This window comes from Podarcis raffonei, chromosome 15 (assembly GCF_027172205.1).
Source record: "Podarcis raffonei isolate rPodRaf1 chromosome 15, rPodRaf1.pri, whole genome shotgun sequence".
Lineage (NCBI taxonomy): Eukaryota > Metazoa > Chordata > Lepidosauria > Squamata > Lacertidae > Podarcis > Podarcis raffonei.
In genome coordinates this window covers 596,548-735,991 of record NC_070616.1, presented here as the reverse complement: position 1 = coordinate 735,991, position 139,444 = coordinate 596,548, and the positions used below count along the sequence as shown (strand labels likewise).

Sequence of the window (139,444 nt, the reverse complement as noted above, 5' to 3'; positions counted from 1 at the left end):
GGAAATCAGCCCTGAGTGCTCACTGGAAGGACAGATCCTGAAGAAGAGAAGACTCCCTGGAAAAGACCCTGATGCTGGGAAAGATGGAGGGCACAAGGAGAAGGGGACGACGGAGGACGAGATGGTTGGACAGTGTTCTCGAAGGAGGCAGTGGAAGACAGGAGTGCCTGGCCTGCTCTGGTCTATGGGGTCACGAAGAGTCGGACAGGACTAAACGACTAAACAACAACATGCCACACCAGCCCAGCTCCAGGCAGGCAGTGCTTTGAGCAAGACCAGGAGACAGACATAAGCCCCTCAGAAGAGCCTGCAGGATCAGGCCAGTGGCCCATCTAGCTCAGGATCCTGCTCTTCCAGTGGCCAGCCAGATGCCCAAAACGAAAAACCGGCAAGCAGGACCTTACTGCCTCCACCGATGGAGAACGAGGCCATTCTGGTTGGCAGCCACAGACGCCCCACAGATGCGCTCCGGGCTGCCTCAGGACTCTGGGTGCGTGAAGAACGGGAGCCTCTCTCTTGCCGAATGCCAAAGCTCCCCCTTGCCAGCGGCGAGGGATCTGGAGCGCGCGGGGGCCTCATCCTGCGTCCCACCCCGCTGGGAGGAAGCAAGGAGAGTCGGTGCGGGGAGAAGGACAGGGAGGGGGCGCCGTCTTCCAAAGGTCGTCCTGAGGCTCCTCCCGCCCCCGCCCGCTTCAGCTTGCCACTTATTGCAGTTTTAAAGCCAGCCATAAATCCCATACTGTAATAATGGGGGAAATCAATAGCGCAGGCTGAAACTCAAGCTTCCTCTCGCCTGGCCCAGGACCTCCCCGCGGGGCCCTTCCTTGGACCCAGACAAATGAACGCCGGTGGACGGATTAGCCTCCACTCCGGGCTTGGCCTTCCGGGGGGGGGGGAATGGGAGGGCGGGTCAGTTGGCTGGGGCGATTTCTTCCCAGGGCTTTCTTTCCTCGCCACCAGCTCCCCCCCCCCCCGCCAACCGCAGGCTTTCAATCTCAAGGATGAAGTTACCAAGGAGAGGCGCTTCCGCAGGAGACCATCTCCCTCCTTGCTCCGCTCGGGGACATCGGGGCGCCAGGAAGGGGACACCGGGCGAGTCAGAGGAGGAGCCTCGACTCCCTTCCCGCAGCTCCTGGCCCATCCTGGCCTCCTGCCGGCCGGCCTGGGACCTCTGCGACAGTCGGAAAGGTCGATGGACAAGTAGCCCAGCCCTGCTCTGCACGTGGAAGGACGGTGGCGCATTTAAGGCAAGCAGGCAGCTTCCTAAGGATATAAGGCGAGCCTGCGGATGAGGCCAGGGGCCATCTGGTCCAGCATCCTAGTCTCACAGCGGCTGATAGATCAGGATGCTGAGAACGCCAAGGTTGCGGGTTGAATCCCCATAAGGGACAGCTGCGTTTTCCTGCTCTGCAGGGGGTTGGACTGGATGACCCTCAAGGTCCCTCCCAACTCTATGAAACCAGATGCCCCAGTGGGAAACCTCCAAACAAGATCTGAGCACAAGAGCATCTCTGCCCTCATGTGGTTTCCAGCAACTGGGATTCAGATCCAACTGTGGAGGCAGAGCAGAGTTATCAATACCCCCCCCCCATAAATTCATCTAAGCCTCTTTCAAAGCCATCCACTTGAGTGGCCATCCCCGCCTCCTGTGGGAGGGAGTTCCATAGTTTAACGCTGTGCTGCATTAATACGTCCTTCCTTTTATCTCTCCTGAATCTTCCAGTACTACTACTACTACTACTACTACTACTACTAAATTTATTATTTGTACCCCGCCCATCTGGCTGGGTTTCTCCAGCCACTCTGGGCGGCTTCCAACAAAGATTAAAAATACATTAAAATGTCACACATTAAAAACTTCCCTGAACAGGGATGTCAGCTTCACAGCATGTCCATGCCCCTGTCATTTACCCCTCTCAGAGCAGCAGCCCCCATAACAAACTGTGGTTCTCGGGGTTCTTTGGAGAAACCATGTGCTTTAGACCTATGGCTTGTGCGCAGACAGTAGGGTTGCACAGGGCTGCCTGCAGCCTTTGATAAAAATGCACACACCGAGAAGTTCTACATTGCCAAAACCTTGGCCCACCTAGTACTGTCCACACTGACTGGCAGCAGCAGAACTCCAGGCACAACATTGTCTCCTCCGGCCTTGCTGGAGATGCCATTGGGGGTTGAATCTGGGACCTTCTGCATGCAAAGCAGGCGTCCTTCCCTGCTGAGCTGCTGTCCCTCTCTGGGAACGGCCAGCAACAGGCTGCCGCTGGCATGGGCAGGCAGAAACACCCAGGGCCTTAACCGCCTCTGACACTGAAAGGGAGCTAATGCAAGGAGCCAGCCGCCCCCAGCGCTGCCAGCAAGAGGAAGCATCGTGCAGGCATCTGTGCGGGGCTGGGGGGGGTTGGGAGCAGAGCCTCCCCCCATCACATCTTCCCTGACGGCTGGCTGGGGGCAGCCAGTAGCCTCCTTTGCCCCCTCAAGCTGCCTGGGAACCCAGCCCCCACAAGGCCAGGCGCTCTTATGGAGCCAGCAGATGCCTGCTCCTCAAAAACAAATTAGCACCGATCCACCTGGCTGTCTAAGCGGCCATTGGGGAATGTGCACGGAAGGAGAGTAATGGCTCTTCCGGCAGGTTCATCCGCTCGCTCCTGCTCCCACCCCGGCAGAGGCTGCAGCCGAAGAGGATGTGGGCCTTCATAGCAGGGGGCAGCGTCTGCCTTGGCCCCCGGGGGGAGAGCACCTGCCTCCGAGGGCTCTCCTCTCCTGCTTGATCTGACAGAAAGAGGCCCTGCCCAGCCCCACCTCCTGCCTCCTCTCCCCATCTCTGCTCTTTCGAAAGGGTCTGCAGCTCAGTGGGTGGAGCACATGCTTGGCATGCAGAATGCCCCCAGGGACGCTGAGAGAAAGGCTCCCTTCCGAAACCCTGCAGAGCCCCTTCTCCTTTAGCGTGGACGGTACTGAGCCAGATGGGCCGGCTGTCAGGGCAAGACCCGCTGCAAATTGGCCTCCATTCAGAACCAAGAGGACTGGAATCTTGGTTTCTTTTAGAGAAGGGGAAATCCAGCCCAGCCCCCTGCAATGCAGGAATCATGGCTAAAATACCCCTGACAGGTGGCCACCCAACCTCTGCTTAAAAACCTCTAAGGAAAAGGAGACCAGTACACCCCGAGGGAGTCCGTTCTGCTGTCAAAACATCAGAAAGTTCTTCCTAATGTTTAGTTTCTTGAAGATTAAATCCTTTGGTTCAGGTCCTCCCCTCTGGAGCAGCGGAAAACAAGCATGCTCCCTCTTCCATGTGAGAGACCTTGAGGTACAGTCGTACCTTGGAAGCCGAACACCTTGGCACCTGAACAAATCGGCTCCAAAGCGATCGAAACCCGGAAGGGAGTGTTCCGGTATTTGAACTTTTTCGGAAGCCAAACGTCCAGCGCAGCTTCCAATTGGCTTCAGGATGCTCCTGCGGCCAATAGGAAGTCGTGCTTTGGTTTTCAAACAGCCTCCCAGAATGCATTCTGTTCGAAAACCAAGGTACCACTATATTGAGAGGAGACTTGATGTGGTCACCTTTAATCTCCTCTTCTCCAGGCTAAACATCCCCAACTCCCTCAATTGAGGCTGTGTCTCCTCTGTCATCTCTCTGCTCTGCAGAAATACTTGGCTGGCGGTGAGCAGGGCAGGGCCTTTTTGGGTGTAGCCCCGTTTGGGGAATACTCTCCACCAGGAAGAGCCCCTGGAGTGAAACTGAATGGCTCTTGGGCTCTGAGCAATGGCTTTTTATTTTTAAAAAATCTTAAGCCTTTGAAAATAACCCAGCATTTGACTACTTGACTTCTGGTGCATCTACCCAGGAGTAACAAAGCCTCACCAAACACCCAGCAGGGATGACTTCTGAGCAGGCGAGGCTCCATTTCTTATTCTGTTTACTTGCTATGTATGTCATTTTTAAAGAAACTGTATTATGGATTACATTTTTGTAAAGAAAAAAATCATTTTACATTCTTATTAAATGTGCACACTGCCTTGGAGGCTTTCTGAATAGAGATGTGGGAGGTAAATCTTTTGAGATAAATAAAAATAACAATAAATGAACAAACAGGCCTCAGATCTTGTACTCCCACCCAGTGCCAGAAATGCAACTCACTTTAGTCGCACCCCGAGAAACTTGGGACTGGTTCCTGATGCAAGACGATTTGGTGGCTGATGCTACGTGGCATGTGGTAGCCTTTGCCAAACTGGTGCCTTCCTGATATTTTGGACTACAAATCCCTTCTACTCCAGCCAGCAGCCATATTTTTAGACTACAACTCCCATCAGCCCTTGGGAGCACAGCCATGTTTCAGACTACAACTCCCATCAGCTCCAAGCCAGAAAAACCTCTGGTCCAGATTCTTTGGGGCATTTGGCCACTGTGAGAACCGGAGGCTGGGCTGGGGTGTATGTGTCCTGTTTGGCCTGATCCTGCTGCAGCCAGTGGCCATTCTGATGCAGGCGGAACTGCAGGAACAGTCGGATAAGGGGAATGACTCCCTGCTGAAGAGCTGGTGGATCTCCCCGCATGCTGGAAGCCTCCAAGCAGAGCCACTGGGGACACTCCAGCCCAGGACTCCTCGCCTGGACTCAAACAGGCTGAGCCTCTTCCCCTTCCTGCTTTTTTCCAGACGGGTCTTGCAAGTGGGGGGGGGCAGGAGGCACCTCTCCCTTTGGAGGAGCAAGATGCTCAGACCTGCCTCTTGGCCTCAGGGGATCTCCTGTCTCAAAGGATCTCTGTTGCCTTCTGGGCACCTAGTAGTGCAGCAATTCGTGGGCAGAAATTTCCTTCCCTCCTCCTTCCCTCTCTCCTCAAGAGGCTTCTCTAGGAACAACAACAGCAGCAGAAGCAGCAGCAGCCGCCGCTGGTGCGGAGCATAAGAAGCTGCTTTATACAGAGTCAGACCACTAACTCTGTATTGTCCACACTGACTGGCAGTAACGCCTCTGCAAGGTTTCGGTCTTTCCCCCAACATTACCTGGAGATGTTATTAGGGACTGAAACAGGGAGCCCCTGCATGCAAAGCAAAGGCTTTGCCAGTGAGCTAAAACCTCTCCCTAAAAACAAAGCAAGGTGCTAGTCCTCATGCATTTGAATAAAAGCTAAATTGAATAGGAACATAGGAGCCTGCCTTAGAGCGCTGGCCCAGCCAGGGTTTCAGGCAGCGGGGTCTCACCCACCCCTGTTGTCTACACGGACGGGCAGCAACGACTCTCTGGGATTTCAGACAGGGAAATCTCCCCCAGCCATAGCCAGAGATGCTGTCAGGGATTGGACCTGGCACCTTCTGCATGCCAAGCAGGTGCTCTGTGCCACTGAGCCGCGGCTCTTCCCTTAAAAATAAAGTTGAGATTCCAGTCCTCCTGCTTCTGCACAAAGGGCTGGCTTAAATGGTCAAGGGTCTAGAAGCCAAGCCTGATGATGAACGGTTGAAGGAGCTGGGGATGTTTAGCATGGAAAAGAGGAGACCGAAAGGAGATAGGATGGCCAAATATCTCAAGGGCTGTCACAGGGAAGATGAAGCAAGCCTGTTTTCTCCTGCTATGGAATGTAGGACTCGAATCCATGGCTTCAAGCTCCAAGAAAAGAGATTCTGACTCAACAGTAAGAGCTGCTTGATAGTGGAACAGCTTCCCACAAGATGTGGTGGACTCTCCTTCCTTGGAGATTTTTCAGCAGAGGTTGGCTGGCCCTCTGTCATGGATGCTTTAGCCGAGATTGCTGCATTGCCGGGGGTTGGACTGGATGACCCTTGGGGTCCCTTCCAACTTTAAAATTCTATGTTTCTAAATGGGAACCTTGGAAACTGCCATACTGAGTCTGGCCATTGGTCCATGTAGCTCAGTACTGTCAACCTGGCTGGCAGCAGCTCTCAGGGGCTTTCCAGACAGGAACTTTTCCCTAGCCCTACTTGAAGAAAGCAGGGGTAGGAGTGGTGGGGGTGAACCAGGAATCTTTTGCCAATGCTGCAACCCTCTGGCTGCTGGATCAGGCCAGAGACCCATCTAGTCCAGCCCTCTCCCCTCCCCTCCCCGGGTTTCCAGAAACTGGGATTCAGAATAATTTCCTGCCTCTGACTGTGGAGGCAGAGCAATAGCTCATCCTGGCTAGTAGCCCTTGGTAGCCCCCTCCTCCTCCTTCTCCATGAATTTGTCCAATCCTCTTTTAAAGCCATCCAGTGGGAGGGAGTTCCACAGTTTAACTCTGTGCCACTTAAGGGACCCAGGATATCAAACAGCCCCTCTGTGCAGGGTGGTAAAAACTAAGCAACCTGAGCAGCCCTAAACCTCTTATTTGGGATGGGGACACAGCAGCCCCCCACATAGTGACCAGCCTCTGCTTGTGGGGCTGGTCCAACCTGAGGCTCTTGGCTCTCCTTGGGCAGCTGCCCAGCTGCTGCTGCTGCTGCTGCTGCTTCAAGTCCATCTAGCAAAAGTTTCCAGGAAATTAAGAAGTGATGGAAAGCGAGCTGGGCAGGGAGGGAGGGGGGTTTGGCCCTGGCAGAGAGAGAAAGGGCAGGCGCAGCTAATTAAAAGCGGAGGGAGGAGACATGCGCCCCTCCATCTCCAGAGGTGCTGTGGCTGCGGGAGCCTTTGAAAGGCCTTGTCAGGGACAGAGGAGGGGCCAGCCAGCGCTGAACCTTGGAAGTGGGGGGCGGGGAGGGGGGCCGACTCGCCATCTGATGGCTCCTGATAGCATTTATCCTGCCGGCAGCATCTGTGGCCACGTCTCTCCTTCTGAAGCGTGGCTGGGCTTTGTGCGGCCCCTTTCAAGGGCCTTTTATCAGGCCCAGACACCGTCAGAAGAGCCGGCGCTTTGTGACAAGCCTGGCATGAACCCAGGAGGGCTCGCAGGGCTGGCGCTCCAGAGCCATGGTAGCGGAGGCTGGCCAGCAAGCCCAGTGGGCGGCACTTGCTGCTGCTGCTGCTGCTGCTGCAGGACGTCCCTGTCCCAAGCCCACCCTCCTTTCATTTTCAGTTATTATTATTGCTGCACTGCAGGGGGTTGGACTAAAGGGCCCTTTCGGGTCCCTTCTTACACTACAATTCTACAATTCCATAATCAACACCCCACCTTTCCTCCAGAACTGGGGGTGCAAGGCAGCTCACAAAAATTAAAAACAGGTAATGCACAGAAAGCTAAAAACTTCTGTAAGTTCAATTGAAACTATAAAGGCATCAATCTGGTGTAAAAACAGGTCTATGAAACTGCAGATAAAATGCAAAAGGCAGCAGAGCACACTATTCAGAGACCTTTCCTTTAAAAAACAAACAGCCAGTTCCCCAAAACCCTTTCTGGAATCAGCACTTTTCATCTGCCGGAGGAAGGACAGCAAGGAGGAAGCCAGTCTGGTCTATCTAGGGAGGGAGTGTCAAAACCTGGGAGCAGCCACCCCCAAGAAGGCCCTGTCTGCCGCATTTCTGCAAGCTCATCACATGGGCTTTGCTGTTCAGCCAGCTAGTCCAAAGCAGCTAGTCCATATGACTGGGATGCAGGTAGGTAGCGCATAGTGAAATTTCGGAAGCCAGAAAGTTTGTGTCGGACCCAGGAATTCTGTCTCCTAGGAGCAGAGAAAACTGTCCTATACCAAACCAGACGGTTGGTCCATCTAGCTTAGTATTGTCAGCACTGACTGGCAGCAACAGATGTTCAAGGTGTCAGATGGGCAACATTCCCATACCCTCCAACATTTCTCCGGTGAAAATAGGGATGTACCATTCCATAATGATAATTTTACTATTTATACCCCACACATCTTACTGCGTTTCCCCAGCCACTCTGGGCAGCTTCCAACATATGTAAAGACATAATAAAACATTTAAATAACTTCCCTATACAGGATTGCCTTCAGACGGCTGAGGGGGCGGAAAACTCCATACCCTCCAACATTTCTCCAATGAAAATAGAGACATCCTAGGGAAAAGCGGGATATTCTGGGATCAAATCAGAAACTGGGACGGCTTCTCTAAATCAAGGATGTCCCTGGAAAATAGAGTCATTTGGAGAGTCTGCATTCCCAGCCCTACCTGGAGAAGCCAGCAGGGATGGAACCTGGGACCTTCTGAATGCCAAGCAGGTCTCTTTGCCCCTGAGCTACATCATTTTCCGGAGGGTGGGGTGAAGGATGGGGCCCCCTGTGGGTCTCCGCTAAGACTTATCCTCCACTTGGCCCACTGAGTCACAACGTAAGAGCCTGGTGGATCAGACCAGTGGTCCATCTTGCCCAGCATCCTGTCTCACAGTGACCAAGAAGATGCTACTCAACACTTGGTGTGTCTGCTTGCAAGGGGGTCCCACCACCCCAAGAGAAAAGGGTTACAGCTTCCTCCTCCTTCTCCTCCTGGGGCCGGCACCCTTCTGGCCAGCCGGCCCACCCCTTGGACATGGGAGACATCCCCCTACATCCCATCTCCCCTGGCAAGTTCTTCCTCTCGGCTATTGGAATAACCTTTCAGCTTTCCTGGGGAGCCTCTCCCTCCGCCAGAGCAAGCTCATCCGTGAACATGCTGCTAATTGCAACTTTTAATATGCTGGATGGGAAGACCATGAGATCAAAGCAAGCGGCTGCCACAGAGATGGCAGGCCCGCCTGAGAAGGCAGTTCAGCACTGGGAGAGAACAGGGAGGAGGAGGGGGCGGCCGGGGTGGGGGTGGGGAAAGGAGAGCCAGCACGTGCCAGAGTGCAAGTCGGGGGGGGGGGGGAGAGGCGGATGGAGCTGCGGACAAGCCCTCCTCTCTAAAATATTACGGAAGTGGGCTCAGAAATGGAGGCCGCAGTGTGCCAGGCCCCTAGCGCCTCTGGGGAGGACCAAGGGTTTCTGGCAAGCACCCAGTTGGACAGTGTTTGCAGGATACAGTAAACTGCCCTGTGGTCCTCAGATGAATATGTAATAAATAATAATGAGCCAGACAGGTGAGGCTGCAGCGGAAAAGGCCAAGGCTGTGGGTTACAATTCCTGCATTGCAGGGGGTTAGACTAGATGACCCCTGGGGGGTCCCTTCTAATCCTACCCTTCTATGACCTTGGGCCAGTCACAGTCACCTTCTCTCGACCTGAACTGCTTTGCAGGGCTGTTGTGGGGATAAAATGGGAAGGGCGAGAGAACCTCGCACTCCTGAGCTCCTTGGAACAGGTGGAATAATGACGATGATTTGTAAAATATATATTTTTAAGAGTGGGGGGGGGCCAAGCCTGCCTGTGGAAGTCGGGGCTTCCTCCCGGCTCCTGGCAGCAAGCGGGGGAAAGAGACGGGCGCCTGTGAAGCTGAGTGAGACAAATCGTCTGCGGAGAGGCTTCAAGGAACCACGTTTGTCAGGCGAGGAGCGACGGAGATGTTCGCTGACGCCTGGAGAGATGGGGAAGGATCTCAGAAGCAGCTGAGGCGCGTTGGCCTGTGTCGTGCGGCCTGGACACGAAATCCTGGAGCCACAGGGAGGGAGGCTTCAATTAAACATGAGGAGATCTTTCCTAAATGAGAGAGAGAAAGAGAAGCTGGGCTCTGGGGGAGGGCGAGACGGCCTGCTGCTCCTTCAGATGAGCAGACACCTGTTGGGGATGCGTTCGAAGCAGCGGGGACACAAATGCCATGGAACCATAGACCTGTGGAGCTGGAAGGGACCCTGAGGGTCATCTAGTCCAACCCCCTGCAATGCAGGAATATGCAGCTGCCCCTTACGAGGATCGAACCTGCAACCTTGGCGTTCTCAGCACCACGCTCTCACCAACGGACCTCAGGGCGGCCTGCGCAGAGTCTGCCTAGATCAGCATTGCAGGGGGCTGGACTAGATGGCTTTTGGGGGACCCTCCCAACCTTACAATTCTACGAGCGCTCACTTCTCTGACTGGCAGCAGCTCTCCACCATCTCAGAGCAAAGAAGGGCTTTTGCCTGCCTTCCCTGATGGCCCTGTTGAAACAGAATGGGAGAGGTGATAGGATGCCTATTGCTCTGCCTGGAAACCCCAGGAGGGGAGAGTTGCTCTATCACACAATGGGCATCTAGTTGGCCCCTGTGAGAACAGGATGCTGGTCTAGAGGGCCCCCCATTGGCCTGATCCAGCAGCCTCTAATGTAGCCCAGGACCAAGGCGCCAAAAGCCCCTTCCCTGCAGAACTCAATGACCTTGAGGCAGGACTGGCAGGTCAGCCAGGCTAGTTGACTTGCCAGGCCTGGAGTCTCTGAGAGCTGGAGCCCAGGAGCAGGGGGCAGCTTCCCCGTGGCCACACTAAGCCCTGCTGGTTTAGCCCTGCTTGGCATCGCCTCCCTCTGCCTGCCTGCCTGTTGTCCAGCCACCCGCACAGCCCAGTGCCCAGCCAGGCGAGAGGCCCTGCCGGCTGCTGATTCGATTACAGGCAGGCGTCTGCCCCCTCCGCCCGTCCTGACAGCTCCACTGCCAGCCCAGCGACAGCACCAGGGCCCTGGCCCATTAGGAGCCCCTAATCCAATCACGGAGGCCCCGGCAGCACGGATAAGAGCCGCTCTCAATCTGGAGGGGCGGCTGCGCAGCAGATCAATTTGCCCTGTCCAGGCTGTCTGATTCACACTTAATGGAGTCAAGCGCCCGAGGGACGCTCCATTACCAGCCGCCCTGGGGGGCGGGGGGAGCGGGGCTGGAGCAGCCATCTCTGTCCCCCTGGAAAGGGGAGGGATGAACGCCCCACTCCTTAGTGTGCGTGTGGGGGGAGCCCCTTTGTAGCCTGGAGGCTTGCTTCCAGCCACCCAGGCAGGATGGGGAGTGTGTCGCCTGTGGGCCAATTCTGGCCATGGGGCAGAGCAGACACAGTCCTGGGGGTGCAGCAGACCCAGCGCCGCTCTCCCACAGAAGGACGCAATGCACAGTTGGACTGTGGAACACCCTCCCACAGGAGGCAGGGATGGCCACCAACATAGAAGGCTTTAAAAGAGGGCTATTGCAGACCCTCCCAATGTCCCCATTTTCCAGGGACATCCCTGATTTAGAGAAGCTGTCCCAATTTCTGATTTGATCCCAGAATGTCCCGCTTTTCCTTAGGATGTCCGTGTTTTCACTGGAGAAATGTTGGACGTTGTGGAGTTACCTGACTCCTGAGCTGTCTGAAGGCAATCCTGTATAGGGAAGTTTTTTTAACGTTTAATGTTTTATTCTGTTTTTATATGTGTTGGAAGCTGCCCAGAGTGGCTGGGGCAATGCAGTAAGATGTGTGGGGTATAAATGGTAAAAATATCATTATGGAATGGGACGTGCCTGTTTTCATCAGAGAAACATTGGAGGGTATGCTATTGCGCTCGGATCCTGCTTGTGGGTTTGTCACAGGCAACTGTTCAGTCCCTGTGAGACCAAGAGGCTGGACTAGACAGGCCCCCTGTGGTCCCTTCCTGTCGCGTTCTTGTTATGGAGCCAGGGGCGGAGGAAGGGGGGTGCAGTGGGTGCGGGCTGCCCCGGGGGTCACCACTGAGGGTGGTGACAAAATGCTGGGTGGCACTCACCATTGATGCCTGCAGCGCACCCGAGTCACGTGTCTCTCCTGGGAGAGATGGTGGCTTGGGTGCATGCAGGCTCGGCGCTTCCCAAATGGTCCGCCCGCTGCCTCCCCCCCCCCCAGCCGCAGGGTGGCTGAGTGGGAGGGAGGCAGGCAGACTCCAGAGGCCCCGCGGTGTGCCCCGCCCCTATGGACAGCTTGCCCTGCCCCTGAGCGCCCAAGCGGCTTCCTCCACCGCTCATTCTGTGAGGCCTCCCCATAGAACATAAGGCAAGTCTGCCGGATCAGGCCAGTGGCCCATCCGGTTCTCCCAGTGGCCAGCCAGATGCCTCTCTTGAAATCTGCATGCATGATCTGAGCTCTCCTTTCTTTTGGCTTCCAGAAGCTGGTACAGTGGTACCTCAGGTTACAGACGCTTCAGGTTACAGATTCCGCTCACCCAGAAATAGTACCTCGGGTTAAGAACTTTGCTTCAGGATGAGAACAGAAATCACGTGGCGGCAGCGGGAGGCCCCATTAGCTAAAGTGGTGCTTCAGGTTAAGAACAGTTTCAGGTTAAGAACGGACCTCCAGAACAAATTAAGTTCTTAACCCGAGGTACCACTGTATTCTGGACGTGGGTGGCACTTGCTGATCAGAAGGTCGGTGGTTCGAATCCCCGCGACGGGGTGACCCTCCATTGCTCGGTCCCTGCTCCTGTCAACCTAGCAGTTCAAAAGCACATCAAAGTGCAAGTAGATAAATAGGTACCACTCTGGCAGGAAGGTAAACGGTGTTTCCGTGCGCTGCTCTGGTTCGCCAGAAGCGGCTTAGTCCTGCTGGCCCCGGCTCCCTCGGCCAGTAAAGTGAGATGAGTGCCGCAACCCCAGAGTCGGCCATGACTGGACCTGATGGTCAGGGGGGGGGGTCCCTTTACCTTTACCACTGCATTCAGAAGCATCACTGCCTCCATCAGCAGAGGCAAGGCAGAGCCATCCTGGCTAGGAGCCATTGCTAGCCCTCTTCTCCTCCATGAATTTGTCCCGTCCTCTTTTAAAGCTATCTAGGCTGGGGCCTCCTGGCATCTGACACCCGAGGTAACTGCTTGACGCTGTCTGATGGTAGGGACAGCCCTAAAGTGGGGCGTTTCCTGGGGGTGGAGGGATTTCCCTTCCTGCCAATGGATCCCTTCCTGGCCCAGAGAAACGTGGGTGTTGTGAACCAGGTCACCACTGCAAGGACGAATCTCAAACTACCACCCCCCCGCATATTTCCCAAATATTTAAAGGCAGCTCAGTTTCCAAATATTTAAAGGCAGCTCAGGGAAGGAAGACGGGGAGTTGCCCGCCCTGAATTTAAACTACTACACAAGAGAGGTAGTAGATTCTACCTGAGCCATTAGGGAAATTGGCTTAACAGCAAGAGCTGTTTGGCACGGGGCTTGGCTGCCTGGCAGAAGGAGGAAATCCTTCCTGAGATGAGAAAGAGCGAGGGAAGGAGGGAAGAAGGGAGGCAGAGCTGACAGAAGCTGAAAGGGGAGCATAGATTGGGGCTGGGGGGGGGGTGCTGTCTCTGAAGAGCCTGCAAAGTACCCAGGCAGAGGCAGGAGCCCCCAGAAGAAGCTGCTTGGGTGACAATGAGAGGCTGGGACTGAGGGAGAGAGGGTGGGTGGAGCGAGGGGCCGAGTGCCTCCGGAATGGGATCCGGGCCCTTGTTCAGCCCTGCCGGGTGTTTGGATGCCATGGTGATGAGCGGCGCGGAGAACTTCAACGAGGCACTTGGAGGACGCTCGACGACGAGGACGCGGCGCGTTGGGGCTATATATAAAAGCGCCCACAATGCCGGCAGCCGTGAGCGGGTTCTGGTGAAAAGGGTTCTGGTGGGAGAGGGTGAGATGAAGAGGCAGCACAAAGGAGGAGCGCCGAGGGGCCCATTGTTTGGCAGGTGGAGCTGGAGGGAAGCAGCAGATTCACGGAGGAGGAGAGGCTCTGCCTCCAGAGATGCTTCCGAGGGGCTCTTGTGCTCGGTCCCTTGCACAGAATTATACCCTTGCAAGGGACCACAAGGATCACCTGGTCCAATCCCCTGCAATGCAGGAATCTTCTGTCCCATGTGGGGCTCAAACCCCTGAAAGGAAGACCTTCATGCTCCACCCACTGAGCTATACACACCTTGGGGGCATCTGGGTGGCCACTGTGAGGACAGGAGGCTGGACTTCACCTGGTCTTCCACCAGGCTCTTCTTATGACAACGGTCTGCTGTGATAGCAGAACCTCCATGCGCGGGGACAGTGTACCTCTGCCTGAGCATGATGTTATGGGGAACAACAGGAGAGTTGTTCTTGTGCTCAGATCCTGGGGGTGGGTTTTCCTTGGGGGCATAAGGTGGGCCATGGTTCTGATAGGGAAACCGGCAAGTGGCCCTTCTAGTCCAGCAGCCTGGTCTCTCAGGGGCCAGCCAGATGCCCCTCCTGGGAAACCTGGAAGCAGGATCCGAGTGTAAGAGCTCTCTTTCCCTTACCAGTGGTTTCCAGCAACTGGTATTCAGAAGCACGGCTGCCTCTGAGCCATCACTACTAGCTGCCATTGAAAACCCTCTCCTCCATTGGCACAAAAATGGAAGCAAGAAGAATTACCAACGAAAGAAGAATGGCAGATGAAATTGATGGACTATGCAGAATTAGATAAATTAGCAGGAAGGGTTTGAAACCTGTGGGACCAGAGAGTCTTAGAAGACTGGAGTAAATATATGAAGTATTTGAAAAGTAATTGTAATGAACAGATTACGCTAGTAGGATTGCAAGACGTTTAGTAAGTAGGACTATTTGAAATATTGCGATAAAGACTAGGAGGAGAATTATTAGTTAATGATAATTAAGAGTAATAGAGAAATTAAGAAATGCAGAATAAGTGGTAAAGAATGAAAAATCATCAGAGGTGTTCACGGAAGTCTAAAATACTGAATAAGAAAAGAGGCTATGTTATATGATTGTTGGATATGATATGTTAAAAAAACCCCAATAAAAATGCATTTTAAAAAACCTGAAAATGAAAACCCTCTCCTCCTTCATGAATTTCTCCAATCCTCTTTTAAAGCCATCCAAGCTGGTGGCCCTCACAGCCTCCTGCAGCGGGGAGTTCCACTGTTTACAACTGGAACCTCCGATGCTTGGAACAGCTGACCGGACCCTTACTCTTCCTGCATGGTGAGCATCTCTGCGAATCGGGGCCAGCCAGCCCCGTTACAGCACAGGCTCCCCAGAACCAGAGCATTTCCCCCTCCTCTGCCAACGGGATGCCGTCTGAATGCATTGAGACCTCAGAGCCATGGGGAAAAAACAGCATCTTCTCTGAGCCCCGGCAGGAGGGAGGAGACGAGGCCCAACCTCGCCCTGTCTCCTTCTGCGCACGGCCAGCGCAGAGCAGCCCCGAGCCCCGGCCTCTCCTCCTCGCTCGCTCGGCCTCACTGTAAAGGGATTTTGCATGCCCCCCCCCGCAGCAGTGGTTCATCAAGGAGCCACGGGGTTTTGCGGGGGGGATGGAGAAGCCGAGAAGCCTCTTGACACCAGAGAGGCGGCCTGAGGCAGCCGAGCGTGGCGGCATTAAGTGCCGCAGCCGGAAGCCGGCAAGGAGCGGCAAAGAGGCTCTGGGCTCCTTCGGGGAAGAGGCCGAGGAGAGGGCTGCCAGTCCAAGCCGGGCTGAGACCTCTCCCCCCCCCGCCCCCTTGAAGTAGGTGGGCTCATAAGGTCCATCTGGCAGCAGCCCCCAACTGCAGCTCCTGCCTTGCACCGTCTCATCGGAGGTGTTGGGTGGGCGAGATTCTGGAGCTGTGATTCCTTCATTGCAGGGTTGGACTACATGGCCCTCGCTGGTCCCATGCAGCTCTGCAATTCTGCCCAAGATCAGGCAGGCAGCCTCTGGCATGCAGAAGAGGACGCTGGGGGCAGCGCCCCCCAATAGCAAGGCACACCTTGCGCCTGGTGGTGCTGTCCAGGCAAGAGCACAAGACTCCACAGCAGGATGGACAGGAAAGGTCAGAGGCCAAACCCCATGTATTCTGGAGAGCTTAGTGGTCCAGGACTCCTGCTTGACATGCAGAAGGTCGCCAGTTCCACCCCCAATGACCTCTCCAGGTACAGCTGGTGAGGACTTTCTGTCTGAGACCCAGAGAGCCGTTGCTTCCGGTCAGTGCAGGCAGTCCAGAGCTAGAAGGAGCCGGACTCCCTGGCAGGGCCCCTGCTTGCCAAGTAGGAGGTCTCAGGTTCATTCGCTCACAGCATCTCTGCCTGAGACCCTGGAGGGCTGCTGCCAGTCAGTGTAGCCGATATTGAGCTAGATGGACCAGTGTTCTCACAGCTGCAAAGCTAGGGAAGGGCCTGGGGCCGAGCCCAAAAGACTTGGTCCATAAATCCCATCCTGGGCAGGATTTTTGGAAGTCGGAGGGGAAGCCATTCCTGGGAAGCTGATCAATCGCAAGCCAATGGCAGCGCCAGACCCCCCCCTATTCCTCCCCCTGCACCTGCCACTCAGCCCGCTCTGCCTCTCTCCCCGTTTGCAGGTTTATTAAACTGAGAGCCAATTTCTGGCCCCATTTCTCTCAAGGAGCTCCGCCTCGCAGGTGCGCAGAGTTTGCTCAAGATAAAGGAAAGCCATTACGGAGCGACAGCAATCTTCAAAGCCCACCTCTGAGACCGGCGCGGGGGGAAACGAAAACAGTGGCCGGCGCAAACGCACAATTAGGTTTCCAAATACTTGTGGGCCGCGAAAGAGGCCGTCCCTGCAGAGAGCAGGCCTGCGAGGCAATTTCCTAGCCCTATTCAGCCTGGCCTCGCTCAGAAAGCCTCGTTTTTTCAAAAGTGTGGAAAAATAACCTGTGATTTTCCCTCCCTCTCCTCGCTGCCTCTTCCTCCCTGGTGTGGAGGAGAGAGAGAGAGAGAGAGAGAGAGAGAGAGAGAGAGAGAGAGAGAGGCAGCCTCTCATTTGGCCAGAGATGATAGACTCAGCTTCCATTTGAGGAGGGAAGAGGAGAGACAATCAAGGAGGATCCAATTCCGGGCCAGGCATTCTGCAGCCCTGTGCAGGCATTGTCTGATCCAGCCCTTTTTCCTCACGCAAAACACCCCCACCCACCCAGAGCCTTCTTATTATCTCCCCATGAATTAGCAACAGACACAAAAAGCAGCAGCAGGAGGAGTGTTTTGCCCCCTGCAAAGCACTTGAGTTTGGGCTGAGTGACTTGTGACTGCGCTGGCAGACAGGCCTTTCTGTGGGGCAGGAGGCAGAGGGCAGCCCCACCAGCCACAAGGACCCAATTCCAGGGTGGAACTCATTGAGCACAGCGACCAGGGAGGATGACTCACTGCCCTGGAACTGGGTTGAGAAACAGCGGAGGCCTGAAATGGCCATTAAGGGAGGGAGGCTCGTTTTTTGTGCACCGGGTTGGAATATCCCCCCCCCATGTGAAAAAGGAAAAGGGGCTGGCCAGGGTCACGCAGACGCACACCGTATGTGGGGCAGCTCAGGGCAGGGGGCCTACAGCCAGAAGAGTCCCTGAAGCTGGGTCAGTTCCGCCGGGTCCAGAATCCTGTTCTCACCAATTTGCTCCCTTTCCATGTACATTTGTGTCCTTCTTGAACATTTGTACACGTTTGTCCAAATATACACATTTTTGTATGCCATCTTGCCTAATATATGGATTGTCGCCAGCAATTCTCGCCTAGCAGGTCTGAATTGTGGTCCGTTATTTCCCACTAATATCCAAATTTCTGCGCACCTGCTTCCGTGGGAGGAGTGCATTGCAAAATTCAGAGCTGTGAATTTTGAAGGCTCCTTGGGTGCCCTTTGCTTCCTTTTTCGGGAAGTGCCCGTTTTTCCTGTTTGCACCAGATGTGCGCGGAACGCCTTTCTGTCCCCATCCCTGGCTCCAGGAGCCCAAACCGAGCGCACGACAATCGGACGATAAGCTTTGCAAAATTAAGCCTTGCTGCCCTGACCCAAGGAAGAGCGAGCGCCTGGTTTTTATTGAACGCTTTGCTGTTAATGGTTTTATGGCTAGTATTCTTTTTTTATTGCTTCATTGATTGTATTGCAAACTGCCCTGTGATCCTAAGTGGATGGAGGGAGCAATCTGCCAATGAATCATGCGTGCAGCTCAAATGAGGCAGCAGCAACACTTGAGGGTGTGTCTCAGCCGAGGGGGCCCCTCCCTTCCCTGCCCTGGGACCAGAGCGATCTCCCCCCCCCCCCCCCGCCAGAAGAAGACAGGCTGCAGCCAGAGGAGTTTAACTGTGCTGGGGAAGTTTGAGACAATAAAAGGGTTTGGAAGAACACCAAGTTATCTTCCAGAGGAATGTTCTGCCCCTTCTCTCAAGAGGGTCACCTCCTCTCTCTCTGCAGCCCCCCCCCCTTTCTGGCAACTCAGCAAGGCTTTTAGGAGGCCTGGAGGGATGGATAGATGGATGGCGGGATAGAGAGGTGGAAGGAGGGAGGGGCGTGTGAAGGGAGCAGTGTTGCCAGCCAGTCTCTGCCTCCTGCATTCTCAGGCATACACACCCAGCATGATGGCCCTGAGCCCCAGTCGCCCCACATGGCTGGGCCCATCCGCTGACATGGAGCAGCCAGAGGAGGGCCTGGTCCAGAGGTGCCTTCTTTCTTCTGGGGAGGCTGGCCTGGTCAGGATCCTGCTTCTCCTCCCTTCTCTCCTCCGCCACCTGCCTCCCAGGTAGGAGACCTTGACCACAGGACCACCATCATTGGTTCATTTTGCTCAGGATTGTCGGCACTGACTTGCAGCTACGGTTTCAGGCAGGGCTCCCTACCAGACCTCCCTGGAAATGCCGTGGGCGATTGAGCCAGGCACCTTCTGCATGCAGGGCAGAAGCCCTGCCGATAATCCAACGCCAGGGGTCTGCAAATGTTTTCAGCAGGGGGCCAGTCCACTGTCCCTCAGACCTTGTTGGGGGGGCGGACTATATTTTGAAAAAGAATATGAAAGAATTCCTATGCCCCACAAAGAACCCAGAGATGCATTTTAAATAAAAGGACACATTCTACTCATGTAAAATACACTGATTCCCAGACCATCCGGGGGCCAGATTTAGAAGGCGATTGGGCCAGATCTGGCCCCCGGGCCTTAGTTTGCCTACCCATATCCTAACCCCCATCCTGTTGCAGACTACTCACCCATCTACCTCAATAGTGTCTGCACTGACCAGCAGCAGAGGCTCTCTGGGATTTCAGGCGGAGAGTCATTTTACCAGCCCTGCCTGGAGCTGCCGCTGGGGACTGGACCTGGGGCCTTCTGCATGCCAAGCATATGCTCTGTGCCCTTCACCGTAAGAAACTTGGCAGGAGAAGGCCTCCTTGCCTCCCTCCTGCAAGCCATTAGCACATCTCAGAGTAAGCTCAACATGTCGCAGGAGGCGGACGGCTTCTCTCTCCCCACCAAACTCCTCTTTCTCCGGATCGTGACGCACCGGGTGTCAGTGGCACCCTGCAGAAAGTGTGTGGACATTTGGCGCTGTCTGTGAATAAGCAGACTTGGGGGAGGAGAAAAAGGGGCCTCCGTAAGGAAGATGCGCTTGGCAGGCCAGGGGTTTTTGGGTGGGGAGGGGCCCTGTCACCTGGCATGATCCCTCAAGTTGTTGGGTGCGTAGCGGCCTCTCTTGCACCCCCCCCACTTCCTCCTCCTCCTCCCCGCCCTCCCCCAGCCCGAGAGAGCCTTGCAGATGGCTGGCTGGAGTGGCGGCCACACTGCCCCCCCCCAGCGCAAGTGTCGGCTCAGCACTTTCCGTATCTGGGCCATGGCGCAGGCCAGAGCAGGAAGAGGGAGGCCCAAATCCGCATTTGCATAAACCTCCCAAAGATGCAGCGGCAGCAGCCACAGCTCAGCACAGAAGCTCAGCGGGGGTCCAAAGGGGCCTGTGCCACCACCTGCCACTGCACTGCTCTGAATACGGGGGGGGGGGGCGGGGGTGTGTGCAAAGGGGCTGCATCTGACCCCCTGAACACTCTTCGAAAAGCCACAGGGGGCAAACTGCTGAAGGGGGTGCCAGCTTTTGGGTCACACAGAAGCCTTCTTCACATTCACAGAATCGTATAAATTGTAGAGTTGGAAGGGACCACCAAAGGCCATCTAGTCCAACCCCTTGCAATGGAAGAATCACAGCCAAATAATCTCTCTGCTTTAAAGTCTCCAAGAAAGGAGAGCCCACCACCGTCCCAGCCAGTCTGCTGTCGAACAGCCCTGGCCTGTCTGGAAGTTATTTCCAATGTTTAGTCGGAATCTCCTTTCCTGACATTTGAATCCAACCTTTACACTCAAGGTAGTGCTTGCGTTGGGGGGAGCCTCCGACCAAGGGGCCTGACCCCTTCCTTGGTCCAGGGGGAGCAGCAAGACTGACCAGCTAGCAAGGGAGGAAAGAAGGGGGAACTCAGGGGCAGAGGGAGGGGCAAAGGGGAAGATTCCTACAAGCCCTAAACTAGGGACCAGCAAACTTTTTCAGCAGGGGGCCAGTCCACTGTCCCTCAGACCTTGTGGGGGGCCGGACTCTATTTTGGAGGGGTGGGGAATGAACAAATTCCTATGCCCCACAAATAACCCAGAGATGCATTTTAAATAAAAGGGCACCATCTACTCAGGTAAAAACACGCTGATTCCTGGACCGTCCACGGGCCGGATTTAGAAGGCGATTGGGCTACATCTGGCCCCCGGGGCTTAGGTTGCCTGCCCATGCCCTAAACGGCTCACCCCTCCCACAGAGTCCTAATGGGAGCCTTCCTGGAGATGAGAACTAAGCGGGTCCATTTAGACTAGCATTGCGTCTCCAAGCAGGACACCAAGGCACAGCCCCACTCCTGACGCCTGTCCCTCCACCGCTGGCATTCCGAGGTAGCCTGCCCCTGGACTTGGAGGTTCTCCGTCAGTGCCCTGGCTAACAGTGTAGGACCGTGGAGACTGGCAGGGTGGAAGGAGGGAGACCAAATAGGAGTGGGCTGAAGAGGCTCTTGTTGGGTGGGTGGGGGTGTCCCCCAACAAGGGACCCCCAGTTGGCGCTGGTGTTTTGCACGGTGGAATATCCCAGGCAGGGTGGTGTGTTTGTGTGTGACAGGCAGAATGCCATGCCAGTCCTGCCAGAGGGTCCCAGGGCTCTGACTCACAGCTTCTTCTCTCTCTCCCCCCGCCAACCTCTCTGCGCCAGCAGGAATTAGACAGACCCGGCTTGCCTGCCTGGGCAAATCTGCTTAATCAGGTCACAGAATTTGGCTCTTCTTCCCTGCCTCAGAATGTGGGGGGATTATTGTTTAGCAAAGAGGGAGAGAGAAAGAAAGAAAGAAAGGAGAAAGGGGGAGAGAAAGAGACAGAGAAAGAGAGAGAAGCAGTCCAGTGGAAGGACAATGGTGGACTACAATTGGGGTCGGGGTGAGAGAAGTTTAAACCCCCTGTTCTCTGACATCAAGTGTCACAGGGTAGCTGTGATCATTCAAGGGCAATTGGATAGCTCAGTCAGCAGAGCACGACTCTCTTCTTCTCAGGGTCATGGGTTTGAATCCCATGTTGGGTAAAAGATTCCTGCATTGTAGGGGGTTGGGCTAGATGGCCCTCGGGACCCCTTCTAGGAGTCCACGAAATAGCCAAAGCACTAAAGAGCGTGTGCAGAGTCCTGGAACAAAGGAACAGCCCTCGGGTTACCAAGGCCTAGTTGGGGCTGGCTCCTGCAAAGACTCGACCTTGAAAATGTCCACCCGACAATAGAGAAGCTGCCTTCAGGGCAAGAGGATCTCAGCCCCCGACCTCACAGCTCTTTATTCTAAGGCGCCTTTCTCACAATGGCTCTGGATGCTCTCACAGCACCTGGGGTGCAAAAAAGTGCTTTGAGAAGGTGGGTGATTTGGGGCTGGGCCAAAAGGGTGTTTTTCGGGCGGGGCGGCGAATGAGGCCAGCAGCTGAGTTCCTAAAGCAATGAGAAGAACCATAGTTTAGTGACAGAGCATCCGCCTTGCAAGAAGGTGGCCCCGGGTTCAATCTCTAATGGCCTCTCCAGGTGGGGCTGGGAGAAACTCCCTGCTGGAAGCCCTGGAGAGCTGCTGCCAGCCAGTGTAGACAGCACTGAGCAAGATGGACCAAGGGTCTGAGACAGCAGAAGGCAGCTTCCAATGTCCCTATTTAAAACTAGCCCTTGATTCAGAACCACAAAGACCAGAGACGCTTTAGAGGAAGGAGTGTAGCTCAGCAGCAGAGCACCTGCTTGGCATGCAGAAGGCCCAATGCCGCCTCCAGGTAGGGCCGGGCAGAGACACCCCCTGCTGCCCATCAGTGCAGTCTATAGTGACCTAGATGGGACTGTGGCTTCACTGGGTAAAAAGCAGACTTTTCTCTGTCAGGGTTCCTGCTCCAACCTGGCCTGGCTGCTCTGTCACACATTCAAGCACATTTATGCTGAAAAGTGGGGTGGGGGTGCAATTGGTCCTGCTTCTGCCAGGCAGCCCCCCCTCCTGGCGCCACCACTCCCCCCTCAATTGCACGGGCGGGGGGCACCTCTGCCCTGTCTCCCCGTTCCACTCCTAAAAGGCCAGATTAATCGGCTTGTGCTGGTTGTGTCACACGCAGAGAGATATATTCTTCCCGGAATTTACAAGTAGTTCCATCTGAGAAATAAACAACCAGAGATAAAAATTACATTGTCACAGCGCAGGTGTGATAGATGGAGGAGACAAGCCAGCCGCGTTCGCCCGGGAGGTGTGTGGCGGAGAGGGTTCGCGGGGCAATGCCGTCAGGTGCCCCCGAGACGAGCAGGGGGTGGGATGGGGGGAGGTAGGGGGCTGGCTCGTGAGTCATCGCCCCAAACGGCAAAGCTCCCCTTCCGGTGCAGAGGCAGCCGCACAGCGAAGGTGCGAGAGCAATTCGCTTTATTAGATATTACTTCCACCTCTGCACACGCAAAACCCAGCCCAGAGAATGAGTTGGGTCTCCACTTGTCAGAGGCAGTGAACACCTCTGGGAGAATCGCAAGTGGGGAGAATGTTGCTCTAGTACCCGGGCCCTGCTTGCTATTTGGGACAGCTGGATGGACACTGGCAGACAGGCAGCTGGGCAGGATGTCCCTCCCTTGGTCTAAGCAGAGCTTCCATGGACAGAGCCAGCCTACCTTAGACTGCTAGGGAGCCGCAGCGGAAAAAGACCGTCCCTCTCACGCCCTGCTTGGCCCCTGCGAGAGCAGGATGCTGGCCTAGTGGGGTCCAGAAAAACTCCCCTGATTTTCTTATGAAGGCTTGAATCAGCCTTGCTTCTAGACCAGGCCCAAGGAGCCCGCTCAGTCCAGCCTCCTGCTCTTACAGTGGCCAATGGGTTAATTTGGACAAGGCGAATCCTGCTCCCTGCGCTCGTTCTGCTGCTGCTTTTCCTCCTTTGTTTGGGGACTACAATTCCCATCAGTCCCAGCCAGTGCTGCCGAGTGATGCTGGCGCTGTTGGGTGTTGTAGTCCCAGATATCTGGAGGGCGCTGGGTTGGGGGACGGCCGCTCCATTTGGCTTTTCTGATGACAGCTGCACCGTTTCGTGCCCTCTGTAAGATGCCACCCAGAGGGTGAACTGGCAGCGTGTCGGGATGGATCAGGCCCGCCCTGGGCCCCCCTTGCCTCCAGGACAAAAAAGCATCTTTCATTGAGAGGAAGCCCACCTCAGGCACAAGAAGGGCAAGGAAGGGGGAAGGCCCCACTCTCTGTTTCCCTCCTTTGCACCTGGGCCAGGGACAGTGTGGCGCAGTGGTCGGAGTGTTGGGCTAGGACTTGGGAGAGACCTGGGTTCGAATCCACATGGAGTGTGACCTTGGTTGGGCCAGTCGCTGCCTTTCTCAGCCTCGCCTACCTCGCAGGGTTGGGGGGGGATTAAACAAGGAGGGGGAGAACCACGCAGGCCACTTTGAGCCCCTTGGAGGAAAAGGCGGGATACAAATGCAGTAAACAGAACAACAAAAAATACTTTCAAAGACAAGGCTATTGCGCACTGGCACAGCCTGGAAGTCCCCACGGAGCCACGTCGGGTGGGTGGGGGGTTTCGCCACGTTGCTCTCTTGCCTTATCACACCCCCGCCATTTCACCGGCTCCCGAATTCCCCAGGAAAAAAAAGGGGGGTGGAATAAACGTGAATCAGATGGAGCGTCAGGCCTGTTTGCTGTTTTCTCCAATGAAATGTCTTTGGGTAAACAGCAGACGCCTTTGATGAAATCCCAGCAGGGCTTAAACAATAAAGCTGGTTACAAACTCAATCTGGCAAAGATATCGGATCTGAAATTGTTTCAAAAAAACATGTCAACAGTCGTGTGCCCCTCCCCCCCCAACACACAATGCAGCTGCAAAAACTTCCACCGCTCCAGACTGCGGCCGGCTGCAGATTTCCAGGGATCAGCCACCTCTCAGCCTGCATCTTCCATGCTCCCAAACCTCAAGGGAGAGGAAAGAGTCCCCCTTCTCTGCCACATCCTCCAGCCCCACAAGATCTAGGGCAGGTCTGTCCCATCCATTTTGAAGCCCTGCAATTTCCTCACTCACAGAGCTGGAGGCACACTGAGATAAGTTCCCAGGAGTCTTTGGGGGAAGTTGTGGGTGTTCAATGGGCGTTGGGTGGGTGGTGTGGGGCTGCCCCATCATCTCCCCCCCATCGGTTCCTCTCGATCTAGGGCTCACTGTAAAAGAGAGAAGCTCCTGCTCCTACTTTCATCAGAGAAATGTTGGAGCGTACAGAGTTATGTGTCCCCCGAGCCAAGGAGATAAGGAACTGTGCAACCTTTAGGAGACATCTGAAGGCAGCCCTGTAGAGGGGAGTTTAAAAAAAAATGTTTAATGTTTTATTGTGTTTTTATATACTAGCTGTGGCAACCCAGTCAGATGGGTGGGGTATAAATAACACTATTATATTATTATTATTATTATTATTATTATTATTACTACTACTACTACTACTACTACTACTACTGTATCATCATCATCATCATGGATTAAAGGTAAAGGTAAAGGGACCCCTGACCATTAAGTCCAGTCGTGGCCTACTCTGGGGTTGCGGTGCTCATCTCGCTTTACTGGCCGAGGGAACCGGCGTACAGCTTCCGGGTCATGTGGCCAGCAGGACTAAGCCGCTTCTGGCAAACCAGAGCAGCGCACGGAAACGCCATTTACCTTCCCGCCGGAGCGGTACCTATTTATCTACTTGCACTTTGATGTGCTTTCAAACTGCTGGGTTGGCAGGAGCAGGGACCGAGCAACGGGAGCTCACCCCATCGTGGGGATTCGAACCACCGACCTTCTGATCGGCAAGCCCTAGGCTCTGTGGTTTAACCCACAGCGCCATTAGGACGTCCCTAATTTCATCGGAGAAATGTTGGGGGGTATGCCATTGTGGCTACCAGCCCTCAATAGCCATGAATTTGTCCAACCCTTTTTAAAAGCCATCCAGGTTAGGGTTAGGGGACACAGAGAGACGTGAGGTGCTGGTGGTAGAGAAGCCCAACAGTCTTGGGGTGACGATGCTTGTGGGACCCCGGGGTCCTCTTGCCAAGGCCCAGCTGGCAGGGCTGACCCCACCCTGGCCAGCGGATCCCTCCTGCCTCCCTGCCGCAGAGGAGCTGCTGCTGGAGCCGTGAGCGGCTGGCCGTGGAGGGAGACAGGCAGCCAGAGGGGGAGGGGAGCCTCCCTGGATCCTATGAAATATTCACCTTGTTTTCTCGTGCTGCTTCTTGGCTCTATCGATCTCAGAGAGAGCCGAGCGCTGGCAAGGAGGGGCTGCGCCTGCTCAGGCAGGTGGGCCAGGAAGAGATGCCAGGAGGAAGAGGAGGAGACCCTCCTGCACTGACCAGCCTGCCAGGGAGGGGGGGCAGCTCTGGCACAGCCTCCCTCCGCAAGCCTGGGCCCCCTCACCCAATCTGCCACCCCAGCTGCAACCCCATTTCCAGGAGAGCCCAGGTCCTGGGGCTCAGGGTGGGCTTCTCCCTCCAGCCTTTTGCTTTTGTATTTCTTGGGGTGATGAAGGACACGGGAGGACCCTTAACAGCCAACATCAAAGGCGCTTGCTGGATCAGACCCATGGCTCATCAAAGCCACCACTCTGTACTCATATTGTCCGACAAGATCCCTAAAATGGGAAGCTGAAAAGCATGGACTGAATGAAACGACAACTCTCCAGTTACCCCTATTTGGCATTCAAAGGTAGACTGTCCCTGGACATGGAGGTTCTGCTTTTGCAACAGACCTCCACTAGAAGAGCCCCGCTGGGTCGGGCTGCAGTCCTATTGAGCACAGTCTCCTGTCCTTACGGGGCCAACCGGGGGCCCACTATGGGAAGCCCCCAAGTGGGACAGCAAGAAAGCTCCCTGCTCCTGCAGTTTCCTCTTGACATGAGCTGTAGGCACACAGCATTCTCACAACCAAGCCCCATTTTAAAAAACACCCCCCAGCTGCCTTAGCCTATCTAGTTCAGGCTTGTCTACACTGACTGGCAGCAGCTCTCCCGGGTCTCAGGCAAGGAGTCCTTCCAAACTGGGCCTGGAGATGTTGCCAAGGATCTCCTTCTACATGCCAAGCAGGTGCTCTGCTGCTGAGCTCCGATGGCCCTTTCCCTGCAAAGCAGAGGCTCCCTCATCCAGGCTGGAGCAACTGAGCAGGAAGGCAGACCATTGATCCACCAGCAACATGGAGAAGGGGGGCTTTTCTGGGCGCTGAATGGAGATGGTCTCAGTTGCATTTATTATGAGTCATTCCAGACCGCCATTATCATAAAACATAAAGTGGCATTAAAGAAAATGTATGTGGTGGCCGCCGTGCAATCCTGGCCAAACTAAAGAACATCAGAAGGTCTGGATGAGGCCAGAGGGTGCCCAGCACCTGCCCTCGCAGTGGCTGCCCAGATGCCCACAAGCAGAACCTGAGGACAACATCCACTTTTCCCACTTGAGAGTCCCGGCGACTGGCATTCGGAAGCCTTACTGCCTCCCTCCTTGGTCCTATGATGGAAAAGTGTCAGAGCCGAAGAAGAGCCTGCAGGATCAGGCCAAAGGGGGTCCATCTAGAGCAGCCTCCTGTTCTCCCAGCGGCAACCAAACACCTGCGGGGAACCCTCGAACGAGAACCCAGCACAACAGCTCTCTCCTCTCCTGTGGTTCCCAGCAACTGAGAAGCATTCCTGTGGAGGCAGACCAGAGCCATTGATGGTCCTCTCTTTCTCCAGGAGTTTGTCTCTTTCTTTGAGAACTATCCCAGTGGGTGGCCATCCCAGCTTCCTGCAGCAGGGAGTTCCATAGTTCCTCTTTGCGCTGCATGAATAAGTCCTTGCATCTATCTGTCCTGCTCTCGCTGCTTCTTGCAATCTTAAATGTCAATCTCCCTTCTGCTAACTTTAAGCCCATTAGATATCGTCCCTGCCCACTTCTGGGTGACAGCGGGGTGTGTGTGTGTCAATTGCACAGGACTATCATGGCCATCATCCCCTGCTCACCTCCGGATCCGTCTGCTTCCCGGGCTCAGCGCTGCCCCTGAGTCACAAGGAAGCAGCAGAGAGCGCCTTGTGCCACCTGGAAGCCTAACAAATGTCTCATGGCATATGTTTCCCATGCGCTAATAAGAGTGCGATTCATCAGGCTCACAAGGGTGAAAGCTGTTAAGACGTTCACGAAAGAAATGCATGCGTGAAACCCCAGGCCAATGATTCGAGAGGGAAAGGAGCCCCCTCCTCAGCCTTGCCGTGTGGAGGATTTAGGGAGGGGGTCAAGGAAGCTCCGTGGATGCGGCTGGATCTATTTAGAGTGCAGCTGGCCTGGGAATACGGTGGAGGGGCTAAAAATAGCCAAACGCACGCCCCCCCTTTCTCCGCAGCACACTTGCTCGACTTGATACCCCGGCTGAGTTGGCCTCCCCGGGGAGACGCTGAGCCCGCCCTCCAGTGGGATGGCAAGGGCTCCTCGTGGGCTCATTCATCAGGCAGGCGGCGGGTGCCAGGCCCAGCCAGGCCTGGAAGTGGCAGCGTCACCCAGGAGTGCTGATCTGTCTAGGCGGATCCATCTGCGCAGGTGGGGAAGGAGCAACTGCAGCAAGAGAGGCAGAGAGCGTGCAGATCGTCTCTGTTCTCGTGCAAGCCTCCCTTGGTGTAAAGGGCAGCGGGGGGAGGAGGAGGAGGAGCGGCAGAGGCAGCAGCCAGGCGGAATGCAGCCTAAGCAGAACTCAAAAAGCGCTTCGTGCGGGAGAGGAAGGAGCGCTGAGCACCCTCTTCCCAGGGCTCCCCGGGGAGTCTGCTGCAGATGGACAGGCCAGCGTCTCTGCCTTGTCAGAAGAGGAGCTTGCTGGGTCAGCCCAGCCTCCAGGTCTCACAGGGGACAGCACATGCCCCAAGGGAAGCCCCTCAGCAGCCCCCCCCCGGGCCACAACAGCAGCCCCCTCCCCACTCATGCTCCCCAGCATACTGCCTCTGACTGAGGAGGCAGTGCATGGCCAACGTGGCTGGTAGCCCTCATTGCCCTCCCCTCCTCCCTGAATTTGCCCAGTCCTCTTTTAAAGCCACTCCAGCCAAGTGATAAAGAAGGGAAAATCATCAGAGGTGTTGACAGAAGTCTAAAATATTGTATAAGAAGAGAAGATATGTTGTATGACTGTTGGAACTGATATGTTAAAAAATCAATAAAAATGTATAAAATAAAATAAAATAAAGCCACTCCAGCCATTGCCTCCTGCAGCAGTAAGTTCCATAGTTCAACTCTGGGCTGCGTGAAGAAGTCCGTTCTTCTGTCTACTTTATGTGTAAGAAAGGAGATTTCGACTAAACATTAGAAAGAATTTTCTCCTGGTAATGGCTGTTTGGCAGTGCATTGGACCCCCTCAAAGGTGGTGAACTCTCCTTCCTTAGAGGTTTTTAAGCAGAGGTTGGGTGGCCATCTGTCAGGGATGCTTTAGCAAAGATTCCTGCATTGCAGCGGGTTGGGATAGATGACCCCTGGGGTCCCCTTCCAGCTCTACAGTTCTATGGCCCTATCTGTCCTGAATCTCCCAACATTCAGCTTCATTGGATGCCCAGAGCGATGAGAGAGGGAGGAAAACTTTTCTCTGGCCCCTTTCTTCACGCCAGGCTTCATTTTGTAAACTTCCACCCTGCTGTCTCTCTCGCTCCCTTTTCTCTGGACTAAATGGCCCCCAAGGGGCTCTGTTGCCTGTCCCCCCTCCCTCTCCGTGGAGGCACCAGTGGGTACACTCTATCCCCATTCAGAATTGGCTACCGGGGGATTTATTTATAAGCCGCGCTCTCTGCCAAATGGCCCTGGAAGCACTCTGCGATAAACGCGGAGCTCAAAGACAAGAGCAGCGATGGAGACAGTCATAAAACATTTAAAGCTAAAAGCAACCCTAAACTCCCCCCCCCCCGCCCAAATAAAGGATGGAAGCCAGCTGGATTAAAACAGCAACAGGCGCTGGACGGGGGGGGGGGGTACCTCCAAAAGAAAACCCCAGACTGCAAGCAGGGGCTGTCATCAGCCACATTCGCAGGGCTTCCAGAGGCGCAGATGCAGGAGGGTGCCCTACCTGCCTATCCCAGCATCCTCTTGCCATGGCACTGCCCAGGTGCCCCAAAGGAAACCCCACCAGCAGGCTCTGAGAGCACAGCCTCCCCCTGTTTCTGTTCATTGTTCCCAGGTAGACTCCGTCTGCCCATGGAGGTTCTGTTTAGGAATCATAAGAAACAAAGCAGAGCCTGGCTTTGCTGGATCAAGCCACCTCGTTCAGAATCCTGTCCCCACACAGTGCCCCCAAGGGATGCCCCCAGAGCCAGGAAGCTGCTTTAGACTGAGCCAGGCCATTGGGTCCACCTGGCTCAGTTTCATCCACACGGACTTGGCAGCCGTGGCTCTCCAGGTTTTGGGTAGGACATCTTTTCCACAGCCTCCCTGGAGATCTGCAAAGCCATGGGGTCCAGGAAGGTGGCACCCACCCCCTCAAGATTGCAACTCCTCCAGAACTTGCTGGGCTCCCATTACTGCCATCACCTGACCATTGGCCGTGCTGTCTCCTGCAGGGCTGAGGGAGTCGGGCAGGATCCAGAGTGCCCCAGGGGCCTCGGCCCCTTTTGCAGGTTCAGCCAATGGGTGCTGCTAGCACCCAGCGCCAAGAGGAGGCGGCTGCTTCCCCCCTCCCAATGGAGTCATGACCTGGCCTTTGGGATTATGCCAAGCCTTGCTAAGCCAACCGCCAAGGCGATACAGAAGGCTCTGCCACAGCCTTTGGCAACCTGACGCCCTCTGGCATCTCTGGGGCTGTTGAGAGCCGTAGTGCAAAGCATCTGAAGGGCACCAGGTTGACCAAGGCTGCATTTCTGGTCCCTCTTCTCACAACCTGGGTTAGAAAGCAGGGAGAGAGCCTGTCCTCTTTACTGCAACACAGAGACACACAAGTACAGTGGTTACAGATGCTTCAGGTTACAGACTCCGCTAACCCAGAAATAGTACCTCGGGTTAAGAACTTTGCTTCAGGATGAGAACAGAAATTGTGCTCCGGCGGCAGCAGGAGGCCCCATTAGCTAAAGTGGTGCTTCAGGTTAAGAACAGTTTCAGGTTAAGAACAGACCTCCAGAATGAATTAAATTCTTAACCTGAGGTAGTACTGTACAAGAAGTGGGCTTCATGGCTGGGCCTCTCTCTTTACACTGATTCCTGCCTCCCTGCCCCCATCTCCATCAGTGGCCTTGGCCAAGAAACCTCACCTCCCTGCCCCTGGCTGCCTCCTTCCCCAGCCTCAGAGGGCGGCTCCTTCCAGAAGAGGCCTCAGTCGCTGGCAATAAGAGCCCTACTTTCCCAGCTTTAATCCGTTTTTGCTTAAAGGATTTTTCCCCCTTTCTCCCCCTCCCCCCACTTTTTTTGCACTCAAGGAAAGATGCGGCCTGATCAGAGGAGAGGCGCTGGGAGCTGACAAGCTGCAGAGGGTGGGAGGAAGAAGGAAGGAGGAATACATATTTATTACTCTCAATTATTTAAAAAATAAGAGAGCAGCACACGAGGCACAAGCCCTGGCAGTGGAGGGCCTGCACCTCCCTCTGTCTCTCTGTGTGTGGCTTTTAAAATTGGATGCTGAAATCCCAATCGGCTGGGCGCCTAAGCTAAAGGACGGGGCTGGATACAGCCCTGGGCTTGCTGAGTCTCCCACTTCCTCCAGACCCTCCACCAATGCCGTAGCTGGCAGGAGGGGGCGATCTGGTTTTTTTGCCCCGGGTGAAGCCTCCAGAGGGGCGCCATTGAGGCTCCCAGCCTGTGTGTGTGTGTGTGTGCATTGGGGGTGTGCCAAACCGGGTCTTTGACTCGGGTGAAATAAAGCCCAGTTTCACCCCTGCCCTCCACTCCAAACCAGTGGGAGACAGAGGGAAGAGGGACTGCGGTGCATCAAGGAGAGCAAAAGGCAAGACACGCCCCAGTTTCCAGTGGGGTTCGCAGCTCTCTTGGTCTGTTGCAGAAAAAGCAGCAGAGAGGAGACTTGTGGCACCTTAGAGGCCAACAGATTTGTTGCGTCATCATGAGCTTTTGTATATGGACCCCAGTCCCCTTGTCATCACAGCCACATAGGTGATGTTTGGCAGGTATATGCGCACACCTGGGCATGGGAGGCGGGTGGAAATAGCCGTGAAATGCAAACATCAGAGCCTCAAGGCGGCTGGATCAGGCCAAAGGGGCAGAAGCAGGATGAGGAAGGGTGTGAGATGGATAAATAAACAAAAGGCATCAGGTGTGGTGCTGAAGATAAGAACGTCAGCAGAGCCTGGCAGTTGCAGGATCAGGCCAAAAGGGGTCCCTCTAGTCCAGCATCCCTTCCCACAGTGGCCAGCCAGGTGCCCCCAAAGGGAGGCTCACAAGGGGCCAGAGACCCCCAGTCTGTGACTGTTCTCTGCAAAACCTCAATGCCAACAAGGTAAGCTCCCCATCCCCAGCGCACGCACCTCTCACCCTAAGTTCAGAACCACAGGGTTACAAAGGGACCTCAAAGGTCATTGAGTCTTTGCATGCAGAAGGTCCCGGGTTCAAATCAGCATTTGAAATTTGCCAGGAGCATTTTGGCCCTGGCTATCAGCCACTTGTGACCAAGTGAAGATGCCTGGGCGCCAGGATGACACCTGAAGTCTCCACCACCTGGAGGCGCCTGCCTGGAGATCCTTGGATCTGGACTGTTTTTGCACTCTCGCAGCACAAGCTGTAGGATTCTATCCATGATATTTTATCTGCACAATCAGAATGAATTTCAGGAACCAAAAAGTCACACTGAAACATACAACTTCCGAGCTGTCTGCCCCCAAAATGGCAACAAGGCATTCCGTTTTGGCAACTGTAACCCTGGTTTAAGGAGCCATTTGGCGCCTAGCTGATATACTGTTATCTACGGTACCTTTCTAACACTGGGTTCATCAGCTTCCTCCTTTCCTACTAAAATCAGTCCTTTATTCCATAACCATGAGGCCTGGGACCTTAGTTTATTGTTTGGGAAAGAAAGCTAGGGTTGGGAAAGACTCCTCTGTCCGAAACGCCAGTGAGCCAAGGCTGCCAGTCAGTGTAGGCAACGCTGAGTTAGATGGAACTGACTTTGCATCACTATGCCAGCTTCTTTTGCTGCTGCCAGCTAGTGTAGACAACACAGAGCCAGATGCACCCAAAGGTCTGGCTTGGTCCAAGGCACTCTTCATCTTCCCCAGGAATGGCACTAGATGTCTGTCCATCCTTCTGTTCCCTGCTCTCCAGCCAGCTCTAGGGCACGTGAAAATGGACACACCCAATTGCAGAGCCCCCCACCCTGTGGCCAGGAGCTGACTTCTCTGCCCCTTGCCCCCAGACCTTTCTCCTTGGGGGCACCTTTGCAAATTGAACTAGCCCACCCTCCTCCTGTGCATTTTCTGCCCCCGTGGCTTTTGCTGCTGTCAGCAAATTGGATCAGCATTAAATTCACACCAGAGTGAAGCCTGTTTAAGGGGAGCGTCTCATTAACAGGCATCAAAGCCTGCCCAGCAACCCAAACAGGCAGGCGAGCACAGGGGGTCCGGGAAGGCAGGCAGGGAGTGTGTCGGGGGGGGGGGATGTGCACCTTTCACGTATTTGCAGCACACTTGTATCCAAAGCTCATTTATTTATATTGTTGTGAGGGTTTTTTTGGTGGGGTGCCTCTGTCTGCCTGATTCCAGAGTCCCCTCTAATTCCTGGAGCCTTCTACCCAGCTAGGGTTAAGACCTAACAGAGGACCCCAGTCTTCAACTAGCCAGGCGGATTTCCATCCTTGGGGCCACCTTTTGTCTAGGCAAGGGCTGTGTGGCTGAAGGAGTAAGCTCCCCAATGGCAGGCTGATGGGTGGGCCTCCATCCCACCTCACCTGGATAATAATATAATAATAATTTATTATTTATACCCTGCCCATCTGGCTGGGTTTCCCCAGCCACTCTGGGCATCTTCCAGCCAAATATTAAAAACAATACAGCATCAGACGTTAAAAACTTCCCTAAACAGGGCTGTCTTCAGATGTCTTCTAAAAGTAAAACAGTTGTTTATTGCCTTGACATCTGACGGAAGGGTGTTCCACAGGGTGGGCGCCACCACTGAGAAGGCCCTCTGCCTGGTTCCCTGTAACCTCACTTCTCGCATCGAGGGAACCACCAGAAGGCCCTCAGCGCTGGACCTCAGTGTCCGGGATGAACAATGGGGGTGGAGATGCTCCTTCAGGTATACAGGACCAAGGCCGTTTAGGGCTTTAAAGGTCAGCACCAACACTTTGAATTGTGCTCAGAAACGTGGATGTGATTTAGTAGGACAACAGCCAGGTAGTGAGCTATTCTCTCAGCTAGAGAGAGCTGAACAGGGAGAAGGATGCAGGCAGAAGCCAGACGGCTGTGAGTCCCTCCATCTTAGCCTTAGGTTGTACAGACATGTCAATAAAACCATACCTAATAAAACCAATCACTTGATTGGTAGAGCATGAGGGACATGCTCAGGGACATGTGTTCAAATCTCATGTTGGGTGAAAGATTCCTGCACTGCAGGGGGTTGGACTAGATTATCCTTGTGGCCCCTTCCAACTCTACATTTCTATGATTCTATACGCTAAAGACACCACAATCTCCGCTGTCCCTCATTTCCAGGAAACTGGAACCCCGGAGTCTCTCAACGCTTGGAAATGAGCAATATAATCTCAGCCCTGCCTTCCTTTAGCAAAATTCCAGCAGACAAGGCTGTCTCCCACCCCAGATGTTGCGGGACCAGCAGAGTGCAGCTGGGGGGTGGTGTTGGTTAGGAGCCACCTCGAGACAACGTCAAGCCTTTGGTCCAGCTGGATCGGCACTGCCAGTCCCAGGCAAGATGGACGGGAGGGAGGTGTACAAAGGAGTCGGGCTCTTGGTCCAGTCCAAGAGCCACAGTGGCCAACCAGATGCCTCTTCTGGGAAGCCCACAATCAGGATTCGAACACGCAACAGCCCTCTCCCTTCCTGCCGCTTCCAGCTACTGGTGTTCCAAAGCATTGCTGCTTCCAACAGAGGAGGACAGAGCGGAGCCATCGTGGCTTAGGAGCCATCAATAGCCCTCTCCTCCATGAATCTGTCCAGTCTTTGGGTCCTTGGCAAAGCATGCTCACACGCAGACCCCAACAGTGCCTGCCCTCCCAGAGAGCCCCTCCAAAGTCCAAAGGGAAGCTTGCTTGAATTTGGGACGTGGAGGAGGGGAAATCCATGATAGTAACACAGTCCTTTGGAAAATCCTTTCCCAAAGATGTGCACTGAAGCTTTCCAGGCCTGTGTTCATCAGGGAGCCTCTGCAGTTCATCTCCAAGGGCAGCCCCTTCTCCCTCAAGCCTTCATCTCTCCCACCCCTCCTTCTCCTGCCCTCTTTCTCCTGTGGTCCAGCTCCTTCCATGGGCTTCAGCAGGTTCCCCAGTTGCCTGGCTCCCGGCCTCTGTCACTGTTGTCGTGACATCATTTTCCCAGCTGGCCAGTGCTCTCCCCCCAAAAAGATTACCCAGCCCCTCTGGACAGGAGAGAAGTGTGTTCCATTTTCATGAAACATTGACCTCAGCTGCACTTCTTGAGCCAAGGCTGGGGCATGGTTGTTGTCCTTCCAAACCCAACATTTCCCTGGGTTCTGCCATGTGACTGGTCTCCACCCCTAAACTTGCACACCCAAAAAAGCATCTGTTAGGGAAACGGGGTGCACTCAAAGGAAAGGAAGTGCAAAAATGTGTCGTACGAGGTTTGCTGTTCGGCAAGTGAAACGCACACGGAGATTTGCATATGGATTTTCATGCGGGCTTTTGGGGGGGGGGTTGGAAATCACAAACAGAAAAAGGAGGAGAGCTGAACCGGATTGCCAAGATGAGGAAGAGAAGGAGGTTGATCCCTCCCTCCTCTGTGTGCACAGACCCCTCTGGGTGGGGTTGTCTGGGGGCAGCTGTGCTGGGGGTCTGGATGGGATTACAGAAAAGCCTGGCATCCTAAACCAGCTCTAGCGCCCAACTTTGCTGGTACACTCCGAGTGAGGAGAGTTCACAAAGAGAGTCTTTGCTTTCTTACTGGCTTGGAGGAAAGTGTTCCATCGGAGGCCAAGCCCACCGCAAGGATCAGCGGCCCCAAATTCCCAGATGTGGCCCTCCATGCCTCTCTGCCTGGCCCTTGGGGTTCTTCCTTGGACTACAGCCCTTCTTCACAACCTCTTTGAGTCTGGCTTTTAATAGTGCCTCTTTGCTTGGCCTGGATGGAGGAGAGCGACTCAAAACCAGGCTACTGTACAAAGGCAAGATTTGCATCTGTTGCATTGAAATTATCCCTGCATCGCAGGGGGTTGGAATAGATGACCCCTGGGGTCCCTTCCAATCCAATGATTCTCTAACCACCCAAACCTCTAACCACCCAAACCCAAATGGCCATTGCACCATTTAGCATAGTAGTGTCTACTCTGACATGGAGCAACTGCAAATTGAGAAACAGCCTGAAATGTTAAAAATGGGGTGGAAACCCCCCCAAAAAAACATGTCCCTGTAAAAAGACTTGGGCTCCCATAGCCCGCCTGCTGCGTTCTGGAGCTGAAACTCAAATGTGCTCCTCTGCATTGGAGAGGAGGAGGCTGGCAAAGTCCCTCTCGGCTATGGGTGGGGGAAATGGATGGGGCACAGATTCCTGCACTGCAGGGGGGTGGACTAGAGGACCCTTGGAACCCCTTACAACTCTACAGTTCCTGGGCCCCAATATGTGCCCCGGTCCCTGCAATGGGTGATTTGCTCATTAGTCACCTTTCGAGGGGTTGGGGCAGTGAATTATTCAAAGCACCTTGCCCAGAGAGCAACGCCACGCATCCACGATGCGATCCACTAAAAATAGAAACAATAAATTTGCCAAACAAAACGGGGAATAAGGACCCGACACAAGGCCATCATTCAAATCCAGCATCAGAGAAACGCCCCCGTTTAGTACTACTACAATCGCTACGCTGGCTGTGGAGACGGAAAAGGAGCCCTTGGAGCTGATTGAAGGAAAGAGCAGAATCACTAGATGGGAGGCTGTGGTAAGACCACCGGGAGGCAGCGTGGCGCAGTGGTTAGGGTGTTGGACTAGGACTTGGAAGACCTGGGTTCAAATCCCATCTCAGCCACCGCCTCTGAATACTGGTTGCTGAGAATCGCAGGTGGGGAGAGTTGCTGCTTCCCTCCGGCTCTGCTTGGGGTTTTCCCTTTGGGGAATCTGTGAGAAGTGGAGGCTGGACTAGGTGACCCAGCAGGGTTATCAGCCTTATCATAGAATCAAAGAAATGTAGAGTCGGAAGGGATACCCAAAGGCCATCTAGTCCAACCCGCTGCAATGCAGGAATATCAGTTAAAGCATCCAAGACAAATGGCCATCCAACCTCTGCTTAAAAACCTCCAAGGAACCACAGTCTGCCACTTCCTGAGGGAGAGATCCTGCTCTTATAGTCCATATTTCTAAGGGGAAAGCTCCAGCTCTGTGGGGGAGCCCTGCTTGGCATGCAGAAGGTCCTGAGTTCAACCTCCAGCGACATCTCCCAGAGAAGGGCTGAGGGAGACCCTTTCCCCAGAGTCCCGGGGTGCTTCTGCCAGTCAGTGTAGGCAATACTAAGCCAGACTCGGTGGCCCGACTCAGCATAGGGCAGCTTCCTAGGCTCCTAAGCTCCCTGGCTGACTTTGCATCAGTCACAGCCTCTCAGCCTAGCCTAGGCCACCTCGCAGGGCTGTTGTGAGGATGAAAGAGGGCAGTGGAGCACCCCACCCGCTGGCCCCTCTGAAGCAGACCATCAGGGCTATTCCCTGAGCTCTCTGGGCCAGAGAAGAGAGAGGATGGTCCTAGTAAAGGCTAAGAGGAAGGGGTTGCAATGACAAGGCTGTCCAGAAGACAGGAAGAAGAGGCTGCCCCACCCCCAAGCCAAATGCCAAGGGAGGGAGGGCTCCATTTCAATTTCTCATGCTAATCTCACTCCTAATCTTAAATTCAGCTCTCTTACATTTCCGCAGCAATCTGCAATACAATTTTTTCTTATTAAAAAAAGCTTCCTGAAAATTCCTCAGCATCTTAGTCAAATTCCTCCTCACAAACACATTTCTGCAGAGCAATTTTCTCTAACACTCTGCCCCTTTTGGCATGTTACTTTCACTGATATATTCATTTATATGCACACTTAAACCCAGTGCATGCATTTCTGTATGGAGAACTGTGTTGCAAAATTCAGAGAAGTGCAGATTTCTGAAGGGCGGGCGAGTTTCAGTTTGCGTTTTTTCGAAAGCATGAATCGGGATGGTTCGCAGTTAAAAAATAAACTGAATTAACTGTCTCCCATAACCACCACTGTGCCCCCATCTAGGGTCAGGGGGTGGCCTGACTGCCCCTATCTCCTGCCTTTCTCCCCAACCTTTCCTCACAACGGGAATCCCTTCTGGGACCCCTCTCGGACCAGCTACCTGGGCCTCAGAATCTCTACCTTCAATACCAAGCCCTGGTCCCAGGTGATGTGTGGTGTCAGAAAAAGAGAGCATGTGCAGAGAGCTTTTAATTTCCTGTTATTGTTGTTCAGGAGGGAAGTCTCCCAGGACAGGCTTCCAAGTCCTAGACCAGCGGTTCTGAACCTGTGGCTCCCCAGATGTTGTTGGACTACAACTCCCATCATCCCTGAACTCTGGCCTTGCTAGCTAGTGGTGATGGGAGTTGTAGTTCAACAGCATCTGGGGACCCAAGGCTGAGAAAGGCTGCCCTAGACAGTCCCAGAAGAACCCTGCTGCCACCGCTCCCTCCCTCTCTCTGCCCTGTCCTCGTCCCCCAGGAAGAGTGGCTGCCTTGGGGTGTTGAGAAGCTGCCAGTTGGTCTCTGGCTGCCTGCACCCAAGTAGCGAAGGCCTGGGAGAGACCAGGAGTCAAATCCCCTTGGGTGACCTTGGAAAACAGGCACTGCCTCTCAGCCTCACCCACCTGGCAGGGTTGTTGTGTCGGTTAAATGAGGGGAGAGAGAGGCACGCTCCCTTGAGAAATCAGAGGGCTAGAAGGGCAACACATAAATAATGGAGCTTAGGGAGCCCACTGGCTTAGAGGAGTGGGTGACACACGTACACAGCTCTGAACACACAGCGTTGCTAGGGGTAGGCTAGATGTCCCTTGGCGGTCCCTTCCTACTGTACAATTTGATGGCCTCCAGTGGTGGGACATGGTCTGGGGGCTCAGGGGTCTTGCATAGCAGCACGGGCAAAACCACAGTCACACACCCCTGGATCTGCACCCTGCGGCTCTTGTCAAATGCTAGAGCTGGCATGTATTTCTGCAGAGCCCAGGTGCTGCTGCCTACCTTGCAGAAGCAGGTTCACAGTTCCTGGAGAGCAGAAAGAGAAGGCCTTTTTTGTGTGGGGGGGCCCTCAAGCCCAGGCCAGCTCTGTGCCCCCCCCTCCTGCCCCTCCCTCTCCCTGCCGGCTCCCTTCCCTGCATTAGAAGAGCAACTAAGTGCAAATAACTTAATTCGATTCTCTTGCCCAGCTGCCAAGTGAACCCTTTTAGCAAAGCAATAGAGGCGTGGGGGGGGGGGACACACCGTCTCTGCTGGGGTTCCTGCAGGCCCCCACCCCACTCCCGCCCAACCACCTTGCCATATGCCTTGACCTTGAAGCGACCTTCCTCTCCCCACACGGCTCTGCCGGGTCAGAGTCTGTCACTCCAGGAGCTCCCTGGCCTGCCTTGCTTCCTCCCCACACCGGGGTGACCCAGCCCCTCACGGCAAGGGGGCACCAACAATAACACCCCCTCAACACACTCGCACGACAGCAAACCCTGACAAAGCCCCCTCACCCCATGAGCCCCCAAGGCTGTCAAACTAGGCTATCACCAGCCAGGGCTAAGAGAAGTGGCCCTTATCCACACCAAGGTTGGGGGGGGGGAGTTAATCTGGATTAATTCGCCATGTGAACGGGATTACACGTCTTGCAGGCATCTCCCGATCAGAGGACTTGCTCTCGATTTGCAAGCCCCTTAATCTGGATTAGAGGCAGCCGCTAACTAGCTCTCCTCTGGGTCTGGGGTTATTTCCATCTGCTGTCCCGTTTGAAGGAGGTTGACGACACCCCAGTGGGGCTGGCAAGGAGGTCTAGGCCTCATTCCCTAAGTACCGGGTGTTTGGTTCGAGCCCAATAAAGATAAGGTGGGGTGACGTGGGGTGTCCTGGGGCTGTGATCCACACCTGCACCTCACTTTCCTGCCCCATTAGGGCCCATTCTGTTTGCAGCACCCGCTAGGAGTCCCTGGCAGCCGTCTGGCTGGGCATTGCAGAAGGAACCTAAGAGCTCTGCTTAAATGCCTCCAGACAAGGAGAAAGCAACAGCTCCTGAGGCATCTGCTTGGCCACTCTGAAAAGAGGGTGCTGGTCCAGTTGGGCCACTGGCCTGATCCAGCCGGACTCTCTTCTGATGTTCTTAAAAAGAGCTCTCAGATCAACCCAGCTCTCCCCAGAAGCTGCTCTTCCCAGGGGGTCTTGTCAGCTCCCAGGCAGCGCTGTGATTCCCCCCAGAGGCAGACCCAGGTCAATCAACAGATTCAGGTGTTTGTTTTCTCCCCACAAGCAAGGAGCCTGCAAGGCACCGTCAATCATACTGGGATGTTTACACAGAGGAAGAAAAGAAAGCTGCCTTAATTCCAAGCCAAACCATGAGTTCGTCTAGAGCCCTCCCTTTGGCTGACCAGAGGCTGACATCTGCCAAGGGCCTTTCAAGCTCAGTGTCGTCCACACCGGCCAGCAGCAATGGCCCTGCAGGGTTTCAGGCAGGGACTGTCTCCTAGCCCTGTCTGGGGTCATGGGCTGTTTGGATGCAGAGGGTTGGTGGGAGGAACCGGCTGGGGAAACCCCAAGGGAACAAGGTTCAGAGCCCGGGGAGTGAGGATGGGACAACAATGAGCGGTCAGAGGGAGAGGACTGGGAGAAGGAGGTGTTGGAAGCTGAAGCAGAACAGGGCTTAGTGATCTGGGAGAGTCTGTGGCAAAGAGCAGCCCAGAATCAGAGGCAGAAGCTGAAGCAGGAGAGGAAAGAAGCCAAGAGGCAGAGATGAGTCTGGCTGGGGAAGAGTCACAGGTGTCTCCTGCTCCTGCTGCGACACACTCACCTCCCACTTGGTCTCCCAGAACCAGGAGAGGCATGAAAAGGGTGGGGAGAGAATGGCTGCAAGCAGGCACAGTCTCAGATTACTTGAGGGAATTTAGCTGTGGGGAGGCGGGGCCTTCACTCTCTGCAACTGCTTCCTGGGGGGCAAGACCTAGTGAAGAATTGACGTGCTCATAGGATGGACACTCCTGTGCAGACACTGTCTTGCTAATGAAGAGTTAACTCCAGCTTGCTCAGTGTGATTGACTGCTGGCTCGCTCCTGGAGATGCTGTCAGGGATTGAACCTGGGACCTTCTGCATGCAAAGCAGGTGCTCTGTACCACTGAGCTATGGCCCTCCCACCTCAAATATTGGAAAGACGGGGCAAGACCATGAAGGGAAGGGTGAGAGAGCACTCCTACAGAGCAGGGAGCTCCATGTGGTGGGTGCTGTGCTAAATAAGAGGAAAACTCCCTGTTTCCTTATTCCCACCAAGTGGGTCTCACATGAAAGGGGGTGTGTGGGGAAAGAGGCTTCTCCCGCTGGTCAAAACAGAGGGATGAGAGGTGAAATGAGGAGACCGGGAGCAGCAGCAGCAGCAGTAACAGGGATGAGTTGGCCAGGATTAACACGCACACCCAGCACACTTTATTTCTATCACATCACAAACACCTCTGGTTTCACCCAGCCCCCTTCTTCCCTCCTGCCGTATATTTTGGAAGGCTCAGGTTTTTCTGCCTGTTGTGCACTTGGGCACCTTCTGAGACCTCAGAGCCAAATGTTCCCTGAACACAGAATCATAGAACTGGGAGGAACCCCAAGGGTCACAGAGTCATAGAACTGTCAAGTCGGAAGGGAGCACGAGGGTCATCTAGTCCAACCCCTTGCAATGCAGGAGTCTTTTGCCCAAACCCACAAGCCTGAGATTGAGAGTCTCCTGTTCCACCGACTGAGGTTGTCCAGCCCATAGGTAGGCAAACTAAGGCCCGGGGGCCAGATGCGGTCCATTTGCCTTCTCAATCCGGCCCTCAGACAGTCCGGGAATCAGCGTGTTTTTACATGAGTAGAATTGTGCTTTTATTTAAAATGCATCTCTGGGGTATTTGTGGGGCATAGGAATTTGTTCATCCCCCCCAAAAAAAAATATAGTCCGGCCCCCCACAAGGTCTGAGGGACAGTGGACGGGCCCCCTGCTGAAAAAGTTTGCTGACCCCTGGTCTAGCCCAACAACTTGCAATGCAGGAATCACAGCAAGATCACAAAGCAGGTTTTCACCTGGCTTTTGATGAAATTGGGACACCATTTCGAATCAAGATGGCGGACGGAACCTTCCCCAACTGGGCGTGAGGTGGCTAATAGGCCAGTATGTGTACTCAAAGACACAACTCTCATTTCTGACTCACTCAGCACAGCCTGGCTTAGTCTCTCTGTTGCCATATCTTTCTTATCCCGCCTTTGTTATGTGTGTGTTACTTTGCATTTCAACTTCTGATGTAATCTGGCTTTGGGGAAACACGGAAATACCACAAATAAATAATTTAAGGACCTTCCTTGTCTTTGCAGCCCTCGAAGTGAGCAAGGGATCTGGTGGGGCGACAAGCCTGGGATTCCAGTTTTGCACCGGGGTTAAAGGGAGGTGCGGAAGAGAGAGGGAGAGTAAGATCAGCAGAAGGGACCAAGGGGCGGAGGGAACCTCTAGTGCAGCATCCTGTTTTCACAGTAGCCAACCCGATCCTGTCCCCCGCAAATGGGCTGCTTGCAAGAAAGGCCTGATCGCAACAGCAGGGCTCTCCTATCTGAGATTCACAGAAAGTGGTATTTCAGAAGCATCACTGCCTCTGACTGTGGAGGCAGAGCAATAGCTCATCCTGGCCAGTAGCCCACCATAGCCCTCTCCTCCTCCATGAATTTGTCTAATCCTCTTTCTGAAGCCCTCCAAGTTGGTGGCCGTCACTGCCTCCAGTGGCAGGGAGTTCCAGAGTTTAACTCTGCACTGCGTGAAGAAGGGCTTTTTTTTTGGTCTGTCCTGAATCTCCCAACATTAGATATCCACAAGTTCACGTGTTCATAGAAAGGTAGAAAAACACTTCTCTGTCCACTTTCTCCAGGCCTCGCATCATTTTATAAGCCTCTTTTGTCCTTTCTGTAAACTGAAAAGTCCCAAATGCTGCAACTTTTCATCATAGAGGAGCGAGTCATTCCATCCCCTCGATCATTTTGGCGGCCCTTTTCTGAACCTCCTCCAGCTCTACAATCTCCTTTCTGGAGTGCAGAGACCAGAACTACGTCCCTGCCACAGATTCAAATAAAGGTTTTCTGCTTCCAAAAAAAAGAAGAAAAAAAGTATCATTTCCATGAGAGCCAGAAATGAGTGACTTTCCCAAGTCTGGAAAACAAATCCATAGCAGAGGCAAGACTTGAACCCAGCTCCCCTGGTCCCAATTATCTACTGCTGGCTCTCTACCCCAACTTGGCTGGAGGAAAGCTTATTCTTGCCCTGGTCAGGGCCTTCTGGCACCATTTCTGCTTCTCCTCAATCCATTCGCCGGTTTATTTATTTAAATATTTAGGCTCCGTCTCCTCTGCCAAAGCCCCAAGATGCCTCACCATTCGTCTGTGACATCTCTGGACACATGTTTTCTTTTCCTGCGTTGGGAAGGTCTCGTCTCTCTGGTAGGACATGTTGAGCTTCCTCTTCCATCGAACCATGGAATTGTAGAGTTGGAAGGGGCAACGCAGGAGCCATGGCTAAAAAAATATCTGACAGGTGACCACCTGAGTCTGCCATCTTCCAAGATCATCCATTCCCCCCATCAAATGGCTTAGAAATTTCTTCCTAATGTTCCACCAGGATCTCATTTCTTGCCATTTTTCTACTGCTAGGAGTCTGGGGCTCCTTTCATCTCCTCACTAATTCCACTCTTTTGGAGAGACTGTCATTTGTGACCTCTCCTATCCCCATGCCTTAAACTTTTATTTATGCCCCCCCAACCTGGGGAAGCCTTAAACCAAAGCAGCAACCCTCCTGAATTGCCTGCATCCCTTGATCTGATCCGGTTGGCTTGATCTTAGGATTGGGGGGGACAAGGTGTAGGTTCTCCCGTTTCCGTATTCATCTTTTGAAATTAAGCCCCTTTCCTTTGCAAGTGGCACAGTCTTCAAAATGTCAAGTGCACCTTGATGTTAAAAGAATGGATGGGGTTGCTGGGGTGGGGAGGGCTGCTCCCCACAGCCCAGCCCACTGACTATCCCTGGTGTAAGAACTGGACCTCCCTGATGCTCTGGGAACTGGGAACGCCAAAGGAATCTCCAGTTGGCTTCCGGAGCGTGTACGCAACAGCAGAAGTAAACTTGGGTGAAATGGGTCTTTGGAGAAGACCTCTGAAGTCTGAGAGAGTTAGTATAAAAGAAGGAAGCTGGTGTTTATTGAGGGAAGTGCACTGGGCAGGATTCTATCGCCCTGGATCACTAACCAGCTGGAGGGGCAAAGAAGCTCTGCTCTCCAGGAGCACCTCAAAAGTGTGAGAGGAGAGGGGAAGCGATCCAGCCAACACACCTCCCTTGGCCTTCAAAGGACAGGTCAGCACAGAGGTCAAAGGGAGAGGGGCGGGAATCTGGAAGGCTCCCTCTCTATCTGCCTGGACCACACACAGACCCTTCTAGGCAGCATCTCAGCTTCCTGACACCTCATGCAAGGGAACCTGGAAGGGATCTGAGAAGCGTTTCAGAGTGGCTAAGGAGCCTATTGCCCCCACAAAAACACATCAGCGCCACCTCCCATAGCTACGTGTGATTCGGCTCACTAGACCGAGCCATCCAGAGCCGTTTGCTCTGTACTCTAAGTGGCATGTTGGGTGAGAGGAGCAGCTGCTATGGGCTGAGGGTGATCCTGCCTTGGCAGGTCAGGCCAAGGAACTGCAAGACACTCCTGTGATCCTACAAGGGAAGGGGGGCCCTCAGACTGGGAGCCCCCTCCGCCTTCCTTGGGGCTTTCCCCAGCCCACACCTCTCACTGGCTCTGCCTCACACCGTCCTTGAGTGCCTGTGCAAGACTGCAAATGTGTCCTTGAACTCTGCACTTGCCTCTGGGCTGGAGGGTGGAGAGAGAGAGGCTTTGAAAGTGTAGACACCAGCTAACCATTCACATTCCTTGCCCTGCCCACTTTTGTTTTTGGCTCCGCCCACCATCGAATCCTAGAATTTTAAAGCTGGAAAGGATGCAATGGGTCATCTAGTCCAATGTCCAAAGTGGCCCTCATAAGGTTGCCCGGGATGGAATGAGGCCCCTGGATTGAAAAGGTCCCTGCCTGCCCCCTCCCCAGGTCCTATAATATGTGTCCTGAGACAAGCTCAGGCACTGGGTTCTAAAGAGACTTAGAATAGGTTTTAAAAAGCTTTGGGGTGTGGTGGGTCCCCAGGAACAACCTCCAGAATTGCCCCACCCTCCTCCTCAAGCACAGAAGGGGGGACCCCAGTCTGAACTCTGCGGCTGCAGCCCTTTCACAGAGGCAGGAGAACCAGTCCTGGTGGAGGAGGCTGCTTCAGGTGACCCTCAGCCGTGCCACCTTGGGGGTTTGGCCCCTTTGAGCCGGGCTGCCTGCCGTTCCCAGGACTGGGGTCTGCCCCTTCACCCAACAAAGCAGCCTTGGCCAGAATCCAGCTCCGGCTGGACTACAATTCCCATCATCCCTCTGTGGCTCTGCTGGGAGTTCTCATCATCATGTCTCTTTCCCCCACAAAACCTCAAAGCAACTTAGAGAACTGTGAAAAATAAGCAAAATGTGCAAAACAACCTCAGATGTGCAAATGGTTGACTCGGTTAGTGAGGGGAGGGGGCCTTAAGAACACAGGAAGAACCTGCCGGATCAGGCCAGTGGGCCATCTAGTCCTGCATCCTCCCCTCCCAGTGGCCAACCAGTCCCGTCCCCCCCCCCGTGGGAAACCAGCAAGCGGGATCTGAGCAAGAGATCCCTCTCCGCTCCTGTGCTTTCTAGCAACTGGTTGTCAGGAGCATAGCCACTGATATCGTTATCATTAGCCTTGCTCATCTTCTAAGTTGGTGGCCATGCTAACACTGCTTCCTGTGGCACGGAGTTCCACAGTTCAACCCCAGTCCTGGCCAGATTTATTTACCTGGCAAAATTTATACAGTGGTACCTCGGGTCACATACGCTTCAGGTTACATACGCTTCAGGTTACAGACTCCGCTAACCCAGAAATAGTACCTCGGGTTAAGAACTTTGCTTCAGGATGAGAACAGAAATCATGCTCTAGCGGCGCAGCAGCAGGAGGAGGCCCCATTAGCTAAAGTGGTGCTTCAGGTTAAGAACAGACCTCCAGAACGAATTAAGTACGTAACCAGAGGTACCACTGTATACCACTTACTTGGGGGAAATTATCTCTCTAAACAGTTTGCGTGATGTGAATAATAATAATAATAATAAATTTTATTTATATCCCGCCCTCCCCAGCCGAAGCTGGGCTCAGGGCGGCTAACAACAATCAAATAATCCAACAATCAAATAATCCAACATTCTAAAAATATTTCATTATAAAAATTAATTAAAATCAAGTTAATGCTTTCCAGTAGCCTCATCCAACAGAAGGTCAGGACCCAGGAAAGGGGTGTTTGTGGCCCAGGGGTCCATGTTCTGCCCTTTGTGCTGGGACCAGAGCATGCATCAGAAAAACAGCTCTACCGGCCGTGCTGGACCAGGCTAAAAAATGCACCCCTAGTCCTGCCTCCTGTCCCCACAGTGGCCCACCAGAGGCCCCCAAGGGAAGCCCAGCTGCTCTCCCCACTTGGGGTTCCCAGCATCCTGCCTCCAACGGTGTAGCAAGAACACAGCCAAGGGGGGCTAGTGGTGGCTGCCTGGTTCAGGCCCTTGGGATCTTCAGAGGCTTCTCCAGATCTACTTACAGATACTGCCATCAGGGGTGTTAAGTGGGGAGGGCTAGCCTCAAGTCGTTGGCCCCAGCCTTAGGATCTCCTGAACCTTCTTCCTTACATTATTCCATTAGATAACTGCTTTGAGGGTTGTCTTCTTGCAGGTCTCTTAATGAGATATAGTATTGATTGATTGATTGATTGATTGATTGATTGATTTAATAAAACATATATAGCCCTTGATAGTTTTTTTTTAAAAAAAAAAAACCAACAACCCTCACAAGCAGTTTATGAAAGAAATAAATAAAACAAATATTTGGCAAGATTAAGTGGCATGTTAATCGATTTAAAAAAACACACCTAAGTGGGTTGCATGAAACAAAGTTGGTTTTATATGTATGTGAGATATATTTAGATAATATTAAATCTCTGTGTATATGAGAGAATATATGTGCCTGTGTTTATATCCCCAGGTACACACATACCTCTACGCACAACAACCTCAACTTTGCTTCTGTCCTGACTGCCCCTCTGAATGGCCGCCTAAATATGCAAAGATGACTATATGCAAATGGTTACAGGTAGGTAGCTGTGTTGGTCTGCGGTAGTTGAAACAAAATAATAAATAATAAAAATTTCTTCCAGTAGCACCTTAGAAACCATCTAAGTTAGTTATTGGTATGAGCTTTTGTGTATCTGAAGAAGTGTGCATGCACACGAAAGCTCATACCAATAACAAACTTAGTTGGTCTCTAAGGTGCTACTGGAAGGAATTTTTTTTATTTTGTTTCGACTATATGCAAATGAGATGCAAATATGTGCCTGGAGGCAGTTGCTGGAGACCTGGAGGGGTCCGGGGCTGAGCTGCTCTCCCTCCAAAGCAGACCTGCTCCTTCCGGGGCCCAGAACCAGCGAGGCCGCCGCCGGTGCCAAGAGGGGGCCGGGGTCTTTCTCCTGGGGGGGGGGAGTGGGGGGCGCGGCCTGAAGCGGGCCCGGCTGCTGAATTATTCAGGGCGGCGATATTAGCTCGGCAGAGAAGCGCGGGCCGGGCTGGCTCTTTTCTGCATTTCCTCCGCGTGGCTGACGTACAGATAGATCCAAATGAAAGACAGCTTCGAGACTCGCAAGAATTCATCGCGGGGCCACTTAGCCAAGTCGCCTCGCCCCCCGCGCGCCTTCGCGGGACCCAAAAAGCTTCCTCGCCCCGCCCCCCGCCCCCAGTGGCCAACTTCCGAATGGGGGAGAGGTGGTCCTAAACTGACCTCTTGACCCCCACATCAAAGTCTCCCTCCCCCCTTTATTAAGGGGACTGCTGATTCTGGCTAGCGGGCTTCAGGGGCGCTCTGTGCATGCTCAGGAAGCTGTGCTCCTTTCAAAAATAGGTGCTGGGCCCTGACTCGCGGTCAGGAAGGAGGCAGTTGCTTTGGCACGGATTAAGCTTCGGAAACTGGGGCAGAAAGCGGGGGTGGGGGCGGGAAGGGAGAGTGGGAAGGAGGGAGGGCGAGGCCTCATCCTTCCTCCCTTCTTCCTTGCGAGGGGCCTCTGTGGCACCGCTTTGCCAGATGCTGCCGTGACAAGACCGGGCGCGGGATCTGCCTCCCCATCCCACCTTCTGAGCCGATTTTAGAGACCCCGCCACGACTGTGACCCCACCGCCGCCGCATAAAGATTAGAGCCGAGCGCACCAGCTACTCGCTCCCCTCCGCCCTGCCCCACTTCGGGTCCCGAGAAAAGATCCGCGCTCAGCCCCACGGATCAAGCCCGCCCCTGAGACCCCCATCACCCTAGGGCGCGCGCGCGCACGCACACAAGTCGGTCTCAGAGCGACATCCCAAGATTGGGCCAGCAAAGTTGGGCGCATTTGGTAAGGGGGAGACCCCACGCCCCCCATACTTTGACTTGACAGCGCGCGCGGAGAGCTAGCCAGGTCCCAGCAGCCCCGACCCGTCGAGGGAGATGAAGGCGGCAGCGGGGCGCGCGAACCAGAATGCGACTGCGGATCACGAAGCAAAAGAAACCTTACACCCGAGGAAGCCGGGAGGGACCGGCCTCTCCCCACCCCGTTGGGCGCTCCGATCTTCTTGCCCCCCCCCACGCCCCGTCGACTCCTTCCCTGCAGCGCCGCCCAAGCCCAAGTGGCGACTCAGCTCAGCGCTCCGGACCTTCCAGGCCGGACACCACCTGAGCCTCCCCAGTTCGACGGGGACCCCCTGCCACAGCCCTTTGGAGAGACTGCTCTGCCCTCCCCGCCGCCTCGCCCCTCTTTACTCTTTGCCACATTACTCCCCCCCCCCCAGGTACCCCGAGAAGCCGAGCGGAGCGTGCGGCTCACTGCTCTCGTCCGGGCGCGACTCCGGGGACCCGCGGGAAGGAGCCCCGACGCCCCCACTTCCCCCCGGAGGGGCCAGGAAAGTTTGCCGGCCTGCGCTCCCCGGCTGGGTCCGGCAGCCCCAGGACAGCGCGGCAAAGTTTGGCGACGGCCGCCTGCGTCCCTCGCTTCCTTCGCGGGCTCTGCGGACTCACCTTTGCGGAGCATCTTGGAGGCGCCGCGGCGGCGGATCCCGGAGCGGCGCTCACAGCGGGCGGCGACTGCGACGGCGGCAGATAATCCGAGCGGGGCTCGCGGGAGCTCCAGGCAGCCGCATCGCGCGGCCGGCGGCAGCGTTTCCCCGGCAGGCAGGCAGGCAGGCAGGCAGAGAAGGCAGGCGAAGCGGTCGGACGACTCTCCTTCTCCGTTGCGCGCCTGGTTGCTCGCTGCCGGCTCGGCTCCGCTCGGCTCGGTGCTTTTAGGGGGGGGAGCCGCCCCCTCCGGGCTGGCCGCGCTGCCGCCTCCTCCTCCTCCTCCTGCTGCCTCCCTCTTTAACGCGCAGAGCCCCCTCTCCACCCGCTCGGGTTTGCGCCTCCAAAGGGCGTCGCGCTGCTGCGCCCCAGCTCGCCTCGCCTCTCTTCCCCGCAGCAGCGACGGCTGGGCAGGGCTGGGCTGGGCTCGGGCTGGGCAGGGCCAGGTCCCCCTCCGCCTCCTTCCCCGCCTCCTCCCTCCCTCCCCCCCCCGCTCTCCCTCCCTCCCGCTTCGCATCGAAAATTTATGAAAGTCTTGGCGGCGGCGCCCCTCCCGACAGCTCCCCACGGAGGGACAGGCGGAGCCCGCACGCAGGGAGGGAGGGAGACTTCGCTTCGGAAAAGGGGGCCTGGCCGGGAAACGGGGAGCGCCCCCCACCCGATATAATCTCTACCACGCTTAATTCTGCGCCCTGCGGGGAGGGCAAGACCCGGAGAGCCACCGGGGCGCCCCTGGACGGCCGGCAGAAAGAGCCCAGGCGCGGCGCGCTCGCCTTTCCCTGCTGGGACAAAGGACCCCGACGGGGCTAGGGAGGTGGAGGAGCGCGATGCGGTCCCCTGAGTCTCTCTCAGCGGCGGAGAGGGGACCCCGGCCCACTTTTTCCCTGCCAGGGACGGGTTGGGGGAAGGGGGTTGTGAGCCCGGACAGGGGAGGGGGAGGAGCAGGCGCGGCGAGTTGACAGACAGCCGCGGCCGCCATGGCAACGCGACGGCGAGCCCCTCTCCCTCCTTATCTCCATGGCAACCAGCTGGAGTTGCGCGGACCCTCCCTCGCCGCCGCCGCCACGCCCTCCGCCGCCACGTGGAGGCTCCTTTGTCCCAAGACCCGCCGGCTAGGGCGACCCCCGTGCTTCTCGCCCCCTTCTCTTTGCGGCGGGGAGAGGAAGGTGTCCTGTGGCTCCCCAGAGTGACCCCACGCCGCAGGCCAGGCTCTGCCCCGCCCCGGCTCTCCGTATTGGAGAGGGGGCAGAAGGAGTTAGGGGTCAGGGCGCCCCTTGACCGGGCGGGGGGCATTTTGCACCTCTTTGTACGTTGATACAGGAGAAGCCCCGTGGCTGGAGAGATCCAGAGTGCCGCCTGGTCCAGCCAGGAAAGGGGCTCGTGCAGCAGGCCAGGTCAGGAATCTCTCCGACAACCCTGCTAGGCAGGACGTTGTGGTCTCAGACTGTGGAACTCCTCCTCGCAGGAGGCGACCCGCGAAGACAGCTTCACCAGAGGGTTAGGCAAATGGAGGAGGAGGAGGAGGCTCTCGGCAGCGACTACTAGCCGCGATGGCTGTATTCTCCCTCCCCTGTCGGAGGCAGTAAATGCCTTTCCATCCCGGTCTCTGGGCGAACGGGGAGCGTCGCTGCTGCTGCTGCGCCCAGCTCCGGCTTGCGGGCTCCCCATTTGGGCACCTGGTTGGCCACGGTGAGGTGACGATGCTACGCTTTGGCCTGATTCGCCTCCTTATGTTCTCAAGGGTCAAGATTCAGAATTTCAGTTCCCTCTTGGCCAGGACACCCGTCTACACCTCGCCAATCTGTTCTGTTTGCATTGGGGACGCTTACACTTATTTGTCAGGTCCGGGGCTGCGGGAGGAGGCAGCAAGCACTATCAGGCTCTGGGGCTTCAGTCTGGGAGGCAGCGTGGCATAGTGGTTAGTGTCCTGGCACAGGACCTGGGAGAGACCAGATTTCAAATCCCCCCCACTCGGCTATACAACTTGCTGGCTGTGGCCTTGGGCTAGCCATTGCCTCTCAGCCTGACCTCCCTCACGGGGTTGTTGTGTTGCCTGACTGAGGAAGGGGAGAACCATGTACAGTATATAATACTGAACTCATCGGAGCGGGGGTGCGGCGAGGAGAGATGGGCTGTAAATGCAATAAAATAACATAATCCCTTGATCAAACCCCAGGAGCACATTCAAGTCCTCCTGCCAACAGCCGCACCAGGGACAAACTGGGTATGGAGATGGCAGGCAGCGTGAGGTAGTGGTTAGAGTGGCTGCCTAAGACATGGGAGAGACCCCAGTTCGAATCCCCACTCAGCCCTGAAGCTCACTGGGGGTGGGCCCAGTAACCTCCCTCCCAGGGCTGCCGTGGGGATCAAGTGGAGAGGAGGAAGAACTGGGCGCACACCATCTGGAGTGCCTTGCAAGAAAAAGGTGGGATTTGAGTGGAACGAACGGATGAGTCCCGGCATTTGGCGATAGACTGCCTTTGGATGTGGAAGCTCCATCTTGAGCTATAGGCGGCTGGTAGATGGAGGGCCTGGCGAGCTAATGGATGGCTGGTGCTCTTCAGTGCGCAAGTCAATAAATATTTGGCTCATATTCGAGTCTGAATACTGAACTGGCTGGGGCGGGGCGGTCTCTAGGAGGGGTCACCCCTCCCGGCCTCTTCTGCCGCCACTCGCCTCCCAGAAAGCGCCTTCTTCTCTCTCCCTTTCGCTCCCTGGGCACCCAGCTACCATCTGCTCCCTGGAACAGCCGCTCCCTCCTCTGCTCTGCCCACCTCGCAAGCCTCTTCTTCACGCATCTCCCTTCGTCGCTCGGAGTCATCGCCTCGGAACGTCTGACCGGGCCAGATTCCCCCTCCTCCTGTTTTGCACGTAATTGAATCACACCCGGACTCCTCCACCCGGTCGCACGCGCGCGCACGGAGTGATTAAGTCTCTTCGCTCCGAGTCTACGCGCTAAATTGAGGAGGTGTGGACAATTTTGACACTTTAAACGCACGCACGCCGGTTGTGCTTTCAAGCAAAGGAGCAGCAGGGTCACATTTCTGAAATCGTCGCTGGAACGTCTTCGGGGCGGGGGACCAGGGAATGCAATTCACAGCTGATGGGAGCCATCTACAAATATTTGAAGGGCGCTTCGTTGGAAGATGGGTCGAGCTTGTTTTCTGCTGCTCCAAATCACGGGATGTTCATTGTACTGCTCTCTTTTGCCTTGGCCAACCCCCGCACCTGGAGTCCCGGATACAGTTTTGGGCACCACAATTTAGGGAAGATGGAAGGGGTGCAGAGGGGGACGACCGAGATGGTCTTCCACGGACAGGGCCGAGATCCGAGGCTGCGTGGAGCCTCCAGGGCCCAAGGCAGTCTGCCTTTGCTGCGGAGGAGCTGCGATGTTCAGGCCTTGCTTATGCTCTCCTAGGCCTTCTGCAGTCACCAAAACCTAAGAAGCGTCTGCTGGATCAGGCCAGTGGCCCGTCCAGTCCAGCCTCCTGTTCTCGCAGGGCCAGCCAGATGCCCCCCTGGGAAGCCCGTAAGCAGGATCTGAACACAGCCCTCCCGCCTATGATTGAGAGGCAGAAAAGCATTCCTGCCTCCGAGCGTGGAGGGAGAACAGAGCCATGGTGCCTAGGAGCCATCGAGAGCCTTTTCCTCCATGAACTTGTCCAATTCCCTTTTAAAGCCAAGCCATCCAAGTTGCTGCCCATCGCCGCCTCCTGCGGAAGCGAGTTCCACAGATCCACTGCGTGAAGAACGACTTCCTTTTTCTCCATCCCGATCCAGGATCCCTGGCTCGGCCAGCTGGGCCTGCGTTTGACTATCGCCCCTCTTCCCGCTGGCCCAGAGGCTCTTGCACTGCCCAGAGACGGGGTGGGGTGGGGCTTGAGGGGCTCCATCCTGCCCGCCCCTCCGGACTCCATCCATCTGGGGCTCTTTCCAGCGCGCGGAGCGTGAGCCGCGCTGGTGCCGATGGCTCACCTCGCTGCGGGGCGGGGGGCGGGCAGAGACTGGAGTGGCTCCCGGTGTTTACACGCGGATTTAGGTACTGAGCCTTCGGAGCCTCGCGGTGCGGGGGGGGGGTGCAGATTGTTTGTTTGCTGGCTTGGCGCGAAAGAGGCAGAAGGAGCCTCCCTCTTCCCCAGCGCAGCTGATTAGCGCCTGGGCTGGAGGAGCCTGGTTTGGCGCTGCCCCAATTTCATGGGACTGTAAAGCTGGGAGGGCCACCAGCCCCCTGCGATGCACGCTTAATTTATTTCTTTATTCTTGCATTTCTATCCCATCTTTTTCCTCCAAGGGCCCTGCATGACTCTCCCCCCATTACCATCTAATCCCCACAAGGACCCTGTGAGGGAGGTGAGGCCGAGGAAGGCAGTGGCTGGACCCCAAGGGCACACCTAGTGAGATTCATGGACAAGGGAGGATCTGAACCCAGGACTCCCAGGCCCAAGTCCAGGACTCTAACCACTATGCCACCACTGGCTCTGATCTCTGGATTTTCTCTCCCCTCCTCAAATCACTCACCTCTTCTGCAAAGCTGTGGGGCACAACCTCCCCACCCCGTCAAAAAATAGCCTTAATGCCCCACTGCAATTTAAAGGGTCCCGGGCTGAGGACATGCCCTATGTTTAAATCACATCCTGGAAACTGTAGTTTACCCCCCCCCACAGCTACAATTCCCAATTTCCCTTGGTGGTGCTGCACAGTTGCTGCTAAGAGTGACCCACTGTTTCCCTGCCCTCTATCCTATTCTTCTGCTGGCCTTTCACTCAAAAATGGATTGCTTGCTCCTTGCAGGCAGAGATCTGTGTTCTCTTCCCTTGGTGCGGTCTGTAATTTTACAAAAACCTTTGCAGGAAAAAAGCAACCAATTAACACCCCACACTCCAAACGTGTGACAGGCGTCCGGGGGGGGGATTTCTGCAGGCCACACTCAGTTCATCTGGGGGGGCCATTTAGGACCTGCAGGCTGTGGATCTGCCAGCCCTGTTGTAAAGAAGGGACAGGACAGAAGTTTTCCTCTATCCACTTTTTCAGCGATGTGCATTATAATTATGAACAACACTGAGAAAGTGGATAGGGAAAAGTTCTTCTCCCTCTCTCATAACATGAGAACTCAAGAACGTCCAAAGAAGCTGAAGGTTGGGACAGGCAAATAAAAAAGTCTCTCTTAATGCAGCATGGAGTTAAACTGTGGAACTCCCTCCCACAGGAACAAGGGATGGCCACCAACTCGGAGAAATCCATGGAGGAAGAGAGGAGCTGTCGATGGCTACCAGCCACAATGGCTCTGATCTGTTTCTGCAGTTGGAGACAGTGCCAGTTGCTGGAAACTGCCGGAGGGAAGAGTTGCTCCTGTGCTTGGATTCTGCTTCGGGGCTTCCCAAGGAGGTACCTGGTCAGCCACTGGGAGAACAAGAGGCTGCCCGTACTTATGGGACCGCCTCTCCTGGTCTGCCCCACAGAGGACCTTAAGGTCCATAAATAGCAACACCCTAGAGGTCCCGGGCCCTAAGGAAGTCAGATTAGCCTCAGCCAGAGCCAGGGCCTTTTCAACTCTGGCTCCGGCCTGGTGGAACGCTCTGCCTCATGAGACCAGGGCCCTGCAGGATCTGACTTCTTTCCACAGGGCCTGTAAGACAGAGTTGTTCCGCCTGGCCTTTGGCTTGGAATCAACTTGATCCCCTCCCGCTCTTTCCTCTTTCCTTTCTCCTTCTGCGATGGAACTCCTACTTGGGGACTTCCCTGGCTTTTTTCTGGCCCAAGTAGGACCAGTCTGGATAATTGGCCTTGGTGAAGATTTGATGTTTTCATCCCCCAAAAGTTTTTGATTTGAGTTTCTACTGAAATGAGGCTGCATTTTAATGTTGTACTTAATCTTGTTTTTAAGTTGTATTTTAATCAATTGTTTTTATACCTGGTGTTAGCCGCCCTGAGCCCGGTCTTGGCTGGGGAGGGCGGGGTATAAATAAAAATTATTATTATTATTATTATTATTATTATTATTATTATTATTAGGTGGGCCACTGGCCTGATCCAGCAGGTTCTTCTTAGGAGTGCCAGGCGCATCGATGTGCTGTGCTATTTACAGACTAGCACAAGGGGAGAAAAGGGCAGGTCTCTGCCCGCAAGGAGCTCTCCGTCCCCCTGTTTCCTGCGCGGAGGGTGCTGCACAAGAACAATAGGGGTGAATTGGGGAGAGGGATGGCGCTTGCCGGTGGCGTCTCAGCTCCTCTCCGCTGCAGTGGGGACATGACGAATCCTCCCTTCTGTTCTTCTTTGGGGTCTGGGCCAAGCAGATTGCAGTCAGAGGCACACACTGTTTTGTTTTCTGTTTCCCCCTACTCGGAGGAAGGAGGTCTTTTCTGCCTCGGATGCTGACTCTGGAGGAAAGGGCCGTCGTAGCTGCAGGGCAGAGCCCCTGCTTGGCATGCAGAAGGCACCAGGCTGAATGCCCAACAGCATCCCCAGGTAGAATCAAAGCATGGTAGAGCTGGAAGAAGGGACCCTGAGGATCATTCTGTCCAACCCCCTGCTATGCAGGTAGCGCTGGGAACGTTCCTCGTCTGACTCCCCAGAGAGTTGCTGCAATGAGTCACGGGCGATTCTGAGCTGGATGATATAAGGCCCCATTTAAATCAGCCAGAACTTGAGGACTAGAATCTTGCTTCATTCTAAAAGGACAGATTTTTATTTGTTTATTGCGTTCATATCCCACCTTTTTCTCCAAGAAGCTCTAAGTGGGGCACGCTGTACGTTCTTCTTCTCCTTCTCCATTTGCTCCCCACAACAACCCTGCGAGGTAGGCCCGGCTGAGAGCCATTGACTGGCTGAAGGTCACCTTCAGTGCGGTGTGTGGGAAAGCAGGGTATCCTCTGAAATGCACACACAGCATCGTGTTAAGGGAAGAGGTGGCGGTAATGAGGCCGACTGCTTACCCATTGCAACAATATTCATCATCTTAAATGGCCTTGCACATTGTAGACCATGCTGGTGACACTCCTGAATCAGGGCCCCTCCGCAGACCAGGGGAAGATCTCTCCTCTCAGCCAGGACAAGGAATTGACTGGCACAGAGAACTGGCTGCCAACCCCCTCTGCCAGTTCAGCCCTGAGGAACAGGCTGCCTCAGGCCTGGAGACCCACGTAGGAGAGGAAGCTGTTCTCACAGAATCATGGGAATAACCCCAGGGGTCATCTAGTCCAACCCCCTGCAATGTAGGAATATTATTATTATTAATTTATACCCCGCCCATCTGGTTGAGTTTCGGCAGCCACTCTGGGCGGCTCCCAATAGAGTGTTAAAAACAATACAGCATCAGACATTTAAAACTTCCCTAAACAGGGCTGCATTCAGATGTCTTTTAAAAATAAGATAGCTACTTATGTCCTTGACATCTGATGGGAGGGTGTTCCACAGGGCGGGCGCCACCACCGAGAAGGCCCTGTGTCTGGTTCCCTGTAACCTCACTTCTCGCAATGAGGGAACCGCCAGAAGGCCCTCGGCACTGGACCTCAGTGTCTGGGCAGAATGATGGGGGTGGAGATGCTCCTTCAGGTCTACTGGGCCAAGGCTGATTAGGGCTTTAAAGGTCAGCACCAACACTTTGTGCTGAAGCCTTCTCGGGGTGAGTCAAGCTCAGGATATCATTGGCTACGTATCTGGGAGGCTCTGGAAGCCTCCTCAGGGACCCCCATGCCAAGCAAGGAGGAGGAGGCTCTGCGTGGCCACTAGCCAAAATGACTACCTTTCACCTCCAGAGACTATACGCTGGGAATCCCAAGTGAAGAGAGTGTTGCTGCTGTCACTGTGAGAGCAGGATGCTGGACTACGATGGGCCTTCTTTGGCCTGATCCAGCAGCCAGGCTCTTCTGATGTTCTTATGGAACCTCCAGTTCCAGAGGCAGTCTATCTCGATTCCAGGTTCTTTGGGGCATTTGGCCACCGTGAGGACAGGAGGCTGGACCAGGTGACCCTCCACTCCTTTGAGCTGACCCAGCTGCTGCAGGGCTCTCCTTTATGTGCTGTGAGCCTAGTGACACTCTTCCCCAGGGAAGTTGGCAACGTAGGCAAAAGCACCAGAGCAGACCTGATCTTTTATTCCCATTCCTTCCCTCCCTCTCCCCTTTTTATGAAGATTACCCACTCTGGGATCCCACAGCTAATTCTTCCCTGGTATCCTCGCTGGCCCAAATAGGACTAATTTAGCCAGCTAGCCCTGGTGATCATCTAATGTTTATTGGATGGATTTCCCCCCTAAATTGATTCTTGAATTCTGAATTTATTGTTACCCATGTTTTATGCTGTTTTTTGTTGCACCAATTAAGTGTTTTAAATTTGTTGTTAGCCACCCTGAGCCCGGTTTTCTAAACCGGGAATGGCGGGGTATAAATAAAATTTTATTATTATTATTATTATTATTATTATTATTATTATTATTATTCCTGCTCTCCTGGAATCGAGACACCTTTCTCCGAGGTGGGGAGAGAGAGAGAGACCCGCTACACTTGGTGGGACCCTCCCTCTTCCAGGGTGGGGCCGTAGCCCACTTGTGGCCGCATCTGACCAGCGGGAGGGAGGCGAGAGGATTACTCAGGCGCTGAGTAAGAAGCCATGCGCGGAGGGGGCTAAGCATCTGTCGCTCCGCCTGCGTGTGGGGGAAAGAGGGTCTAATTTAATTAGCGTGTAATAAAATGTCAGAGAACAGGAATCCAAACGTGGCGGTGGAATCGGAGGCTCTGCGATGCTGGGGAGGAACGTGCGATGGGGCCTGGTCCTTGGGCCCAGAGGAGGAGGAAGGAGGGAAGAGGAGCTCGGAGGTTGAGGGTCGGCATGTGCGGGAGCCTGCAGGGGCCGTAGGCTGACTCCTGGAGCAGCAGGTGTCCTCTGCATAGAATCCTAGAGTCAGAAGGGACCCCGAGGGTCATCTAGTCCAACCCCCCGGAAATCCAGGAATCCCAGTCGAAGCGTCCAGGCTCTGCTTAGAAACCTCCAAGGAAGGAAAGTCCACCTTCTTACGAGGGAGACCTTTCCACAGTCGAAAAGCTCTGACCCTCAGAAAGTTCTTTCTGGCATTTAGACAAAATATTCTTTCTAGCCATCTGAATCCATCGGTTCAGGGTCTTCCTCCACCCCACCTCCCTCCCACCCTGTTCCCTGTCTCTGGGAAGCAGCTGCCCCTGGGCCTGCTTTTATGGCCTTCCTACGGGGGCATCATGGTGGGCACTTTGACAACCAGGTGCTGGGCTATTTATTTATGTACAGTACTACCTCAGGTTACATATGCTTCAGGTTGCAGACGCTTCAGGTTACAGACTCCGCTAACCCAAAAATTGTACCTCCAGTTAAGAACTTTGCTTCAGGATGAGAACAGAAATTGTGCTCCGGCAGCAGCAGGAGGCCCCATTAGCTAAAGTGGTGCTTCAGGTTAAGAACAGTTTCAGGTTAAGAACGGACCTCCAGAACGAATTACCGTAAGTTCTTAACCCGAGGTACCACTGTACAGTGGTACCTCAGGATGCGAACGGGATCCGTTCCAGAGCCCTGTTCCCATCCTGAAGCGAACACAACCCGCGACTGCACATCTGTGCGTTTCGCAATTCACCGCTTCCACGCATGACGTCATTTTGACTGTCTGCGCATGCGCGAGTAACGCGCTCCATTACTACCGGGTCACTGCAGAGCGCAACCTGAAAGCGCTCCACCTGAAGCGTATTCAACCCGAGGTATGATTGTACTGCATTTAATGCCCCACCTTCCCCCCCCACAAGGAGCTCAAAATGGCCAACATGTTTTCCCATCCCTATTCCTTTAATCCCCATGACGACGACCCTGCACGGGAGGTCATGTTGAGAGGCAGTGGCCAGTCCAACCCAGTGAGCTCCAAGGTTGAGGGGAGAATTTGAACCTAGGACCTTCAGAGCACATCCTTTTCCCCAAAGAATCCTGGGAACTGTAGCTTGTTAAAAGGTTCCAGGAATCGTAGTCACGTGATGGGCAAAGTACAGCTCCCAGGATATTTTCTGTGCTTTCAAGGGCTGGTGTGCCTTCGCAGGCAGGAGCAGGCAAGGCAGGGCAGCGGGGCGCCATGGCAAAAGCCCCCCAGGGAGAACCGCCTGGCTCTGTGGTGCACGGCAGCAGCAGGCGTTGGGCCAATCCTGGCTCTCCGGAGGGAACCCCAAGGGGCAGGACCGGCCACCCCCGCTCCTCTCTCTCTGGTTTCCCAAGGGGGTTGAGAAAATAAATAATCTCTGATCAACTTGCGGGCCCTTTTTAAAGGAAAGGTTTCAAAGAGATCCGGATTAATTTCATTCTTGTTTTAAAAAGGCAGAGAGGAGGCAGGTCAGAGGTTTGCCAAATCCAGAGCAGTGTGGAGAAAGAGAGAAGATGTGACTCCCTTATTCTGCAAAGGTCAGGCGAAGCTCGGAAGGTGCTGGGAACCCCCTGGAGGAATGGACAGCAAGGGGAATCTCATGGACTAGAAAGGCAGCCAAGGAAGGGTTTCAACCCAATCTCTTCCCCCATCCCTGCTATGACCCACACCTTTGGGGTTTGTGGGGTTGGAAGGCCCAGCACAGCAGCCGCTCACTGTCACACCACCTGCCATTTTTGGAACATGCAATATTTATTTGTAATCTTTTGTTGGAAGCCGCCCAGAGTGCCTGGGGAAACTCAGCCAGATGGGCGGGGTATTAATAATAAATTATTATTATTATTACAGTGGACACTCGGGTTGTGAACGTGATCCATGCAGGATGCACGTTCACGGCACGTCGGCACATGCACGGGTTGTGATCCAGTGCTTCTGCGCATGCGCAAAGTGCGATTTAGCACTTCTGCGCATGGTTTTCTCAGGTGAAATAAATAGACTTCCATGTCCAGGGCAGATAAAAGAAAGGACTTCTTCATGTAGTGCATAGTGAATCTATGGAACTCACTTCCACAGGAAGTGGCTCCAACCACCTAGGCGGCTTTAAAAGAGGGACAGACAAATTCATGGAGACTACAGGAAGCTACTGGAGGCTGTGCTCTGACTCCGTGGAGGAAAGGATGGAAGCGAGAGGGAGCCGTGTCAGCCTTGGGGGCCTGCCAGCATGCCTACGCTGGTCCAGGGGCTGATGGGGGCCCACTTTGCCACTGGCTGCTCTCTGGGTGGCCATTTTTCAGAGGGGCCCCCAAGCACCCCCAAAACACTGCACTGATCTGTCCAGCTACCTCTTTACCCCCAGATGAAATGCATGCAGTTTGTATATGGCATGGATAAATAGATTTGCAGGTCTGTGTGTGCAAATTTATCATCTTACGGGACAGGGAAATAAATCATGCATTTCGAATCGTGCATCAAAGTCGTGAAATGGGCTACAAATGCAGTTAAATGGAGCAGGGAGGCATTTGGTTTCAGGCCAGCCCTGTGGCATTCTATACTGATGCATACAGTACTGGCTTTGAAAAGTGGAGGCAGTGCTTTGGGGCATGTACAGAGTGCCTTCTACATCAGTGGCACACACAGCCTTGACAGGGGCGGGCAGAAGAGTGGCGGGGTCGTCTCCCTTGACTCTTTGCAACTGAGGCCAGCGAATGGCATTTTTGTGGCAAAACACCCTCGATTTCCTGAAAAAGGTTCCCGAGCGTAGGACGGCCTATTTCGAAATCTCGCCCTCTGATTTTGAAGCTCCGCTCACCCGCGAAGCGTGAAGACTCTGCGCCTGCAGTTTCTGTGCACTCTGCACGCGCTCAGGGGCACCCTCGTCGCCTTTTCTCGCTGCCTCCTGATCTACGATGCCATAAATGCTAATAGTAATGATGAGGAGTCACGGGAAACAGGTGCTGGGGCCGGCTGAGCCCCGGCCCCCACACGAAAGGGCTCCCTGCAGCCCCACAAACGGGGCTTCGGGCTGGCGCCGCCTTTCTTCGCTGCCCATCGATGCGCTCGGCGGCGGCTCGCTCCTGCCTGGCTCGCGTGGCCGGCGCTCCCCTGGCGCTGCCTTTCTGGGCTCCACGTGGGTTTGGCAGCCATGGCGGATCCAGGAGGAGCGAGGGAGGCGACAGGTCCCACTCCGGATCCGGCGCTAGGTGAATTCGGAGTCGCTCCGGAGCGGGCGCAGCGGGCACGCGCAGGAGGCGTGGAGAGGGGGCTCTGCCTTTATTTATTGTTCTTATTTACTGTCGTTGTTATGTTTTATCTGCCCCCCTTCACAAAAATCTGGAGGTGTCAATATGTGGGGCCTTTTCCCCTGCGTGGTCCTTGCAGGAGGGAGTCGGGTTCTGCCGTGTGGGAGGAGAAAAGCCACCTATAGAGCCCCCTTGGCCCGAGGTGGTCTACCCCTGAATATCAGCTGTTGAGCGGAAGGAAGAGCGAGGGCCGGAGGCATCCCCGAGTGAGATGTGGGGAGGAGGTGGAGGCTGACATTGATAGGCCTCAGACCTGATCCAGCAGGGTGCTGAGGTCCGTCTCAGCCTCGCTGCAGATTTCGTCTAATTTAAATTGTAAAGTTGGAAGGAACACTTGAGAGCAGGCGTGGCCAAACTTGGCCCTCCAGCTGTTTTGGAACTGCAACTCCCATCATCCCTAGCTAATAGGACCAGTCACCAGGGATGATGGGAATTGTAGTCCCATAGCAGCTGGAGGGCCGAGTTTGGCCATGCCTGCTTTAGAGGGCTGGACTCTCACAGCTGAGAGGAACCAGCTTGGCTGTGGTGCTTCCTGAGGGATCTCTCAGGCTGGTCTTCCTTGCAGGGCTGCTGTGAGGACAATATGGGGAGACAAGAAAGAGCGAGAGGGAGATTACTCTTGTGCATGCTACTTCCTGCTTCTCAAATTAAAAGCGTTGCTGGTCCCCAATTGCCCTGGCCCCAAAGTAAGAACCAAAAGGCAATTGCCTTGCAGGGCAAGGCCCTCAAAAGCTCCTTGCGGGATCCTTCTCCCAGATGCAATGCTTTTGAATCCCAGTTCCTGGAAACCGCAGGAGGGAGAAGGGCTCTTGTGCTCAAGTCCTGCTTGCAGGTGTCCAATTGGCCTCTGGGAGACAGGAGGCTGGACTAGGTGGGCCCCCTTGGGCCTGATCCACCAGGGCTCTTCTTACACCCTGTTGTTGTGGACTGAGCCTGGGACCTTCTGCATGCAAAGCACACACATCCGCAGTGAGCTGCGGCTAGTCCCCTAAAAATAAAGCAAGGTTCCAGTCCTCATTGTTCTGATTGAGAAAAGGAAGGTCAGAAGCTGCTTTCTCCCGAGTCAGGCTATTGGCCCCTCGAGTTCAGCATCATATGTTGATTGGCAGTGACTCTCCTTGAGATGCTATTGGGGACTGAACCTTCTGCATGCCAAGCAGCTGCTCTTCCAGAGAACCACGCCCTTCCGCCTCGGCCCCCGCAATGTGTGCTCCTCTTCTGGTTCTCTTGCCTCTCACTGGTGAGTAGGCAAGACCTCCGGTGATTCATTTTCTCTCTGCTCCTTCCTACAGTAGCCACCGCCTATTGGGGTGTGTTTTGGGGGGAGCAGGGGGGCACATTCACGCAGGAGCATAAATAGCCCCCTCAAACTACTTTCTGTCACCTCTCCACCCCCCCACCCCAAATAACTCTTTGCCAAGTTGTGTTCTCTGAGAACTCTTGTCGCTTTGCTGATTCACAGGATGGCGTTTGTGTTAAAAAGAGGGGGTGTCTTTTGGGGGGGGAAGAATAGAAGAATAGCAGATCACCCTTTCTGACGTTGGCATTCAGCTGAAGCAGTTGATGCCCACCAGCCCTTTCTGGGCAGCTCCATCTACACACACCCTGCCACCGTGGGAGGGTGCCAAGCACCCTGCTAAAAGGTGACTCAGATTTCACCCTACGTCCCCAACTGGCACACTTGCCTCATCTGCCCAAAATACTAGCATGGTGTGTGTGTGTGTGTGTGTGTTCAGGAGGGAAGATCTCTGCTCCCTGCCCTAGGGGAGCCCCCATCTTGAGAAGGAAGGTGAGGATGCCCCCCCCCATGCTTTCTCTTAATCTTTCATTTCCCCCTAAACTTGCCAGAGTTTCTCCCTCCTGGATCTATCTTATTGACTAAATTTGCCCCTTCCCTTGAAAGGTGGAGGGGACGTGGGTGGCGCTGTGGGTTAAACCACAGAGCCTAGGACTTGCCGATCAGAAGGTCGGTGGTTCGAATCCCCGCAATGACGGGGATTGCTCGGTCCCTGCTCCTGCCAACCTAGCAGTTCGAAAGCACATCAAAGTGCAAGTAGATAAATAGGGACCGCTCTGGCGGGAAGGTAAACGGCATTTCCGTGCGCTGCTCTGGTTTGCCAGAAGCGGCTTAGTCATGCTGGCCACATGACCTGGAAGCTGTACGCCGGTTCCCTCGGCCAGTAAAGCGAGATGAGCGCCGCAACCCCAGAGTTGTCCGTGACTGGACCTAATGGTCAGGGGTCCCTTAACCTTTACCTTGGAAGGTGGAAAGTGGCGGGTTCTTCTTCCTTGGAGGTTTTTCGCGTGGTGTGGTTTTTTGTGGCCAGTGTGGTGTAGTGGTTAAGAGCGGTAGACTCGTAATCTGGTGAACCGGGTTCGCGTCTCCGCTCCTCCACATGCAGCTGCTGGGTGACCTTGGGCCAGTCACACTTCTCTGAAGTCTCAGCCCCAGTCACCTCACAGAGTGTTTGTTGTGGGGGAGGAAGGGAAAGGAGAATGTGAGCCGCTTTGAGACTCCTTAAAGGGAGTGAAAGGCGGGATATCAAATCCAAACTCTTCTTCTTCTTCTTCTTCTTCAACAGAGGTTGGATTGGCACCTGTCAAGGATTCTTTCGCTGTGATTCCTGCATTGCAGGGGGTGGGACTATATGACTCTCAGGTGTCCCTTACAACTTTACAGTTCTCTTTTGTGATGTAATATAATGGCTCTCTGGCCTGGTGGGTTAAAGGAACCTACAGGTTCAGGGCAGTGCTAGAAATTAGCCCAGAGCCAGGCGCATTTTGAGGCTGTCGCATTTCCAGTTGTGACCATGTGGAGATCTCTGGATTTTTCGGTTGGCGACTGGGGAAGGCAAAGTGCCACTGAGAGAAGGATCTGGAAGATTTCCCTTGAAGCTTGGATTCGTTTTGCTTCATGTTTTAATGTGTGGTAAACCCCTCTGAGATTTGTTCTTTAAACTGTATAGAAATGAAAATAATAATGATGATAATGATAATCATAGAAACTCCATCGCAAAAAAGAAAAGGGAAAAACAGTGCCTAGAAATTCAATTGTGTCGATTGCAGCCTAGGTTTAAGGTTCCATTTGGCGACTAGATTACAGTGGTACCTTGGTTTAAGAACAGCCCTGTTTACGAACTATTTGGTATACGAACTCCGCAAAACCGGAAATAGTGTCCTGGTTTGCGAACTTTACCTCAGTCTAAGAACAGAAGCCGAACGGTGGAAGGGCACCGGCGACGGGAGACCTCATTAGGGAAAGTGCACCTCGGTTTAAGAACTGTTTCAGTTTAAGAACGGACTTCCAGAACGGATTAAGTTCGTAAACCAAGGTACCACTGTATATATTTGGGTTTCTAGTGCTGCTTCAGGGCCAGTCAGCCTCTGAATAGAAGGAACACCTGCATAAAGGATTTATTACAGTCCAGCAGAATACAGTGGTACCTCTGGCTATGTACTTAATTCGTTCCAGAGGTCTGTTCTTAACCTGAAACTGTTCTTAACCTGAAGCACCACTTTAGCTAATGGGGCCTCCCGCTGCTGCCGCGCCGCCAGAGCACAATTTCTGTTCTCATCCTGAAGCAAAATTCTTAACCTGAGGTACTATTTCTGGGTTAGCAGAGTCTGTAACCTGAAGCGTATGTAGCCTGAAGCGTATGTAACCTGAAGCGTATTTAACCCGAAGTACCACTGTACAATTTTTCTTAGATGAACTAAATAAAAACCCATGAATAATGGCTGAGGTTGAGGAGATTGCTGCCTGATGTCCCCTTGACCTGATCAAGAAGAGCTGCTCTGGCCTCTGGTCGCCCACCTGGGCTCTTGCTCTCAACCCTGGAACGCATGAAGCGGGCAGGAGACCTCTAAGCATGTGCAGAGTGCCTTTCCCTCACTTCCACCCAGCCTGAGGGGAGGAGACACAGAAGCCGTGCTGGTTCCTCAGTCCCGACTCAGCTGCTGATTCTCCCCTCCTCCTCCTCCTGCAGCCCGCCGAGGCCCCCGCCGGGTGGCTCACCAGATCCCCCAGGAGATCCTCTCGGACCCTGAGCTCCAGGCAGCCATGGCATCCCTCCCCAGCAACTACAACTTTGAGGTCCACAAGACGGTGTGGCGGATCCGGCAGGCCGGGGCGAAGCGGGGTGAGTGTCTTGGCTGGGGGGCAGATGGCAAGACTATGGAGTTGGAAGGGGACCCCCAAAGGTCATCTGGAACAACCCCCTGCAGTCGTCTCCTGCTCTCCTTCCTGGGCTGAGCTCAGGGCTCCAGTTTGGGCCCAAGAGACCCCCACCCTCTGAGCCCATGGCGGCTGGTGAAGCAGGAGGCAGGGAGCCTGGGGTGGGCGGAGCCAGAGTCAATGATGGGCGGAGCCAACTCAGGCAGTTAAAGCACCACGATGCTGCTTTAAACACTTATGGCTCCCCCAGAGGCTTCTGGGAGCTGTAGTTTTGTTCAGGGTCCTGAGCGGTGTTGGAAGAGCCCTCTGTCCTCTCAGAGCTACAATTCCCACATCCCCCTTCACAGGGAACTTGGGAATTGCAGCTCTCGGGGGGCGTCTCCTTACAACTCAGCACCCTTGACAAACTACAGCTCCCAGGATTCTTTGGGGGAAACCGGGGCTTTCCACCCCGTCCCCCAGGCCACATGGACACCAGAAAATTCTGATGTTGCTTTTAAGGCAGCCACGGCTTCCCCCAGGGAGTCCTGGGAGCTGTAGTTTGCTCAGGGTGCCGAGTTCTTCAGAGACCTTGCACAGAACTACGGTTCCCAGGGTTCCCTGTTGAACCACTCTGGGCGTGGGAGCTCTGGGAGGGGCACACAAGGAGGCGGAGAGGAGAGCTGAGAGCCGGATTCAGTCTGCGAAGGGGGAAGGTCGGGCTGGATGGGACCCCCCTGGCCTGATCCTGCAGCCAGGCTCTTGGTGCTCTCACAGTCCCACAGCCGTGCAGCCTGCATCCTCGTGGGGAAGCCCTGTTTCGGGGGGGGGGACCAGGGTGGCAGACCTTGGCTTGTGTGCGTGGTGGCTGCCAGGGGGGGGGCTGGCACAGCGGCTGCTGACTGGTGCCATCCGTGCCAAGACGAGCTGGCTGCATGCAGCCGTTGCCCGAGCAAGAGTCACGTCGGCCCGATGATCAGCCTCCGCGTCAGGGTGATAATGGGATCGGACAGGGCAGCGTCATCTGCCGAGGGGCCTGGGAGCTCTGCCAGGCGGAGCCAGGCCTCTGCTTGCGCGGCTGGGGGGGGCGGAGTGGGGAGGGGCCTCTGGAGGGCAGCTAGCCAGGCGCGCCCCACGTTGGGAGAGATGGGGAGCGGGGATGGAAGGTTCAGGGCAGACGAAAGGAAGGGCTTCTTCCCACAGTGCGTGGTTAACCTGTGGAACTCACCTCCGCAGGAGCCACCAACTTAAAAGAGGATTGGGCAGATTCATGGAGGAGGAGAGGCCATGACCCACAATGGATATTCTCTGCCTCCGCTGTCGGTTTCCCGTGGAAAGCGCAGGAGGGCAGAGGGCTCTTGCGCTCAGGTCCTGCTTGCAGGCTTCCCTTGGTGGCACCTGCTCGGCCATTGTGAGAACAGAAGACTTAATGTGCCCGATCCATCAGGCTTTTCCTATGGAGAGGTCTATTGTGGTGGCAGAACCTCCATGCCCAGGGACAGTCTACCTCTGAATACCAGAGGTTCTGCTCAGGTCTTCTTTGTGGGCTTCCCTTTGGGCCACCTGCTTGACCACTGTGAGAAGAGGATGCCGGACGAGATGGGCCCCTCTTGGGCCTGATCCAGCTGCCTGTGAATGAATGGAAAATCCAGATGAAGTTTATTAATTCTATTGCATTTGTATCCCAACTTTTTCTCCCATGGAGCTCAAGGTGGCCTACACACTTCTTCCCGTTTCATCCTCAGAGCAACCCGGTTGAGAGGCAGTGAGCTTCATGGCCAAGAGGGTATTTGAACCCTGGTCTTTTCCGGGTTCTAGCCCAGTACTCTAACCACTCAGCCACGCTGCCTTGGGTTGAAAGGTCTTGTCCGGCTGGAGTAGCCCCTTGACTTCCTGGGTCCTCTCCCCACCTTAGCGGCAGCTGGGCCAGTTTCAGCCGCCGGCATTGCAGATGCAACCATCCCATAATGCTTCGTGCAAGGACCCTGCAAAGGGAGCGTTCCTGGGTTGGGCTCAAGGCATGCCCAGAGGTTGTTCCACCTCACCCCGGTGTGCCATGATGGGTCTGGGGGAGAAGGGGCACTGCCTCCTCTCTGGTTGCTCAGAAGCCCCCTTCCAGCCTTCTGCGCAGGGGTGTGAGCTGAGAATTTGGCCGGAAATGTGGAGGTCCAAGGCCCCCAGCTTTGAGAATATTTTTATCCTGCTGTTCTGTCAGAAAAAGGCCCACGGAACTGATTTGAAATCGCACATGCAAAAGATAGTCGCTGCCCTGTCGGGGTTGCAGTATGAGAAGACGCAGCACAAAAGGAAAATGGATAAGGAGGGAGGAGGAAATGAGCTTTCTGTGACATGTGTCCCTTCCTTCTTTCTCTCAGTGGCGCTGCAGATGCCCGAAGGCCTCCTCATGTTTGCCTGCACCCTGGCAGACATCATTGAGAGGTGAGTAGGGGGAAAAGATGTCAAACGTGGACTGGCCCCTGGCGGGGATTGAGAGCAGGGCGGAGGGCGAATGGGTGGGCTGGACCCTGAGAGGGGGCGCTTGGCGTGAGTGGGAGGGGGCAGGAATAATGCATGCTGGTATAAATGGTTTGCTCAGAGTAAGCAGAGCTGAAACAGCAGAGAGCCGGGGCTGCCAGTCAGTGCAGACAGCACTGAGCCTCAATCTAGTTGAGTAGAAAGCCTCTTCCTCTGCTGCTGCTTAGACCAGCCCTTTCTGCAGAGCCGCGAGGGACTAGAAACATCCTTTTTAGGGGAAGGCCCCGGAAAGCTGCTGCCAGCCAGTGCAGGCCGTACTGAGCTAGATGAGCCAGTGGCCCGACTGCAGGTGTCAGGTCCCTTCCTACGGGTGGCCACTTCTGCGCCTGGCATGGCTGGTTTGAGGGTCAAACGGGGAGCTGACAGGATCTGCCCCTGTTTGCAGAGCCTCAGGGCATCCTAGACTCATTTGCAGGGCTGCCAATTTTTTTTTAATTTCATTTGAAAATATAGCCCTTCTTCCTGGCACCTTTGTTGGGTGGCCTCGCGAGCTGGAGGGGGTTGTCTGGAGGGGCCCCCGCGTCCAGACCAGGGAGCAGGACTGTGGCCAGGCTGCCACCCCCTTCCAGGTGCCACAAGGTGTGGCCTGCGACTCCCTTTTCGGGACTGATGGGATAACTTTCCGTCGTGGCGCAGGTACCTTGTCTTACCCCCAGAGCAAACCTGGCTTGAATAAAGCGTCCAGTTAAAAAGGAACGTAGTGAAAACTGCCTTCTGCTGAGTCAGGCCGTTTGCCCATCTAGCGTAGTATTGTCCGCACGGACCGGCAGCCACGGCTCTCCAGGATTGAACCTTCAGGAGCTTGGCATGCAAGGCAGGGCTCTGCCACTGAACCACCCTATCAGTACTCTAGTCCTCCTTATTCTAAGTGAGGGGCTGGCTTACACAGGAATGGAGGAGGCTGAGGTGGTCATCGTCCCATCTTGCTCAGTGCTGTCTGCACTGGCTGGCAGCAGCTCTTTGGGGTTTTGGGGGCGGGAGATCGCTGTTGCTTCCATGTCCTGCTCAGGGGGGTCCCTTGGGGCCCTGTGAGGACAGGAGGCTGGACTAGATGGTCCCCCTTTGGCCCAATGCAGCGGCTGGTCTTGTTTTAAGGAGGGGGGCAGGTCCCTTTCCCTTTCCTGCTGCAGCAGCTGCAGCCAGTCCCTGGCTGGTGTGCTGCTGGCCCTTTAAGGGAGCTGGCCTCCCTCCCAGCATGGGGCCGCTTTCATGTCTCCTACTTCAAAGGCAGCTGATTATGGCGATCCTTTTATCTGAATGAAACCTGAAGCATGACTTTCCCTGGCAGCAGCTGCTTCTGATCCTTGGTGCTGCAGGCACAGGAGGAGGAGGGGGCTGGGGGCCCACATTGCAGGGCCAAATTGCCCCAACCAGGGGGCTGCTCTCTTGCAAATGCCACTGGTCCTGTGCTTTGCCCAGGGCCGCTGCCCTTCTCCTAGAAGTGAGGCCTTATCTGCAGCCGAGTGCCTTGGTGGAGCCTCCAGCTTTAAAGGCACTCTACCACCCAGGCGCCGGGGACCAGGAAGGGGAGATGGCCGCATCCACCCCCAGGATCCCCTTCTTGTGGCCGCCAAGCCTCTTGCTCTCAGCCAGCCTTGCAAAGGAGCCTTTGTCGCCCTGGCACCCCTTGGGCATTCTGGACTGCAGTTCCCTCCATCATGGCTGCAGGAGAGCTGGGGGCTGATGGGCGTTGCAGTCCGGAACATCTGGACGGGACAACCTGGTTCCTCTGCCCAGGCGTGGCTTCCGTTGGTCTGGATGCGGAACCCTCAGGGCGCCTGCCAGGTTTTGCCCGCATGTTTCCCTTGACCCAGCCTTTCTGTTTCCCAGAGATTGCAAACGGTCCTTTTAAATGCCCCTCATTGCCGCTCTTAAATGAGGGGAAAATCCAAACTGGCAAGACACAAACCTCCGTTCTCTTCCCCGCCCCCCTCTTGAGACCATCGGAAGAGCCTGGCAGCCGGAACGGGCCCCAGATGGGGCCCCATCGAGTCCAGCCTCCTGTTCCCCCTCCCCGTGGCCACAAGCAGGGGCGCCGGAGCCCCCTCCCCTCCTGCGGTTTCCATCAACGGGTACCCCAAAGCATCCCTGGCCTTCGGCGGCAGAGCAGAGCCATCATCCCGGCTAGTAGCCATTCTTAGCCCCCTCCTCCAGCCTGCTTTCCAAGGCAACCCTGCCCTGAAAAGCCTTTCTGGGAGTGGCGTGGGGAGAACGTCCCTCCGTGGGGCTGGGAGCGGACGGACATTGCCGTTGTGCCAAAGCAGCGTCCAGACTCGGCCTCGGATCCGCCTGGCTTCCTGCGGTGATTGCCATGCGAGGGAGCATCCTGGCCTCTGCATTTTCTCTCTACTGTATCTCTCACCCCCCCCTCCCCAAATCCCCTCCTGGGCTCTTGTGCCGCTCCTGCCTTTCATATGAAACCTCTCTTCCAGAGATTACTCTGAGTGAAATATTCAGGAGGCCATAAAGGGGGGGGGAGGACGTGTGGGTGCGTGAAAGGAGGGGGCGATCATGGTGCGGTGGGTGCCGCCCACTCAGATCTTCTCAGCTTGGCAGAGCCACCCACCTTCTGAGCGAGTGCCGGCGGAGGCTGGGGGGCGATTCCTCCCAGCCCGTCAACCTGACACAGCCCAAACCCAACACAGGATTCGAACGTGGTGCTTCCTTTGGGGCGGGTACTCAATGTCTCTTTCCCGGATATGTCGTCCTTGGAACCGGCTGCTTGTCTGCCGGGGAGGGCGGGCGAGAGTTAAGCAGAGTGCGCCAGACCAACTCGCCAGGAACGGCGCGGCGTGCGCAAGTCTCCGGTCTTGGCAGAGATCTTGGGCATGAAAGGAGCCTCTCTGGCAGAAACTTTAAAGCCCTCTCTCCCCACTCGCAGAACAAGCCAGGACGGGGAGATAAGGAGGATCAAAGGAGGCAGAGAGGCGCATCTCGAATGCCAAGGTGCCCATGGAGTTGGCATGGGGGGGGGCTGGGAGCCGCTCTCACCTCTCCGTCCCTCCGTAAGGGCATAAGCCTGCTGGATCAGGCCAGCGGCCCATTGAGTCCAGCCGTCTTGATCTCACAGGGGCCAAATACCCCTCGGAGAACAGGAATCGAGATAGACTGCCCCTGAACTGGGAGCCCAGTCTCCTGTCTTCACAGTGAGCAACTCTCAGGCAGGAACTGAGCTCTGCGGAGGCTTCCTGAGCTGGACTGGATGAGCCTTGGGAGTCCCTTCCAACTGCAGAATTCTGCGATTCCAAGGAGCAGCAAGGGACTCGCCCTCTAGGCGGTCGCAGAAGGGCAACTGCTGGCCAAAGCTGTGGGATCGGAGGCGGGTTTGGCCACCTCTCCGGGGCTGATGGCGCAGCAGCCGTGCTTCTCCCTTCCTTCGCTCTCCCTCCTCACGAGGAAGCGAAGGGGCAGGGAGAAGCGCATGCAAATGCCGTCCTGCTGGATTTGCATAGATCTCAGGCGGGGCTGCAGAGTTCGGCTTCCCAGGCGGCCCAGCCAGGGCGCCGCTGCTGCTGCTGCTGCGTCTTGAAGGCGGCTGCTATTTTCGGCTTTCCAAATTCGCAGCCTTCTCGCAGGTGGAGTCTGGCACCTGCGTGGCCCAGCCGCCAAATCTCTCTCCCGCTTTGTCTGTCAGCCCCCCCCAACACACGACACCCCCCAGTCGCTGCCTGAGCTGAAAGACCTCTCCTTGCCCCCCCCAGCAGATCACACACCTCTCCCTGCAATTGATTATTATCATCAATTGCATTTATACCCCCCTGTTTTCCCCAACGTGGCAGGCAGGGTGCTTCCCAGCAAACCTGTTCCCCACAACAACCTTGCAAGGTAGGTCAGGCTGAGCGGGGCCAGGTGAGCTTCACGAAGGCTGAGCGGGGGGGATTTGACGCCTCCCAGGTGCTAGTCCTCATTGGATCCCCACCACAGCCCAAAACATGGCACTTCTGCCCCCCCCTCGCCGCAGCCCCTTCCCCTTCCTCCATTCCACACCCCCCTTTTGCTGCCACCGCTGCCTGCCTTTCGCCCTGGGAAGGAAGGCAGAAAGGAAGGAGGGAGGCTGTTAGCAGAATAGTGCCCTGCGGCCTTCTCCAATCAGAGTTAATGATCTGTTTATCGTGTGACATTTTGACGGGAGAAGAACCGGTGGAGCTGAACTGCGAGGCGTCCGCTCCGTAGGGGCGGCGGGAGCACTGGCAGCTGCAGCCGCCGCCAACGGGGGAGTCCCTGGCCTGCCTGGCGCTGCCTGCCTTGGCGGGTGCAGGGGGCGAGGGCCAGGTTCTTGCAGGGGCAGGAGGATCAGGGCCTCCGTGCCCTCGCGTGCAGCCTTGGTGCATCCAGCTGGCTTCCTTCCCCTGCAGCGCCCAGATAACCGCAGATTTTGTGCTGGGTGAAGGGGGCGAGGGGCATCAGAAGAGCAGCTGGCCGCAGCTGGATTGGGCCAAAGTGGTGCCCACCAGATCCCACCCTGGCCAGCCAGATGCCCCAGTGGGAAGCCATCAGCAGGACCTGGGAGCCCTCTCCTCCTTCCTCCTCCTCCATGGATTTTTCTAATTAGCTTTTCGAGCCATCTAGGTGGGTGGACATCCGGTGGGAGGGAGTTCCACAGGTTATCCGTGTGCTGCGTGAAGAAGCCCCTCTGTGGCTGACCAGATGACCCCAAAGGGAGCCCACGGCAAGCAGGACCTGAGAGCAGCAGCCTCCTCCTGCTCTTGTTCTCCCGCATGCTAAGGTAGACTGCCTCTGACCGTGGAGGTTCTGTTTAGGAATCCTTAGTGACTAAAAGCTCTCTTGGTCCCCCTCAGCCCCCAGTGTTCCCACAAGCAGGGTGGGATTGCCTCCAATGATTATTTTGGTCCCTTAAAACTCTCCCTGCGACTTCACACCCCATCTCTGCCGCTTCTCTGTTGCCGCGTTTCCTCGGCCACAGTTTTCCCCGTCTGTGGAATGGGAAGACCAGTCGCCACCCAGGTGGGGAACCTCCTGCCCCACAGCGTCAGCCCCCCCCAACTGGTCGTCTCCTGCTGCCGATGAGCAGTACGATTGTCCCACTCCGTCCAGGGGAGCGAGATCTCCTGCAGGCCACAGTCCCTGCTCTAGCCGGAGCAAGGATGCGCCTTCCCGTCCTGGGCTTTTTCTCTGGTGGGGCTGCCCCCTTTCTGGTGCTGTGGGGCCGGCTGTGGGTGTTCTGCCTGCCTCCCCTGCTTCTCTCTCCCTCCTGCATCTTCTGCCTCGGAGAAGCGCAGCCTCATTTTTTGATGAGCGCCTAATCCCCTGAATTGCAAACAGCTTTCCCCAATTGAGGAGGTGGATTAGCACACTCCAGTTTAATCATGTTGACATCTCCGGAGTGGCCTGGCTGCTGGGGCAGCGGAGGGAGGGGGCAGCCGGCCGGGGGTCTTCCAGCTGGCGGAGGGAGAGGGTGGGGTCGCCTCCCCTACAGGGGTGGGGTGGGGTGGCTGTGGAGGTGCCTTTGACCATCCTGCCACAGGTGCAGCTTCTTCCTAACTTGCTGCCCCAGTGGCCTCTTCCTTAAAAAATCCTAGAATCGTCGAGTTGGACAGGACCCCCAAAGGTCATGTAGTCTGACCCCCTGCAGTGGAGCAGTCACAATACATCCCTTTGCTGCCCTTGCAAGAAGCCCCTAGAAAGGAAGTTGGGACTTGTGGGCATCCGGCAAAGCTGACCGTTGGAAGATTCGGGATAGATCAAAAGGCTTCTTCACCCAGCACAGAGTTAATCTGTGGAACTCACTCCCACAGGAGTCACAATGATGGCTGCCAACCTGGATGGCTGTGAAAGGGGATTGGGCAAACTCATGAAGGAGGAGATGCCTATTGATAGGCGACTAGCCAGGATGGCGACGCTCTGCCTGTGTGGCCGGAAACCATTAATGCCGAAACCGCAGGAGGAGAAGGAGCTCTTGTGCTTACATCCTGCTTGCGGGTTTCGCATTTGGGGCATCTTTTTGGCCACTGTCAGAATACTGGGCCGGATGGGCCATGGACTCTTCTGGTGGTGTTAAGATGTCCCTGTTCCCATTTCCCATCTGGGAGAACTGAGGCCAGAAGATGGCGACCGGCTTGAGCTTGTGGGGATTCATCGGGGTCTTCTCCGGTCCAGTGGTGCACCTGCTGCTGTTCCCCAGCAGCACCTGGCTGGGCCCCAAAGCTGGGAAGTGGGGCAGAGTGGTTCCCTCTTTCCTCAGCCCACCTCCTCTCCTCTCTTGCAGGTTCACAGAGGCCGAGGCCGTGGTGATGGGCGATGTGACTTATGGGGCCTGCTGCGTGGACGACTTCACCGCCCGGGCGCTGGGAGCCGACTTCCTGGTCCACTACGGCCACAGCTGCCTGGGTACGAAGGAGACAAGGGCCAGGAGGTCTAGTCATGGTGTGGCAGTTGAAGAGTGCCAGACTGGGGGAACTGGGGGTTCACATCTCCACTTGGCCTTGTACCTCGGGTTGCGAATGTGATCCGTGCAGGAGGCATGTTTGCAACCCGCAGCGTTCAAAACCCATGGCGCACGTGCGTGACGCAATTTGGCGTTTCTGCGCATGCGCGTGACATTTTGTGTTTCTGCGCATGCGCGAGCACCAAAACCCAGAAGTAACCTGTTCTGGTACATCTGGGTTTGGCGCGGTCCGCAACCCGAAAATGCGCAACCTGCAACGTTCGTAACCCAAGGTTACCTTGGTAGGTCGCCTTGGGTGGGCCGCCTCCCTCCCTCCCTTCCTTTCTTCCTTCCTTCCTTCCTTCCTTCCTTCCTTCCTTCCTTCCTTCCATCCATCCATCCTTTTCGCCTGGCCTTCCTCGCAGGGTTGCAGTGAGGACAAACCCGGGAGTGGTGGGCAGGAGGTCCTTGGGCGCCCCCTTGAGCTCCTTGGAGGAAAGGCAGCCTTTGAACATAAAGGGAACTCTGGAGTCTGAATTATTTCTGCCCCGCCTGCCTCCTTTCCTCTCCTGTTTTTCCTTTTGTTTCACAGCGTCCTTGATTTTGGGAGCCTCTGGGGACGGGCTGTGGCCCTGCTTTGCCCCATGGAGAGTATTTCGGGGTTGGGGGGGGCTTTGCTGCACTGGAGGAGGAAGAGGAGGAAGGCTTGGCTGGGTGGGGGAGGGGAGGCCAGGAAACCCGAAAAGAGGGCTGGCTGCTGCCGCTGCCTTGCATCTCCCTAGGCGGAAACGGTTCTCTGGATGCTGTTGCTATGGCAACTGCAGCGCTGCTGTCCCAGATGCTGCTAACTTTGAAGTCCGCCCAGGATGGAATCCGGCTCAAAATAACAGGGAAAGGAAAGGAAAGGGGGGGGGGAGGGAGGGAGGGAGAGATAGAAAAGGAAAAAAGGGGCCATGTTAGCTTTTAAGGTGGATCTGCAGAATTATCGCCCCGGAGGGAGGGGGGTGGAGCTTCCCTGAGCCTTCATCCTCTCTCCTCCCTCTGGCCCAGCTCTCTGATTTTTTTTTGGCATTGTTGCTAGGGCTGTTGCTGGGTGTGTGCGTGTGGGGGGGGGGTTCACAGTGATGGAGTGGGGGTGGGAGATCATTGGAGGGGTGGGGAGAAGCGGGTGGATGAGGAGGAGGCTGAAAGACCCCCTGGCACAGGCGGATTGGAAGTGGGGAGGAATCTCTCTTACCTATTTTACTCCTGCTTTTCCTGGCTTCTCTCCCCCCCCCCCATCGCAGCCCTCTGCCACTTTTCCAGGTCAGGGGCGGCCTTTGCAGAAGGAGGAGCAGTCTGTATTCTGCACACACACACACACCTCCCTCTCCGCCCCCCCCAAACCACGATTTTCAGTGCGCCAAGAGGAGCAGGGCAAGCTGGCGGGAGGGGTTGTATTATGCAGGGACACCCCACCCTAAAGGGCAGCCTGAGTCCCTTGGGGGCTTCTCACAGTTAGCAGGCAGGGTAGTGGGATATGGGGGGGCTGGCAATGCAGCCCCTCTCCCTTCCCTGAGCTAGTGGCCCTACAGCGCCAGCACCACAGGGGTGTTGCGGGCAGGCAGACGTGCGGCAGCCAAGTTCCGAGTTCCGTTTAGGAGAGGTTTAATTGACGCCGCATGCCGTCCGTCTCTCCTTCCCTCTCTCTCTCTCTGGCGGTGAGATTGAAAAGCCATCCAAAGCGAAGCACCCAAACCGCTGCTCGGAAAAGCCTCCTTGGGGAATTGCAGGGTTGGAAGGGACCCCCAGAAGTCATCTAGCCCAACCCCCTGCAATGCAGGAAGTGCAGATAAAGAATACATGGCAGGTGGAGGCGCAGCTTTGGCATGGCTTGCGTCTCTGTGCTTAATTTTTTGAGTGGGCTCCCGTTCCTTTGGCTAAGACGGGGCACCAGGAGGGACAACCGCCCCCCCCAAAAAAAAAGTTCTAGGGGATTTTGCACGTGGAGACAGTGGAGCGGACTCCCTCAGGAGGTGGTGGTTTTTCAGCCTCCTCGGAGGACAGGTAATTCTATCATGTTGGGAGGGATGCTGAAGTCGCACCCGCTGCAAGGACAGGGGCGGAAGTGGCTTTCCGTCACAGAACAGACACTCATGCAGAGGAGCGATGGGAGGTGCTCCTTCTGGAACAAAATCCCTTTGTGCGGTGCACAGTTTGGGGAGGAGAATCCGTCTCTTCCTGGAAGGTGTGGAACACCCAGTTCCTTGTGGGGAGTCACTTCTCTAGGCAATCTGGTGTCTTTATGCCAGTGTCTCCCTTGGTAGAACCATTAAATGCATTAAGGACTCACAGAATCATAGAATTGTAGAGACTGAAGGGACCCCAAGGGTGCAGCCCCCTGCAGCACAGGAATCGCAGCCAGCAATTCATTCTTCATTATTATGCTTTTCTGCTCTGTGTTTCGACCTGCAAAGGGGCCAGAGTCAGCGTCTGTGTGGATGTGTTCTTTGCAGCGGTGGCTGGGTAGCCAGAGCTACTTTCCTGCTCTGCTTGGCTCTCCCTGCACCTCATATGGACTAGAAACCTGATGGAGATTGTTGTCTTTTTCATTTTGCTGGGACTGGGCAGAAGGGAAGTCACACTTTGCCACCTTCTTCATCCAGCGTCTGAGCATGTTGCGATTGTGTCAGTGTGGGATCTCCCCAGTGTGGGTTGGTGGGGTTTACTGCTGAGTAAGAAAATTTATCTTAATGGGGTGAGACCTGAAATCTATTGGATGGAGGATCAGCGTGCTTCTCTCCCTGGTCCCCCCCCCAAAAAAACACACACGCCCTGTCGTTTTCTCTACCCTCTCCCTCCAGTTCCCATCGACTCCACGCAGGGAGTGAAGATGCTCTATGTCTTTGTGGACATCAAGATTGACACGGCACATTTTGTGGAGACCCTGCGCTTCAACTTCCCTGCGGGGGCCGCGCTGGCCCTCGTCAGCACCGTCCAGTTCGTCTCGGCGCTGCAGGTAAGAATAGGGAAATAAATCACAATATTGTGTGCGCTGGGAGTCTTGCCTGCATATCCTTCTTCAGAAGCGTATTGTTAAACTGTGGAACTCTCCTCTGCAGGAGCCACTGGTGGCTTGAAAGGCGGGCTCCTCTTTATTCATGGAGGAGAATGAGGATGTCCATGGCTTCTCGCCACCAGGGCTAGGCTGTGTCAGCGCTGTGGGAGGGGGGATGTCCCCGAACACCAGGTACAGTGGTACCTCGGGTTACATACGCTTCAGGTTACATATGCTTCAGGTTACAGACTCCGCTAACCCAGAAATCGTGCTTCAGGTTAAGAACTTTGCTTCAGGATGAGAACAGAAATTGTACTCCGGTGGCACGGCGGCAGCAGGAGACCCCATTAGCTAAAGTGGTGCTTCAGGTTAAGAACAGTTGCAGGTTAAGAACGGACCTCCGGAACGAATTAAGTACTTAACCTGAGGTACCACTGTACTGGGAATCACAAGGGCAAGAGGGTTGCTGCTGCACCCAGGCCCTGCTTGAGGGCTTCCCATTGGGGAAAGGAAGACGGACTAGATCATGGGCAGGCAAACTAAGGCCCGGGGGCTGGATCCGGCCCAATCGCCTTCTAAATCTGGCCCGCGGACGGTCCGGGAATCAGCGTGTTTTTACATGGGTAGAATGTGTGTTTTTATTTAAAATGCATCTCTGGGTTATTTGTGGAGCCTGCCTGGTGTTTTTACATGAGTAGAATGTGTGCTTTTATTTAAAATGCACCTCTGGGTTATTTGTGGGGCATAGGAATTCGTTCATTTCCCCCCCCACAAGGTCGGAGGGACAGTGGACCGGCCCCCTGCAGAAAAAGTTTGCTGATCACTAGACTAGATTGTAGAATCTTAGAATGGCTCTGACTGTCAGAAAGTTCTTCCTGATGTTGAGTCGGAATCTCCTTTCTTGTGATTTGAATCCATTGGTTCAGGTCCTCCCTCCCAGAGCGGCAGGAACCAGCCTTGCTCCAACTCCCTTCCGATATTTGAAGATGGCTCTGTGCGTCACCTGCCTTGCATGGTGCTGGAATTTCAGGGTACAGGGGGGCCTATGCTTTGTGGAGACCCTGAAGAGCCACACCAGGGAAGCCTTTTCCCCAGGAAAAAACTAGGTGCGAGGCTGCTCAGTCCCCCAGCTGGTTGGGCAGAGCCCCCGGGTCCCTGCGGAATAAAGGAAGGAGTCCAGCCAACCGGAGCCAATAGCTGTAGACCAAAGTTTATTGTGCAATAGGTTCAAAGAGGAAATTTGAACCCCGAGGATGGGGTGACAAAGACTTTTAAAACTTTCCCACCATATCCCAGAATACAGTTCGTACAGCATCATTGCTACATCACTGACATGTCACAAAAGGGGAGGGGTAGGCAGGGGCTACACTAGTTCAACCTTGGCAAACATGTCCAGACAAGTCCTTGGTACAAGATTAGCATAAGCAGACATGTCAGGGAAAGACCCAGGTATAAGGTTAGCATAGGCAAAGACCTCTGAAGTCCCACCACCCAAAGTACAATAGAACTTCCTTTGCATGTCTGGACTCCTTGGCAAGTCTGGTGATGGGATTAGGCTTTCCTTGGCCAACAATCAGCTCCGCAATTGTCACCTCTGGGCACTTCCTGGGGTAGGAGGTGTGTATACATGTCCTCAGGCTTGGGGAGCTGGCAGGGAAAAGAGTCCTTTTTCCAAGGGCAAAATAGTGTTGAAATGGAGGGGACTGGCAAAGCAGTTGATTTTATATGATTGTTAAAGCTAGGTAACTTCCCTGAGCTGTCAAGTCAAAAGGATAAAGGTAAAGGGACCCCTGACCATTAGGTCCAGTTGTGGCCGACTCTGGGGTTGCGGCGCTCATCTCGCTTTGTTGGCCGAGGGAGCCGGCGTACAGCTTCCAGGTCATGTGGCCAGCAGGACTAAGCCGCTTCTGGCGAACCAGAGCAGCGCATGGAAACACCGTTTACCTTCCCGCTGGAGCGATACCTATTTATCTACTTGCACTTTGATGTGCTTTCGAACTGCTAGGTTGGCAGGAGCAGGGACTGAGCAATGGGATCTCACCCCGTCGCGGGGATTCGAACCGCTGACCTTCTGATCGGCAAGTCCTAGGCTCTGTGGTTTAACCCACAGCACCACCCGTGTCCCTAGTCGAAAGGATACATTTATGCATAATATTTGTAACATTGAACAACTTTAAGGATGTGGGCCCCCCCTGTAATTTCCGTAACACCCCCCTTGGAGGTTTTTAACCAGAACTTGGACGGCCACCTGCCAGGGATGCTTCAGCTGCGATTCCTTCATTGCAGGGGGCTGGACTGGATGACCACGGAGGGTCCCATCCAACTACATTCATTTTATTCTCCTCCCTGCTTTCTCCGAAACCTGCGTTTTAACTGGCTGGATCAGCGAGCTCTCTAACATCCCGGGATGACTGTCTGAGCTCCTGTCTGCCGCTTTTCTCACCACATCCCCGTTTGACAGCCACTCTGTTACTGTCACCCAAGACAGCCCGAGTGAGCGTCACAAAGCGGGTGGCAGGCAGGGAGGGGTCCCAGCAGGGCCTGTGGAGCGCCTGGGTGGGCAGAGATGGATGGGCGCCGGGCGCCGGAGCCGTCTGAACACGGCAGCATTGGAGCATTAAGGAGGCGGACGCAGCGCCTGCCCTTTTAATTGATGCTCTGCCAAACCCCACGTGGCCCAGCCCGGTTCCCAGGAGTGACGTTTTGGGTTTTATTTTTTTGGGGGGAGCCCTCCTCGTCACACAACGTGACAGTCGTGTGCCCAGCTCCCATCCAGGCTGGTGCTGAGCCTCCAGAGCACCTCTCTTTCTCGGTCAGGAAGATGGCCGTGGATCCAGCTTTGGGGAACTGCAGCTCTCAAAAGTAATTTTAGGATTTTTCACGTCTTTGGGGTCTGTGTGTGTTCCTGGTCAAGTCCCTTTTCTTTTGATTTTTATAACGTGTATAAAACGGAGAGAACAGTTAGGGCAACGGACAAAATTGGAATGATGGAAAACAAAGCCATAAAACAGGCAGGGAGAATGTGTACAGTTGCAGGCGGGTTAAAATGAGGAAGTCCGAGTGAAGAATGCCAGCATTTATCTGATGATCCAGTTTGGTTCCAGATTTGGCAGCCTTGGAATGAGGGTCACCTTCAAAAGGATCATTCTGCTACATTTGTAAGAACGGAAGGACAAGCCATATTAAAGGTGCCGGGAAGCTCTAGTCCTCGTCAAAATCCATTATTTCCTCCATTATTGCTCTCTTCCAAATCTGGTGGTACCAAGCTCCCAGTGTCAGATTTTGGACTGTTTTCTGTTGTCACAAGCAACTATTTGAGCTGCCAAGATAATAATTTAAGGTCTCTTCCTTTGACAATATCTCTGCATTGATAGGTGGTTTGGTGTGTTGATTTTATATAGTGAAACTCCTTAAGTTGGGGTGTAGATGTAATGACACCGGTGAGAAGAACCGTTATTAATCTCAGCCCCTGTGTTTCTGCGTCCTCCTTCCTCCCTCCCCCTTGACAGGCTGCCCGGCAGGCGCTCCAAGCCGACTACTCCATCTGCACCCCGCAGTGCAAGCCTCTCTCGCCCGGGGAGCTGCTGGGGTGCACAGCCCCCCGCCTGGCCCAGGCCACAGACGCCATCGTGTGAGTAGGATCCTTCACGTGGGCATTGCTTGGGATCGGGGCTCTTGGCTAGATAGATGTGTTGGGACACAGTGGACATGGGTGCCTTCGGGGCTGAAGTAAAATCGCTGGAGGGTTGCGGCGCCTGCTGTGGCTCTAGAGACATGTTTCGTTGCATCTGGGCCAGAGGAAGATGCATGTATCTATGGTTTGGCAAGATCAACGGTATCACAGACCACGTTTTACAGACTGCAATAATGCTCAGCAAAAAGTCACACACAAATACAAAAAGTCAGCCTTGAGCTGTGTCTCCGTTATGCAGGTGAGCCTAGCCGTGTCCTCAAAGGGTCCTATTCCTCCATCCCTTTTCCGGTCAGTCGTACCTTGGAAGTTGAACGGAATCCGTTCCGAAAGTCCGTTCAACTTCCAAAGCATTTGGAAACCAAAGCGCGGCTTCTGATTGGATTCAGGAAGCCCCTGCACCCAATCGGCAGCCCCATCGGACATTCGGCTTCCAGAAATAGTTTGCAAACTGGAACAGTCACTTCCGAGTTTGCGGCGTTCGGGAGCCAAAACGTTCGAGAACTAAGCTGTTCAAAAACCAAGGTATGACTGTGTAGGCAAGTGAGTTTTGCCAGTTCTTTTCCTTTTGTGAGTCAGACGTTACAGGCTATTTTCTGGGCAACGGCCAAGTTCCACGCAGTTTCCGTGCCGTAATTCAAGAGATCAATCTTGCGGGTTCTTCCGTTTTTGTGCTATGGAGTTTCTCGCAGGACCCAGAAATCATGTGGGATAGTTCATCTGGGGGAATTGATCTGGGTTAACCTCCCGCAGCATCCGTAATGGGATTGGGGGCTCAGGTTTCCTGCCCTGACTCAACTCCGAGCTGAAGGGACAAAGGAGAAGGGACCCTCTGAGCAGACGCAGAGTGCCTTGCCCTTTGGGTTGGGAGTTTCAGGAATGCCGCTTCGCAAAGCTTGGCTGGTGGCGGTAATATCCTATGGGTGAGGGCCGGGGAAGGTCCCAGGGGCCAGGCATCAGTGGGGTGGAGGGGGGTATATTTGCAAGCCCCATGCCCAGAGACTGTGGTGCCTCTTGGCCTGCAGAACCCCACAGAACCCCCGTGTGACCTCTGGAAATCTTGACGGAGTTTTTGAGAAGTTCTTGCTGCTTCTGTCATGCACCTTTTGGTCCTGGATCAACTCCTGTTTGTGGAAGGCCTGGGTGGGACTTTGCCCCCCAGATGTGGGGCCAGAGAGAGATAGAGTGGGGGGGGGGAGAGAACTTGGCACTTTGGGGGAAGACAGACGACTCTGGGCCTGATGTGGCAACCCCATTAATTTTCTTTAAGGACAGCGAATTAGCCGGCCCCTGCCTCCCGCACACCTAATTATGAGAGGTAATGGAAATGCTTAATGCGCTGTGAACGGCGCAGCAGGAAGACAGAGGGAAATAAATAACGCCCCCCCCCACTCTGGGAGGAGAGGGGGTGGGCAGGGAGGGGAGGGGGCTTTTCTGGCCAGCCCCCAACCAAAACGATGGAGGGTTTTTTGCCGCCACCGTGGCCAACCTTCCCCAATTTCCCCTCCTCCCGGGGGAGCTGGATAGGTTTGGGATGGTCCTGTTCACAAGCACAGCCAGGTTGGGGCCGCCTTCCTAGGGGTTCAGAGACGTACAGAATTGTGGGGTTGGAAGGGACCCCCAAGGTCCTCTAGTCCAGCCCCCTGAAAGCTGAACTCTGTTGCTCCCGATGGGGACCAGCGACTAGGTTGCCTCGTGAGTCAGGGCAGGCAGCAGCAGCAAGAGGAGATGCGGAGGCAGAGGAGGCCGCCCGCTGTACCTCTGTGTGATGCACAGTTCTGTCCTGGTGGCTGCCTTCCACCAACAGATGGAGGCTTGCCTCTAAGTATCGGGCGCCATTAGGCTGCCTGCTCTTGAGGCTGGCGCCACAGGCTGGGCCTGTCCTCCGGGGAGGTTCCCCGTTGTGTCTCTGCCCTGGCCAAGTGCAGAGCAGCATCCGAGGGGCATCTTTGAGGAGGAGAGGTGCTTCGGGGTCTTATAAGACGCCCTGAGACTCTGGGGGGCAAAAGGGGGTCTCTGTTTGACATCTGTTGGGTGGGGCTGGGAGAGAGGCTGCCAGACCAGACGCAGTGGTCTGAATCCATCCAGCGACGCTCCTGAGCGTCCCTCCAAATTTAATTAACTTTGGCAGCAACGAAGGCGCACGTCAACTATTAGAACGCCAGTGCGGAGTCTCCGGCGTTGATGGATGGCGCTTGCCGGAGCGGGACCTCGTACCGCCAACGGCCACTTGGAGGGTTACGTCTCAGGATCTGGAGAGCGATGAGTAGCTCTGGCTTCTTCTGGACCCCACAGCGTGCCAAAGCCTCTGTTTCTTCTGGTCGGAGGGCTCACCTTTTGCCCCCCAGGGGACAAATTCCCTGGTGCGCAGTTTCCTGGGGGCCGCCTGCTTTTGTCGGGTGGGGCGACGGAGGCGACTCTTGGCTGTAGACTACAACTCCCATCAGGCCCTGCCAGCATATATTGCCTTGCTCTGTGTCTGATGGGAAGCACCCCTGTCCTGGCAGTGGCTGATGGGAGTTGTGGTCCCATCAGGAGAGCGCCATGTTGGTGATGGCTGCAGGGGGTCCGTTTTTGCAAAGGGTCAGTCGTGAAGAATTTAACCTTTGTGGCGACCTCTCGGGACGGTTTATCGGCCGACAGGGTGGAAGTTCTTTAACTCCATCCCCGGGTCGGATGGGAGAAGGATTTTTCTGTCTCTTGCCACGTTTGTAAAATGTATTTTATGCATTATTTGGTTTTTATCTCGTCTCCAAGGAAATCAAGCTTCTCCCCTTTCCTCGTTTTATCCTCTTGACAACCCTGTGAGGTAGACCAGGCTGAGAGACAGCCGCAGGCTCTGCAGCCAGCCACTGAAATGTTGCTTTTGAGCCAGGCCCTTGAGCCCAGGGGTGGCTAATCTGTGAGCTCCCAGCTCCCTTCATTTCTCACCAGCGGCCCCACAGGCTAGGGGGCCATTCGGAGCAGGGGCGTTCAGCAGTATCTGGAGAGTGACAGGTCAGCACCCTCTCGCTGCCTGCTGTGCCACACTGCAGTTTCCCGAGAGAAGTGTAGCACCCAGTGGCCATGAGTTCCGCAGATCCATCCCTTCCCTTTCGCAGACCTTCCACCTGCTTTTGACTACTCAGCCCCCAAGGCTTTGGAGGGCTTCCCCCTCGTTCCGCAAATGGGGGTTCGGAGGGGCGACAGACCCTCCTCCCCTCAGCCCCCTCCCCTGCCCTGGGTGCTGCTGCCGCGACCGGCTCAGGCTCAGTAATTATTTTGCCCGTCTCTTGGGCGGACGCTTTCAAAGAAAGCAGGCAAATTAGCTTTGATCCTCCGAAATGTCATTCCACAATTAAAGGCAAAAATCTAGTCAGGTTTTCTGTCCGGATTCATTTTCCGACCCCTCACTCCATTAGGGCAGCCGAACGAAAGAGTTTGAGATGTAATTGCTGACTCGGAATCTGATTACAACAGGAAGCGAAGACGTCTCTCTCGCTAAGGACCCGTCCTGGCTCTCCCAGGGGCACTCTTGCTGGGGACAGGGGTGCTGGGTGCGGGTCCTGGGGAGGAAACAGGGTGGAGAATCTGGCACAGGGAGGACTATCCAACTCAGTGCTGTCTGCACTGACTGGCAGCATAGGCTCTCCGGGGTTTTGGAGTGGGTTCTCTGCCAGGCCTACCTGGAGATGCCAGCGGGGGTCAAACCGGGAACCTTCTGTCTGCTAAGCTGTGTCCCTTTTCTTAAAGAAAAGAACCCAAGAATCTAGTCCTCATGGTCCCAAATAAAGGCGTGATTTAAGCAGGGACAAAAGAAGCTGCCATAATTGCGCCCAGCCAGCTCCATGTAGCTCAGCCGCACCTGCTCTGACTGGCAGCATTCGCTGGCCCCTGGGGGAGCAGTATGCTGGGCTGGATTGGACCCGTTTTGGCCCTTCTGGTGTTGTTCTTATGGAACCTCCAGGTGCAGGGGCAGTCTGTCTCAATTCCAAGGTGCTATGGGGCATTGAGCCCCTGTGAGAACAGGACACTGGACCAGATGGGCCCCCTTAGGCCTCATCTCTCAGAACTCCACCTCCCACCGTCCCTAACCATTGGTCCTCCTGGTTGCGGGGAGTTGAAATCCACCGCCATCTTGGAAGTGGGGTCCGTGTGTGTTTTCGACAGGCTGCCCCTCCCTGTTTTATATAAAAATTCAAAAGTCCATTCTGGAGAGTAAAAGGGTCTTGCTACCTTGGCGCGAAATGGTACCTCCACGTTCAGAAGAAGTCTACCCACCTGCGTCCCCCGTTGCCTTTGGAAAGAACGTTTTGCTGGCAAAACAAACAGGACGCAGTAACAAAGAGCCAGATTGTGTTTACGTGTTTATACTGAAGTTCCTTGCTTGCCTTAAAAAACAAAAAAGATATGTTTTTGCACAACGAAAACATCAAGGTGTAATAGCAAACGGAAAAGCACGATCCATTTTTAAAAATGAAAATGCAGCGTTAGCAGGAGCAGCGAGAGAGTCTGGAGGAAAGCAGCCTGAGCGGCACGGAGGGGGGCCTCTTGAGAAAGCCAGATTGGTGCAAGCGAGGCTCCTTTTGGAAGATTCGAGACAGATAAGAGAAAGTCCCTTTTTTGCACAGCGCAGTTAAACTGTGGAACTCCCTGCCACCGGAGGCTGGGAGCCACCTTGGATGGCTTTGAAAGAGGATTGGATGGAGGCAGAAAGAGCTCTGGGGGGCTCCCTACCAGAATGGCTCTGCTCAGAAATGCTTCTGGGTCCCAGTTACTGGAAACCACACAAGGGAACAGGGCTCTTGGGTTCAAATCCTGCTTGGGAGTTTTGCATTGGGGCATCTGGGTGGTCATGTGAGAACAGGATGCCAGACTAGATGGGCCACTGTCCTTACTTTCCTTCAGAACAAATGGTGGACCCTCTTCGGCTCGCTGGAGACAGTGGGTACCCAGAGGGGCTTGTTTTCAGACCCCCCTCCCTTCTTGGGGGTCTGGGGCAGAAGGCGGCCATTGGCTCTGTGGAGCTCTGGGAACTGCCCCCCCCTTTGACTGGCCACCACCAAGTCAGACCGTTGGGCCACCTAAGCAGAGGGCAGCATTCTAGTCCTCATGATTCTAAGCAAAGGGTTTGCTTCAGCAGGAAGCTCCCTCGGGCAGAGGCTGGCAGCGACTCCCCTTGGCAGTTGGAGCCAGGACTCTTCTGCATGCCAAGCAGGCCCTCCTGCACTCAGCCCCAGCCCTTCCTTACCTTTCCTTTCCTTTCCATTTCCAGTTACCTGGGAGACGGCCGTTTCCACCTGGAGTCCATCATGATCGCCAACCCAGGGATTCCTGCCTACAGGTATTGGAGGGGGGGCAGGGGGTGGGGGTCCAGGGAGGGGCTGGGGAGGGAGGCATGGCCTGGAGATAGGAGGTGTGGCTTGGGAGGAGGCGTGGCTGGAGATAGGAGGTGTGGCTTGGGAGGAGGCGTGACCTATAGAGGGTGTGGCTATGGAAGAGGCGTGGCCTACAGGGGGTGTGGCAAAGGAGGGAGGTGCGACTTGGATATAGAAGGCATGCCTAGGTAGGAGGCGTGGCCTGGGAAAAGCATCTTGGGGGCCAAAAAAGCCTTGAGGGCCACATTCATCCCAGCCGTGTGGTTCTCCACTTCTGTAAAAGTGCCTTCCTTGTTACGGAAACTTTAATTTCCAGGGGGCTTCAGGAGCAGACGTTGGGCTGGCCTGATTAGGAGGTGGTCAGCCCAGAGGACCACGTTCTCAGCCTCACCAGCCTGGAGCGCTCTGGCTCTACAACTCCCATCAGCCCCCACCAGGCACGTCATAGAGCAAAACCCCCAGTCCTGTGCGCCCCACCCTTCACCTCTTCAACCCTGGGCCCCCCAACACCTGCTGCCTGCTCCCACCCCAGCCCCTCGCCATCCGCTCTCCTTAGGACCCCAGCGCAGCCCCTCCATGCGGGCTGATTTCCCACTAAAGGGGCGGAACAATCTTGTTAAAGGCCGGCCTGGGAATTCAAGGTTGGGCTGAGCAGGAAGGACAGCAAACAGTGATTACCAGAAGGCGAACAGGAAGGCTAACCTCCACCTTCTGCCCGGGAAGAGGGAGTTTGCGCCTGGGGAGGGAACCTTCCTTCTGCTAAGAACAGAAAAGGAGCCGACTGAATCAGGCCAGTGGCCCCCCTGGGACAGCAAGCAGATGCCCCAAAGGGAAACCCGCAAGCAGGATTCGAACACAAGAGCAACTCTCCCCCTCCTGCGGTTTCCGCAAACTGATCTCCAGAAGAGGGCAGAGCAGAGCGATCCTGGCTATTAGCCCTCTCCTTCTCCCTGAATTTGTCCACGCCTCTTTTTAAGCAGTCCAGGTTGGTGGCCATCACGTACCTCCAGTGGAAGGGAGTTCCACAGTTTAACAAAGTTCTTCCTTATACCTGACCAACACTCAGCTTCACTGGACATGCACAAGTTACGGCGTTAGGAGAGGGAGAGAATAATTTTGTAAAACCTTCTGTCACGCTGCCTCTAACTCACCTTTCCCCCATACTAAAAAGTCCCCGAAATGCTACAGCCGAGTCTCTCCATCCTCAGGGCCGTTTGGGTGGCCCTGCTCAGAACCTTTTCCAAATCCACGATATCCTTTTTGAGTTGTGGCAACCGGAACTGTGCAGGTTTCCCGAAGGCGGTCGCTTCTTCCACAGCCCAGCGCAGGGGTCGGATCCTGCTTGCAGCAAAGTCGGCCTACGTGTGTGCGCTTGGCTCCCTGTTTTCTTTCTGCTTTCTGGCCGTGACGGCTGTGCTCCTGCCTCCTCTGCTGGAGTCGGCAAGGCCGGTTGCTGCAACTTCTGGCTAGTAGCCATGGGCCACCCTCTCCTCCTCCGTAAGAGCCTAAAGGATCGGGCCCATGGCTCATCCCGTCCTTCCTCCCGCCCTTGCAGCTAGCCATCCTGGCCAGTAGCCATGGGCAACCCTCTCCCTACTACCCCCAGCAGGAAAGGCCTGATTTCCGCAGGCGGCCACGCTCCGCTGCGCTCTCTCTCCCCATCGCCGCTTCCCTGGAAAACGGGTGATTTGTTACCCGGCTTGGCAGAGGGAATTTTAATCAAGCTGCGCCTGGGCTGGGCCGCCTCTCTGCCCCATAAAGCTGCCGTCCCCCCCTGCCTGCCGCTAACAAACGACCTGCTCAGGAATTCAGATTTGGGCGGTGGGCAGGCCGGGTCCCAGCAGAGCGGCGGATATTTCATCGGTTCTGAGCAGGGCTCATCATCGCCTCGTTTTATGGCCCCGCTCTGCCTCCAGAAGAAGGGCTGTTGGGAGGGGGGGCGTAATGGGAGACCCACGTTTCTGGAGGTGCTTGTCAAAATGTTTAGATTTCAGATGGGAGAGGGGTAAACTTTAGAGGGTGCTCTGCTGGGCGGCGGAAAACGGGGGGGGGGGTGTGCTCCCCCCCAACACAAAATCCCCCACCTGGTGCAGCCCCATTCCTTTAGTACAACTGCCTCCCATTCCAAAGATGTGATAAAAGCTAGAGGGATGTGCTATTATTATTATTAATAATAATAATAATAATAATAATAATATGTCACCTTTGTTTTCCAAGAACCTCATGGTTCTCCTCCTCCCATTTCAACCTCACTATTGTTGTTAGCCACTCTGAGCCCAGCTTCGGCTGGGGAGGGCGGGATATAAATAAATTATTATTATTATTATTATTATTATTATTATTATTATTATTATTATTACTACTACTACTACCCTGCAAGGGAGGCTAGATTAAGAGATGGTGACTGGCCCAAGGTCACCCTGTGAGCTTCATAGCAAGTGGGGATTTCAACCCTGTTCTCCCAGGTCCTGGTCCACCGCTCTAACCATGGTGCCGCGCTGCCTTTTAGAGCATGTGCAGAGCCCAAAGGACGTCAGAAGAGCCCTGCAGTGTTGGGCCAAAGGGGGCTTAGCAGAGACCCAGCGCCCTCTTCTCACGGTGGCTGACAGGAAGCTCCCAAGCAGGACCTGAGCGCAGCACCAGCAATTCTCCAGCTGTTTGTTCCGGACAAAAGGCAGCTTCCTGTTGAAACAGCCCCTCTAATCATGAGGACTAGCGTTTTGGCTCTTTTGTTTTTTGAAGGGAAAGGGCCCTGGGCTCAGTGGCAGAGCACCTGCTTTGCCCGCAGAAAAGTCCCAGGTTCAGTCCCCAGGGGCATCTTCAGATGGGAGAAGCCTCCCGTCTGACATCTTGGAGAGCTGCTGCTGCTGCTGCCAGTCCGTGTGGGCAGCCCTGAGCCAGCCAGACCCCAAGGCCTGACTCCGCATCAGGCAGCTTCAGGTGTGCATTGAGGGTGCCACGTTCTGCGCTTGGCCCCTGTGGGAAGCGCATGGGTGGGGGTGCCGTCGGTGGGAGGTGCTGCCTGCCTGAGTTCAGGGCCTGCGTCTTTCCTTTCTCCCAAGGTGGGGGTCCCTCCCCACCAGCCTCTGACCCCTCCCCTGCCCCCCTCTCTGCAGGTACGACCCCTACAGCAAGGTCTTCTCGCAGGAGCACTACGGCCACGAGCGCATGCAGAGGATGCGGAAGGAAGCCGTCCGGGAGGCGTCTCGCGCCGGAAAGTGGGGCCTCATCCTGGGGACGTTGGGGCGCCAGGGGTCCCCAGCCATCCTGGAAGTGAGTTGCTCCCTGCCTTGTCCCTCCTCTGGCGGGGGAGGGGGGAGGGTAATGGGCGGGGCCAGGAGCAAACGTGGGCGGAGCAATGCGTCTGGATTTCTCCCTTGGGTGCAGCAGACTGGTTCCTGCATTCGCTGCTTCTCCCCTCTCCGCCCAGGGAAACAGAGTTCGAGGACCTGAGTTCGAGGATACGGTGCAGCCAGGCAGAGACACCCAGGGAGGCTGCACCGTATCCTTTATCTTTTTATAAACCACTTTGACGTGGGTTTTATTTTTATTTTACTTTTGTATGATAGAGCAGTATGCCAATACTTTTAGGAATAAAATGAGCTGTGGAACTCCCTGCTGACTGGGGTGCGTCTGGTGCCTTCACTGTCCAGCTTTTGGAGAATGTCGAAGGTGCCCCTCTTTGCTCTGGCTTTTGACACACAAGGTGTATATTTTTACGGCCCACCGGTTTTCTGCCATTGTAAGTTGTTTTAAAAGGGACACGGGTGGTGCTGTGGGTTAAACCACAGAGCCTAGGACTTGCCGATCAGAAGGTCGGCGGTTCGAATCCCCGCGACGGGGTGAGCTCCCGTTGCTCAGTCCCTGCTCCTGCCAACCTAGCAGTTCGAAAGTGCGTCAAAGTGCAAGTAGATAAATAGGTACCGCTCCGGCAGGAAGGTAAACGGCGTTTCCATGCGCTGCTCTGGTTCGCCAGAAGCGGCTTAGTCCTGCTGGCCACATGACCTGGAAGCTGTACGCCGGCTCCCTCGGCCAGTAAAGCGAGATGAGCGCCGCAACCCCAGAGTCGGCCACGCCTGGACCTAATGGTCAGGGGTCCCTTTACCTTTTTAAGTTGTTTTAAAGTGTTGTTTCAGGGTTGTTGTTAATGCTGTCACCTGCCCTGGGATCTTAGGGTGGAGGGCAAGGAATAAATCAACAGAACCATAGAACCATTGTGTGTGAAGGAGCCCTCCAGCGACAGAGATCAAGTCCTGTCCTCCCCCAGCCTCCATTCCCCCCTGGCCAGCTCCTGTCCTCATACAGAGTGCTTATTACATTCTTAGCTGGGATGGGGGCAGAGGGCAGGCGTCAGAGGCCGCGATGCTTCTGAATGCCATGGTAAAGGCAGAAGGCTGGACTAGACAGACAGGTCCAATCAGAGGCCTGCTGTGATAGCAGAACCTCCACACCCAGGGGCAGTCTACCTCTGTGTACCAAGCAATGGGGAACAAACAGTGGAGGGTTGCTCAAGTGCTCAGGTCCCTTTGGGGTGCCTGGTTGGCCACGGTGAGAACAGGGCGCTGGACTCAGGGGGCCTTTCAGGAGGGCCGTTAACCGGATCCTTTAGTTAAATAAGCCACTTAGCGACGATGGTAAATAAGTGGTGTATAATAAAATACAGTGACTGGAAGTGACTGTTCTGGTTTGCGAACTATTTTTGGAACCCGAACGTTTGACACAGGTTCCACGGCTTCCGATTGGCTGCAGGAGCCTCCAATCAGAAGTCGCGCTTTGGAAGTCGAATGTTTCAGACTTCCGAAACGGACTTCCGGAACGGGTTCTGTTTGACTTCTGAGGTACGACTGTAAAGGAAAAGCATGCTGGAATCGAAAGTTTTTCCGCAGACAAAGAGAGAAGGAGCCTGGCGGACCTTCCTTGCAGGGGAGACATGTTTGGTGCCACCACCATTAAGGCTCCGTCTTGGGTCCCAACCTCTCTTCTCTCCGTGCCCCCCCCCCCTTGTCTGCAGCACTTGGAGTCCACCCTCCGGTCCTTGGGGCGCCCCTACATCCGCCTCCTGCTCTCGGAGATTTTCCCTGGCAAACTGCGGCTGTTCCCCGATGTTGAGGCGTGAGTATCAATGGGAGCTGTGGGTCAGAAGACACCCCCCTTCCTCTTCCCTCTCTGGCATTCTTGGTTCTGCTTTCCCTCTTCATTTAATCCCCACAACAACCTTGTGAGGGTGAGAGAGGCAGCAACTGGCCCCCAAAGACACCCGGTGAGTTCATGGCTAAGTGGAAAGATTCGAACCCGGGTCTCTCAAAGGTCTTGTCTGACACTCTGACCCCTGCACCACACTGGGATATCTGAGGCCTCCTCTTCCCCCATTTCATTGTTTGTTGGGGCATTTCAGCCACTGTGCCCAGAGCTGTGGGGGCAGGACCCTGTCATTGGGCAAGCTTCTTTTCTGTTTTTATAAGCAAAGCAAAGGTTCTAGTCCACCAGGCAAGCAAAGATTTGTTTGCTTATTTATTTCATTAAAAAAATCCAAATCCTGCTTGACTGTGAAATAAACCCCCAAAAACCTCAGAAAGGAATAAAACAATGAAATTTTCAGTTAAAAAACAAACAAACAGGCACTTGCCTTTTCTGAAATAATTACAAGATGTAATCTTGCCTTTCCAATAACATGAACTCCATACGCAATGGAGCAAAATACAGAGCAAGCATTAAATAAAACGTATTGGAAATCCCAGCAGCAAATGAACCCAAAGCAGGCTTGGAGCAGGCAAATCTTTGCCAGGCCGTTTCGTCCTCCCAGCAGCCCTGCGAGGTAGGAGAAGCTGAGAGACTGTGGCTGGCCCAAGGTCTCGCCTTCCTAGCTGGGCGGATTTGGCCCATTTGGGACCTTTTCTTCCTGGGGATTGAGCCTGGGTCCTTCTGCATGCCAAGCAGGCGCCCTGCCATGGTGCCCTACAGCCCCTCTTCCTCTTCCTTCCCGCAGGTGGGTCCAGGTGGCTTGTCCCAGGCTCTCCATCGACTGGGGGGAGGCCTTCGGAAGACCTCTCCTCACGCCCTACGAGGTAAGCCAACGACAGCATCCGCCTTCCTCCTAACCTGAGGTGGCTGGACTCCCGCCTCCCATCATTCCCTGGGCCTTGAACCCGCAGCCCAAACCACAACAGGATTCAGTACGTTTCCGAGCACAATTCAAAGTGTTGGTGTTGACCTTTAAAGCCCTAAACGGCCTCGGTCCAGTATACCTGAAGGAGCGTCTCCACCCCCATCGTTCTGCCCGGACACTGAGGTCCAGCGCCGAGGGGCTTCTGGCGGTTCCCTCACTGCGAGAAGCCAAGTTACAGGGAACCAGGCAGAGGGCCTTCTCGGTGGTGGTGCCCGCCCTGTGGAACTCCCTCCCACCAGATACAACTACCAGACTTTTAGAAGACACCTGAAGGCAGCCCTGTTTATGGAAGCTTTTAATGTTTGGTGCATTACAGTATTTTAATATTTTGTTGGAAGCTGCCCAGAGTGGCTGGGGAAGGCCAGCCAGATGGGCGGGGTATAAATAATATTTTTTTATTATTATTATTATTATTATTATTATTATTATTATTAACCCCCTCCAGTCAGAGAAGGGTCTGGAGCCACCAGGATCTTGACCCCGCCCTCCCTTGCCCTCTTTTATTCCCCCCTCTTTTCAGGCCGCCGTGGCTCTGCAGCAGGTCCAGTGGCAAGAGACCTACCCCATGGATTTCTACGCCAGCCAGTCGCTGGGGCCTTGGACGGTGAACCACAGCAGCAGCCGCCAGCCGCAGAGGGGGAGCCGGGAGAAGGAGGTGAGGGGCGCGGCAGCCCTTGGGGGGCTTTGCATGCGGACGGGAAGTGGGGCAGGGGTTCCTCCTGGGCACCTTCCTGGGCACAGGAGCCCTTGCACTCTGGCACTTCTCTTTCATAGAGCTGGAAGGGACCTCCAAGGGTCCTCTAGTCCAGCCCCGTGCAATGCAGGAAGTGGGGCTTTTGAAGGCCTCTCGATTCTCATCATTTGATCTGACTGGGGATCTGTATTCTGCTTTTCCAGCAGCAAATGTTGAGCGCGAAGCAACAGCATTAGTTAAAAAAAAAAAGGCATTGCGATCTCTATAATATCAAACACAGCAGCATATAAATAAATAAAGCAAACAGCAACGGACTCATCAAAACAATTGATGCAATTCAGTCAATTCATAGTAATTCACGGTAATAACCAGCGGCAAAGTGCTTTCGTGCGCGTTTTGAAACTGCAATCCCTGGTGGGGAAGCGTGTCAGCTCGGAGGGCCGCATTCCCTTGCAGAGTTTCCTGAGGGCCGCACGCCAGTGGTGGGTGGGGCAAGAAGCAAAAGGGGGGGCAGCAAATAGCCCTCTTTATCCTTGGACAGGAGCCCTCAGCCTCTCCTCCCGCAGGCTAGGCAAGAGGCATGGGGCACCTTTGCAGCTAGACCACTGGAGGAGGGTGCAGCCGGGGGGGGGACTTTGGGGGCCAGAGAGAGAGGTGTGGGGGCCACGTAAGGTTCCCCACCCCTTACAAGAGCAGGAGGTCAGCATTATTCACTTTATCCCCCAAATTTCAGGGGGGAGCAGGGGGCTGAATGGAGACCCAAAGAGCTCATAGCATTTGAACTGGGACTTCCTGGTTCACAGCTCAGGGTTGGATCCCCCGCAGTTTCTGTATTGTAGTTCAGTCTCCAAGCACTGTCTGCTCTGGCTGGCAGCCGCTCTCCACGCTCTTGAGGGGAAGGCTCGGTCGGTGGCAAAGAGCACCTGCTTTGAGTGCAGAAGGTCCCAGGTTCAGTCCCCACTTGCGGCATCTCCAGGGAGGGCTGAAAGAAACACTCCCTGCCTGAAACCCTGCAGAGCTGCTGCCAGTCAGTGTAGGCAACACTGGGCTAGATGGACCATGGCAGTCAGTAGCCATCTCACCAGTAGCCCTGCCCTTTCTGTTTGTCTATCAAGATCCCTCTCTTTCCCTTAGGGTGACGCCTGTGGCTTCTTAACTGGGACACACAGGCCTCAGGTCCCTTGTCCTGCTTGCTGGGTTGAACCTGCAGAAGGAAGCCCCATTTCTGCGGTTCCTTTCCCAGGTTTTCGCACTCGGCTCTCTGCGCTTCACTTGCAGGGTGGCATCTCCCCCTAGCGGCCAGTCAGGGTGGGGGGCCTCTCACTTTGGGTGAAATGTTTTCCATATGGTGGGAGTTGCATTAGTGCAGCGAAGGCGCAGCCAGAGAGAGGACCCAGGAGTCCTAGATCCTCAGGGTTCTTGGATCAGTTTTTTCTGTTCTATCCGCCTTCCCTGCTAACACAGATCTGGCTTCTACCATGACAGTTTCATGTGCAATGGACAATTTAAGGAGAGGTTTGATGGCCCCCTGTTAGGAGTTCTTTGGCTGTGATCCCTGCTTTGCAGGGGGGTTATTTTATATATTATTAGGTTTATAAGATCTCAGGGGGGCTCAGAAGTGTTGGACTAGATGAGATTGGGATCACATCCAACTCTACTATGCTTTGATTCTGTGATTCTATTTAATAGCTAGCAACCTCATTCCTGAGGTTGCTCAGGAAGTCTAAGAACACCCCATCCCACAAAATCAGTGGAGTCTTGCAAAATCAGTGGCTAAATTGCGAGAGATCCGGTCCCCCATCTTGGATCAAAGTGCGTTGAATTGCATTTTGCAAGGAGCTCGTGGTGATGTGTAAACAGTTCTGCCCTCCTTGTATATGCCCCACCGCAACGCTGAGAGGCAGCGACCAGCCCCCAAAGTCACCCAGTGAGTGTCATGGTCGAGGGAAGGGATTTGGGACCCTGGGGTCTCCCAGGTCTTAGTCTGATGGTGTCCGATGGTATCCAAACACAGACGTAAGGCTGATCCTTAGTCTTGGGAAGCACCATGCAAAATTTGGTTATGATGATCTTAATAAAATAATAATAATAATAAAATTTTATTTATATCCCACCCTCCCCAGCCAAAGCCGGGCTCAGAGCGGCTAACAACAGTAAAAATAACACAGTTTACATAAAAAATAATTGATTAATTGAAATACATTCTAAAATCCATTCATTCTAAAATCAATTCTATGGGCTAGAGTTCTATGAGGATTACAGAAGGAGGGGGTCAGACTGTGCCTTGGCCAAAGGCCTGGTGGAACAGCTCTGTCTCGCAGGCCTTGCAGAAAGATGTCAAGTCCCGCAGGGCCCTGGTCTCTTGGGACAGAGCGTTCCATCTTGAATGGAGTATCCAGATACATACCAGAAAAATAGCTTTCCAAAATGTAGGTTAGATCTAGCAGTACAGTGGTACCTCGGTTTACGAACTTAAACTGGTCCACAAGTCCGTTCTTAAACCAAAGTCGTTCCTAAACCGAGGTGCGCTTTTCCTAATGAGGCCTCCTGCCATCGGTGCCCTTCCACCGTTCGGATTCCGTTCGTAGACCGAGGTAAAGTTTGCTGTCAGCGCTGCCCAAGGTCCCAGCTCACACAAGACCAACGCTGCTTCTTCCTCAAGTAAAAAAGTCTTTATTGAAGTTCAGTTTCATTTCCAGACGCGCAGCGTGCAATGCTACGTCTATGCATCAGACCGTAGAAGTCCCATCTGAATCTCCTCCCCCCTGACACCAGCTTAAGATTCTAGCCTTACTCTACCTCTTCCTCTGTTCCTTCTTTCTCTGGGTCCTCCTGCTAGTCGGAGTTTCAGCCCTCCTAGATTCCTCTGACGCTGAATCCCCTGACTCTTCTCCCCCCCTCCTTCGGGCTTTAGGACCTGGCTCCCAATCCGGGTTTTCTGCTGTCCCGCGCTCCTCCACATTTGAACTTGGCGCACGCGCGCAGCCTCCCACTTTCCTTCTGACCGTTACACTTGTGTCACTGCTCCCTCTTTCGGGGAGGCTAGCTGGACCTGGCCTTCCCTCCGTTTCCCCACTTCCCGATGGGGGCGTGGTTACCCCTGACTCATCTTCTCTCCCCGCTGGAGGAGAAGCTGGTCCTGACTCATGTGACTCTCTCCCCCCCACTGTGCTCTGGTGGGGGAACTGGTCCTGATCCTCCGCTACTCCCTTGGGAGTCCCCTCTGGTCCCTTGTTTATGGAGCGTCCCCCCTGGGACCCCCCTCGCCATTACCATAGGCGCCCCCTCCTGGGAATCTTCTGATTCGCTGGAGAAGCTCATGGAATCTCTCGGGCCACTGTCATATTCCCCTACGCTCCCCTCTGATTCCTCTCCTCCGCTCTCTATTTGCTCTCTCCCCTGCTCTTCTGCTCCTGAGCCTCTGACATCCGCTAACCGGAACACTACCGGTTTTGCAGAGTTCTTATACCGAATAGTTCGTAAACAGGGCTGTTCTTAAACTGAGGTACCACTGTACTTAAAGGTAAAGGTAAAGGGACCCCTGACCATTAGGTCCAGTCGTGACCGACTCTGGGGTTGCGATGCTCATCTCGCTTTACTGGCCAAGGGAGCCGCTGTTTGTCCGCAGACAGCTTCCGGGTCATGTGGCCAGCATGACTAAGCTGCTTCTGGCGAACCAGAGCAGCACACGGAAACGCCGTTTACCTTCCCGCCGGAGAGGTACCTATTTATCTACTTGCACTTTGTGCTTTCGAACTGCTAGGTTGGCAGAAGCTGGGATCGAGCAACGGGAGCTCACCCCGTCACGGGGATTCGAACCGCCGACCTTCTGATCGGCAAGTCCTAGGCTCTGTGGCGTCCCGCACCACTGTACTTAATAGTCAGTAAAAGGGACCTTCCTGAGTTCCTATTGAAATCAACCCTGAGGACTGGAACCTTGCATTTCTTTTTAGAGTGACTCTGTACTCTCTGACAAGGCAGCTTCCCGTGTTCCTGTTTAGATCCGCCCTCAGCTCAAAACTCTGAGGGCTGGGACCTTGCCACGGCCCCTTCAGCTTCTCAGGCGTTGACCAATTCTTGCAGGTGATCCCGGCCAAGGCCACGCTCCAGCCCGAGAAGAAAGCCTGTGGGCGCTGCGACTGCCGAGAGGAGGAGAAGGAGAAGGAAGAGGTGCCGCTGCCCAGCCTTCAGCCTTGAGGCTCCGCGCCAGACCTGGGGGGTTCAGGCGGGTCCTGGGGCCACACTGAGCTGTCGGGCACAGAACCGGCTTGGCAGCACCCCTGAGGAACAGCAGGGCTGGCACTCTGGGGCACAAACACCAGCCAAGCCCAGAGGAGGCAAGCGGCCGTTGCTGCCCTGCAGTGTGGGGGCCAAATGTGTGGGACTAACTCTTGGGGGGCGGTGGGATCACCTTGGGGTGATAAGAGGAAGGAGGCGGCAGGGGGCGCTGGAGGAAGCCCCTCCAAGCTCATGCGCCGCTGTTTTACGATTGATCAGACTAGAAGCTCGAGTGAAACTTTTTCCTCGCTTCGTTTTTAAAGGTTTACTGCTCTTACCACTTTCAAAGCTGTTTTCCTTTGGGGACGTTCCTTTGCATTTACAATTCTGCGTCGTCCCAAGATGGCCAATTATTGGCAATAGCTATCGATTTTCTTATAAACTGGTTACCGTACGTCTGTAGTAGGTGAAGGTTTGTGCCTGTTTGGCGAGTACAAACCATATGCTATAAATTTCCTTCTCCCTTATGTTTTCCATCATTAGAATGCGTAAAAGAGTTTTCATGCGTTTCTCCTGGAAGACAACACTTTATGCTTGGTAATCATTAAAAATGTTTCCAAATAATAGATATATTTCTATTTTTCATGCAGTATTCTTTGATGCACATTCTTTTTTCAGTGGAGTGGAGCATATATTTATTTTTGCCTATGTTTATTTTTTTGAAATAAATGTACAATAAATCATTGCCGTTTTCATTTTGTTATCTTCTGTAGTGGGTCATGCAAATTGCTATTGTTTATAGGATAGGGCAGGGGGCACTGGGGTGAGTTTATGGAACCAAGGTGCCAGGGCCCCCCAAACATTTGAGAAACCCTGGTTTATCTCCAAACTTCCAGCTCTGGAGCCCTTGCACTAAGAAATGGAGCGAGTGTTTCATCTATCTCTACTTACTGTCAATCCATGTTTATGACAATATTTTATTCTCTTCCCTTTTGCACTGCTTTAAATGTGTATTCCATCCTTGACCTTCCTTTATAATGTTTTATTTTGACGTCTTTTAAGATAATATTGCTGTTTCCCGTTAATTATGTTGTTTTAAATGTATGTTCTATATATGATTTTCTTCTGTCAAGTTCTATTTTGGAATGTTCTGTATGGTATTTTAATGCAGGTTGAGAACTTTTTCTTACAAATATGAAGCGGTATAGAAATGAAATGAGTCATAAAAATAATCCAGGAACATGTCTTGGGAGAAACTGCTGGGGTGGGATGCTTGTGTTGCAGGAATTTATGTACAGGTTGGGGGGGGGTGCCCCTCCAGCAGATATGATGCACATGCAGCCCACTACCAAATCTACCACTACTATCACTTTTGTGACTTTTGTGATTTGTCCCCACAAAACACTTCATCACAGTTTCTTCCTATCTTTTCAAAGGGCCTTTGCTGCACGACACCAAATGCAAGAATTCACTGATAAATGTATCTATGTTCTGGCTCACTGGGAAAACTTCTGAAATTCATATAGACATGTGAGCTCAGCTGCTCAGCAGCCCCTCTGCCTGAGCGATAATCCCTGGCCTCCTGATACCTGAGTGCCAGACAGGTAGCCAATCCAGAAATACCAAACCCAGATGAAGATAAAAGGGTGGGATGAACTGGGCTGGGAAAGAGGGAAATATCTCTTTTGTTCCACTTGATGGGTGTTTGGTGGAGGGCAAGGGGAACCATGGGGCAGGGTCCAGGATGCTCAGATTTCTGCCACCAGACCTCCCCTTTTATGATGTAACCGTGATGTATGAGTGATGTAGTTGGGGGGGTGTAACATGGGGATTAGCAGCTAATAAAAGTTTGGGTTCTCTTTTGTTTGGGGCTTCCATCTTGTTCCACCTGGTGGCAGGTGGGAGTCCTGTCGCAACAGTCCTCAATAAAGACCAAGCCTACTGGCTGCTGTTTTGCTCTGGGATTCCTGGCTGGTGTCCTTGTTTTTTGTCCAAGGGAGCCCTCAGATTTCTCCATTAACACTTGTAATGTTTCCACTACCCTTGAGAAGGGGGAAGGTCCCCAAACGCCTAGCTGTGGGTGCAAGAGGAGAGCCAGGCCCCTCTGCTATGCAGCCTGTTTGGGACAGGAGTCCCTCTTTACAAAATACGCTCAAAAATGCAGTCAAAACTGAAAAGCGGCTGCTGCACAGTGGAGAGAGTTTATTCCATCATCATCTTTTTATTATTTGTATCCCACCCATCTGCCTGGGTTGCTCTGGGCAGCTTACAACATATATATATATAAAATAAAACATTAAACATTAACGGTTGTATAGTTATTCATCTCTTTGGTTCAGGGGTCACATCTCCATACTCTCCAAGCTTTCTCTGATGAAAATAAGGGCATTCTAAGGAAAAGAGGGACACTCTGGGATCAAATCAGAAACCAGGGTGGCTTTTGTAAATCCGGGGCTGTCCCTGGAAAATAGGGACACTTGGTCTGAAAATGCCACAATAAAGGCTGTTCAGTTGCCCAAATCTGTACTGGGTCTCCCAGCTGCCTTAATGTGAAATTAATTTCCGTTCCCCTAAATAATTTGAGATCTGTCTTAGAAATCCCAAAGTAAATAAGTAGCTTAAGGCTGCCATCCTAAACGTGCACACTTACCTGGGAGCAAGTCCTGTATCACTCAGTGTGAGTAAGCATTCACTGTTAGTATTTGTAGGCAAGGCAGTGGAGGGAAAGTGGAGGGAAAGACCATGGCAGGATTGTTCTCTTTATTTTTGCACAGAAAAAGGAGGTTGGGGCAGGCGATGAATTTAAAGCCACTCTTTTTTTGCTTGGGAATCCTACCCGCCTCTGGGGTCCTACCTTGCAGGGCTGTCGTGAGCCTCCTCTCGCCTGCTCTTCCCTCCCCTGGCAGACGCAGGCTATAGTTTCGCCTTGGCAGGCATCTTAAGTGTTACGCGCAGAGATGCCAATGAGTCCACGCGGAATCGGACCTGAGAGCCAGATTTCCATGAGCGAGCCCGGAATTCACCTCTCCAGACCCCGAATAGAGTTCACTCTAACCTTTGCTAGCTCTACGGTGCGAGAAGGGCGTTTCCGGCCTCCTGACCATAGACGCTGCAAAGAGGAGCGCCGCTTCCGGCTTCCCTCGTTCTACTTCCCACCTGGCGCAGATACCCGGATGAAGCATGTCTGCCCGCGGGGGCGGCGGGTTGCGGCTGCTCTGTCTCCATGGATACCGGCAGAGCGCGGAAATCTTCCGCGCGCGAACCGGGTCCCTGCGCAAGGCCCTCCGCGGGCGCGCGCAGCTCCTGTACGTGGACGCGCCCCATTCGGTGGACGCGCCTCTCCCGTCAGGTGAGGGGCGGGGCTCCCTGTGACGTCACTCCAGGAGAGCCCTGCCATTGGCCAGGCTGGTTGGGTGTCGGGTGTTCCTCTGAGCATGTGCAGAGTGCGATTCCCCCCCCCCTCAAAAAACCTCTTCCGCCTCGCAGAGGGGCAACGAATCAGGAGAAAATCTCCTTAATCCATTTCGTGAACTTTTTTTTAAAAAAGAAATCTGCCGGGCCAGGAGCCCCGCGGTTCGTGACGGGGGAGAGGCTGCCGAGGACGGGAACCCCAGGAGGGGAGGGTGGCTCTGGGGCTCGGGTCCCGTTTGCTGGGGGGGCATCGTGAGAAGAGGAGGCTGGGCAGGATGGGCCCCTCTTGGCCCGGACCCTGCAGCCTCTTCGGATGTCCGCCTGACCTGCCAGGAAGGAGACCTTGGAGTTTCCCAAACAGGCTTTCTCCAGCAGTTTTTGGGCTACGGCCCCCCTAGCTAGCGGGACCAATGCTCAGGGATGATGGGAATTGTAGTCCCCAAACAGCTGGAGACCCAAGTTTGGGAAACCCTCCTCTAGTTTAATGAAGATGTTGCATGTGGTGTGCAGCAGCTGCTGCTCCCCCCAGGTCCTGCTGCTTTGTGGGCTTCCCTTGGGGGCATCTGGTTGGCCACTGTGGCAACAGGAGGCTGTGCTAGATGCCTCCCCCCCCTTTGGCCTAATCCAGCTGCTGTAGGGCTCTTCTTCGGTTTCTCCATCTGTTCTCAGCCACAGATCCCGCAATGAGCAGGCTCATGAGGTGCGTTTGTAGGGGAAGGAACTGGAGTGTAGGGGCAGATCCGCTGCTTTGCTGGAAAAAAAGTCCCAGGTTCAGTCCCTGGCCTCTCCAGTTAAGAAAAAGCTCCAGCAAAATCCTGGTTTCCAAACCCATGGCAAAAATCCCAGTGAAGCCTGTAAAATACATTGCGGTTGGTAAAGTCCCTGTTGCCTTAAGCGAGTCCTTTCTGTCTCCCCGGCAGGGATGGAGACCCTACCATTAGTGGTCTACCCACAGGCTGATTGTAAGAATTACTGAGAGAAAATCTGTTCTGAGGTGGAAGGAACAAGTTATGGTTTGTATTTGAGTGGCAGGTCTCTGGCGTGGGCCCTCGTTTCCTATCCCTGTACAAAAACACATTAGTCACTGTATGGTTTGATCATGAACATTTGTACATACTCATATTTCTCACCCTCTGAAAGCAATGACACTTCATGAGTGATTGTTAGTAGAAAGGTCAGGGACCAGTGAGAAAAAATGGAGACAGTTGCAGCAAAAAACAAGTCTTGCAATGACACCTGCAGGAAGCCTTTGCCTGTCCTCTGCTGGTTTAGAGGCTGATGGGATTTGTAGTCCAACAGCCCCTGGAGGGCACCAGGTTAAATAAAGACTTGCAGATTTATTATGCTCTAGGAGCATAAGAAGAGCCTGCTGGATCAGGCCCATGGCCCGTCTTGCCCAGCCTGCTGTTCCTGCCCCAAAGGGAAACCCTCCAGCAGGATTCAAGTACAAGAACAACTCTTCCCTCCTCTGGTTTCCAGAAAACTGGCATTCAGAAGCACCACTGCCTCTGACTATGGAGACCACTGTGGCTAGCAGTCATCAGCAGTCCTCTCCTCCTTTAATGTGTCTAATCCTCTTTCAAAACCAACTGTGTCGCTGGCCGGCCATCGCTGCCTCCTGTGTGATCGAGTTCCACAGTCTGCGCTGCGTAAAGTCCTTAATTTTATCCGTCTGGAATCTTCCAATATTTTGAGATTCATGGGATGGCCACAACATCTAAGGTTAAGATTTGTTATGCTGCAAGAGAGGGAATTAATGAAGAGTGTTCCGATGAGTTGTCCCTCATCTGCAGGGCTGCTAGTCTCTCGTGACATTCTTGCTAACCCCCACCCCTTTCCATTGCAGGGGAAGCTGCCTCAGGTGCTCTAGAAGCTGACTCAAAGGGCTGGTGGTTCTCCAACCCCCAGGAAGGGACATTCAGTGCCCTGGAAGAAGCGTCTTCCTGCAAAGGGCTGGAGGAGTCCCTAGACAGCATTGCCAAGGCCTTTGCGGAGCAGGGCCCCATCGACGGCCTCCTGGGCTTCAGCCAGGGAGCAGCGTTGGTGGGAATCATTTGTGCCCTGAAGCAGCGCGGAGACCCCCGCTTTCCCTTTGACTTCGCCATCGTGGTGTCTGGCTTCAAGAGCCAGGCCACCCCCCACCAGGGCTACTACCAGGAACCCATCGCGGTGCCCAGCCTACACGTCCTGGGCGAGACGGATCGGGTCATCCCAGCTGAGATGAGCAGGCAGCTTGCCTCCTGCTTTGTGGAGCCCGTCACCCTCATTCACACAGGGGGCCACTTTGTCCCGGCCTCCGCATCCCAAAAGAAAGCCTATCTGGAATTCTTGGATCAGTTTGTAAAGTGACTGCATTGGGGTCCAGTGCCCAGGCTGCTTTGGGGCTTGGCCAGAGTGGGACTTCCGGCGGATGAAGGTTTAAGGGGCAGTTCTTGGCCTGCCTGGTCACTGCAACGTGATGGCCAGAGAATCCTATTAGTTTTGCAACCACTGCCTTGAGGGATGAGTAAACTGGGACCTGTCAGATCTGAAAATCTTGTCTGTACCTGTGTTGAAAATTATTTTAAAATAACCCTTTATTCTTCCCCTATAGGCACAACTCTGGGGTTTTCATGGCGGAGAGCTGCCCTTGAGGTTGGCAGTTAAAGCATGCAGGACACCAGTGGGGTGGGCAAGAATTGCTGAGGCCTCTTCAACTAAGCACTCTCCTGAGGGCAGCCCCCTGGGTCGACCTGCAGCTGCCCCTGTAAGTTATAAGTTATGGATATTAGGTTCCTCAGTTTGTTCCACACTCCCTCCTTGTTCCTGAAATGGGCAAAGCATTCAATGTGGCCATTCAAAACCATCGGTGATTGTGAGTTCTAGAAGCAGCGATTTAAGCCACGTGGCAATAAATGGTGCAGTTTCGTTTTCTTCCACTCCCTCTTCAGAAAACCAAAAACATAAATTCTCCTCTTTTAATTTTCTGCCTCTCCAAGCTTCTTGTGTATATCTGTATTTTCTTGTTGCAATCCTTTGATCTTTTTGTCATGGGTTATTTTGTGGCAGTTGTGTTTTCTCTTAAAGAGTCAGGCCTTGTGTTCAGCTCTTGTCACTTTCCCTTGGAAGCCTTAGTTCTTCCAAAGTGTTTTTAAAGTGCTCCTTTACGGCTTCCTGTTGTTATGCAAATTCTTACCTTGAGATATTGTCCCTGTTTTTTCTTTCTCCAGTGAGGAAGAGGCCTCTTTTGAGGGTGGCACCATCTTGGCTGTGGCCTGCAGTGGTGTCCTTGTTGAAGTGAACCTTCCCTCTCAGGACAGAATTGAGTGAGCTCTTTTCTTTCCAGCTTTTCCCAATCCTTTGGCGCCCCCCTCTCCTTTCTTCAACCTTTGGCGTCTTTTTGACTGCAGGAGCTTTTGCTCCGAGCTACTTTTCTGGGCCTTGGAGCAGGGATTAGAGTTTAAGTACGGTAGCTGCCATCTTTTCTTTGCGCCCAAGTCCCCCTGCAGCTGCCCAGTGGAAGCCTCAGAGCCACAGGATGGACAGGGAGGCCTTGGAGCCTGGGCAATGCTCTCTTCCCATAGTGTGTCATTAAGTCCCACTCACACAGAGGTCATTGTGGCGACCAGTTTGGACTGCATTAAAGAGCCCAGCATAGACATCACCTTGCCGACAAAGGTCCGTATAGTTAAAGCTCTGGTTTCCCCAGTAGTGATGTATGGAAGTGAGAGCTGGACCATAAAGAAGGCTGATCGCCGAAGAATGGATGCTTTTGAATTCTGGTGCTGGAGGAGACTCTTGAGAGTCCCATGGACTGCAAGAAGATCAAACCTCTCCATTCTGAAGGAAATCAGCCCTGAGTGCTCACTGGAAGGACAGATCGTGAAGCTGAGGCTCCAAGACTTTGGCCACCTCATGAGAAGAGAAGACTCCCTGGAAAAGACCCTGATGTTGGGAAAGATGGAGGGCACAAGGAGAAGGGGACGACAGAGGACGAGATGGTTGGATAGTGTTCTCAAAGCTACCAGCATGAGTTTGACCAAACTGCGGGAGGCAGTGGAAGACAGGAGTGCCTGGCGTGCTCTGGTCCAGGGGGTCACGACTAAACGACTCAACAAGAGCAACAAAGAGCCCTGCTTGCTGCTTCCCACGGGAGCATCTGCTTGGGCCCTGTGAGAACAAGATGCTGGACTGGAAGGGTCTACTTTGGCCTGGTCCACCTGCTGCAGCAGGGCTTTTTCTGCTGTTCTGATAAAGGATCAGACAAATTCATGGAGGAGGTTCCTAGCCACGATGGCCCCTTCCACTGCTGGTGGCTGTAAATGCCTCTCTCAGCCACTTCCTGCAAACCTCAAGTGTGGAGACTTGCTCTTGCCCTCAGTCCCGCAACTGGCTGGCTGATGAGAGAACAGGATGCTGGTTGGCACAGGCCTGGTGGTTTAAGGACCATCAAGGCTCCAGGAAGCATTTTGTAATTTTTCCTCAGGCGCTAGAGGGCAGCCATGTCCCCCACGAAGACCTTTCCCTGCCTGCTTCCCTACAGATCTCTCTCTCTTTCCATCTGACTTGCTCTCCACAGGCAGGGATGAGAAGGCAGCCAAGCTGCAAGGAACCAGCCGCTGAGGGCTCCTTCTTTGGAGCACCTGCTGGAGCCAACATGGCTAGTAAAGACGGCAGGAAAAGCTGGACAGGGCTAGGAAAGGGCTCTGTCTTGTGAGCCCCCCATCTCACGGCTGGGTCTGGGTCTGGAGTGGGGGTGGGGGAGGCGCTCCGAGGGACCCAGGAGGAAGAGGAGGGCTGCAGGCTCCTCACTGCCAGGCGCTTGGCGGCTGTTTTTCTGTTTGCGAAAAGGCTGCTGCTCTGCAGAGCCTGACTCACCCGCTCTGCCGCTCCGCAGGGGGCTCCTCTTCCTCTCCATGGCGACAGGCTTTGGTCGAGAGGCGCTGGGATGGCGCTGGGCTTCTGGGATGGCGCTGGGGGGGGGGTTGCCAGCAGAAGGGCCCTGTCTTTGTGGGAGGAGGGTGGGGTGGCATTGCCCTGGGACCGACTTGCTGTCTTGACCAGGGCAAGTGGGGGGCGAGAAGGGGGAAAGGGGTCCCCAGTGCAGAAAGAAGGGAGGAAAGAAGGAAGAGCAGATTACTCCACAGTGAGGTGTTATTTTGGGGGAGGGAGTCCTTTTGTGGGCATGGAGCATTTGGGCACTGATGAGGGTATGAGGAAGGCCTGTAGCCCAGCCGGAGAGCACCAGCCTGGCATGCAGAAGGCCCCCAGGTTCACTTTCCCACGTCTCCCGGAAGGGATACCATCAGGAGACCCTGAAAAGCCACTGCCCGTCAGTGTGAACGAGTGTGATCCAGATGGGCCAGCTGCCTGACTCTGGAAGGCAGCTTCCTATTTCAGTTAGCCCTTCCTTCATGAGGACTGGATTCCTGCTTTCTTCTAAGGAGCAAAGGCTCCAGGGCAGCTGAACTCCTGCTTTGCATGCAGAAGGAACAAAGCCCAGGGCCCAGTGGCACCCCCAGGTGGGGCTGGGGAAATGTTCCCTGCCTGAAAGAGCTGCTGTCAGTCAGTGTCGACAATACTGAGCTAGATGGGCCACTGACGTGACTTTGCTGTAAGGCGCCTTTCTAGCTGGGCAGCTTCCTAGAAACAGCGGAAACTGCCTTAGGCCATCTCATTGTTCTCCACACTGGCTGGCAGCAGCTCTCCGGGGTTTCAGGAAGGGAACACTTCCCAGCCCTGCCTGGAGATGGCACTAGGGACAGAACCTGGCACCTTCTGCATGCCAAGCAGGTGCTCTGCCCCTGGCCGAAGCTGCCTTTGTACCGAGTCAGACCATGGGGCCATCTAGCTCACTGTTGTTGACACTGACTGGCAGCACCTTTCCAGCGTTTCATATAGGGAGTCTTCCAGTCCCAGCCCTACCTGGACATGCTGTTGGGGATTGAACCTGGCGCCTTCTGCATGTCAAACAGGTGCTCTGCCTTTGAGCTATGGCCTCTCCCTAAAAAGAAAGCAAGATTCTAGTCCTCATTGTTCCAAATAAAGGGGCAGGGTTAAATAGCTTGGGAAGCTGCCTTATACCTAATCGGACCATTAGCCCATTCAGCACAGTACTGTCCCCACCAAGAGGCAGAGCACAGTCATCTTGGCCGGTTGCCGTTGATAACCTTCACCCCCACCGTGAAGCGGTCCACCCGACCCCTGCCTCCTGTGGCAGGGAGTTCCCTAGCTGAGCTGTGACCTCCTCCCCTCCGGCACCTGCGGCCTGTCTCCGTGGCTGTGGGCGATCAGTTTGCGGCCTGCTTGGTGAGGCTGCCTTGGCTCCCAGCCCTCCTCTCCCGGAGCCAAGCTGCCTCTTGCTTTTCCCCTCCCCAGCCGCTGTGCTTCGCTCCTCTTACTCATCCTCGGCTATTTTTCCTCGTAAACAGGAGAAAGGCCTCCTGGGATGAGCACGATCTGTGGGCGGCCACAGCGAAGAAGAAGAGGACCTTTTGCCGTGGCAACTTTAAGCCTCTTGGCTGGCAGTGGGCTCTGCAAGGCCCCGATGGTGGTTCCGAGCTCCCGGCAGCCTCGGGTGGGACAGCCACCCACCCACCCCACCCTCCAGATCTCTTGAGTCACACCAGCTGGTTTTGAGGGAGGCTTTCCACAGAAACCCCTGCCTAGACCAGGAGGAGCAGTCACCACGATCTGGTTCCTAAAAGGCTGCAGTCCCTGGGAGAGAGGGAGGGGACTGTCAAGTGTGGCTGGGGCTCCAGAGCTGGCCTTTCAGTAGCCCAGGACTTGAGGGGCTTTCTTGCTTGCCCATTTCCCCACCCAGAAGAAAAGCCCAGCAGCCGGAGCAGGTCACAGGGAACGCACTTAGCCCAGCCTCCTGCTCTCACAGCAGCCAAAAGCCCCAAAGAACCTGGGGGTCCAGATAGACTGCCTCTGGACCTGGAGGCTCCATGAGAGCATAGGAAGAGCCTGGCTGCTGGATCAGGCCAAAAGGGGGCCCATCCAGTCTAGCGTCCTGTTCTTGCAGTGGCCGACCAGATGCCCCATAAGCAGTGTGGGGCTACAGGGCTGTGTAACCCCCACCCCACCCATAACTGACACGCGCTGCAGCCAGGCAGCTGTAAAGAGAGAAATTGGCTGCCCTTTTGCCACTTGCAAAAAGAAAAAAACGGACCGCGTTCCCTTTGAGTCCCCGGAGCCCAGCAGGGTGGAATCCATGACATATACAGGCAGCTCTTGCTCCCAGCTGCCCTGGCAGAGGAACCCTCTCCCTGGCTGGGCTCCTGTGATTGGGAAACAAATAAAAATCAGGTTGCAAATCCAGGGGACAGGGGGCGACAACGAGGTATATGGGGCGGGGTGTCTTCCTCCGTGCATTTAACTTTGTACCCACCTCTTCCGTCCACCAAGGAGTTCGCAGTGTCTATGGGTAGGCAAACTAAGGCCCGGGGGCGGGAACCGGCCCAGTCGCCTTCTAAATCCGGCCCGCGGACGGTTCTGGAACCAGCGTGTTTTTACATGAGTAGAATGTGTCCTTTTATTTAACATGCATCTCTGGGTTATTTGTGGGGCACAGGAATTCGTTCATCCCCCCCAAAAAAATATAGCCCGGCCCCCCACATGGTCTGAGGGACGGTGGACCGGCCCTCTGCCGGAAAAGTTTGCTGACTCCTGTATTTGATTCCCATTTTTTATTTTCTTAACTGCCTTCATATCCTACTCTTGGGGTAAGCTAAGGAGCTCTTCAGAACCCCCTGGAGAGCTGCTGCCGGTCAGTGCAGGCAATACAGACCCTGATTTTAAGGATGCTTCCGACCTTTCTATTTAAAACCAGTCCCTTTCACCGTAAGAATGTTACTTTCTTTTTAGGGGCAGGGTTCGCTCCCAGATTACATGCCCCATACCATCTCCAAACAGAGCGGAGCGGGGCGCCGTTTTCCGATCCCCCTTATGTTGGCGGGGCGGGGTTAGTCTCTAGGGGTTGCTAGATCACATTGAGGCAGGACTGGCTAGGAAGGGGGACACGAAGGATCTGGCCTCTCGTCTGCATGCCACCATCACGACACGTGTTGAGCGCAGAAAAGGCCCCAGGTGATACCACCCGGCTCTGCCCAACCCTTCCGGTTTGGAATTCTGGGCCGCTGTTCCCGCGCCCCCTGGGCATGTGCAGAGCGCCTCCTTCTTGGGCAGCCCGTGCAGGCAACCTCCCACCCGCGTCTGTGAAGGGATGTGGGTGGAGCGGCGGCGGCGGCGGCCGTGCCAAGGGCGCCCCCTGCTGGCACGGTTAGCGGCCACCGACGGGGCGGGCGGCTCTGAAGCTTGGCTGGCGCCGCTGCTTGGCGTCAGGATCAGCCCCGGGTCGTCCCGGCCAAGCCAAGCCCGCCTTGCGCAAGTGGCTGACGCCTCCGCCCGCCCCGCCAGAGGCCCCAACAGCCCCAGCTGGTGGTGCCGTCGGGCGCGCAGTCCTCCCGGGAGCCGTCGAGGGAGAGGAGCGCGCCGCGCCAGGTAAAAACGGGGTGCAGCTCTCTTGGAGGACGCCCCCCACATTCCACTTTGCGGGGTGGGCTGGGGGGGGTCCTTGGTAGGCCCCTCTGCACATGCTCAGAGGCGCAGCCTGGACGGGGTCCTTCCTCTGCTTCCGAAAGAAGTTCTGGGGTCCCAAGCTGTCTCCTCTCGCAGAAAACTCCGCCAGTACGGGAAAGGAGAGGGCGCGTCGCTCCCCACAAATATGTGGGTCCCTCTTTCTCAATCCCCGCAAAAAAATCCCTTGCCTGAGTAGCAGAAAAAGGAGGTGTGGGTCAGTGAGACATGGGAGGGGGTGAATAATCCAGCAAGGGGGGTCCTCTTGAGGCTGCCCTTGGGGAGAGGGCAGGACCCCCCCATCCGCATTGGGCCTTAATTTCAACGGACGGTGGGTCCCAATTTTAATCCTCTTGTAACTTTCGGGGCTCTTTAATCCTACTGCCTTTATAATCTCAAGGCAGTTTTAATGATTCTCTCCCAAGCTATTTACCCCCCCCCCAAAAAAAAACACACCCATGCAAAGTAGGCTAGGCTGGGGGGGGGAGCATCATCTTACCCAGGAAGCTTTGTGGCAAGAAGGGAGATTCGAACCCAGATCTCCCCTGTCCTGGTTCAAAGACAGCAGCTCTCTCCCTTTGGGGTGCTCTGAATGGTTTTGAGGCATGTGCAGAGTTGCCTTTCAAGAACCAAGGAGCCTGAGCTGAACTGAGGATTTCAGATCCAGAGGCTGATTCAGCACTGATTCTCCACAGGGACAGGGGGGCAGCGGGGGGGGGGCAGCACAGGCTGGTGACTGGACTTTGTTTTGGTTGGAAGAAGCTTAGTCAGAAACTGGGAATGTCTTAAAGTCAACAATAAATGAAATAAAGTGACTGACAGGTGGCATAAGTTTTGGCGGGGGAGTTGAAGATTAGTGGCAGGGTGGTGGGTTGGCATATGAGCTTATTTTGGGGGGCATCTGGTTAGTCCTAGGAGAACAGGATGCTGAACTAGGTGCCCCCCCAATCCAGATGCAGTCCTCTGCTCTTCCAGTGCCCCTGTTGCCCCGTTGTGATATCGCCCTGTCCAAGTCCCACAGAGCATGAACCGAGAGCAAACTGTGTCTCTCTTGCACCCCCTTCCCTGCAGGAGACGAGGGAGGCCCCCATTATTGATTCCTGCCTCGCAAGGGGTTGGAATAGATGATCCTTGGGGGTCCCTTCCAACTCTACAATTCTATGATTCGATGGGCATAGCTCCCCTTGGGCCTAGCTCAGTGGGGAAAGGGGGAGGCAGGTTGCCCCAGCCCTTCCTGGGGTGGCTGGAACAGCGGCCAGGGAGCGGCCCCAGGAAGCGGGCCTTGGTAGCAGTCTTGCCGCCGCTTGAAGAGAGGATCTGCCCTGACTCAGACTGTGCAACGCTGCCGCAGCAGCAGCAACAACCCCCTCAGCTTCCTGGCGGCGGCTCAGTTCAGTGACTGAGAGTCAAAGGCACTTCCTGCGCCGGGAACAGCGTGTTCCCAGGGCCAGGCCAGACCCTCTTGTGCAGCCCAGAGCTGGCACAATCCGCAGGATGGAGAAATCGCTTCCAGATGCTGAGGCTGGATGTGTCACTCAAACACAGAGAGAGAGGGAAGAAGAGAAGGGAGGTGGCAGGGAGCGTTTTGACTCCCTTCTTACTCCGCACCCACCATCACGCACCCCATCACCGTCTGCCCCAAAGAACAGGACAACTCACAACTTGACAAGCGTCTTCCTCGGCCGGCCCACTCATTGGCGAGACTTGATGCTTGTCCCAGTTTAAACCACCATGCGGGAGGATTCCTCCATCACTGATAGAAGGAAAGCTTAGTCCAGTGGGGGCGAGTTGGGGTTGAGTTCAGCACATGTGCCCTGACACCCACCCACCCCACTTCCAGTCTTGTTGTTGTTTTGCTGGGTTCTTTCTGAAAGAAGGCAAGCCAGTGGGATTTGTGTGTGTAAGCCCTACGGGCCAAGGGGCCTTCTGCAGGAACATGAGGCCAGGGGTGAGTTCCTCAGACCCAGCAGGGAATTGGGATTCTCAGGCTAGGGTGCTCCCCTGTGGCACCCCTTCCCTCCAAAGCCAGGGAGAGGGCAGGCATCTGTGTTTGCACTTGCCAATGTGATCATAGATTTGGGACCCCAGGGGTCAGATCTAGTCCCACCCCTGCAATGCAGGAATCACAGCTGAAGGATCCATTGCAGATGGCCTTCCAGACTCTCTCTCCAGGTAGTCCGTTCCACTGCCAAAACAGCTCTTAGACAGTTCTTCCTAACGTTCAGTCGTAATCTCTTTTCTTGCCATTTGAATCCCTTGGTTTGGGGTCCTGCTCTCTGGAGCAACAGAATACGTGCTCCCTTCCTTCCCCCTTCAGGTGGCTCTCAGGTCACCTGCCGTCTCCTCTTATCCAGGCTCATGATAAGTCAACAGAACCATAAATTTAGGGCCCGATGACTTCGAGACACGTCCCTTTCATGTCCTCATCAGCTGTCCCCTGTCAGAGGCAGAATGCTGGGCTGGATTAAACGGAAAGAAAGATTTGCCCTCCTTAGACTAACCAGAGTTCTCAGGATGGAAGCAGCCCGGCGAAGAGGAAGCCTACCTGTTGGGTGGCTGCCTGCCCTGTCCAAAGATGTGTCCAACTGTGCCAGGGCTCTCCACTTCTCAGGACCAAATTGCTGGCTAGCCCTTTCCCTCCTACACTTCCTTGATCTCTTAAAGGCCCTGAATCGAGGGCAGCGTTCCCTTCTGGGCCACATGCCAGGGGCAAAAGGAGCTGGAGCAATTGTACTCGCCCCTTCCTCTTTCCACCCTCCTTCCAGGCATGAAAAGAGGCAGGGCCAGAGGTCAAGGTGCAGAGTGAGGCCAGCAAGGGGCGTGTCCTGGAGGGAGGGGGCGGGGCTGGGGGCAGCAATGCTTCTGAATACCAGCTGCTTTGAATCTCAGATGGGGAGAGTGTTCTTTTGCTGAGGGCCAGGTGGAGTGGAATGGAGGGCTGATTCTGGCTCCTGGGTTTAATAATAATAATAATAATAATAATAATAATAATAATAATAATAAAATTTATTTATACCCTGCCCTCCCCGGCCAGAGCTGGGCTCAGGGTTGCTAACAACAGTAAAATTACAGTAGAAACATAATAGGGGTGGGTGGGAAACCCAATTTAAAACACAGGTTAAAATGCAATTTAAAATGCAGCCTCATCAAAACCATAAGGGGAGGGAAACATAAGGGTCAGACTGAGTCCAAACCAAAGGCCAGGTGGAACAGCTCTGTCTTGCAGGCCCTGTGGAAAGCCGTCAAGTCCCACAAGGCCCATAGCTGTCAACTTTCCCCTTTTCTTGTGAGGAATCCTATTTGGAATAAGGGAATTTCCCTTACAAAAAGGGAAACGTTGACAGCTATGCACAGGGCCCTAGTCTTTTGTGGCAGAGCATTCCACCAAGTCAGGGCCAATACTTAAAACGCCCTGGCCCTAGTTGCGACCCATCTAACCACCTTGGGACCTCCAAAATGTTGTCATTTGTAGACCTTAAGGTCCTCTCCATCAGTGAGCTATTAGAAGAGCAACTTAGAATATTGGAATTGCAGAGTTGGAAGGGGGTCCAGCCCCCTGCAATGTCGGAATCTCAGCTAAAGCATCCATGACAGAGGGCCACCCAACTTGCACATTAGTACCATCCGAACATAATGAGACTTTGCTGGGTCAGGCCAGTGGCCCATTCAGTCCGGTTGCCTCTTCTCACAGTGGCCAAAAAGGTGCCCCAGTGGGAAACCAGCAAGCAGGATTTGAACACAAGAGCAGCCCTCTCCCATCCCGGGATTTCCAGCAAGTGCCATTCAGAAACATCACTGCCTCTGACTGTGGAGGCAGAGCTGAGCCATTGTGGCTAGTAAACTTTGTCTAATTCTCTGCTAAAGACCATCTAGGTTGGTGGGCATCACTGCCTCCTGCAGAAGAGAGTTCCACAGTTTAACTAAGCCTTGAGTGAAGAAGTCCTTTCTTTTATCTGCCCGGAATCCTCATTCTTGATCCACCTCCTTTCTGTGAATGTAAGTTGTTTGAAAGTGTTGTTTTAGTTGTTGCAACCTGCCCAGGGGCCGAGGGTCAAGGGTACCAACCGATGGAGGGATGAAATGGAAGCAGCAGGAACTTCCTACACTGGAAGATTGGCAGATAAAGATGGTAGAATATGTGGAGATGGCAAAGCTGACAGGGAAGATCTGGAATCGGCAAGATGAGCTGTTTCAGAAGGACTGGAGCAAATTTATATTCTATAGGAAAGAAAACTGTAAACATTTGAAAACGTTTGTAGGTTTGAATTGAAATTCCTTGTAATGTGAAAATAAGGAACCGATTTACATATAAGGTGGTAATTTTTATAAAAAAGAAGAAGATTTAAGGTAGAAAAGTAGTTATAGAAATGCGAGAATTTATTAAAAGATGTTTGGAAGTCAGAAAGAGTGAGGGAAGGAAGTCGATGCTCTGTCTGAGCAATGCTTTATGTTATTGATTTGTGTAATGAGATGTAATTAAATATGGAAAACTTAATAAAAATTATTTTTTTTAAAAATAGATTTGCTGTTCGTGGGTTGAGGGGCGTTGCCTCCCTCCTGCAGCAGCCTGCAGATTCTAGGATGCGCTGGATCCGTCCTGCCCCTGGCAGGGAGCACATGGGCACCTTCCCTGCCTTTTGTGGATTTCTGCCTGGCACCGGAGGGAGCAGCCACCCAGAAGCCCCTGGCATTCCCCAAACAGTAAGAGTTTATGTGCAGTGTCATCCAGAATCTGCACACAAGCTCCTCCTGTGCGGGGAGACCAGGCCATGCCTGCCTCTCGCGGGAGCCAGTTCCAGCGCTGCTTGAAGGACTGTCTTTTATCCATCCAACATTCAGCTCCACTGGGTGTCTGCGAGTTCTAGTGTTAGGAGGGAAAACTTTATCCCTCTCTCTGGGTGAGATGAGCCTCTGCTCTGGTCCTGCAGGGCCTTGTCCACACATGCGCATCTTGTGAGCAGTAATCCACTGAGAGCAGTCAAACACAACATTCCTTGTTTTCCTAGAGAAGACATGCAGGGGAATGTTGGTTCAGCCAGTCGAAAACTTCCTGTTTCCTCCTGGCTGGAGCATACTTCCTTTGCATGTCGCTAGAGGTGGGTGTGACCTTACCTGCCCAGGTAACAGAAGGACAAGGCATGCTGCCACTCTCTCTCTTTTTTACTTCCTCTGTCGCTGGACCAGCTTCTTAGCTAGAAATGAGCATTGGGATCAAATTTCCCATATGGGGTATATGCACATGTATATTTTTGTAACCAAGCCTGCCTTCAGGAATCCAACCGTGAACTAATGTGAGGAAACAACTTTTATTGACTTTAAATAAGATTGTTGTGTCTTTATTCTTTTAAGAGGGGTAAAAGGGAACTTACCAGGAATATACAGTTCAATACTGAATTGTATAAAATAGTGAGAGGCTCACACGAGCCTGCAACCAGCTATCTGCTGTGTATGTAAAAGAGGAATGTAAACTCTGCTAAGTAAAGGAACTTGCTAGCACAAAGTTAGGAAGGATATTAATAAACAATATATCCTCTCCTGCCTCCCTGAACATTCCCACACATCTTTTAATGTGTGCATTAAAAGCAGTGCATTTGGAAGTTGTGCCTGCAGCACTTGACCTGTTTGACAGCCCATACACACATGCAGGGCACCAGTTGCTGCTGTCAGATTGGGCCAAATTCAAGGTGTTACATACCATCTGTATATAAAGCCCTTAACACCTTGGGACCAGTTTGCCTGCAAGAAGATCACCTTATCCCCCCCCACCTGCACCCTTCCAGCCGCTTTGATTGGCAGAACTGGCCTTGTTCCAAGCACAACTTCATACTTGTTTGTAAGAACTCCATATTTTTGCAGCACTTACACTTTGGAACTCCCTGTCTATTGACATCGGGCAGGTGCCTTCACTGTAGTCTTTTCTGCACCAGCTAAAAAAACATTCTTTTTTCGACAAGCCCATCCAGATGTTTAGAAAGTTGATGGGAGTTCCAGTTTGTTTTTAGCCTACTATTTTAACTTTTTGAAAGCCATAAATTATATTGTTAGCTTTTCTTATTGATAATTTTATTGTTTTATCTTTTTTTCCAAACCGCTGTGAATGTTCCCGTCCCCCATCAAGCAGTGTATGAATTTCATGAAATAAATGAATATGTGAACCTGCTCTCGGTATAGAATGTCTCAGGAAGAAAACATGAGCCAGGAGCTGAGCAGGCCTTTCTTTTGTAACCTCAGTGACATCCCCCAATATTAAATGTAACCATTTCAGGCATATTCATTTTCTCCTTAATTTTGCATCCCTTCGTTTAATAGCTGCTGCTTCTTAGTTGCAGAGGAGAAGAGTACATTTCCCAAAATGCTGCTCTGATGGTGGCTGGAGATCCGGCAGGTCCCAGGGCAAGTGGGCAGGATCTGGGACCTTGAGGATTGCCTCTTGGGGCCTGGCCAGAATCTTGTGGGAGACCCAGAAAGTCCTGAGCAGCCCCCCCAATAGAAAATTGTGTCCATTCTCTCCCTGCCCTGCCCTGCAACACAGACACACACACACACACACACACACACACACACACACACACACCTCCCTGCAGGAATGAATTGTGTAAAAATAATAGACCTATGCACAGTAGATGGTGCAAATATGTGCAATTTATGCAGGCCACAGATTTTAAATTTATATGAGATGAAAGAAAAGGGGGAGGGAGCGTTATAACCCCCAAAGGTTTCCAGATTCCCCATAAGTTCCTTGTTGTGGGTTCCACACGAGGAGCTGGCTACCCACAGAGAGAGGTTCACAAAGGGAAAGCAAGAAACAGCTGCATCTTCCTCATCAACTGCTGCCTGATCCCCCTTTACCTGAAGGTGCTTCCAGGGATTGAACCCAGAGCCTTCTGCATGCAAAGCACCTGCTCGGCTGCACTGCAGCCTCCCCGCATTTGCCACTGAACATGGGAATGCAAGCAGTAGCATGTCCCTGTTGCTTTGAGTCCCCACTCCTTTGGATGAGCATGTGCTTCCACACTGGACTAGTCCTCAGTGAGTACAGATCTGCTAACCTGCACTCATCAACTTTCTCAGGGCCACTTGCTGGGAAAATGGACATGCAAACTTTGTTACCCCTAAAGAGGATAGAAGGACATGGTCTGGACAAAAAGAGCCCCCTTTCACTGGAAAGAGGGGCTGCCACCCATGTCAGAGTTCTGCACTAAGGCCTGGGAAACCCAGGTTCAGATCCTGACCCAGCCATAAAGCTCAGGCCTTGGGGCCAGTCTCCACCTCTCAGAGCAATCACCTAACTCACAGCATTGTCATGAAGATTAAGGACACCACCTTGAACTTCCTGGAGGAATAGAAGGAAGGAAGGAAGGAAAATGGAAGGAAGGAAGGAAGGAAGGAAGGAAGGAAGGAAGGAAGGAAGGAAGGAAGGAAAATGGAAGGAAGGAAGGAAGGAAGGAAGGAAAACGGAAGGAAGGAAGGAAGGAAGGAAGGAAGGAAGGAAGGAAGGAAGGAAGGAAGAAGGAAAGAAGGAAAATGAAAGGAAGGAAAGAAGGAAGATGAAAGGAAGGAAGGAAGGAAAATGGAAGGAAGGAAGGAAGGAAGGAAGGAAGGAAGGAAGGAAGGAAGAGCCAGCCAGCCCTCGTTTGTTTTTCCCCCACCCCAGCACATTCCAGCAGCCCAAAGGCCACTTGGCAGGGCCCAGCGCCCAGGGAGGGGTGTGTTTGTGCATCAGCCCAGCCTCTCTCCCAGGCTGGTCTCTGCCGCGGGGGCCCAGAACCAGGAGCTTTGGAGAGAAAGCAGCCCCAGGATGCCCACGAAGAATTCCTCCCCCTCCATCATCAAGGCTGCTGCTGCTGCTGCTGCTGCTGCTGCTGAGGCGTCCACTCCAGGCAACCATGGCTGTAGACTGTTACCAGCCCACATCCACACAGTAACAATCTAAAGCCACGGTTGCCCTGGAGACGCAGGATGAGCTGGCACCGTGGCAAATGGCATCCTGAAGGCTCCATCTCTCTCTGATTGCTGCGAAGAGGGAGAAGCAGAAAACCCACCAGCACCACCGTTCCAATCTCCCACTCGCCATTCCCCCCAAATCAGCAGCAATGCACACTTGGAGCCCCTTGGAGTCCAGGTCAGGGTCTGCCCAAATTCAGCTGCACGTCTGGTTGTGAGATCCGCAGAGGCTGCTGTTGAGGAGCTGGCAGCCATGCATGTGTTCTCTGTTGGGGAGAACTGGGGGGTCTGCATGATGGGGAAAAGTCAATAGAGAGAAGACCCTCCCTGACTGCCCTTTAACCTGTGCTGACATTCCCTCCAGTGTTAGATGGAAACTCTTGAATTCTTTGGTCATCCAGTGACCAGTAGCTGAATAACCCTTTTTACTGAAGTGTGGCATTTCCATCCACTGTGGACCAGAGTACCGTAAGTTCATGGAATCATAGAGTTGGAAGGGACCCCCAAGGGCCATCTAGTCCAACCCCCTGCAATGCAGGAATCTCCGCTAAAGCACCCAAAGACAGATGGCCATCCAACCTCTGCTTTAAAACCCCCAAGGAAGGGGAGTCTGCGGCCTCCCGAGGGAGACTGTTCCCCTGGTGCCTGTACCACGTTTCACGGACCCAGACAGACCACTGGCTCCATCCAGCTCTGTATTATCCACACCAGGGATGAGTGGCCCCTGTGGCTCTCCTGATGTTGCTAGACTCCAAATCCCAGCACCCACTCCTTCCCCCAGAGAGGACCTATGAAGAGCCCGACTGCTCGCTGGCAGTCGACCACCAGGTTCCTTCTGCCCCTCCTCCACTGCCGAGGACTTTTGGGATACAACTCACTTTGCACTGATGTGTCCGCATGGGAAGGAAGAGTCAGTGAGAGAAACCTCCCAGCTTCCTAAGCTGCCCTTTAACCTGCTCTGACCATCCCTCTGGTGCTAGGCTGATATTCTGAGGGTTGCTGGCCTCATCTCCTCCTCCTCCTCCTATACATTGGGAGAGGCAAATCTTTGTGACTCCTGCTGAGAGCAGGCAGAACGAGGCTCTCACCTGTCCAGCATGCATTTCCTTCAGGAAACTTGGCTTCAAAACTCGGAGTCTCAGCGTGATTGTGTCCAAGGGGCCAGCAGTGGATCAGTGCTCAATTCAAATTTCTGCTGATACACTCAAACTTCAAGTGCCAACCTTTTGATGGGGGCACTTTTTTGAGGGAGTCCCACATACCCCCAGGTTTCAGCCTGTTCCTATCAGGAGCTGAGGTTTCAGTGTAGCGAGCCCTGCCCTGTGGAACTCCTTGCCACTGCTTGATTTTAGATGCCTTCTGAAAACAGTATTATTCAGAAAGTCCTCCTAATCTTGTTTCTTTGTCCATACAACTCACCTTCCCCAACCCACTGTTTGCTTTTTCTTTCCTTTTTTTTAAACCATCTAGTCTTATGGAAGAGTTCTGAGGAACTCAAAAGTGTCCACATTATTTTGGGTTGGTCTAATTAAAAAAAAATCACCATATTAAGGAGCGCAATTCTTGCTCTTGATCCAAGGTGGGCACTTCAACCTCAGAAAGTGCAATTGCTTCCCCCAGTTAAGAGCAAGACAAATCTCATTTTTTGTCATCTGAATCCATTGGTTTAGGTTCTTCTCCCCTCCAGAGCAGCAGAAAAACAACTTGCTTCACATGCCATGGGTTAGTCCTCCAGGTGTCTGAAGACAGCAGTCGTATCTCCTCTCAGTCTTCTCTTCTCCAGGCTAAACACACCCAACTCCCTCAACCGTTCCTCATAAGGCAGCTTCATCATCCTGGTTCCCTCCTCTGCACAGCTTCAAGCTTGTCAATACCCTTCTTAAACTGGGGTGCTCAGAACTGGACACAGGACTGACTTTTACTCTTGGGGCGGTGGAGATGGAGGATGGGGAAGAATGGATTTTGCTCTTACCCTGGCTTAGGAGCATGTCTTAACAGCTTCCTCCTCATTGGCCAGACTGTACTGGGAACACTCACTCCTGTGCAGGTCTGTCCTTCACCACTATTGTCTGGCAAAGGCTAGAAAATGTGTCAATGGGGCAACAGCCTGTACCCCCCACCCCACACCTTGGGCTCCCCCTGGAGGTGGGCATCTCTCTTCATTGATTCTCAACAAGCCAACATCCCAGAAGCACCCACCACCCCCAAGTGACGTCCACAGAGCATCAAGCATTAAAGGCGAAACCTACCTGGACCTTTCCAGTATGGGAGGCACCAGACTCCCCATCGCTTGGCGGCAGAGCCCCTGCTTTGAATGCAGAAGGCCCCAGTCCCTTCTGAAACTCTGGACAGCTGTTGCCAGTGAGTGTTGGCAATACTGGGCTAGGTATAGCAATGGCCTGACTGGGTTTGAAGCAGGTCCCTACATTCCTGGAGAGGGAACGTGGTCAAACACAGCCTTAAGGACTCACAGATTTATTGCAGCATGGGCAAAACCTGGAGACGGCAGCACTTAATCTGATCAGGCCATTGGTCCATCTAGTTTAGTATTGCCTTCTCTGGCTGGCAGTGGCTTTCTGGGGCCTTCAGCAAAGAACCCTCACCTGCTGCTGGAGTCCTTGCATGCACAAAAGAATGGGCTATGCTCTACTGAACTATGGATGGCACTCTACTGAACTATGGATGGGACCCAATGCTGATATGGAAAAGGTATTTCCCACCCTAGTACAAAACGCGAGGGGACCAGTCCTAAAACTGGATGTGGGCAGTTTTCCAGGGGAGACTGGAGGTCAGCACCATGGACAGCAACTCGCAGCAAGGATCCCTTTTGGTGCCAGGAGGGAGGCTACGTTTGGGCCCCAATGAGAGGAGATGGTTGAGATTCCCTGCCCCACATTCTCTCCCCAACTGGGTCCAGGAACCACAAGAAACTGAAGTCCAGTTTGAAGAACCGACTCTGGCAGTTCTGCCTAAGATCTGCAATATTGGAGTGGCACCAGCCTCCCTCTCTGCACTTCCCAACACCTTCTCAAGGCCCACATCATATGAAGAGCCTGTCGGATCGGGCCAATGGCCCCTCTAGTCCAGTGGCCAAATACCCCAAAGAACCTAGGAATTGAGATAGACTGCCTCTGGACCTGGAGGTTCCATCAAAGCATCAGAAGAGCCTGTCTGCTAGATCAGGCCAATGGCCCATCTCGTCCAGCACCCTGTTCTCACAGTGGCCAGCCAGATGACTCTTTTGGGAAGCCCAGTTTAAGAGCCCTCTTCCCTCCTGATTTGCAACTGGTATTCAGAAGCATAATTGCCTCCAGCTGGGGTGGCAGAGCACAGCCACCATGGCTAGTAGCCATCAATAGCCCTCTCCTCCTCCAGGAATTTGTCCAATCCTCTTTTAAAGCCATCTTGGTTGGTGGCCCTCCTCCTGTGGCAGGGAGTTCCATAGTTTAAGAAAGTGCTGCCCTTGTTAGACCCACCGACCTTCATCTCCAACCATTATGACATTTTAAATACCTGGCTGGCATCCACCCACCTGTTCAATCGCTGGAACAGCCCACTTCCCTGTTGAATTGGTCCAAGGGAAAGCAGAAGAGAGTCCCCATTTGATTGACAGACAAATGATGAGACATATGTTTAAGTACATGGAGGGGCTGCTCAAGATCACAGATAGCCCACCCACAATCTAGTTTTACAGGTGAGAAGCACAGAGGCTAAAGAGGGAAGCAATTATACCACAAGGCCCACCATGTCAGGTTGTATGGTTGTTTTTTTAAAGGAGCAGCATTTAAAACCACCAGGGTCCCATTTTACAGCCAGGGCAAACTGAGGCCCAGATATAGCTATAGATCTACTGTCTATACCTTCTTCACTAAGCTTTCTTCGTTTCAGAAGCCTGGTTTACTAGGGGAGGGGGTGGAGATCTGTTTCTGCTGCTGTTAAAGAACCGTGAGCCAGAAACCCTTTTGCAGGATCTGCTGCAGAGACCTACCACGAGTGGATCCTGACATGTCTTTGCCCTGGCACAGCTGAAAGGAGACAGACGCCCCACACAAAAGCCCGCCCCCCCCCTCGGGTGGAGAGGCACTGTAGTTGCTGTCAGACTTCAGTAGCCATGACTGTAGACTGTTACTGTTCCTGTCGTAGCACTTAGCAGTAAGCAGTCTAGAGCCAAGGTGCCGACGCACTGACCTGGCAGGGAGGGTGGGGGGGCAGGAGGTTGAATCTTCTCACCGGGGTCTCTTCCGCATGCGGTTCCCCCTGCTTTAACCCAGAGGGGGGAAGGCCACTGCAAAGGAAAGTGCAAAAAGCCTCCTGCCTGCTGGTGAGGCTGCCTCTGTGCTTCCTTGAGAGGCCATTAAGAAAAAGAGAGAGAAATCAAGATTCTAGATCTCATGATCACAGCATAAGCTGAGGAGCAACGGAAAGGGGACGGTGCCTGCTTGTTGCGCTCAATTTCAGAGTCGGGGGGGAAGGAAGTTCCTGGATTTCAGGGTTCACCAGCGAGTTACAGGGCAGATAATGTTTTGATAGAAATGGTCTGGGGAAACTCCAGGCCGTCCTGGAAGAGGCTGGGGTTAGGAGGGGGGTGATATAGACCTGCCTTCTGCTGAAGAACTAACAAGCAGACCCTCCCTAAAGAGTCCATAGAATAGTAGAGTTGGAAGAGACCCTGAGGATATCTAGGGATATGCAGTTGCAGGCAAGGGGTCTGGGGTCCAGATCAATGCCCTTACTCCTCGGTAGACTGCCTCTAAGGAGAGAGGCTCCACGGAGCGAAGATGGCTAAAATTTTCTCCATAAGTTTTCCCCAACTGCTCCCCTCCTTCCTTTCACCCTCCATGGCAGGCTGAGATGGTGGGGTGAACTACAACTCCCATCAACCTTAGCCTCTGGCCATGCTTGCTGCTGATGGGAACTGTAGTTTCAGCGGCACCTGAAGAGATGAAGGTCCCCCATATCTGCTTCAGGTCCTAAGACGAGCCTGGCTGCTGGATGGGGCCAAAGCAGGACTCATTCAGTCCAGCATCCTTCGTCTCAGCTGCCCCCCGGGAAGCCTGCAAGCAGGGTCTCAGTACATGGGCAGTGTGGCTTAGTGGTTAGCCGGGGGGAAATTAGGGCTTGAATCCTCACTTGGCCCTGAAGCTGATTGAGTGACTTTGGGCCACTCACTGCTTCTCAGCGTAGCCCACCTCACAGGGCTGTTGTGGGGATTAAGCAAGGGTGGGGAGAACCAAGGACACCATGCAGAAAAAGATGGACATAAATTCCTGCATTGCAGTGGGTTGGGCTAGATGACCCCTGGGGTCCATTTCCAGCTCTAGAATTCTGTGAAATGCAATCAGTAAATAAAATAAAAACAACACACACACACACACACACACACACACACACCCTCCTTCCTTCCCTCTCTCATTCCTATGGATCCAGGAGGCCCTTTCGAACACAGCCTGGATGGCCATGATTCTGTTGAGGGTGAGAGCTGTCCACCCAAGAGGGCACCAGGTTGGGAAAGGCTGAACCAGGGAAACAGGGGGGGGTGTTCAAGGGACAGTGGAAATAAATGGAACAGAAGAGCCCGCTGGATCAGGCCAACGGCCCACCTAGTCCAGCACCCTGTTCCCACAGCGGCGGACAAGATGCCCATTATGGGAAACAGACCCCCAGCTGTTGTTCCCCATCCTCTGGTATTCAGAGATAGACTGTCCCAGGGCATGGAGGTTCTGCTATCACGATAGACCTTTGTAAGAAGAGCCCTGCTGGATCAGGTCAAAGGGGGCCCATCTAGTCCAGCATCCAGTGGCTGAACAGATGCCCATTATGGGATGCTCGCAAGCAGGATTCAAGCACAAGAGCTCGAACTCTCCCCTCCTGCGATTTCCAGCAACTGGGATTCAGAAGCATCGCTGCCTCCGACTGCGGGGGCAGAGCCGAGCCATGAATGAATCTGTTGCTCATTCTTAAAAATGAATAACTAAACCGCACAAAAGCGCAGGGCGTTAGAGAAGGCAGGTGTCTCGAACTCTTCGCTTCCGGGTGGGGGGGGGGGAGAAGAGCCGGGGGGGTATCAAAGGAAGAGAGAGGTCCCTCTCCTTCTTCCACCCCCAGATCTTCCTCTTATATTCAACACCCACCCCATCAACAGCCCCCCGTTCAGGAGATTCTCGCTTCCTGCTTTCTCGTTGGGCATCTCGGAGTGGAAAGGGAGAAGGGCGAAAAAAGAGATTTTTGGGGAGGTGGGGGTCTGGTCTGACGGATGCTTATGCCTAGGGAGTTGGGGGGGCGGGAGAAAGGCAGGTCGCTGCCGCCCTGCGCCAAGCCAGCCCTACCCCTTCAGCCAAGCGGACACGGGGGGGGGGGGAGGTAGAGAAGCGGCTGGCTGGCTGGCGCTCCCCCCCGCCCATCGCTTCCGGCGGCGCAGCAGCCCCTTCCAGCCAGTTCTTGTTCCGGCTCAAGGTGAATGGAGCGGCAGGTAGGCTGGTGGGGGCGGGAAAGAGAGGGAGGGGGAGCGGCGGCAGGGGGGAGAGAGAGCTGCAGCAACGTCTCCCCCGCCCCCCGCAGGAAAAAGAGACGAGCGAGCGCCAAGCAGACGCAATGCAACAGGTGGCGGATCCGCAGGAGGAAGAAATTGGGGGGGGGGGTCAGAGGCATCATCTAACCAGCTCCAAGCTCAATTGCGTGCAGGGGGGGGCCGCTAGGGATGAGCCAGCCCCCTCTGCACGCCCTGAATCCAGGCGCTCCTCATCCGCCCCCCCTCAATGCCAGCAGCTTCCCCTTAGGTGGGCTTTTTGCGGGAGAGGGGAAGTTGGCAAGGCACAAGGTGGGGGGGGGCAACGCCCGAAACTCTGCGGTGTCCCCCCCCGCCCGCTTATTATAATGGCCAATGCCTCTCTGGTCCCATTCACGTAGGAGGGGGGTCTCTGTTCCCTCTGTGCCCCCCCCACTGAAAAGAGACGCCCCCGCCACATCCCTGGTGGGGAAAGTCGGTCCCGATTCAAGACCTACTTCCTCTCCTTTGATGGGGGGGGGGGGAGGTAGGCAGTCGCTGCCCGGACAAGCGCCACGTGTTTGGCACGGGAACCAATCGACTCCGGGCGAGTCACGCTGTGGGACCCCCGCGCACCTCTCCCCACAAACCGCCTGGGACGGGACTCTGTTGGAGGCGATTCTACGTCTCGGAGCAGAGAGAGAATAAGTGGGGACCCCCTGACCCACGCACCCCACTCTTGAAAGCGGCGATGAGCCAGTCTTGCCATGGGGAGAGAGGGTCAGAGCTGGCTTGGTAGGGGCAGCCCATTCTCCGCTTACCTGTGCCTCGACGGGGCGTCCTTCCCGTCCATCCGCCCGCCGGCCCTTCTCCCCTCCATCCCTCCGCGCCGGAGCCCCCTTTTTCCTCTCCCGGCTTTGGGGGGAGAAGCGCCGGACTCCGTCGGCGGTGCAGGCTCCGGAGCGGTGTCTGCAGCCTTCGGGCTTTTTATAGAGTCCGGCTCGTAGTAACGGGGACCTCGCGGCTCATTCATAGAAAAGAATCAACCTACACAATGACGTGAGCACGACGTCAGCGGGAAATTTAGGGAACGGGCAGAGGCAGCTATTTATATCACGGGGCGGGGGGGGGGGAGAGAGAAAGGGAGAGAAAGAGGGGCGGGGGAGAGAAACTAGCCAGCCAGAGAGGGGGGATTTATGGGGGGGACGACTCTAAGTGGGTCTTCTTAGCATCAGTTTGCTCCATGACACTCCTGGTGCCCATCAAAACGACGGGGGGGGGGGAGAAAGCGAGAGCTTTATAGACCTCTGAAACTGCCAGATTCCCCGGTCTTGGCACACACACCCTCCAGGGGGGCACCCACCCCTCTGGCATGTGCCAAGATGCACCCGAGTGGCAAAAAACTCACGAAGTCTTCACTCAGATCTAGGAACACAGGAAGCTGGCTGAGGCTGAGTCACCAACTGGTCTATTTAACTCCATATCGTCAACACGGACTGGCGGTGTCTCCCCGGGGGTCTCCAGAAAGCGGAGGTCTTACCGCCAGCTCAGCAGAGATTGGATCTGGGAAAGGAGGTGCCGGGACAATGAGCTGCACCCCATCCCCTAAAAATAAGGTAAGTTTTTGATCTACCTTCATGACTCTAAATAAAGGGCTGGTTTATTGCAAACCGCCTCATATACTGAGTCCAATCAGTCGGCTCAGTATTGCCAACACAGACTAGCAGCAATCAGTCAATCGATCATTTTATTTTTAGGCCGCCTTTCCAGAGTTAAAGCTGTGCTCAAGGTGGTCGACAACATATAAAAATCACATAATTATGAACATAAAAAAGTAGTCTGTGAACAATGAATAAATCATCAGAAAGCACGTAGCCAAATTGAACAACTTCCACATAAATCATAAGATGGAAAATAAAGATACAAAAAGTATCAGTAAAAACAACACACACACCCCAAAACCTCCTAAACAACCCCCCCCCCAGCCCAAGAGTCTGTTTGGCATTCTCAGTTTTGCAGCTGGAGTCAATCCGAGGGCTGCCCTCCCAGGCCTGGTAGGAAAAGGCTTGCAAGGCAGAGAGCAGGTCTCCCGGGACTTGCAGCCAAGAGCAGCAGCTCTTCAGGGTTCCGGGCAGGGGGGGTCCCTCCCCTGACCCTGCCCGGAGATGCCACTGGGAGCTGAATGTGGACCCTTCTGCATGCAAAGCAGGTGTTCTGCACCCCTAAACTACAGCCCCTCCATACGCCAACACAGGAAGTTGTGTTGTGCTCAGTCTGACTACTGGTCCATCTAGCTCAGCACTGCCAGCACTGATCAGCAGCAGCTCTCCAGCGTTTCAGACTGAAGTATTTCTGCAGACCTACCGGGGGATATTGGGGTTTGCAGTGCATGGTTAAGCTGTGGAACTCCCTCCCACAGGATGTAGAGGAGATGGCTTTAAAACAAATTCATGGGGGAAGCGAGGGCTGTGGAGGGCTCCTCCTAGCCAGGCTGGCTCTGCTCCTCCATGGTCTAAGGCAGGCACCCCCAACCTGCGGCCCGCCAGATGTTTTGGCCTACAACTCCCATGATCCCTAGCTAACAGGACCAATGGTCAGGGGTGATGGGAATTGTAGTCCAAAACATCTGGAGGGCCGAAGGTTGGGGGTGCCTGATCTGAGGCAGCAGCGCTTCTGAACCCCACAGGAGGGGAGGGGGCTCTTGGGCTTGAGTCTTGCTTGTGGGTTTCCCTTGGTGGCATCTGGCTGGCCCTTGAGCCGTGGAAAGGGGCATGGGGGCCTTGGGGGGGCAGGAGAAGAAATGCCCTGCCACACGAAGGGCACAGACATTTCGGGCAAAAGATTCCCGTGCTGCAGGAGGCTGGACTAGATGGCTCTTGTGGGCCCCCCCAACTCCACCAGTCTATGATTCCAGCCTCCCCCAATTTCCTCCGCTCAGGATCACACAGCTAAACAGCATGGAGACTCCAGGAAGCCGCCCAGGAAGCCGGCTGCAGCAACCCAGCCAGGTGGGCGGGGTATAGCTAATAAAATTATTATTATTATAAGCAGCCCTATACCAAGTCGGGATGCGGGTGGCGCTGTGGGTTAAACCACACAGCCTAGGACTTGCCGATCAGAAGGTTGGCGGTTCGAATCCCTGTGACAGGGTGAGCTCCCGTTGCTCAGTCCCTGCTCCTGCCAACCTAGCAGTTCGAAAGCACATCAAAGTGCAAGTAGATAAAGAGGTACCACTCCAGTGGGAAGGTAAACGGTGTTTCCGTGCGCTGCTCTGGTTCGCCAGAAGCGGCTTAGTCATGCTGTCCACATGACCCGGAAGCTGTACACCAGCTCCCTCAGCCAGTAAAGCAAGATGAGCGCCGCAACCCCAGAGTCGGCCATGACTGGACCTAATGGTCAGGGGTCCCTTTACCTTTAGCTTTATACCAAGTCAGCCCATTGGTCCTTCTCACTCACTGCCTGCACGGACTGGCAGCAACTCTCCAGGGTTCTAACCCTACCTGCAGATGCCATTGGGGATTGAACCAGGACCTTCTGCATGCAATGCAACTGCCCTTCCACTGAGCTACAGTCCATGGATGTGATGCAATGGATCATCTAGGTAAGCTTTCTCTATATTATGTCTGGGGCTCATGTTGTGGTTCAAAACCTCTGGAAGCAGTCCATTGGCCAAGGCTGATTTTAGTCCACCTCAGTCTGTTTCCAGGCCCAGAAACTGCCTGAGTCATCCGGGTGGGTGATCAAGACTCCTAGCCCTTCTGCAGGTTCTGGATAGCTCCTCCGAGATGGGAGCTGGAGGGGTCATGTTTGGGTGTGACTCTGCTCCTACCTGCCGGGGGTTCCAGAAAGTGGTGCTGGGCCTGATCTTGCTGCTGCTGCTCAGCCCCAAGGACCTGTTGCTATGGACCTCTGCAGGATGCCACCCTCTCCTACATGCACATGAGACCTTGTGGAGTGCCTGTCCAGTGCTTGCGGCTGAGCCATCAGCATTTCCTGCACTCCCACACCTAAAGGATCAGATCCGCCATCTGGAGGCACCCCTACATCAGAGGTGGGAAACTGCCTCTGATGTCGGTTCGGAAACCTCAGCTGGTGCAGAATTTGGCAGCCAGGTTGCCCACCAGGGCGAAACGGTTTGAGCGTATGACGCCATTGCTGGCCTGGCTGCTGGTCAGTTCCTGGCCCCCATTCAAAGTCCTGGTTTTGACCTATAAATCCTTAAAGGGTTCGGGACGGCAATACCTCAAGGACCACCTCTCTTCCATATGAAATGACCTGGACCATGAGATCATCTTCTGAGGCCCTTCTCCATGTGCCTCTGCCACAAGAGGTCCAGAGGGTGGCCACACAAGAACGGGGCCTTTTCTGTGGTGGCTCCCCCTTTGTGGAATGCTGACCCCCCTTTGGCTGATTAAACTGTCTATGAACTTTTAAACGGGTGGGTATTGTTTCTGTTTGTTGCTATTGTATGTATTTTTGTGTTTTTATATTGTAAGCCACCTCAGATGAAGAGCGGTATAGAAATTTAATAAAACAAAAATAAAAATCTGGCCTCCAGATGTTGCGGGAGTTCGAGAGGAACTGGAGGCAGCCACAGGTCCTGCGACCCCCGTCCTTCATCACTGGAGACAAGAGCAGCCTCTGTGGCACCCAGGAGCATTTGTCAGATAGGACAGCATGGTGTAGTGGTTAGAATGTCAGAATAGTACCTGGGAGAGACCAGAGTTCAAATCCCCTGGGTGTGGCCTTGGGGAAACAGGCACTGCTTCTCAGCCAAACCAACCTTGCAGGGTTGCTGTGGGATTAAATGAGGAGAACCATGTACACCATTTTGAGCTCCCGTCAGGGGTGGAAATGTGGGATATAAATGCAATCAATCAATCAAGATGAGGCCAGTGCAGCTGTTGCAGCCCTTTTGGGACAGGGATAGCCTGACCACAGTCATCCAGGCTACTGCAATGCATGTCATGTGGGGCTGCCCTTGAAGACTGCCTGGAAACTGTCACGAGCTCAAAATACAGCTGCTGGACTTCCAGCTGGGAATGGACTGAGTGGGAAGGTGGGAGGCTGTGCTCAAAAAACTGCACTGGGTTCTTGCCCATGGCAAGAATAATAAATTTTATTTATACCCCGCCCTCCCCAGCCAAGACTGGGTTCAGGGCGGCTAACAGCAGGTATAAAAACAATTGATTAAAATACAACTTAAAAACAAGATTAAAGTACAACATTATAATACAGCCTCATTTCAGTAGAAACTCAAATCAAAAACTTTTTGGGGATGAAAACGTCAAATCTTCACCAAGGCCAACTATCCAGACTGGTCCTACGTGGGCCAGAAAAAAGCCAGGGAAGTCCTCAAATAAGAGATCCATCACAGAAGGAGGAAGGAAAAGGGAAAGAGGGGAAATGGATCAAGTTGATTCTAAGCCAAAGGCCAGGTGGAACAACTCTGTCTTACAGGCCCTGAGGAAAGAAGTCAGATCCCGCAGGACCCTGGTCTCATGAGGCAGAGTGTTCCACCAGGGTTGAAAAGGCCCTGGCTCTGGTTGAGGCTAATCTGACTTCCTTAGGGATCTCTAGGGTGTTGCTAGTTATGGACCTTAAGGTTCTCCGTGGGGCATACTGGGAGAGGCGGTCCTGTAGGTACGAGGGTCCTAGGCTGTGAAGGGCTAGGTGTTGGTGCTTTTAAGCCCCCATACAGCTTGGGGCCAGTGTACCAGAATGGAGATCTGCCGCTCCCAGCTCAACCCAGGTCTTGTGGAAGTGCTGTGCAGCTGCCCCAGTTGCCATGGGTGTGTGAGAGGCAGAGAGAGGGGCACCTGGAGAGAGGGTGTTTTGGGTGACGATGCTACCTGGTTTATGGGTTCTCAGCCTGGGTGCCTGCAATGTCGCTTTCCACCCACCAGGCGATGAATTCTGAAACTCCTTGAGAACAATGCATTTACACTGCTGAGTAGTAATCCTTGTACTGCGTTCATTCACTTACGTATTTATTTAAAACACAGCATGCTGGAAGGTTCCGGAAGCACTTTTTTTTACGCAGAGCAGAGTTAAACTTTGGAACTCCCTCCCTCAGGAGGCAGTGATGGTCAGAGGCAGAAATGCTGCTGAATGCCCATTTCTGGAAGCCACAGGTGGAGAGAAAGTTGGTGTGCTTGGTTCTCTACTTGCAAGTTTCCCATTAAAGGCATCTGGTTGGCCGCTGTGAGAACAGGACACTGGACAAGAAGGGCTCTTCTGAAGACCCTCTGCCCATCTTTCCTTCAAAGGCCTGGAGGGGTAACGGAGCCTGAAAGCAACAGCAAAACATGGCAAGGGTTTATATTTTATTACAGACATAGTCCACCCACCCTGCCACTGCTAGACACCCTCCCTGAGTGAGACTCAGTTTTACTATGCTGAGAAAGGGACTTAAACGTCCCTGTCCTCACACAGTCCAAGGCCCTACCCCTGTCTCTCCCAACAACCCAGTTCATCTCTTCCTTCTGGAAGAGTGGAAGGTTCCCAGAGAGACAGGCCTTTAATCTGACCCAGAAAGCACGGGTCCTTCTCCTGCCCATCATAAATTCATAGGATTGTAGAGTGGGACCATGAGGGCCATCTAGTCCAGCCCCCTGAAACGCAGGAATCTTTGGCCCAACATGAGGCTCCAACCACAGTCCTGAGAGTAAGAGTCTCGCGCTCTGCCATGTACCTCTGCGTGGCAAGCATGCCTCTGAGAATGTGTCGAGTGCAGATTCTGCGCCACGAGGAAAAGATGACCAGCTCTCACTTAAGAAGCGGGGTGTTTGGGGGCGGGAAACATGGCTGGTAAGATGCTTTAACCCCCAAACCTCTTCTCCTCCTATTCAACCCTGACGGAGCCTCTGAGGAATTGCCAGCTGCAAGGCATTTGCAAACATGGAAGCCGCTTGGCATAAACCAAACAGAGGGCCATGCTCAGGGCTGGGGAACATCTGCTCCCCTAGATGTTGCTGGACGATGACATGGATGGAGAGCATCTCTGGCCTGCCAGATGTTTCTGGAGCCCCATCATCCCCCTGGCCAGCTGTTGGGAGTTGGAGTCCAACAGGATCTGGATACCCCACAGATGTTCCCCATCCTAAGACTACAATGCCCATCATCCCTGGCTATTGGCCATGCCGGCTGGCACTGACTGATGGGAGTCGGAGTCCAACAACAACAGCATCTGGATGGGGGAGGCATGAACTCACCCCCCCGTTATATATGGACCTTCTCTCCTCTTGTCTACCCCCGCCTCCCCTTCTCCTCTCCTCAGCTCTTCCTTTCCTGTCGGCCTCTGAAGTGGTTCTGTAAGACGCATTATGTGGGAGGCAGAGCCCATTATCTCTCAGATAAATGCAAGGCTCAGAGGCGGGAGAAGACAGTGATAGGCAGCAGGGAGGTGCCCCCCCCAGCCGCCTATTGAGAGAGGCAGAGAGGAACACTGGAATCTGCACCCAGGCATGTCTCACGCCTTCGGCTTGGCAATATCTGAGCCTGCCTCTTCACAAAGAGTTCTTTTGCGGGAGGGAATGCTTCCCATTTTAAAGATGGGGAAGTGGAGGCCGAGAACGAGCAACGGACCCAAGGCCACAAAACGGGGCTGTGTCAGTGGTGGGGGGCATAGCTGAGTGGTAGAGCACCTGCCCGCATGCAGAAGGTACGAGGTTCAAACCCTGCCAGCATCTCCAGGTGAGACTAGGAAAGTCTAAAATCCTGAGGAGCTGCTGCCAGTCAGTGCAACCAATATTGAATCAGATGGCAGCTCCCCAAACTGGATCTGTGCCCAGGAGTTTCTGACCTCCCACAAAAGCAAGCTCATAAAGTAGAACCGTCATATAGGCTTTTCGACGAAGAGCTAGAAATCCATAGAATCACAGAATTTTATTGTTGGAAGGGACCCAGAAGGGTTATCTAGTCCGACTCCCTGCAAAGCAGGAATTGTCAGACAGGAAGTTCAGGCCGACCTGGAAGCTGCATGTAATTTATTTCATTTCTGCAAAATTCTGAAAGAGCCCAGATGGAAATAAAATGTGAGAACATGAGGATTTCTGGGTGTCTCTCCCCACACCCTGTGAGATGTTTGCCCTCTCCTGCAATTTCTTGTGGAACCTCCAGGTCCAGAAGCAGTCTATCTAAATTCCTAGGTTATATGCAATATTTGGCCACTATGAGGAGACTGGACTAGATGGGCCCCCTTTGGCCTAAACCAGTATGCTCTTCGGACATTCCTATGGAACCTCCAGTTTCAGAGGCAGTCTATCGAGATTCCTAGTTTCTTAGGGGCAGTTGGCCACTGTGAGAAGAGGGTGCTGGGCTAGAGGCCCCCCCCCCAGGTCCTGATCCAGGTGCTGCAAGGCTCTGTTCTGATGTTCCCGCTATTATTTCTTAGTGAGCCTCAGGGGGGGAAACCTGCCTTGGGGCTTCTGGAATGGAAGGAGTCTGTGGGACATGCATTGTGTGATGGGAGTTGTCATGTGGGCTGGAGGTTAAGGTGCGGGACCAGGACCTGGGAGAGCCAGGCTCAGGTCCCCACTAGGTGGCCTTGGACATTCCTAGTCCTGCTTAGAGATGCTGTCAGGGGGTGAACCTGGAACCTTCTGTGTGCAAAGCAGGTGCCTGAATTCCAGTCCTCATGGCTTTGAATAAGGGGGTTATTTAAACAGGAACTTAGAAAGTTACATCTAGCTCAGTTCTGCACACACTGACTGGCAGAGGCCCTCCTGGCGTCTTCTGCACTCAGGTCCTGCTTGCGGGTTTCCTACAGGACGTTGAACTTCCTCAGAAGGTGGCAGACTCCACTGCTTCACCGGAGCAGAGATTGGATGGCCATTCCTCAGGGATGCTTTTACTGTGATTCCTGCATTGCAGGGGGTTGGACTAGATGACCTCTGGGGGGCCCTTTCAACTCTACAGTTCTAGGATTCTGCGATTCTACCAGTTGCTGCAAACTGCAGGAGGAGAGAGGGCTCCCATGCTCAAATCCTGACACAGGCAACTGTTCAGCCCCTGAGAGAAGGGGATGCTGAACTGGATGGGCCCCTTTGTCCTGACCCAGCAGCCAGGCTCTTGTTCTCACGTGTGTGTGTGTGTGTGTGTGTGTGTGTAGTGGGAGTTCTGTTAATAAAATCGAACAGGCCCCCCCTCGTCACCTCCTGCTTCCAGCCACAGCATGACCCTGGGGTAAATACAGTTGCCAAGGGGCGCCCAGCAAAACAGAAACTCGGGCTTTAATCTGGGATTAATCTGTTCTCTTTTCTCCAAGTTACACGTGCCAACTCAACAAGGTGAGCGCTTCCTGCCTCTGGCAAAAGCTGCATCAACCCACCCACTGAAAACCCCCCGCCAGAAGAAACCGGTTCAGCGGAATGGTTTGTATGGCACTGTTACCGGCTTGGCTCCAAATGCAGCCAGGCGGCTGCTTTTCTCAATCTGGATCGAAGCCAGTTTGCATGCAGGGTGCGGGGGAAGGCATCGAAATGCAACGTTTCGGAAGAGCCGGCAGGGGAGGCACGGGATAGATGCGAGTCGTGGTTAAAGCCGTGTGCCCAAACCAGCGGCGGATGCGGAATAAACCCGAGTGCGCGCGTGTGTTTGTGTCTACACGGTCGAAGAGGACTCTCTCCTTTTGGGGTTTGACTTCGCTTAGGCAATGACAGGCTGGGGCAGGATTCTGAGGACAGAGTAAAAGGGGTTACTGATATCTAGATGAGACCTCCGCCACACACCCAGCCTGATCCTAAGAGGCTCTTTTGAGGAAGGGGGGGGGGCGCCAGAGTACTTAGAAGTAGATGAAGATGCCGTGGGGGGTGCGTTACGTTGCTAGCTTCTCATTATGCCTCATTCTCCTCCCCCCCCCTTTCTACTCTGCATGAAACACGCACAGCGGTTCTGAACGGGGACTTTGGAGGGTGGCGGCAGATATTCCAGGAATCTTTTCTCTCTCCAGACACAACATCCTCTCCTTCCCCACCCCCAGCCCCGGGCAAAGCGGCAGCAGGAAGAAAGGGGCCGAGGTGGAGCACCCGCGTCCCCCCCACCCCCCATAATCCTTAAATCGCACACACCGTGGGGATAAGTCAGCGTGGGAGAAGGTGGAACTGTCCGCGCCACCCGAGGGCCATTGCCGGCTGGCTGACTGTGGGAGGGGTCATCACAAGCCAGCCCCCTCCTGAGAAAAACTGGCGCTTTCTTCTCCCCACACCCAGCTCCAAGGGAAGCGTTAAAAATGCGCCCTGGGCTCTTAAAATCGTGCAAAGGTGCTAGTCCGTAGGGGGGCTAAAAGTGCTATTTTACTCCAGCTCTGTTAACCCAGAGCATGGGATGGAGGCGGGGGGGGGGGGGGCTTTGTCAGCGGGCTGTGACCTCCGCTCCCCACAGATAAGACCGAAAAGGACAAATCACAAATTCCTGTCCTCGTCCCCCAGCGCCACAAGGGTTCACCTTCCCAATTCCAGCTTCATTCCTATACTGCAATCCGCAAAAAGAAGCACCCCGACCCCCCCCCCCATTCCCGGCGTATTTACTGCCTGGAAACCATATCCGAGCGCCCCCCCCCCGGCAATTGCCTTCTCCCCCTCCCGATCTTGTTTGTGTTGGAAGCTGCTCGTCCTCCTCCCACCCCCCTCCCCTGACCTCACATTCTGCCCTGGAAAAGCATCACTGTGGTCTCCATGGCAACCAGGGATGAAGGCTGCTGCTGATGCAGGGAAGATGCCTGGGTCCCTCGCCTCGGGCCAAGGTGGGGAGGGCGCCCCGCTGAGCTGGCCCACCCCTCCTTGTCGGGGTCTGGGCTCCGAGTCCAAACCCGCTCCCAGGTGAAGGATCCCGCTCACCCCTCTCTCTCTGCCCATGCCCCGGAACTGCTGCAGCGCTAGGAAGAGAAAAGTCTGGAAGAAACGGGTGGATGGAGAGAGACATGGAGAGAGGGATGCACGAGGCGTGGGGAGTGGGGAAAGGAAGCGTGGGGTGGGCGCAGAGATCAGGTTAGTCACCTCTTCCTCCCCCGCAGCAGCCCACACGCCCAAGGACGCCCCCTCCCAACACTCTGCGCCAGGTTTGCAGGCGCTTCAACCCCTTACAGGTACCGTCTTCCCATCCGCCTTCAAGCTCCCCCCCCCTCTGAACCCCACTCCCCCCCCCTCAGAGGCTCATCTCTCTCTCTCCCGGGACTGAAACAGTCGTTTTGCCACCGCAACTGTTGCCAGAGCTGAGCGTTGGGAGGTGTCCTCTGAGCATGTGCAAAGCGCATTTTCCTTCCTCTACTCGTGAGGGACGTAGGAGTAGCCGGACTCCTCGCTTTCTCTCGGGGTGCGGGTGGGTGTAAAGAAAGAGTAAGTGTGTGTGTGTGTGTGAGAGAGAGAGAGAGAGAGAGAGAGAGAGAGAGAGGTCATGGAAAGCAAAGCCAGGTGTTGCTGGACCGCATCTTCGTATTATTATATCTTATTATTAACCAAATCTCTCTCTCTCTCCTTTTTTTACTGCTGGGGCTGATGAAGGGGTCCAATGACATCCAGAGAGCCATATCCCTATTTTCATAGCTGCCTGACAGGCAGAAACTCAGCCGGGCAATCAGCCTCTAAAGGGAAATGCAGAATCTTCACCTTGATAATATCACAGGAACCAAACAATTTTGCGGATCACAGAGAAACCTCAGCATCCCTCGCGCCCAGGACTCCCCCCTCCCCCCACCCCGTGCCAGACAGGGGGAACCCCTTCTCATTTCCGCTCTAAAGGAATCCCCAAGGTTCTAGTCCTCATGGCTTTCAGAGGAGCATTTGAGGGTCGGTGAGGATTGGCTAAACCCAACAGCTGCTCGTCGCAGGAGAAGCAGCTTCTCTCAGGCCCTTCCCACGCCCTTTGAGGAGGATCGCTCTTTCTGGTGGTCCTCGCCACGAGCTCTGCGAGGTCCATTTTACATATTTCCGATGAAGCAGATTGAAGCTCCTGAAGGTCTCGCGTCTGGAAATTCTGGGGGGGCCTGATCCTGAGCGCAGTCCCTGCAGAGTTAGCACCCTTTTGCTTAGCTGGGCTTCCTTCTGGGTAAACTGTTCTTGGAAGAAGAAAGTTAAATTTATTATAGGAAATGCGTATTTGGATGGGAAAATAGTTCCCAGTTCTGGGTGATTTGGCAATACAAGGAAGCCACGTTCGCCGCCTTTGTTCTCCCCGCAGGGACAGAGCCAAAAAGGCAAGAACTCCCCCCAAGAGAAAGGAGGGGAGGCAGGAAGTGAGAGCTGCAAGCCGAGAGTATCAGCCTGGCGTTAAAGGAGAGGTCAGCACGGAGATCAAAGGACAAGGAGGCAGTTTAGGAATTTGGGAGTTCCCTTCTCTGTCTGCTCTAACCCTTTGCAAACCGCTGTACGACAGCACATGCAAGGCAAAGATTCCTAGGTTTGGACTGCACATCACACAGGGCCCAGCAGGGGGTCATTAACATGGGAGGGGGGCATCGGTTGCCATTCACGAGATGTTGTTGGTCCCCAACTCCCAGCAGCCAGAGAGGATGATGGGAGTTGCAGTCCAGCAGCGTCTAGAGAAGACGTGCGGGGAATGTTGGTCCAGCCAGTCGAAAACTCCCTCTTTCCTCCTGGCTGGAGCAACCTTCCTTTGCCTGTCGCTAGAGGTGGGCAAGTGACCTTACCTGTCCAGGTAACAGAAGGACAAGGCATGCTGCCACTCTCTCTCTCTTTTTCACTTCCTCTGTTGCTGGACCAGCTTCTTAGCTAGAAATGCTTTGCTAGCTTCTCAGCTTAGCAGAAGCAGTGGGATCAAATCTCCCATATGGGGTAGATGCACATGTATATATTTGTAACTAAATCTGCCATCAGGGATCCAATTGTGAACTGATGTGAATCAACAACTTTTATTGACTTTAAATAAGATTGTCGTGTCTTTATTCTTTTAAGAGGGGTAAAAGGGAACTTACCAGGAATATACAATATTGAATTGTATAAAACAGTGAGAGGCTTACACAAGCCTGCAAGCAGCTATCTGCTGTGCATGCAAAAGGGGAATGTAAACTCTGCTGAGTAAAGGAACTTGCTAACGCACGTTAGGAAGGATATTAATAAACAATATATCCTCTCCTGCCTCCCTGAACATTCCATATATATATATATATAATAGCTCGCCATCTTACTTTAAAAAGTGTGAGATGGGAAGTGCAATGGGCAATGTCATGGAAAGGGAGACAGCATGGTGCAGTGGTTAGGGTGTCGGACCAAGGTTCAAATCCCCACTCAGACATGAGGCTCTCGCTGGGTGACCTTGGACCAGGCACAGTCTCTCAGCTTAACCTACCTTGCAGGCTTGTTGTGAGGAAAAAATGGCCCACTGAAGATTTGGTCGCTTCAAGCAAACTTATGCGCTGCTGGGACCTGAAAGCCCAGGTTGGATTTTTAGATTTTCTGGTGCATTTTATTTATTGCTTGCCATGTTTTGTTATGTTGAGTTTAGCACTTACATTTTTGGAAAGAGGGATTATAGATCTGGTTTGTTTCATAAAATGTATTATATGCCGCTTGAGTGTAAAAACAACCTTCAAAGCACTTTACAAAAGCTATCAGTTAAAAAGCATTTAAGAACAACTATTTGAAACCTTCAAAAAACAGTTAAAATAATGACTAGGTAAAAACCAGATTAACAGAATCACGGGACTGTAGAGTTGGAATGGATCCTGAGAGCCATCTAGACCAACCCCCTGCGATACAGAAGTCTCAACTAAAACATCCATGCCTAAAACACCTCTCAACAGTTCATGTCTGGAGAAGCTCTGCCTAAACAGAATTGCTTTGAGCAGGTCCTGAGCTGTTAAGGGCTTGACTGAATGATCGGTTGGTTGCATTTATATTCCCCCTATCCCTCAAGGACTTGGGGCGGAGGACACAGTTATCCTCGCAGCAACCCTGTCCGGTAGGTTCTGGTCCTAGCAGTCCATACCGGCCGCTTATAATTAAACACACATTGGTGATGCAAGATCAGGAGGTCAGGAACAGGAAGCCGCCCATGTGTCCTAGCCAAGGTTTTGGGTACACAGTAGGCGGGAAACCAACAGGTGTAGCTTGCTGCGATCAGCACAGCGTCCCCTGTTGGATATCTGCCTGTCACGCAGCTGGCAAAGGCAGAAGAGCGCCTGCTTCTGTCTTTGCAACGAGGCTGGGAGCTGCCTGCCCCCGAGGTGAAGGAGGCCAGTGTTTGTGGGGCTCCGTGGCATTCGGGGCACGTCCTTCCCGACCCACCGGGCAAGGCAAAGCCAAGCCAAGCCATGCCAACCCCCAGATCCTGCACACCCCCCACCTCGCCCCGGCTGCTACCTTCGTCACTCGCTGAGCAGCGTCAGCAAGCGTCGCTGCTGCTCCGGCAACGGGCGCGCTAGCAGGGGCAGGGCTGCCACCCGGTGGCCACAGGAAGGTACTGCAGGGCCAGCGCGGGCGTGACGCAAACACGCGGCAATTATCACGCCAGCAGCACCAAGGCTGGCCGGGCACACTCAGCCCTCCAGAGGCTTGGCAAAGAGGCCTTTTCCTTATCGGGGGCGCCAGAGGATGGCCCTTTGGGAATGGGTAGGATGGTTTTATTACGGAGGGGGGGAATTGGGGGGGGGGTTACCCAGCCAAGACATCAGAAGCGTTGGCCTCCTGAGCTCGTGTGAATTTGACAACATCCATTTCCAGAGCAGAGGCGCTCGTTCCGCCGCACGGCGTCACATGCAAACCCCACCACTGATTTTACTACATTCCCCTCCATTGGACAACCTGCCCTGGGCAAGGAGACCTCGTCCCCAAGCAGAGAAATTCACCAAAGAAATAGCCCAATAGTTGGTTTCATTTAGTTCCAAAGGGCAATAAAAATTGTGGTCCAAGAATGGAGGGGAGGGGACCTGACTCATGGAACGAATGGAACTGGGACGCCCACGCCCACCTTGGATATCTAGATATTTTCATTAACTCGCGTGAAGTGTGGACTTGAGCCACGCGTGATGGACAGGCGCATGGCTGGATCTCAAGGATTCTGCCTGGCGCCACAGCTTTTCCCGTGACATACCGGTGATATTTTGATGCTGCTGTGTTAAATGTATCATGGGGAAATGTGGGAACTGTGGGAAATGTGGGAATTTTTCGAGGATAGTAAGGGAGGATATATTGATTAAATATTATCCTTCCTCACTCACGCGAGTGAGCTAGTAGCAGAGCACGTTCCCTTGCACATTGCAGGAAGCTAGTGGATGGATTCATGAGAATCGTTTGCTTTAAGCAATCCAGTCTGGCTTGTCCAGATTGGATTGTTCCTGGTAAATCCCCTTTAGTTCCCTCTTAAAAACAATAATGACACAACAGTCTTCTTTTAAAAGTAATGATAAGGTTTACTTGCATTCAGTTCACAGTATGAAGGCAGGCTTTAGCTGAGGGGTCAGCAACCTTTTTCAGCCCTGGGCTGGTCCACCGTCCCTCAGACCATGTGGGGGGCTGGACTATATTTGGAGGGGGAATGAACGAATTCCTATGCCCCACAAATAACCCAGAGATGCATTTTAAATAAAAGCACACATTCTACTCATACGCTGATTCCCAGACCGTCCAGGGGCTGGATTTAGAAGGCAATTGGGCCGGATCTGGCCCCCGGGCCTTAGGTTCCCTACCCCTGCTTTAGCTTGTAGTTACAGTTACAGAGAAAACTGTGGGTTCATCCTCTGTGAGGGATGAGCCCATGTGCTGCTGGCTGAGAGCCAGCAGACAGCAAAAGGAAAAATGGAGAGAAAGGATCAAGAGAGAACAATGGCTGCGTGACTGGCCCTTTGGTAGGGTCTGCCAGCGTCACGCCCATCTACCTGGTCACACGCAGGGGGAGGATGCTGCAGGTGTGACAGGAAGTCCTCCTGGCTGGAGCAACATTCCCCTGTGTGTCCACTCTGGGCAAAAAGGAAATGTTGTATTTGACTGTGTCAGTGATATTATATCCCACAACTCTTAACAGCCCATATGCCCTTTGTTCTGGGCTTTTTCTTCCCTCTTTTTGCTTGGGAGTTAGGAACCTTATTGCAACAATAAATGGTCAAGGCTTCCTAGCTGCTGTTGTGCTTGGATTTGCCTGGCTGAGGTCTCTTGCTCTGAACCCGCAGGTCTCTTGACCCTGGCG

The 139,444-nt window shown here is 54.2% G+C and overlaps 3 protein-coding genes and 1 long non-coding RNA gene across 10 annotated transcripts in view; 3 read left to right on the top strand and 1 right to left on the bottom strand.

The window, feature by feature from the left end:
• The window catches only part of RTN4RL1 (reticulon 4 receptor like 1), a 60,660-nt gene extending 11,696 nt beyond the window's left edge, over positions 1–48,964 (bottom strand). The window contains exon 1 of one of the 2 annotated variants that reach the window (XM_053366728.1): positions 48,470–48,964. In XM_053366728.1, the coding sequence (XP_053222703.1) occupies positions 48,470–48,482 (13 nt within the window). In that variant the 5' untranslated portion in view covers positions 48,483–48,964. Of the gene's footprint in view, positions 1–1,011; positions 1,160–48,469 lie in introns of those variants that run through there. The other variant, XM_053366727.1, reaches the window with a different exon arrangement.
• An 11,498-nt stretch (positions 48,965–60,462) lies between these two features.
• Positions 60,463–98,523, top strand: DPH1 (diphthamide biosynthesis 1). 6 transcript variants are annotated; one of them, XM_053366720.1, is made up of 12 exons: positions 60,463–60,571; positions 64,657–64,809; positions 67,199–67,262; positions 73,585–73,706; positions 76,587–76,741; positions 80,290–80,411; positions 85,726–85,794; positions 88,945–89,101; positions 90,840–90,940; positions 91,815–91,893; positions 92,515–92,649; positions 96,772–97,022. In XM_053366720.1, the coding sequence occupies exons 1-12, from the start codon at positions 60,514–60,516 to the stop codon at positions 96,883–96,885; spliced, it is 1,329 nt and encodes a 442-aa protein (XP_053222695.1). In that variant the 5' UTR covers positions 60,463–60,513; the 3' UTR covers positions 96,886–97,022. The 6 variants fall into 6 exon arrangements, with proteins under 6 accessions (XP_053222695.1, XP_053222697.1, XP_053222696.1 ...); XM_053366722.1 differs by lacking the exon at positions 96,772–97,022 and adding an exon at positions 98,343–98,523 and having other exon boundaries at positions 60,480–60,631; XM_053366719.1 differs by having other exon boundaries at positions 60,481–60,631.
• Positions 98,524–100,049: 1,526 nt separating this feature from the next.
• Positions 100,050–103,286, top strand: OVCA2 (OVCA2 serine hydrolase domain containing). Its single transcript, XM_053367204.1, has 2 exons — positions 100,050–100,255; positions 102,164–103,286. Exons 1-2 carry the CDS (start codon positions 100,087–100,089, stop codon positions 102,664–102,666), a joined length of 672 nt encoding a protein of 223 aa, XP_053223179.1. The 5' UTR covers positions 100,050–100,086; the 3' UTR covers positions 102,667–103,286.
• Positions 103,287–124,645: 21,359 nt separating this feature from the next.
• On the top strand, positions 124,646–129,456 carry LOC128402841 (uncharacterized). The gene is made up of 3 exons (XR_008327785.1): positions 124,646–124,920; positions 126,811–126,905; positions 129,381–129,456. It is a non-coding gene; the product is annotated as an uncharacterized LOC128402841 (long non-coding RNA).
• Positions 129,457–139,444: the final 9,988 nt, after the last annotated feature.

Coding starts and splice junctions, on each gene's coding strand:
- DPH1 (XM_053366719.1), top strand. CDS start 60,514: ATGGCGGATCCAGGAGGAGCGAGGGAGGCGACAGGTCCCACTCCGGAT. Junction 67,263..73,584: donor CTGGCAGACATCATTGAGAG/GTGAGTAGGGGG, acceptor CCTCTCTTGCAG/GTTCACAGAGGCCGAGGCCG. Junction 92,650..96,771: donor GGGGGAGCCGGGAGAAGGAG/GTGAGGGGCGCG, acceptor CAATTCTTGCAG/GTGATCCCGGCCAAGGCCAC.
- OVCA2 (XM_053367204.1), top strand. CDS start 100,087: ATGTCTGCCCGCGGGGGCGGCGGGTTGCGGCTGCTCTGTCTCCATGGA. Junction 100,256..102,163: donor GGACGCGCCTCTCCCGTCAG/GTGAGGGGCGGG, acceptor TTTCCATTGCAG/GGGAAGCTGCCTCAGGTGCT.